The sequence below is a fragment of the Squalius cephalus genome (assembly GCF_949319135.1).
Source record: "Squalius cephalus genome assembly, chromosome: 5".
Taxonomy (NCBI): domain Eukaryota; kingdom Metazoa; phylum Chordata; class Actinopteri; order Cypriniformes; family Leuciscidae; genus Squalius; species Squalius cephalus.
In genome coordinates, this window is record NC_137126.1 from 17,240,581 (window position 1) to 17,367,318 (window position 126,738).

At 40.5% G+C, this 126,738-nt stretch overlaps 6 protein-coding genes, 1 long non-coding RNA gene and 1 pseudogene across 9 annotated transcripts; 3 read left to right on the top strand and 5 right to left on the bottom strand.

Moving 5' to 3' along the window:
- Positions 1–35,252: 35,252 nt before the first annotated feature.
- cmlc1 (cardiac myosin light chain-1) lies at positions 35,253–37,932 on the bottom strand. Its single transcript, XM_079872298.1, has 2 exons — positions 37,269–37,932; positions 35,253–35,972 (listed from the first exon to the last, which is right to left on the bottom strand). The coding sequence occupies exon 2, from the start codon at positions 35,960–35,962 to the stop codon at positions 35,372–35,374; it is 591 nt and encodes a 196-aa protein (XP_079728424.1). The 5' UTR covers positions 35,963–35,972; positions 37,269–37,932; the 3' UTR covers positions 35,253–35,371.
- Positions 37,269–50,171, bottom strand: ak5l (adenylate kinase 5, like). The gene is made up of 8 exons (XM_079872297.1): positions 49,874–50,171; positions 42,638–42,824; positions 41,568–41,753; positions 41,189–41,361; positions 40,523–40,636; positions 40,038–40,229; positions 39,786–39,872; positions 37,269–39,697 (listed from the first exon to the last, which is right to left on the bottom strand). Exons 1-8 carry the CDS (start codon positions 49,931–49,933, stop codon positions 39,677–39,679), a joined length of 1,020 nt encoding a protein of 339 aa, XP_079728423.1. The 5' UTR covers positions 49,934–50,171; the 3' UTR covers positions 37,269–39,676.
- A 1,645-nt stretch (positions 50,172–51,816) lies between these two features.
- LOC307158664 lies at positions 51,817–52,782 on the top strand. The gene is made up of 3 exons (XR_013821260.1): positions 51,817–52,068; positions 52,388–52,465; positions 52,662–52,782. It is a non-coding gene; the product is annotated as an uncharacterized lncRNA (long non-coding RNA).
- Positions 52,783–52,858: 76 nt separating this feature from the next.
- LOC307159004 (uncharacterized protein) lies at positions 52,859–59,412 on the top strand. Its single transcript, XM_079872082.1, has 16 exons — positions 52,859–53,051; positions 53,520–53,618; positions 53,861–54,093; positions 54,213–54,391; positions 54,552–54,645; positions 54,749–54,858; positions 55,112–55,237; positions 55,380–55,494; positions 55,811–55,873; positions 56,042–56,096; positions 56,360–56,451; positions 56,785–56,902; positions 57,059–57,160; positions 57,257–57,427; positions 57,839–58,015; positions 58,307–59,412. The coding sequence occupies exons 1-16, from the start codon at positions 52,898–52,900 to the stop codon at positions 58,516–58,518; spliced, it is 2,100 nt and encodes a 699-aa protein (XP_079728208.1). The 5' UTR covers positions 52,859–52,897; the 3' UTR covers positions 58,519–59,412.
- A 2,603-nt stretch (positions 59,413–62,015) lies between these two features.
- On the bottom strand, positions 62,016–70,736 carry LOC307159097 (uncharacterized protein). The gene is made up of 6 exons (XM_079872299.1): positions 68,882–70,736; positions 68,193–68,373; positions 64,976–66,229; positions 64,361–64,425; positions 63,691–63,734; positions 62,016–62,975 (listed from the first exon to the last, which is right to left on the bottom strand). Exons 1-6 carry the CDS (start codon positions 69,092–69,094, stop codon positions 62,939–62,941), a joined length of 1,794 nt encoding a protein of 597 aa, XP_079728425.1. The 5' UTR covers positions 69,095–70,736; the 3' UTR covers positions 62,016–62,938.
- Positions 70,737–73,626: 2,890 nt separating this feature from the next.
- Positions 73,627–77,852, bottom strand: gpsm1a (G protein signaling modulator 1a). The gene is made up of 3 exons (XM_079873005.1): positions 77,814–77,852; positions 74,645–74,975; positions 73,627–74,523 (listed from the first exon to the last, which is right to left on the bottom strand). Exons 2-3 carry the CDS (start codon positions 74,954–74,956, stop codon positions 74,338–74,340), a joined length of 498 nt encoding a protein of 165 aa, XP_079729131.1. The 5' UTR covers positions 74,957–74,975; positions 77,814–77,852; the 3' UTR covers positions 73,627–74,337.
- A 32,612-nt stretch (positions 77,853–110,464) lies between these two features.
- On the top strand, positions 110,465–111,946 carry LOC307159332 (uncharacterized protein). Of its 2 annotated transcripts, none has more exons than XM_079872636.1 (7): positions 110,465–110,778; positions 110,874–110,941; positions 111,039–111,221; positions 111,451–111,512; positions 111,594–111,641; positions 111,717–111,785; positions 111,870–111,946. In XM_079872636.1, exons 1-7 carry the CDS (start codon positions 110,618–110,620, stop codon positions 111,915–111,917), a joined length of 639 nt encoding a protein of 212 aa, XP_079728762.1. In that variant the 5' UTR covers positions 110,465–110,617; the 3' UTR covers positions 111,918–111,946. The 2 variants fall into 2 exon arrangements, with proteins under 2 accessions (XP_079728762.1, XP_079728763.1); XM_079872637.1 differs by having other exon boundaries at positions 110,874–110,913.
- A 226-nt stretch (positions 111,947–112,172) lies between these two features.
- LOC307159333 (putative nuclease HARBI1) lies at positions 112,173–113,499 on the bottom strand (annotated as a pseudogene). The gene is made up of 3 exons (XR_013824059.1): positions 112,855–113,499; positions 112,642–112,753; positions 112,173–112,557 (listed from the first exon to the last, which is right to left on the bottom strand). The product of XR_013824059.1 is annotated as a putative nuclease HARBI1 (transcript).
- Between the last annotated feature and the right edge of the window lie 13,239 nt (positions 113,500–126,738).

Below are 126,738 nucleotides of genomic sequence, written 5' to 3' on the forward strand. Positions count from 1 at the left end.
ACGCGTACATGTGTGAGTATTTGAACGGGGTCACTGGCAAGACCGCCCGGCATGAATTTCTTCAGAGGAATTCGCGAAGCATAAGTTCAAATAACACATAATATTCCCGGTCTTGTCTCGTACGAATGGAAATAAAAAAGATATGATTTGTCAAACATAATACTACATGTTTCAGGCAACTCGTCGTTACGTCACACTGTTTTTATTTGGCCGAAGGCATAGTGCGAATAGCTGGGTTCATTCTGACAGGAGTCGAAGGTAACCTGCTCTGCTCGCTGTTGTGTTTCTCAGTGCTTATATCTGAACCGGGACGGTGTTTTTATTTTGCGCACCGCTGCGTTGAGAACCCTCTAGCGGCTACACGATGAACTCTCAATAAAACCACAAGAAAACACAAAAATATGGCCAGGCACGTTAAATGTTTGTATTGTTCTTTCCTTTGTCCACAACGACCTATTAACGTGCGCAGCGCTGGCTGGGGAAGCAGACTGACAGAAAGACAAACACAGGCTGCTGAACAGGAGAAGGAGACCAGCTGACAAGATGATCAAGATTTCAAGAAAAGGATGCTTTTTGTGTGCATCATAAATTTATAGGCCTATGTGTGAATAAGCTGACACTAAGGGAAAAGACGACATCCATCAACATAATAATAATGGTAAATATATATAGGCCTATATATTTTTTTTCTTTCTCCGTGATGCATTTTTGACCAGTCCCCAGTAAATATTTTCTATTTACTTTCCCTATATATTTGGTATATGATCTACAATTTATTTAAATAAATAAACAAAAAAAAAAAAATATATCATCCTTTCATGATGAACTCTGAAGGACAAGCACATTTCTTTTTCTTTTTTCTTTTTAATTAATTATATTTTCTCGTTCTAAAAACCACCTTGTTGAGACCTTAAAAGACAAGGATAACAATGGATAAATGTCTGATAAACTGTCTTCAACTCTCTTACTTATATAAAAAAAAAAGAAAAAAAAAAGAGAGCATTACCACTTAACACATAGCAAGACATTCTTTGTCTGACTGAATAAATTAAATGTTTAATTGATTTTTTTTAAAAGCATTTTGTGAGATGACACTCATATGAATAAACACAAATTTAGGGATCATATAGCGCTGATGAATAATAGGAAGCACATACAGTAAGAAGTGACAGATCTGAATACATATGTGGCACCTATAACAGAGTATCGAAGCATTTCCAGCCAGAGTCCTGCTGCACCCTCTTATTGCTTTTCCTTATTGAATGTCAGCAGCAGAGGGAGCCTGGAAAATGACTAAATGCACTTCCTACATCGTCTGCTCCTGATCTCAGTGTTCTGGTTCTCTCAGCTGCAGAGGGACTCCTTGCAAACATGTGACGTCAATACTGCTGAATATCAATGGGCACTGGTGCTAAAGGACCAGCGGGAAACCTGGGGTGAGCCACTTTAGAGCCCCTCATTCGGCAGGTTCTTACCTCAAAGTTACTTTCAACCATTCTTATTCAGCAGGATGTCCAAATCACTTTAAGCTCTTTGCTCAGGAAGGTTTTTACAATGATCCTCCAAAAATACCTTATCTCTTATCACTTGAAATGGATGCACCAATAAAACCCATTAAAAGGATCAGGAGGCGGAGCACTGAATCACAAAGATATTTTTTGGGGTGCATACAGTTAAGCACAATACTTCCTGCCTAATTTACGGTATAACTTGTTACAATGTAAACAATTATATGATCAATAAGTTATGACAACATAATATGTTCATGTACTTTTTTATGTTATACAAGATTCAACTCATTTTTAAAGTCAGTTTAATGTAATTTAAGCTGAAATGACTTAATTTTAGGAATTAGGAAAAATTTAAGGAAGCAACTTCTTTTTACCTGTCCAAACCAGTCCAAACCTATTTAATAGTTCATTTCAATGGTTTCAGAATTCTTTCATTTATTTTCCCTGCTATAACTGATCTTATATAAAGCAACCTACTGGTTTTACTGGGGAGAAAGAAACTGCATTTATTGTTCATTATTTGCTCTTTAACATCAACAACAAATAAGGGCAGCAGGAACAAAATGTTCAGACTAAAAAGAGTGTGTTTCTGAGTTTAGAGTGTTAGAGTGTTCATATTTGCTAACGATACATGCACATACAAATATAATATATAGAAGTATACACGGAATGCTCCGTCGCTTTGGATGAAAGCATCTGCTTTTTATGTAAATGTTCTTATTAACATATTCTCAGTGGAGTTCTCCATTTCTGACTTCAGCAAAATGCGGTGCATCTATTTTATCAGGTTGTTGGTAAAAAAGTTAACATAAATCACAGGTGCTAACACAGGATTTTATCACATCTAAACAATTGTAACAACTAGTTGAATATCCAAAATATGTAAAGAAAAATATTATTTAATTCTTTGTGATTAGTCATATCAGTTGATCAGTCAAATATTTAGGTCATTTGAAAAACTTGATGTAGATCCCTGTTATACTTTTGCTTTAAATGCATAATATTCCATAAGCAGAGATGAGCACTGATATTATTATTTTGTGTCCTCTTATGTGAGATGCAGTGGGTTAATATTTTGTTAATTGACTTCCTGACTGTATTAAATTCACTATTATGATATGTCTTTTGCATTGTTAAATATTTAGTGCTACTACTACTGTTGAGAAATATATATGTTTATGTGTCACCAAAAGATGGCATATAGGTCTTGCGAAAGGATTTGTGCAGTCAATTATTATGTTATCATTTATCTGCTCTGGTTTTGCTATTGGACTGTAGAACACTGACTCACGGCTTTACATTCAGCATTTTTAGTAGGGTGCTCACTGCATTAAAGAAATTAAACTTTACAAATCATTCAAAGATAACATTAAGAGAGCTCTGCGCTGGTCCTGTATTGTGATTAACAGCAGGTTGCGTAGACTGAAGATGTCATCAATGACGTACATATCCCAGTTTTTACTCTCTGCTTGCTCCCTCATCTGCAATCAGGAAATGCAAGTCAGTTAATTTGAATTGATCTTGGCTTGTCTCCTACCTGGAGACCTACTACAACTAAATGTCTAAGAGCAATTAACCAAACACTTAATCTTTTTGCTGATGCTGAGCATAACGATTCCGTAATGTATTTGATGCTCACTCAACACTGGAATTTTTACTTGGTCTTTTATACAAGACCTTGATTTTCTCTTTTTTGGCTTTGCCTTCACTGCAAATACATATTAATAATCTTTGTGGAATTTTCCAGCACCTCCACAAAGGGCTGGCTCAGATAGAAGCTTTAAACATTGTATTGTATAATAAAAATTACTGTCATTTTTGTACTTATGGACCATTACGAGTTATAATATTCATTGGCAGTAAAAAACAGCTTGTCCACATAAAAGCAAAAAGCAAGCACATGTGTGAACAAGCGCGTGTGGGAACAAGTGTTTGTGTGTGGTAGGGGAAATTCCACCTGGTGTTTATTGTACCCATCTTTCAAAAGATAACAATCATAAAAATGGCGTGGGACGCATGTTCTGACATCTATTGTATCTGATCCAATAAAGGAATATGGGCATTTCTCATTCATTCCAGAGATCAAGGTGTTCCCCCAACGGAAAAGATCAATTTGTAGTTAGGGAGACTCTGGAAAAACCCTGTACTCAGTCCAATGCAACATTCTGTAGTGAGTAATGGAACAGCATATTCATTTAATCTCATTTGCATGAAGTGGTTGTCACTGGGATGGTGTTGGCAAAATAACCAGAATGAATGGTACGGTCATGAAATTGGTATTTGTTGGCAAACTTTGTTTGTATTAACTAAATGGAAGATTCTTATATAACCAGGCCCAGACTGAATCTGTGATTTATTTACTTATTTAACATTTTGCATTTTCTACATTGTGGTGGAAAATGTGGAATTTTGAAGGATTTGAACATGAACATGTTTTAAAAAACATCTTAAACAGCTGAAAGCTACTACACTCATCGGTTGCCATAAGCATAGCCAAAATGTGCAAAAAAAAAAAACCCCAAAAAAATAAAAAAACAAAAAAAAAACAAAAAAAAACAGAAAGGGTACGGGATGTGTATAGAATTTTGTGAATTCCATTTCTTTGGAAATCTGTGGAGCTTTCCATGGAGCTTTTGCAGATGCAGATTCCATTTGAGCCTTACTTAAACTTAACAACTTAGCAAATTTATTATAAATAAAAAACTGAAATAATTACATTGCATAAGTATTTATACCCCTTTCTGGGACACTTAAAATTTAGCTCAGGAGCATTCTAATTTCGCTCGCAGATGTTACTAAACTTCGAGTGGAGTTAATATGTGGCGAATTCAATTGAATGGGTAAGGTTTGAAAAGTCACACACCTCTCAATAAAAGGTCTAACATCTGAAAATGCATATCAGAGCAAAAACCAAGCCAAGAGGCCAAACGAACTGCCTGTAGAGCGCAGTGAATGGATTGTGTCAAAACACAGATCTAGGGAAGAAAAAAAAAATCTGCTGCATTGAAGGATCACAGAAGCATGTAGCCTCCATAATCCTTAATGACATAAGTTTGGAACAACCAGGGCTGTGTTTCTCAAAAGCATTGTGAGCTAAGTTGATCGTAGAGACGAATGGTGGCAATAGTTCTCTTTCAGTCAGTCACTACGAGTTACGTCAGAGACTGACGAATGGGGGTTTCGCTAGAGAGCACCATCACCTTCGAGTTATTAGAAAACGAGCCAATGGTATGAAAATACCCCACCACGTGGGTATAAAAGAAGCCACGAGTGCAATCTCGCATTATGTTTCTGCTTCGAAGCTGAAGTGTTTATGTGCTTCTTTTCGCCTTCATCTACAAGCAACTCTCTTTTCAGTCGGTGTTGGTGTGACGGCACGTTTCAGCAGATTCACGATCCTGCTGCTGGTCTGTGCAGTGGCTTGCATGCAGCTCGTGTTTCTCCCCTGGGCACTTCAGCACTGCTGAAAGAGTTTTTCTTTTCTGAAAGAGCTGCACGGGCACGTCTTTTTAAAGATGTCTCGCCTGTGTGTTTCTGGTTGTGGGCACGTGATCCATCCGCCTGATGGTCACGAGTGCTGCATCACGTGTTTGGGCATTAAATCACACTCAGGCAGCGCTCACGGATGAGTCATGTTCTCACTGCGGGAACATGACCATTGCGATGATTAGATCAAGACTCAATGACCACTGTGGGGGTAAAGTCCCCTCTGCCACACCCCGATCTATCTCCTCCTCAAAAGGGGATACTTTGGCTGGTGGCCAGGGTGATCTGAGGGTTATGGTGTGGATTAACCTGACGAGTCTTCCTCGGGCCACATCCCCCTCCTCACTGCAAGCTGTGGAGCTTCGGGATGAGCCTGGTTCCTCTCGGGGACCCAGTGTTTCATTCGGGGCTCCGGTGAATGACACCATGTCACTTACAGCATCACAAGGCAGGTTTGATTCTTCTGGAGATGCCGATTCGGCTACGTTGCCTCCCTTGGGAGTGTCAGCGTTGTCCGAGCCGGATCCGGAGCTGCCGGCTATGCTTGCCCGGGCAGCTGAAAGCATCGGGTTGGAGTGGCACCCACTGGCCCTCCCGAGTGCCTTTCTTCCTCTCTGCCCTCAACGGCGCGGCGGCCAATGGGGTCCCCCCGGTGGAGCGCGTTGTGGCGATGTAACTGTGTCCCCAGAGTGCCTCCACCTGGCGTGGCAACCCTAAGCACCCCTCCCAGGCCTGTAGATTCTCTGCCACTCTCGTGGCGAAAGCCTAAAGACAGCCTACCTTGCATGCCATGGCCATCCTTCAAGTCCATCAGGCGAGGATACTCATGGACATGCACGAGGGCAGAGCTGACCCAGGACTCATGCATGAACTGCGCACTTCTACCGACCTCGCTCTACGGGCAATGAAGGTCACTGCGTGTTCCCTGGGTCAGGTGATGTCCACATGTGTGGTCCAGGAATGCCAGCTGTGGCTCAACCTGGCTGATATGTGGGAGGCTGAGAGAACCCGTTTTCTCAACTCTCCCATATCCCAGGCTGGGCTCTTCGGCGGTGCGGTCGAGGACTTTGCCCAGCAGTTCTCGGCCGCCCAGAAGCAGAAGGCGCCCTCCTGCGGCTCCCGCCCCTCCTGCTCGGCCCACGCAGCAGCCTTCACCCAAGCCCAAGCAAGGAGATCGTCGCAGGAAGGCGCCACAACCCATCTCCGTTAATGAGACTGGCAGCTCAGAGTTAGGCCTCAGTTCTTTTCAGGAGATGGTGGCAGGACCACTCCTTCCCCCGGTGGAGGGCTGGGGGAAAATCTTTTGTTCTCTTAAAAAAAGAACTAACTCCCCTTCCTCCGAGTCCCAAGAGGTCGCGGATGGCAGTGTGTGACGCTATGCCTCGCCACTCTCGTCCCCCTCTGTCGCCAGACTCCTGTCAGAGCAGGCTGCCGTGGAACGCTCGTCCTTCCCTGGCCTCCTCTGTCACTTTGGGACGCTCCGTCTCCCACTTCTGCTTCGCTGCCCCATCGTGGGTACGCCTGTAGTTCACATGACCCCGCTGGTTCAGTTTTTGGGAGCCTGGCTAGAGCTTCCCAATCTATCCCGTTGGCTCGCACAAACTATCAGACTCAGCTATGCAGTTCGCACTGTCTCCTCCCCTATACCATGGCGGGTGGCAATGCCCCTGTCATGCATGCGGAGGTCGTCGCCTTACTGGCGAAGGATGCGATCAAGACCGTCCCTCCAGCCAAGATGAAGTTCGGCTTCTAAAGCCCCCACTTCATTGTACCCAAGAAGAGCGGTGGGTTACGACCAATGCTGGACCTGCGCATACTGAACCGAACCCTTCACAGGCTTCCATTCAAGATGTTGACAACCAAACGCATTTTCGAATGTGTTCGTCCGTTGGATTGGTTTGCAGCGATCAACCGGAAGGACGTGTACTTTCATGTCTCCATTCTTCCTCAACACAGACCGTTTCTATGGTTTGCTTTCGAGGGGGAGGCATATCAGTACACAGTACTCCCATTCGGGTTAGCCTTGTCTCCTCGCGTGTTTACGAAGATCGTCGAGGCATCCCTTGTGCCACTAAGGCAACACGGGGTTCGCATCCTGAACTATTTCGATGACTGGCTGACCCACTCTCGAGACCAGGTTTGCGAACACAGGGACCTGGTGCTCCAGCACCTCACCTGTCTGGGTCTTCGGGTCAACTGGGAAAAGAGCAAACTCTCCCCCGTAAAGAGGATCTCTTTTCTCGGTATGGAAATCGACTTGGTCACCATGTACGCTCAGCTTACGAGCGAGCACGCGCAGTCACTGCTGAATTGCCTGAGTCAATTCGAGGGCAAGACTGCGGTTCCACTGAAGTTATTTCAGAGGCTCCTGGAGCATATGGCATCCGCAACGGCAGTCACTCTGCTCGGACTGCTTCATATGAGACTGCTTCAGCTACTGGCTTAGCGATCGAGTCCTGAGATGGGCATGGCAACAGGGCACATTCCGGGTGCTAGTCACTCTGCCGCCAAACCTTCACCCCGTGGTCGAAGCTCTCTTTTCTACGGGCTGGAGTTTCCTTAGACCGAGTTTCCAGGCATGTTGTTGTGTCAACAGATGCCTCCACCACGGGTTGGGGTGCCATGTGCAATGGGCCCCCAACGCCTATGGCATTTCAATTGCCTCGAGTTGCTGGCCGTACGTCTAGCTCTGCACCATTTTTGGACGTTGCTGTAGGGCAAGCACGTACTGTTCCGTTGGCATTTTCGGTTGACTAAGCGTGCCTGGAATTCAGGCCAGCTAACTCTCAAGTCACCTTGAGACCCCGACCTGGATATGTGCCCAAGGTTCCCACCACTCCTTTCAGGGATCAGGTGGTGAACCTGCAAGCGCTGCCCTCGGAGGAGGCAGACCCAGCCTTGGCTCTGCTCTGTCCAGTACGCGTACTTCGTGTTTACGTAGACAGAATGCGGTGTTTCAGAACTTCAGACCAGCTCTTTGTCTGTTTCGGTGGGAAGTTGAAGGGAAAGGTTCTCTCCAAGCAGAGGCTGTCTCACTGGATAGTGGAAGCAATTGTCTTGGCTTACCAGGCACAGGGTCTGCCATGCCCCCTAGGTGTGAGGGCACACTCCACCAGGAGTGTGGCTTCCTCCTGGGCTCTAGCACATGGCGCCTCGCTAACAGATATCTGTAGAGCTGCAGCCTGGATTTTCGCAAGATGCTACAATCTCCGTGTAGAGCCAGTGTCCTCTCATGTACTCGCTCCCAGTAGCCAGTAAGTAGGACCTGCTTGGTGTCATCGCTTGCTGCGCCATTCCACTCCACGGACTGGATACGTGCGCTATTTTACTCAGATGAGTTCTCCATAGATCCTGAGTTCCTCCTGCACTGTTGATGCCATTACCAGAGTGCATGCCTGGTTGGTCAGCCCTCGTGACCGGTTAGGTGCCTCCATGTGCATGGTTCCCTGGTTGGGCAACCCCCACATGTGTATATTCCACGGTAAGTCTCCTCCGAGCACGTGTTTTCCCTCGGCAAGACCCCTCTTGCCATCTCGAGGTTGAAGCATTTCACCCTGCAGGCTGGATACCTCTGAGTTCTCCATATGCATCCCGTACTCGGGTCATATGTGTATTCTAAGTCCTCCCTGCGGTTAGGCGCTGTGTCACATATTCCATCTGGGATATGCTACCCAGTGTACCTTGGTATTCTTGCGTTAGCCTGGCCCTTCACTCGTCCTAACCTTACGACAAGGAGCTGGGGCTTGCGCAGGACACTGGAAGACAGCCGCATTAGCGAGATTAGATTGGGACCCCCATTCGTCAGTCTCTGACGTAACTCGCAGTGACTGACTGAAGGGGAACGTCTCGGTTACGTATGTAACCCCCGTTCCCTGAAGAAAGGAACAGAGATATTACGTCCGCATGCCACTGCCGCTGCACCGCTGAAACGGCTGGGGTGCACAGCAGGTAACAGTCTCGGCTCCTCAGCAGGTAATAATGCGAGATTGCACTCGCGGCTCCTTTTATACCCATCGTGGTGGGGCGGAGTTCGCAATGCAAATTCCGCAGACCCATGGTATTTTCATACCGTTATCTAATAACTCGAAGGTGATAGCGAAAACCTCCTTCCTTAGTCAGTCTCTGACGTAACGTCTCTGTTCCCTTCTTCAGGGAACGAGGGTTATATACGTAACCGTGATGTTCTATGATCTACTGAGGCTTACGATGATTTTCGGAAACACAGCCCAGGATTCACCATAGAACTGGCTTCCTGGCCAAACTGAGCAATTGGTGGAGAAGACCCTTGGTTAGAGTGGTGACCAAGAAGCTTATGGTCACTTAGGTTGAGCTCCATGATCATATATGAAGATGGGAGAAATTACCAACAGGACAAACATCACTGCAACACTCCACTGATCTTGGCTGCGTTTCCCAAAAACATCGTAAGCCTATGATGTTTGATCACAGAACAATTGAACAATATGATCACAGAACAATTGCCTCCAAAGGTCTCTACGATCAACTTAGGCTTACAATGGTTTTGGGAAACGCAGCCCTGGGCTTTATGGCAGAGTGGCCAGACTCAAGCCTCTCCTCAGTGAAGACGCATGAAAACCCTTATCCTTGTAATTTGCAAAAAAGGCATCTAAAGGACTCTCTCAGACTGTGAGACACAATATTCTCTAGTCTGATGAACCTCAGTTCCAAGCATCACGTATGGATTAAACTAGGCACCGCTCATCACCTGCACAATACCATCCCAACGGTAAAGTGTTGTGGTAGCAGCATTATGCTGTAGAGGTGTTTTTCAGGACTGGAGTACCCATCAGGGTAAAAGGAAAGCTCAACACAGCAAAATATAAAAGTTAGCCTTAATGAAAACCTAGTCCAGAGCATTCAGAACCTCAGACTGAGCAGAAGGGTCACCTTCTAACAGGACAACAACCATAAGCAAACAGCTAAGACAATGCAAGAGTGGCTTATGGACAACTCTGTGAATGTCCTTGTGTGGCCCAGCCAGAGCCCGAACTTGAACCCAATCGATGTGATGGGTGCGTAGCTGACCTCACATATTTAACTCTACCATGATTTAATTGGTTATTTTGAAGTTTAATTTTAGTATGGTTTGTTACTTTGTTTAAATCCCCTTAGTATAAGACGCAAACACAGGATACGTTAACAAGTTAAGTTTATTAAAGTTTGAATGTATAGAAGGGTGCACACTTCTTAGATTCTTCTTTACTGTTTAACTCTACCTGAGTCTTAGATACCTCTGGTCCATGGAGTGAACGGCTGCATTCCATGTGTCAGCAAACAAAGGGAGAGGTGGGGATCCAGCCTCCAAACTTATGCTGTTCCAGAGGAAGTTGGACTGTACCATCATGATCCGATGGGAGGGGGATCTTTTATTTCATTTCATTCAGTTTCATTGTTGGTTTGTTTGTTTGGAGTAGTTTTTGTATTGTGCTTAAAGTATTTGATTGTATTATGTTAGGTACGATACACTGGATATTTTGTTGTAAATATTATTGTTAATTAGGCAAAGTGTTATTTGATATTTACCTTTATTTTTGTTTGGTAGAGGCTAAAGAGTATATCTAGCAGTGGTGAATATCAGAGGGTAGTCAGATTTGCCCAGCCATAGTAACATCATGATCTGTTGACCTTAGTGGTTCTTGCTTTGTTTGTTATTTTGTTAACAGGGGAGATATATTTATTTTCTAAGCTAATTTTTGTTAGTTTCAGTTTAACTTTCATCTTAAGTCTTTGATTTTTATATGGACTTTATTTTGGAAATTATTTTCATTACATCTGCCCCTGTATATAATTTTTGGAAGAAATAAATCTTCTCATCTGTACACTACCTGTCATGCCTGTTCTTGGCCACACCACCACAAATGGTGGCAGCGGTGGGACCATTTGTGGTACATTTTACACACATATATATATATATATATATATATATATATATATATATATATATATATATATATATACACTCACCTAAAGGATTATTAAGAACACCATACTAATACTGTGTTTGACCCCCTTTCGCCTTCAGAACTGCCTTAATTCTACGTGGCATTGATTCAAAAAGGTGCTGAAAGCATTCTTTAGAAATGTTGGCCCATATTGATAGGATAGCATCTTGCAGTTGATGGAGATTTGTGGGTTGCACATCCAGGGCACGAGCTCCCGTTCCACCACATCCCAAAGATGCTCTATAGGGTTGAGATCTGGTGACTGTGGGGGCCATTTTAGTACAGTGAACTCATTGTCATGTTCAAGAAACCAATTTGAAATGATTCGAGCTTTGTGACATGGTGCATTATCCTGCTGGAAGTAGCCATCAGAGGATGGGTACATGGTGGTCATAAAGGGATGGACATGGTCAGAAACAATGCTCAGGTAGGTTGTGGCATTTAAACGATGCCCAATTGGCACTAAGGGGCCTAAAGTGTGCCAAGAAAACATCCCCCACACCATTACACCACCACCACCAGCCTGCACAGTGGTAACAAGGCATGATGGATCCATGTTCTCATTCTGTTTATGCCATTCTGTTTCTGTTTACCATCTGAATGTCTCAACAGAAATCGAGACTCATCAGACCAGGCAACATTTTTCCAGTCTTCAACTGTCCAATTTTGGTGAGCTCGTGCAAATTGTTGCCTCTTTTTCCTATTTGTAGTGGAGATGAGTGGTACCCGGTGGGGTCTTCTCCTGTTGTAGCCCATCCGCCACAAGGTTGTGCGTGTTGTGGCTTCACAAATGCTTTGCTGCATACCTCGGTTGTAACGAGTGGTTATTTCAGTCAAAGTTGCTCTTCTATCAGCTTGAATCAGTCGACCCATTCTCCTCTGACCTCTAGCATCAACAAGGCATTTTCGCCCACAGGACTGCCGCATACTGGATGTTTTTCCCTTTTCACACCATTCTTTGTAAACCATAGAAATGGTTGTGCGTGAAAATCCCAGTAACTGAGCAGATTGTGAAATACTCAGACCGGCCCGTCTGGCACCAACAACCATGCCACGCTCAAAATTGCTTAAATCACCTTTCTTTCCCATTCTGACATTCAGTTTGGAGTTCAGGAGATTGTCTTGACCAGGACCACACCCCTAAATGCATTGAAGCAACTGCCATGTGATTGGTTGATTAGATAATTGCATTAATGAGAAATTGAACAGGTGTTCCTAATAATCCTTTTGGTGAGTGTATACAAATGGGGATGATTAGGAGACTGTCACAAATCAAGCCTCTGTGGTTCCTCCCACTCGCCACCAGAGGGCTCCATCATTACACAGTTTCACTACATTTCCCATAGCCACGTGCCTGGTACTGATTATCTGCACACCTGCCACTCATCACCCAGATTGATTATCTGCACACCTGCCACTCATCACCCAGACTATTTATACAGCACTTCTCCACTGCTTCATTGCAAAGTCTTGTTTCACCCTGGTTGACATTTCTGAGCGGTTTCTCCTGTTGATACTGTTTCCTTGTTTACTGATCCTGGACTATTCTACTCGTTTTGACCCTCTGCTTCATGCCATTGTGACCCTGCTTAGTTTGAATGGATTTATGCTTTACTGTTTGCTGCCTGCCCTGATTATCTGCCTGCCCATCGACTACGATTGTGGATTGCCTCAGATATATCCTTTGCTGGTGATTGACCCCTGCCTGATTGTGTTACGTTTACCATTACCAATAAAGATACTGCAAATGGATCTCAACGACACTGCCTCATCATTACAGAAGACTTCGCCAAACTCAGATCCAGCAGCGATCCTTCAATTATCTACAGAGATCTCCACCCAGGCTACTGTTCTGATTGCACACTAGAACATCTAACATCCCTAACTGAGCAACTGGTAACCTCTCTACAGCACCTCCATTTACCATCACAAAACCCCAACCCATCTGCAGCAAATCCAAAAACTGATTCACCCGCAACTTCTGCAGCGAGCTCAACAATCAGCACGCCCACATCCAGTAACACCACCACGAGTCCTTGTCTCGCATTTCCTGAGAAATTCGATGGGTCACCTGCCAAATGTAAGGGATTCCTTCTTCAGTGTTCCCTTTTTGTCGACCAACAACCCTTGTTATACCCAAATGACGCCAGTCGAATAGCCTTTGTATGTACATTATTAACTGGCCGCGCTCTGGAGTGGGCAACGGCAATTTGGAACAGTGGTCAGTCTCCCTTTTCTTCATTCTCTGTCTTCCTACAATGCTTCCGTGAAGTGTTTGATCATCCAGAAAAAGGAAAGAGTCCTGGTGCTCAACTATTACATCTCAGACAAGGAGGGAGAATGGCGGCTGAGTTTGCCCTCACTTTTCGCACGTTGGCAGCACAAACTGACTGGGTTGAAACCACTTTAAAGTTACTCTTCCGCAATGGTCTAAATCTGGAGCTCCAATCTGAACTTGCCTGTCGTGATGAAGGAGCAACTCTGGATCAATTCATTAATCTGGCCATCTGCGTTGAAAATTTGATCCGATCACGCAGACCCACTGGAAATCTGGCTTATCACACCACCACATCTCCTGACGAGAACGATCCTGAACACATACAAATCGGACTAACACGCATCACTTCTGAAGAGAGAGAACGACGCATACAACAGAGCCTCTGTCTGTATTGTGGTCAACCTGGACACCTTAAAGCATCCTGTCCAAAGCAACCATCTCCCCGAAATACCACTGCTGTAAGTTCTCCAAGATCTATCTCTCGCTCTTCATCATGTGTTGAATTACCAGTGACTTTAATGTCTTCTGGCAAATCCGTGATAACCACGGCCATGATTGATTCAGGAGCAGCGAGTAATTTTATAGACAATGACTTTGCCCAGTCTCATCTCATTCCCCTAATACCATGTGAATCTGCGTTGGCAGTGGCAGCGCTAGATGGACGACCTCTGGGTGCAGGTCATGTTCATTACTCTACCAATGACGTCACACTTCGCACAGGATCCGTACACACAGAAACCATTCAGCTATTCCTCATTCAGTCACCTAACCATCCCATTATTCTGGGTCTTCCATGGTTACAACAACATGACCCACAAATCTCATGGACTGATAGACAAATCACTCATTGGTCTGATAAATGTCAACAAAACTGTCTTCAATCCATCGCTCCCACTCCTATTCAATCTGTCACAGTACATCAGGAAACCAATACTGTCCCAAACCTTCCATCTGAATATTCCGACCTTCAAAAACCTTTCAGCAAGAACAAAGCATCTCAACTTCCTCCTCATCGATCCAGTGATTGCAGTATTGAACTCATCCCAGGTTCAACGCCCCCCAAAGGTCACATCTTTCCCTTGTCACAACCAGAATCTGATGCCATGAAGTCATACATCGAAGAGGAATTAACAAAGGGATTTATTCGACCACCCACTTCACCAGCTTCAGCTGGCTTCTTCTTCGTCAGTAAGAAGGATGTAGGTCTTCGCCCTTGCATTGATTATCGAGGGTTCAATGAAATAACAGTCAAGTATCGCTACCCTCTTCCGCTAGTTCCAGCAGCCCTCGAACAACTTCGCTCAGCCAAATATTTAACTAAACTCGACCTCAGAAATGCCTACAACCTCATTCGTATTCGAGAGGGTGACGAATGGAAGACAGCTTTCTCTACTGCTACAGGGCACTATAAATATCTGGTTAAGATTTTTAATGACCACAGAGAGTCAGGACCTCGGTTTAACGTCTCATCCGAAGGACGGTGCTCTTTTGGCAGTATAGTGTCCCCGTAACTACACTGGGGCATTAGGATCCACACAGACCACAGGGTGAGCACCCCCTGCTGGCCTCACTAACACCTCTTCTAGCAGCAACCTGGTTTTCTCAGGAGGTCTCCCATCCAGGTACTAACCAGGCTCAGCCCTGCTTAGCTTCAGTGGGCAACCAGTCTTGGGCTACAGGGTGATATGGCTGCTAACAATGCATGCTTTCTCTCGGCAACATGAATCATTTCATCCACAGCCATCCGATGAATCCATCATATCACCCACTCTCATTCTTGCTCCAGTTCAATGGGACATTCTTACAGAATTGACAGAGGCCCAAAGATCAGATCGACCTCCACCAGACTGTCCATCTGACAAGACATATGTTCCACCAGCCTTACGCAAGCACCCTTACGCCACCCTTCAACTCCTCACAAACCGCTTCTGGTGGCCTTCCATGCAGAATGATACCGTCTCCTTTGTCCAGAACTGTTCTACCTGTAATATATCCAAATCCTCCAAACAACTACCAGCCAGACTACTACAACCATTACCCATTCCTCAACGTCCCTGGTCTCACATCACAATAGACTTTGTCACCGATCTCCCTAAATCCCAAGGCCACACCACCATACTCACAGCAATAGATCGCTTCTCCAAAGCTTGTCAACTCATTCCCTTACCCAAACTGCCCACGGCTCTTGAAACCGCTTAACAGCTATGCAATTATGTGTTCTGGTTCTATGGCTTACCTGAGGACATCGTTTCAGACCGAGGACCCCAATTCACCTCTCGTGTATGGTCAGCATTCTTCCGTCAACTTAATATTAATGTCAGTCTCACATCTGGTTATCACCCACAATCCAACGGTCAAACAGAACGCCTCAATCATACTCACACGATTTCTAAGATCCTACTGTCACCAGAATCAAGCAGACTGGAGTCACTACCTATTATGGGCTGAGTATGCACAGAACTCCCTCCGCAAATCTTCTACTGGCATGACTCCCTTTCAATGTGTCCTCGGCTTCCAGTCTCCTTTATTCCCATGGTCAGAAGAGCCCACTGAACTTCCCGCAATCAATGACTGGCTACAAAGAAGCGAAGCTACCTGGAACAAAGCCCATGTCCATCTACAACGAGCTATTAGAAGACAAAAGGAACAAGCTGATCGCCGCCGTCGTCCCAATCCTACATACCTTCCCGGTCAATGGGTCTGGCTCTCTTCAAGAGACCTTCGTCTTCGTCTGCCGTGCAGAAAACTCAGTCCCAGGTACGTGGGTCCTTTCAAAATAGTTAGGCAAATTACTCCGGCTTCATATCGATTGGATTTACCCTCTAGTTACCGTATCTCACCCACTTTTCATGTTTCCTTGCTCAAGCCCGCTGGTGGTCCAAGAGGGGAGGTAGAAGAGGAAGTCAGTGACCAGGGACCCCCTCCCATCATCATAGACGGTGAGGAGGCTTATCAGGTGCAGGAACTCCTGGATTCCAGACGCCAGGGAGGAGTTCTCCAGTACCTCGTGTACTGGGAGGGGTATGGCCCAGAGGAGAGGTCCTGGGTCAATTCCGAGGACATTCTCGACCCATCTCTTACTGCAGAGTTTCATAGGACTCATCCGGGAAAACCAGCCCCTCGAGCTCGAAGAAGACCCCGGCGTCGACCACCTCCTCGCGTCAGGAGCCGCTAACAGGGAGGGGGCTCTGTCACAAATCAAGCCTCTGTGCTCCCACTCGCCACCAGAGGGCTCCATCTCCAGAATATTAACATTACACAGTTTCACTACATTTCCCTTAACCCTGTGCCTGGTACTGATTATCTGCACACCTGCCACTCATCACCCGGACTATTTATACAGCACTTCTCCACTGCTTCATTGCAAAGTCTTGTTTCACCCTGGTTGACATTTCTGAGCGTTTTCTCCTGTTGATACTGTTTCCTTCTATTGATACGGTTTCCTTGTTTACTGATCCTGGACTGTTCTACTCGTTTTGACCCTCTGCTTCATGTCATTGTGACCCTGCTTAGTTTGACTGGATTTATGCTTTACTGTTTGCTGCCTGCCCTGATTATCTGCCTGCCCATCGACTACGTTTGTGAACTGCCTCAGATATATCCTTTGCTGGTGATTGACCCCTGCCTGATTGTGTTACGTTTACCATTACCAATAAAGATACTGCAAATGGATCTCAACGACACTGTCCATCATGGCCTCTGTAATGATGAGGCAGAGGCCACTAGGCAAATTTGGCCAGGATGCCGGGGTTAAACCCCTACTCGTTTCGAAAGACATCCTGGGATTTTTTTGTGACCACAGAGAGTAAGGACCTCAGTTTAACGTCTCATCCGAAGGACAGTGCTCTTTGACACAGTATAGTGTCCCCATCACTACGCTGGGGCGTTAGGACCCACACAGACCACAGGGTGAGCACCCCTACTGGCCTCACTAACACCTCTTCCAGCAGCAACCTGGTTTTCCCAGGATGTATCCCATCCAGCAGCAGGGAAATTCACACTGCTCCAGTGATCTGTATATGCATTGTAAAAATTGTTTTTGTGGCAACCATAATGATGAATCAGTTGCTGATTAATCAGACAAAGTGTTGTCACACATATTCATCCTTATTTGTGGAGCACAAGTAAAGCCTTCTTTGTGTAACCTCAGAATGTTATTCTGATAAATTATTTGTTTTTCATATTAATAGCCCATCACAAAGCTACTTAATTTGATTTATTTCAGTTTAATTCAGTGTCCCAGCAGAGAAGGACAAAGTCAGCCACCTGTAACTCAAGCATCTGATGTAGACAGATATTTAACAAAACCCAAGGTAAGAGCTCAGTTAAAACGAAAGTAGGCAGCCACAACCTCACAGTAATGCTGTTAAAAATCAAGCTTGCATGAAATCAGCAATGATTAATATATATACTTATTTGTCATTGTCTGTTAAGCTGAAATTAGTCTCTGTCGATTCTGACTCAACTTTAAGATTAAATGGGACACAAATAATCTTAGCAGGACCAGCATTTAGATTTTATAAGCACATTCTGACAGTAAGAAAAAAAACTAAAAAATAAAAAAAATAGACATTTCCCTCAGGACAGTTGCTTTGCTTGGGATTCTAATTACTGCTGTAATTGATCTGTGTTTCTAAGCAACGAAAGCTTTTAATGAATCAAATAATTTCTCTCAACTTCTGAATCAATATCTCACCACTGAGCCATTGAGACAAGCATCTGCTCTACCCATTTCCTTTTGCAAAGTTGGCAAGTTTGATTTTTATTTATTCTCTGTGTAGGGAAGGAAAGGAAATAATAAAAATAAAACAGTAAGTGACATCTCATTTCCAGAACATTTACTCAGTCTGTTTATATTGATTGAGCAGAAGTAACACCTTTTACGATAGACTGGGGCAAGTCGTCACATTGGGATGTTTTAAGTCAAACATCCAATTACACAAATGTGTGTTTACTTTAGCTTTAAATTTGTATGGTGGTTGACCACTGACGCTCAACGCTGACAGACCTTAAGTCCTCAAAGTGACAGAAAAACCTAACCTCTGTACTGTTTCATAGTTTGGACACCCCATGTGACACTATCAATACCGATTCCCAGAACGAGATAATGTACACTCTGATAAAGCAGCAACACATGCCCTTAAAATTCACCAGGGAAGCTTCATGGTAAAGTCATGGGCACACAGCATGTGAATGTGTTATATTCTGCTTTATGTCACAACAAGGCCTGTCAATCAGTCCTGAGGGAGGAAGGTTGATAAATGAGACCAGTAAGATTGTGACCAGTTCCTGGAAATTCCTCCTCTTAGGGCCTGTTTCCTCTCCCTGCTGCCTCTAATGCACAACTCCCATTATACTCACACAGTACTATAGTAGGTGTGTTGCCCTCTAAGGTCAGTTAGTTTCAGACATCATCATAACTTCTGACAAGACACTCAAAGGTACTTTGGATTACATCTTTTACATTTTGGATACATTACTCTTGCAAAGTGTGATAAAGGTCTTTTCTGCATTTCACCATGCAACAGTCAGGTTTATTATTATACATTTGGATTTTATATATATATTTTTAATAGAATTTTACTTTCAATTTGTAGAATTTAATTACTTTTTCTTTTTTATTCCATGACTGTTAGTTTTAGTTAATTGCAAAACTTCCATTTATGTCTAAAATACTAGAAAAAGTTGTGTCTGCCAAATTGTGCTCCTTGCAAAAAAAAAAAAAAAAAAAAGGTGTGGGGGGTGGGGGTGGGGGGGGAGATATCAATGAAAAAAAAATCATACAGGATTCAGGCCCCATCGTAGCAAAGAAACTGCACTCCTTAAAATTACAAATGACTGACTTCTAACTTCTGACCAAGGCTGCATCTCAATACTATTCTTACTTGATCTTAGTGCCATGTTTGACACTATAGATAATGCCATTCTCTTAGACTGATTACAAAATTACACTGGTATTCAAGAACAGGCATTAAGGTAGTTAAGGTCGTACCTATATCTGAAGTACAACAAGGGTCTGTTTAAGGCCCTCTGCTATTTTTAATATACATGCTGTCCTTTGGTAATTTTATTAGAAAACATGGAATTAGTTTCCACTGTTTTGCTGATGATACTCACAACTAGATGAAATCTGTCAAATGTTCTATACATTATGATCACAACTTGTAATGATTGCTTTAACAAGCTCATTGTTTCTGCCTAAAAAAAATACATGTTAGCTAACTGCATGATTTGTATCATCTTAGAACTGTACATTTCTGCCATATAAACATTACTTTGACAAAGTCACTTCTGATAACAGAAACATGCATTTTCTATAAAGCTGTTTTGAAACTATGTATTGTGTAAAGCGCTATACAAATAAATTAGAATTTAATTTAAATGAATAGTTTAGTTTGTGTTTTCTAGTTTCTGTATATTTAATTTGATTTTAGATTCAGTATTTTATGTCTGGCAAAGTGGCAATGGTAATGTGTTAATGTGTGATATCATTTGACGTAATTTTCCAGTTTAATTAGATGAATTTTTTGTAGTCATGAAAATCCTTTTGTTTTTACGATAATTACACTGGAGAAAGTGGCATGCCTCTAATTGACATTTGGTCTATGAAATGTAGCTTTTTTTTTCTTTTCTTTTTTTTTTGGTGGGGGCTCAAATTTCAAATAACTGCAGCACATGAACCGGCCGACCTAGATTGTGTTTGTGCACAACTAGTGGCTTCTTTAGGTGTTTGGAGTGAAAAGCCCCCTCATGTGGACAAATGAATATTTCAGTTCTTTACATAAGACAGTCTCTCCGAGGGCATTAGATGTCCCCACTTCAGAGACCTGTGTCCTTTGCTCTGGAAGACGTAAGGGAACGCATGAGTCAGGATGTGTTCCTCTGTGTGACAGTTATACTGCTTGGGTACAACGTGGTGGAAACATTCAGAGCCCAACTCCCTCAGGTCACCCTGCAGTGCAGGTGACAGGTTATCCTTCCGTAAAGAGAGCATCCCTGTGATGTATAGTGCCAGCTCTGGCACTGAGTATAGTACAGATTTTGTCTGAAAAAAAAAAAGTAAATCCAACACTTGAAGAAAAAGTGAGCTAAGTATCTTGTAGAAAAAGAGATAGAAACGGAATGTTTAATATATACCATTTAGATAAAGAAAACAATTTTAAATAAAATATTTTTTTTAGTCTCTTATGCTCACCCAGACTGCATTTACTGTATTTGATAAAAAAACAAAACAGTAATATACTGTGAAATACTATTACAATTTAATATGCCATTTTTAGCAGCCATTACTCCAGTCTTCATTGACAACGGATCCTTCAGAAATCATTTCATTATGCTGAAATTTTTTATTGTAAATGTTGTAAACAGTTGTGCTGCTTATATTATTTTCATGGAACCGTGATACTTTCCCCCCCAGGATTCTTTGATAAACAAAGTTCAAAAGAACAGCATATTTAAACAGAAATCTTCTAAAATTATAAATGCAATATTAGAATTATTTAATGCAACTTTTGATCAATATAATGCATCTCACTGATCCCAAATTTATTTATTTATTTTACTTATTTCCTTATAAATTATATTTATATATAAATTGTAAAGAAAAATAAACAGTTGAGAGCTGCTGCCACAGAAGATGTGCTAATATGACTAATTCAGCATACAACACTGCACATAAAGTTTCAATCAGATAAATAACTTGCATTCCTGTAGTTTACATAATTCATACAAAATTGTTAGTTCCAGATTTGTCCTGGTTTTGATCTACGGTGTAGAGGAACGCAGGTGCGCACATATGCTTGATGCATGGGATTATGTATCTTCCACACAAGTAGTACCCTGGGTAACTGTTCTTAACGAACCATGGAACTACAAATAATGGTCACCTTTGTTTTTATATGACTATGAACTTTTTACTCTTATCCTCCTGCTAGGATTGATCCCTTTAAAGTACATTATTACGATACTGTAGCCTGCCAAAGATGCTGACATCTTTCCATCACAAGCAGCATTCAACATTACCTCTCATTAATCAATCACTGTCTTTTCATCGCTCTCCTGGACTGACAGAATATCAGAGAATGATCAAACAATGTGGACGAAGATGATGACGAAAAGGAGATCCTTTAGGCAAGAGGTGCATACTTGTAAGAACTGGGTCAAGGACAAGGAAATGCTTCCCATGATGGCAACACATGCAATTGGTAGTGCACAGGCCAATGAAAACAGTTTTAAACCAGATTTAAAAACAGACAGGTCTTACGTTAATGCAAAACAACAGCCTATGGCTGTATTGTGAGACGTTTAGGCTACATTTAAAAGTTGCCAGATTTTGAGAAAATGTACTGGTTTGTGCAGTAAACTGTAACAGAAACAAGTAGAATTAAAAGTCGGTTGTGTAATTTTGCATTTACAGTAGTTGTGCAGGGTTTTTTTAACCTGAGAACAGGTAAAAATAAAATACTGTGACCAAATGACATGGTTGTTAGCATTCTTCCAGTGATGCAGACAGAACACTGAACTAAAAATACTCAGATGTTTCCTGCATTACTGTTCAGCACACACAGCTACTCAATCTACAGCACATTACAGTGCAAACCATGTAGTGAGATTCAACAAAAGATCATGTGAGCCAGTTCTTTTTAGTCAATCAAAAACGCTTATGAATCAGTTGGAATGGAAAAACACTAACCTCCTTCCCTCTCAAAATGACATCCGTTCTCTATGGAAGCTTGTTTCTGCCACAGAATAAAAAAAAATAATAATAATAATATTTGACTCTCTCGATTCTAAATTATTTTCTCACAATTGTGAGTTTACATCTCACAATTGCTAGTTATAATGTAAGAATTATGAGATATAACCTTGCAATTGCAAGATTCTGACTTTTTTGCACAATTGCGAGATGTAAACTCGCAATTCCTAGAAAAAAAATGTCAGAATTGCGAGTTTATATCTCACGATTCTGACTTTTTTCTTGCAATTCTGACTTTTTTCGCAATCCGGACTTCTTTTCTCAGAATTGTGAGATTAAAACTCGCAATTGCACGTTATACTAGATAACACGCAATTGTGACTTTACGATAACAATTCCGACTTTATAACTCAGAATTGCAAGCTTATATCATGCAATTCTGAGGAAAAAACAGCCAGAATTGTGAGATTAAAAGTCGCAATTACCTTTTTTATTCAGTGGTGGAAACAAGCTTGCATAGTTCTCTTCAGACGTATTTCTCAGTGGAGGGTGGGACTAAATATCCTCCATACCTGACTGCAATCTGCCTCCATTTAGTTGGCAACGGCCAACTTCTTACAATCCAATCAGTTCCTAAAGGACACAATCAAGTTCCGTCCTTTTTTTTCTCATTCCTGAAGCCGTTTTACTCGGACATACGCCACAATAAGGAAGAAAAGGCTATCACATCTTCTGTTTCATGCCGACTTTAAGAAACCGTAATCATTAAGAGGAATTGAATCGGAAACATAATCATTAAATTTGTGATGTTTTCCATCCCTATAGCTAAATTTTTATGCCTACTTACCATTGCAATGGCATCAGTATAAAACCTAATTGTACATCTAATCCTCTCAAAAAGCTATTTTATATTGGCATGAAAATTGAGTTTAGCAATGTTGGTCTCCATTTACTGAGTCATACTGTTCTGTTTAAATCAGAACTGCAGAGTGAGCATGAAGTAATGAGAAGTATGACATAGCCAAGAATACACCAATAAAATGCAGTTACACAAACAAACACTTTTAAACGCTAAGAGGAACATAATCAAAAGTATAAGTGTTTTTTTTGTTTTTTTTTTAACTTAATATTTCAAGTAACAGCTTGTTTGGAGTGATTCTTTGCTAGTCAGTGATCTATTTCTGGAAGTGTGGATCTGATCTTTCTACCAGATCTGAAGCTCTTCATCTCAGACAATGAACCAAGAGGTGAAATTAAACTGGAGCTGTACAGTAGGAAAACTAGTATCTCTCCGTAACATTGGTGCTTTAGTAATGTATTTATTTGCTGAATGGAAACTAGACTTTTAAAATATGAAACCATGTTGCTTTAAAGTCGGGGGCCAGGTAGCTCAAACAGAATCCATGAGAACTTAAGTGGCCGGTATTAATGAGGGTCATACTCAAACGCAACAAACAAGTGGTCCTTTTAGAGAGCAGCACAGACTTTGTCTGTTTCTCCAACCCTAAGAAGACGGCATGATGGACCTTGGCCAATTTACACAAAGTTAGTTCCCCCCTGTGGTCTGGAAAGTGTACCTATAGGAAACTGTAAAGACCTTAACCTAAGCCTCCAGCCTGAGCGCAGTGCAGGACAGCTCCTGATTTCTCAAATCAAACAGACCACATAAAAATGAAGGATATACCAGTTCCATATGGAACCCCAGGAATGACATTTAATTCAAATAAACAGTTTCCCCTTTGCAGACAGGCGGATCTCAGCTCTACAGCCCAAATAGGGCAATGTGAAGAAACATTTGTGCCTGCTGAGGGTAGAGATACTGTTACACTCGTAGCCCTGCTATTAACTTCACCTTTAAAACCCCTCTGTTCCTTCTCTCCTGCTCCCTTTACTTAGTCCTCACAGCTTTAATCTCCTCTTGTTCCGTTTATATGACTACCTCTAATCTTCAGATTTACACTACTATTTTTTGCTTTAATTGTTGCATACAAATAAAAAATGCTTTCTATTTTTATTGCCAATTCATGTTTTTATTGTTATTTCTTCACTGATTCTGTAATTATTATTATTTTTATTAACTGGCCATCCTTGCATGTGGCCTGAGACACTGGGATAGGCTCCATCATCGCCGGGGCCCTACAGAGGATAAGTGTTTTTTTAGAATGCATCATAATAATATTAATATTAATAGTAGTAGTAGTGGAGCGGCTAAGTGATATAATCGTTCAGTTTATGATACAAGCGTGAAAATTGGCATGAGCAGTCTCCATGGGTCACTTGACAAGAAAATTGTCCGAGCCACTTGAAATTTCAAGATTTTTCATTTTTCAAGATGGCCGACACCTTAGTGGAGCAGTTAAGTGATATAGTGGTTTATTTGGTGATACAAGCATGAAAATTGGCATGAGCAGTCTCATGTCTCATGCCAATTTTCATGCTTGTATCACCAAATAAACCACTATATCACTTAACTGCTCCAAGGTCCATTGCTCCACTAAGGTGGTGGCCATCTTGAAAAATGGCCGCCATCTTGAAATTTCAAGTAGCTGTAGGTGGCTTATTGTCAAGTGACCCACAGAGACTGCTCATGCCAATTTTCATGCTTGTATCACCAAATAAACCACTATATCACTTAACTGCTCCACTAAGGTGTCGGCCATCTTGAAAAATGGCCGCCATCATGAAATTTCAAGTGGCTCGGACAATTTTCTTGTCAAGTGACCCATGGAGACTGCTCATGCCAATTTTCACGCTTGTATCATAAACTGAACGATTCTGCCAAACATAAGCACTTAGCCGCTCCACTATAGTAGTGCATGCATGTCACAAATACTACTACTACTACTACTACTACTACTAATAATAATAATATAGTGCATTTCACTACTACTACTACTACTACTACTACTACTACTACTAATAATAATAATAATAATAATAATATAGTGCATTTCACAAACCTTTCAAATGATAGAAAACAATGGTAAAAGAAAGAATATACAAAAAAAGACTAAAAAACAAAGATACAAAGAAACAAAAATATAATTATGTTGTGCATTTCACAATTATTATTATTAGGCATTTCACAAACTGTTCACATGACAGAAAACAACTAAAAAAAAAAAAAAAAAAAAAAAAGAGACAAACAAAATGGCAGCCAAATATACACAGAATAAAATAGTAAAATATTTTGTGCATTTCACAAATATTTTATTAATAATTATACCAACAATAATAAATATAGTAAATCATAATTGTGATTATAGTTGTAATATTATTGTTGTTGTTATCATTATTATGCATTTCATGGCAAACAAAGATACAAACGAACCAATTCAATTAGTTACAAAAAAGGAAGTGCATAAACATCTCAACAACATGTGAAAAGTGCGTTTTCAATTGAATTTTGAAGGTGGGAAGAGATGAAATTTCACAGAGGTAATGCAGGAGAGAATTCCTGTGTCTAGGGGTCACTGAAAGACCTACCACCCATGGAGGACAATCTTGAACCATGAATAAATTGGCTCCGGAGGAATTAAGTGTCTGAGCAGGAGAGTGGGATGAATAAGATCTGCTAGATACTGCAGTGCAGGACCATGAAGGGCTTTAAAAACTGCAATTAGAAGTGTGTACTGTATGCGATAAGCCAGAGGAATTGGCAGAGCATCTCTGTTGAAAAGACCAGCATATGTTGTGTTTTGGATTTTGGTCTCAAGAATAAAGATTCTGGTGTGGTTAAAAAGTTTAACGAGCAAGTCGACTATCATCATACTGGTTAAATGATTTTGATGGTGAAAAGCATGGCTATGCTGGTCCGCCAGTTAGACCAGAACACACGCAGTCTGGACCAGTTAGGAAATTCACACGTCTTTTCCGCAGAGTTATTTGCTGACTTTATCAACTCAGTTTTGGATGCATTTTATTATTTCAAGCAATTGAGTGGGAAGACCAATTAGAAGTGAGTAAATGTATGCATTATGTAATGATAAATGTAGAAGTAAGAAGGACAGAATGAACATAATATTGGTCTTCCCACCTAACTACTGTAATTTTGCTGATAAAGATGGAGGTTGTTATGAAGGAATGTTCTTTCATTTGTGTATTGCATTTCAAGTCAGTGGGGGAGTGAATAGAGAAATAAAGAGGATTCATATAGCCGTCTTTCAAACTGATGAAAGAGCTCAGTCTGCCAACTGATCAATTGATGAATGAGCTCAAGGGACAGGCTGCTCTTTTACAGCGACACACAACTAGTGTTCTGCCAAATGCAGTATGAGAGAGAACAACCTGCTCTCAGACGGTCATAAAAAAAACCAACTTTCAATGGACAATGAACTGATCAAATCACTGTGCGTCAACAACAAGATCTGTAAACATGCTCCATATAATGCATGTTCTCACAAACAAATATCATATAGAAATTACTAAAATCCATTTAAATTAAAATCAAGATTATTCTAGGGGAAAATGAAATCCGATACCATATTAACAGATTTACGCATCTGAACAGCTGGCTAATGAAAGGTCTGTAATCTGGGTCTGTATAAAAGGTGTTTATTGTGTTTGAACTGGTTTTGAGAATGACACACTTGGCATTTCTCGAGGATCTGGCGAGAGATCCGGCATATTTTTGACGAGAGTGATGAAAGGCTGTAAAGGAACGGTTCTGCAGAAAGCCCTTATATGAAGATGGTTCGGACATGATTTATGCAAATGACTATCCTTGTGCAGGTAGCCGCTCATTTAAAATACTACAAATTCACTAACATTAGAACGATATTACGAATAAATTCATGTGCGTAAGTGTAAGCACGTGTTAGGCCGAGATTTTTCATGAGAAGTTCTCCTGTGCGTACAAATACGAAATAATCCACACAATTATTTGTGAATGAGACCCAATACCTGACAGATATGAGTGAGAGGATATAGAGATCCCTTGTCCACCCTGATAGAGGTCAATCAATGATCTCCCTCGCTCATCCTGAACGTATTGTTCATGACGCTTAGTCAATTGGGTTGAGGTTGACATCAATAAATGAATTAATTTTACTGCAAATTGCATTTCAGGCCGCTATTTATATGCACTTCTACTCCTCCTGAATGCTTTGCATCCCAGCATTATGTCATTTTTGTATGGCAAACCTGCTTTTATGCAAATTTTAAAGTATTGCATCAGAAACAAGTGATGTAAACACCAAATTCCAAAAAAAAAAAAAAAATCCCTTAATCCACAAAAAAAAATTTAACGCTCGCTCGAGGTGGTTTTTGACTTGTGCGAAAAATAGTTAATGATAAAAGATTTGCATCACATTTGGATGAAAACTCAGCTACTGTCATTTTCCTGCTAGTATTGGTAGCTTTTTTATAGTATTGGTATTCATTATGTGATTATCTACAGCTATAAAATCAGGGGACTGCCATTCTACATTGTTTCTGCTTCTACGTTGTTCTTTACATTTAATGCTCAAGGTATTTACCCCAGGTGTTAAACAGATATTTGACTCAAATGTAAACATTTTATCATTTACTCACCCTCATGCTGTCCCAAAAATATATTTACTTTCTTCTGTGGAAAACAAAAGATATTTCAGTAAAAAATAAAATATATATATATATATATAGCCATTACAATGTTTTGAACCCAATTGACTTTCATGTATGGACAAAAACAGAATAATAAAAAAAAAACTTCAAAATATCTCTTTCGTGTCCCAAGAAAGTAATACATGTAAACGATGAGTAAATGATGCCAGAATTTTCAGTTTTGAGTAAACTATCCTAAGATGTGAAATCAATGTCTCAAAAATTACTCAATCTTCCACCTCATCCACCTCATCCCATCGTCAACCTCCCAAGATGCTCCAAATCCCCTCCTCCACTCTTCCATTGACTTCAGACATCATACATCCATTCAAGTTGACCTCTTCAAATTGATAGTTGTCTTTCTTTTGTGCAGGAACTACTTTCAAATATGGCTTGGTGTGGACAACAGCAACAATGTTCAAGCTTTGAGTACTAGACCCTGTCATATTTTAAACCATCCACAAAGTTCACTCTTTGATATAATTAATGTCTTAGCAGAGAACAAATGCAATCAAATATATAATCTTTTAAAACTAAAACATTTTAAAAATGTCACACTATATACTGTATGGTATCTTTGTCTCAAAACTTTGCTCTGTTTTTTAAAGTCCAAAATTTAAATCAGTTAAATCAGATGGCCATGGATTTTTATACTCATTATCCTATAGGCCTCCTCTTATTAAGCTTCTATACTTTGTTGAATATATGGTATGTGATTTTAAATTTTTGGATTAAAACTTTAATTTATCCAAGCCTCTGGATTGTTGTTGTCAATGTTTCTCCATATTCCAGCATGTTTTGATGCATCCATAGTTACTCCTAGATTGCATCCTAATTTGCCAGGCGTTCTCATGAGACCACCCACTTCAAACACCCCCCTCCTGCGTTTTTCCAGAATATTGACCCCTGTGCCCCACTCCTCCATGTTGGCCCCTTCTCTTTCCATACCCCCATTACCTTCCGCTCAGACATGAGGCTTGACATGGGACGTCTCATTTTCAAATCAATGGTCTCTGGCCCTGCCCACCTTTAACGTTTAAAACAAATGCATGAAAACAGGGGTTCCCCTCTCCCACACCCTAAAGCCACTGATCAAAACAAGGCCTTCAAAGTATTGTACTGCCAACGCAGACTAAATCCTAACAAGTGGCTGAAAGTGAGATTTTTTTACTAGCTCCAACTTTAGTAAACATTAAATTCTTGGCTTAACACCATAAAGGGATAGTTCACCCAAAAATGAAAATGCTGTCATCATTTACTCACCCTCGCCTTATTCCAAACCTGTATGAGTTTCTTTCTTCTGTTGAACACAAAAGAAGATATTTTAAACTTAAAGAATGCTGGTAATCAGACAGTTGATGGTAGCCATTTGCCTTTCAATTGTATTATTATTATTGTTATTTTCCTACTATGGAAGTCAATGGTTACCAACATTCTTTAAACTATCTTCTTTTGTGTTCAACAGAAGAAAGAAACTCATACAGGTTTGGAACAGCTTGAGGGCGAGTAAGTGATGACAAAATTATAATTCTTAGGTGAACTATCCCTTTAACAGTGTTGCATGTTATAAGTGTCCCGTTAAAATTGAGTAATATACAATCTATTTATGTATTTTTTAATCAATTGTGAATTCTTTCCAATATGATATCAGCAAATAGGTTTTTTTTCCCACTCGTCTTAGTTTTCTAATGCCATCAACATCCTTCAAAATTTGACATGGTTATCACACATACTATGTTATTGGTTTCCTGTCTGTCAAAAAAGAAAATACAATTCTGACTGACACTGAAATATGAAACTAAATAAACAATACAGACAGAAGACTGATTCCTTAGAAGCTGTACTTCCTTGTACATGTTAAAACTTGAGAAAAGTATATGTAATGATTAACAGGAAGAACAAATAACAGATTTTAGGTTAGAATAACGACTTGTTAGAAGGAACATAAAAATATTAAATTACAAAACTAATACATCTGATAGGATGACTGACATCTACATTAATTAGATTCTTAAAAGCTCTTAGCAAGCTAAACTTTCTGGCTAGCTGTCGGCTGGAAAATATTGCTCAGCTTTCTGGAATGAGCGTTAATTCAAGTTCAACCAAAAATTCTGTCATCATGACATTTACTCACTCTCATGTCATTACAAACCTATAAGAATTTTCATCTTCTTCAAAACAAAAAGTATCTGTTATTATTTTGAATAATACCTGAGAGATTTTTGTGCCACCATTGAAAGTCCATTCTACTAAAGCTTTGACATTTCAGAAAGAGGCATGATCCCTTTATATGATTTAATTTAGGAATTTCTTCACAAATAAACATTGATAAACGCACATACATAGAGCACATCAAATAATGGTAAATGGAAGCTCAAACTTGCTAGCGTGACAGGTGAAAATACCTCACTGGTTCTTGCATCAAGCAGCATGTTTGAGCTTTTGCTTGAATGTGCATTGGTCCATGTTTAAAATCCTAAATTAAATCTGTTCATCATAAAAAGTGATCGTGCCTCTTCAAAAGACTTTTGGAAGCACGTCGCTGGATCAGACTTTTCAATGGAGGTTAAATCTCTCAGATTTCATTAAAATATCTTAATTTGTGTTTGAACAAAAGTCTTATGGGTTTGGAAAGTTTGGGGAGTAGTTAAATATGACCATTTTCATTTTTGGGTTAATTATCCCTTTAAACTAATACTCAGTTTTAGTTTAAAAGTCCCTCAATATCAAATTGCAAGGTTTTTCACTAACCTCTCTCTGGACTGCTTCTACAACATCATAGTAAGCTATCAATCTAGTGCTGCTTGTGTGGGATATTATGTCATTGAGGATACGACACCGACTAAACTGGAAGTCCACATATGGTTTGGCTTAGGGGGTAAAATAAACACTGTGATCTGTTCTTGATCTCCTGTGAACATTAATTCACTAAACTATATCCAAATAACTATATTCAGCTGGCATTTACTGTAGGTGGGGTCCCATATCAAATAAAAAGTGATGAATTACTCTAACAAAAAAAAGCTAAAATTGCCACTGAACTTGCATCGGAGGTGGTCAAAACCGCCAAATACGCTACGGAAAACGAGATTAAACAAACTTTAGCATAAAGCAAAGCTTGTTCATCCATCATTCCCCTTTCCCTCAAGCGCAGGAAGCTCAATGAAGCAGCTGCACCATCATATCTGTTTAAGAACTGACTTTGACCCCCACCCAAACCTGCTGAAATGGCACAGCAGGCTGGAGAAACCCGTTTCATCCTGGATGGTAACATAACATATCGATTGTTCTGGGAGCAGTGTGCATTGGCGGTGAGCTGGAGGACCGTGTGTAGAGAAGCAGAGGAGACACCTGACTGGGGAAGATTTTAATGGACTCTGGCAGGTTCCTGTGGCCATGTCATTGTGCATAAAGTCAGCCTGCCGAACCGCTCATCTCCCCACAGGAGCAACACTAGACTCCGAATCTGACTGACTTTAACCATCGCTCTGTGCAGTCTTCAAATGCTTGATTCATTACGCTCTGTGTGGCTTTTATCAATTGGCTGGCCATAATTTCTTCAGGGTTTGAATAGAGCATCTCAATCATGATACAATGAGTCCTAGCAAGTTCCATATACATGACAGTGAATTTATGTAGGTCATGGCCAGGATGGTCTACTAAGAAACTGTAAATCTTGGAGCAAATGCTCTGTAGCCCAGGTTGTAGCCCAGCCTGACTGAGCATCTTGGTTCAATAATTTTAATTCTGGTAACCAGATGCCTGAACTAATGTAGAACATGTGAATGTATGATTACTGACAAGTTACACAATGGATATTGTCAGCACAATCCCAGATGTTATGTAGAGAGAGAAAGAAATGTTTTGATATTGATGCCCCCTAGTGATGCTCTAACAAGTAATTGTCTGTTACTACAACATTGACATTTCAGCTTCTTAGTGCTGTATTTCTCTAGCTACCGATTTAGGCTATTATCACATATTCTGTATTCTGTTGTACATCTGCCGAGTACGTACACATTCATACATACATACATACATACATAAATACACACACACACACACACACACACACACACACACACATACATAGACACAGTAAGTGTTGGGGCAGTAATGCCCCCTAGTGATACCACATGCCACCACATCAATTTTAACACCGAATACGTGCGTCTTCAAAGTGTAAATGGATGTTTGTTCTTGTTTGTATCATAATATTAATAGTCGAATGTGGCTGTAAGTCATTCCTCACGTGGTTATTAGAAAAATTTCGTCCATCTTACAAAGCAAAATCTCTGCAACACACAAGCACAGCACACAACTCCAGCCGATGATGTCATCTCTCACTGACCCATCCCCCATCAGTGGAGAAGATTCAGTGCAGATCTGAGGGCTTGTGCACTGAGATGCCTCAATAGTACTGATTAAGGTAGGCTGGGAACATCCTCGCCTCATTTTCTCAGTAAAAGGGGCCCAAAAGGCATTTATTTTAAAAAGACTAAGGAGGTGTATGTCGCTTAAAAACAGAGCTCTTATAAATGACTTTTGACATTTTATTTTGACATATTAATGTAAAATATGCTAAATGTCATAAATATGAATGTCAAATATACTGTATATAAATATAAGATATAATATCAAAAGACATTTAAGACAAGGGAGGCTTTGATTCCATCTAAGCTTTCTCTCTCATCTCTCTCTATATTAGTTTTTTTTGTTATTTATTATATTATATATTTGTATTATAACCCTAACCCTAACCTCATGTCTCTCTTCGGGCCGTCTGAGGAGAAAGTCTCGCCCGTGAGAGGTCTCTGCTAAAGGATCCTTTTGTTATTTCTCGGTGAACCCATGCGCTCTGAAAGAATAAAATATACGTCTGGACATCAATGAATAATAAACTGTTGTTTGAGATAATAAAGATGCTCGAGCTCAGTCTTGAAGGCCACCATTCCTTGATCATGTGCCAAACATCCCCCAGAATCGACTACAGTTTCATGTCTATAGGTTTCTTGTGAACTTAAACTCTTCTGCCATATGTATATCCCAATGTGAACCTACGTATATCCACATACACACACAAAAAGAGTCATTAGTTGTTCAGACGTTGTCTTTGGATCCAAACTCAACTAAAACTGTTATCTCTGTCAGTGGTCTTTATATCTTGAAAGAACATATAAAAACAACCATACACATCTCTAAAATAAAACATACTTTGTCTCTTAGGGATGAAAAGAGACAAAGCTGGTTATAGCTCAGTCCAGCCAAAGAAAACAGCCTTTGTGTGTGACAGATTCACTTTTGGGCCTATAGTCCAACCTAGAGAATCAAACTCTGCTGTTCAAATCTGGATAGATTTGTCAAAATGACAAACTATTTCATCCGAACTATTCGACAAACAAGAATCAAACTTTGAGGTTTTGTCTCACACTTTGGAAAACTGGCCACCTAGAAGCGAAATAAACCAAATGACTCACAGGATATTTAACATGAGAGATGTGGCATATGAAAATGGAAAAGGACACATGCCTGACAGACATAATGTGTGTGGTGACAGGAATGAGTATCTGATTGATGGGTGGCTGCTTTTCCTGGGTTTGTTTGGGATGTAACAGAGGGGAAGTACAGATGTGGTGTCAACCGGGCCTGCCAGGGCATTACCTGTCACCATAAACAAACTCTCCTCTCATAAACAATGAAATAAAATCCTTCCTTGGACTTACCTGCGGTTCTGTTTTTGCTCTCCTGATTGAGCATAGATGGGGAAAATCCAGTGAGCTTCAAGCTGCCAAAGCTGTAAGCAAATGGGGGTTGGTAAGCTGCCATTATAACTGCAAGCAGATATAAAAATCGCACGAAAAGCGAATCTCATGGATTCACGAGCATTTGAATCTTGGCGAAACTTCTAAGCATCTAAATTACTCAATAAATGCAGTTATAGATCATGAAGAATGTAGTTATGCAGAGAACATCACAAAAATGTCAGATATGGGAAGACCGTAGAGGAATCCCGCCAAACATAATGTTATAATATGAACGGCTTGTGTTTATTTTCACAGCATCAATATAACGAGGAAAAGGTGGATTTACAAGAACAAGATGCGTGACAAACACAAGGAAAATGGCTCAGGTATTTTTCTGAGGTTCAAAGCTGCAAAATCTGCCTTCTTTATCGCTCATAAAGTTAGTAATGACCCACTCGCCCCCCTCCCAGGAGTGTTACACACTCATCTATACAGATTCAAGTACAACATGTACCCTACTTAGCCAATCAGTGTTATAGTCACTATGTAGCCTACAGTGAAATGAAATGCAGTGCCCAGAACAGCCTAGGGTGTCTGTTTAAGGGTGTTTGCTGTCTTCAAATAGACTATAGCCATTATGCACAGGAGTATACTCAATATCAGAAATAGCCATTATGTGCTGATAAAGTCCACAAGTTTGATATTTTTTTACTTCAAAGTGCTGCACTCGAACCTTCGCATTGCATAAAAGGCTCTTTCTAGTGGAAAAAATATTCTTTGGAATATAAAAAGGTCTTCACACACTCAGTAATATATATATATATATTTTTTTTTACCAACATCACAAGAGTGCTGTTTTCCGAATATTGGTTGTGATAGCCAACACTGCGACAAACAAACAGCCGTGGTGCTAATACAACAGCAGCATGATAGCGACTGTAATCTTGTTTTTTTTTTACAATGGTTACATTTTTGTTTTAATGTTCGTTAACTTACCTTTTAGACACAACAACAGTGCCAGTTACTTTGTTTTCCCTCCGACAACTGCGTTGCATCTCCAAGAAACACGGGTAACTTCACTAAATGAATCAGTGTTTTTTTTATTCAGTGACTCATTCTTCGACGAATCGAGTCGACGAATGAATGATTTTTGCTATTTATTGCACTTTAGCATCTAATGTATCAGAAATCTCGCACATTCACAGAAAAAAATAAAATAAAGTGTAGCCTATTTGGAGGCCCGCACATGATGAATTTGAACAATTTCCCTAAATTAACAAGTGGGAACGAATTTGTACAACGTGACCACGATTTACCTAAAACGGGGAACGAATTATTCAAAGAATTCTTAAAGGGATAGTTCACCTAAATATGAAAATTCTGTCATAATTTACTCACCCATATTGTTCCAAACCTGTACGAGTTTCTTTCTTCTGTTGAACACAAAATAATATATTTTAAAGAATGTTGGTAATAAAACTGTTGATGATCAACTGTTTTGTTACAAACATTCTTCAAAATATAAAAATATAAACTCATGCAGGTTTAGAACAACATAAGGGTGAGTAAATGACGACATATTTTTTTATTTCTGGGTGAACTATCCCTTTAATTCATGACCACAATTCATTTTTTTTTATCTGTTTGGCATGTAAAAAAAAAAAAAAAAAAAAAAACAGACAAGCTGAGTGATACAAACAGTATCCCAGTGTTATACTTGATATCTCCTTGAGCGCAGCTCAGCCAATTAAATTTGAGGTAGGCCTAACTGTTGCATAAGGTTTTTAGAAAGGTTTTTAGAAAACTAAGAATAAATACTTTGCAAAGTGCATCTTTGCCAAAACTCCTTTTTGCTCTTTTCTCGCTCCTTTATTTTTAAGGGTATACTGTAGAACCATGAAGCTGTAACTTCCTTCTCTATAACATCTGAATTTGACAACTCTACAACAAGATTTACAGAACAGAAAAAAAAAATCTCAGACGAAACAAAATTTGGATGGTTTTTATTTGATGCTTTCCAAGACATACAGACAAGACATATTTTCTTTCCAGTGTTTTGACAGTTGCCATTTAGAGTTCCAATTTCATTCAGCAATCTTTGCAGCTTCAGCTCACCCAGAGAGGATGTGCTTGATGAAGGACGTGTAGTTAATGCAGCCGTTGGCGTCTTCTTGTCCGGCCATCAGACGGTCCACCTCATCTTCTGTCATTTTCTCCCCAAGTGTTGCCAAGACATGACGGAGCTCAGCACCCATCACTGTTCCATTTCCTTCTTTGTCAAAGACTCTCAGACCCTCAACAAAGTCCTCAAATGTCCCCTGGTCTTTGGCTCTTGAGATATGCTGCAGCATGGGCAGAAACGTCTCAAAGTCCAGGTATTTGGTGTTCATATCTTCAGCCTTGGGCTTCCCCAGCACGGTCAGCACGTCAGCATTGGTAGGGTTGTGACCCAGGGCCCTCATCACATCTCCACACTGGGAATACCTTATCTTCATCTCGCCCGTTGGCGTCTCATCAAAAAGAGTAAAGGCATCCTTGAACTCTTCGATCTGGTCAGCGGTAAATTCCAGCGGGAGACTCTTCAGGTCCAACTCGGGCTCTTTGGGTGTCTCTGGAACCGGGGCAGGAGCTGGGGCTTCTTCTTTCTTCGGCTCTGGTTTTTTTGGCTCTGGTTTCTTGGGTTCAACTTTTTTCGGTGCCATAATGCCGATGCTGAGAGTGGAGATGGGAAAAGCTAGGAAATGTGTTGTAACAGCCCCTGTTGGGCTTTTATACTGACATGTCAGAGAGTGTGATAAGGCTTATCAGAACTGGAATAGTGGCAGACTATATAAGGAAATGAACTGGGTTAGGGTTAGTGTTACTCATACCATGTTGAAATGCTTTTATCCAGTAGATAAGACCAGACCAACCACCCCTTTACCCCAGTAAAAAAATAACAAATTCCTTAAATAGAGCAGGAAAATTATGTTAGCTTACACAGGAACAGACTTCAAAGTAATTGTTCAACTAAAAATGAATATTTGTTTATTCACATATGATAAATTTATGTGAGGAACAGACCAAGATGTAAGTCATTGTTCTCTGATAATGTTCACTTTCAGGTTGTTGACCACTGGATGTGACTGGATTGAGTCAATGAGTGAGTTGAACTTGAGAACTGGATAAGTTTGATTCGTGATTAACGAATCATTCTGTTCAGTTTTGATAAAGGGATAGTTCACCCAAAAATGAAAATTCTGTCATCATTTACTTTATTTGGAAGAGTATGGGTAACCAAACAGTTGATAGTTCCCATTGATTTCCATAGTATGGAAAAATAAATAAACAAACAAACAAACAAACTACGGAAGTCAATGGGGTCCATCAACTATTTGGTTACCGACATTCTATAAAATATCTTATTTTGTGTTCAGCAGAAGAAACACATTCATTCAGGTTTTGGAGCAACTTGATGGTGAGTGATGACAGTATTTTAAATATTGGGATAAAATATCCCTTTAACTAGATCAACCAAAAAGATTAGTCTAAAAATATTTTTTTTCTTATTTCATAATTATGCCAAATTCAGGGTGAATGTCAAGTTTTTCAGGAAATACCAACTTAAAAGCAATCCAACCTATTAAATGATAAGTTTTCATGTGTGGGTGAACTAACCAATCAAACAGTTTTGGTCTGATCATTGACATCAATTGTATGGAATAAAAGCAGTGTGACATCTCTCAAAATATCTTCTATTATGTTCCACAGAAGAAAGAAAGTGTGCAAAAAAACAAAAATGAAAAAACTAACAAATAAAAACACTATTTTAAAGGAGCGTTAGTCTCAACCCCATGTTAGAGGAAAAGTTCAAGAACTTTAAAGCGGATAAGAATTTTGAGAGTAGAGAAACATACCAAGGTTTTAGTGTTCAGTGACAGTGTTTTAGTGTTCAGCGACAAGAACAACATTCAGAACACAGTGCATTTATGTCATATGATGCAGAATTCAAAGTTGTACATTTCAAACCTGAAGCATGTATTTGTGTATGGAGGAGTCTCCAACTCGTGCCACTAAGAGCTGCAAGAAATTTGCCAGACAGGTGATAAGCTTGAATCTATTCTGAGAGCCAGCACATACCATCACTCCGTCACAGTGATGCTGTTTATAACACAGTATTTTAAGCACACTAAAGATACCATTTTCTTTTTATGGTAAATGTTATGAAGTCTAGTTTAAAGCATCCTCAAAGCTCACGGTTTTCCAAGCATTTTTTATAATATTACAAAACTTAAAAATTCATAATATTAATTTGTTAAAATGAAATACCGGTAGGAAATTATTTTTGAAAATGGCTATGACATAACTTTCCAACCAGTGAGGATAATGAACAAATGATTTTTAAAGAATAAAAGTCTGCCATCTAGTGGCTTAAATGTTATTTCGTTTTTTTAGCCAGAAGTGAGTGTAGAGATTGTATTGCTATTAAATGATACTTAACTTTACCACTTGTTATTCCACTGTGAATCATCTTTCAATAAGCGTGTTTGAATTCTCCTCGGTATTTAAAGTAACAGCGTTTTGGCACTTGGTCAAGGTCTGTCAACAAGGGCAGAAAGTCTGTATTCACTGAGGTCCCACTGTGAGAATGTGGCACAGCTGGATTGAACATCTATTAATGAGAACACAGCCTGAGGACACGTCTGTTGCATCTCTATTATTTGTCTCTGTCCAGTGCGTTCATACTGTGTAAGATGAAACCATGTCCTCAGAACAGCAGAAACACTTTATTAATCAGTTGTCATTTAACCCATTTTAATGCTTGTTGTAGGAAAAGGTGAGGTAATTTGTTTGAAAACAGTTGATGTTGTTGCATTTGACATTGATATTGTATTGTACTTTGTTGCATTTTTTAACAACTCACATTATTTCTGGCTTGACCTCTAAATATACATTAATAAAATCAGATCAAAACAACAAACATCTCTGCTTTAAAGTCATTACTGCAAAAGATGTACAGAGAAAATTCACAGTGAAATACAAATAGAGGCAACAAAATAAGTGTAAGTGTCCCTCAGAGCCGATCCTGTCCTCCCTGGGGCCCAAAATTCTGTTAAGGGGCCCTCCTACCTGACCCATGAGCCATGTAAACCATTTGCAATTGCCACACAGTCACACCTGACACCCCAGTGCTCCCACTACAATCCTCCCTCCTTTAACCAGTACTAATGAAAATGTAATTTCTGAATCAGAAATATACATATTTTATATTAATATCAAGAATTGACATTTTAAATAGTACAAATGTAATTATTGATATCAAAAATGCATCCTGTGTATTAATAAAAAGCTAAAATGGCTTGCCATTGCATGTCACTGTGTTTTAATTGCAATAAAGCAATACTTGATACTTGATGGCTATTATTTACTGAGGGATGTGCATCCATATTGACCAGTTTGTCCAGCCAATCAACATTTTAAATGCAATATAGCCTATAAATCAATAGTCAATGTCAATGCATTGCTTTCCATCTTGCTTTATTGCAGAGTTGTAACTAAACTGACTTGGAGCCTAGATAATCATTGTCTTGTTTTAAAAGTATGTGCGCCTATAATGTGGAGTGCCATCATGCCCATATTGTACTAGTCCCCACTGATGTTTTGCTGGAAAGACGCGGTTATCTTTTCCGAGCTGCAGGTTATAAACAAAAAACGTTGTCCTTTGTCGTTTATTAAACGTAATAAATAGTTGTATTTCACTCTCACTTTTTTTTTCGTCAGGCAGGACACGTCAGGCAAGTCACAGAACACAGCCCTGAAAGTGGCAGGTGTTGTGCCGAATTTTGACCCCCGCCAAATTATTACCCCCCTAGCATTGGTAGGTTTAGGATTAGTTGTGGGGGAGGGGTTAGGATTAGGGGTGGGGTTAGGATTAGGCAATCAGTCACTGACTTCAAATTTGGCAGGGGGTCGAAATTCGGCACAACACCGGCATTAGCAAGCAAGACACAGAAAGACCAAAAGATGCACTGCCCAGCTGGGTTAGACAGACTAGAGAGAGATGCACATCAACTTAACTTTACTGTTCTTTGCTTACATCAAACTTGGAGAGGAGAGAACACAAGTCTACCTGATTGCTGTTCCCGCAATTCACTCTCATGGAGTTTTGTTCTCTCTTTTCGTGACCAGAAGTATAGTTCCGCTTAATTTTCTCAACGATGTTGTAAACTTTGACACGAGGGGGAGGCGGGGCCATGAGTAATTTGCGGGGCCCAACGCATCTTGCGTAGTGTGCGTATAGGGCTGATCGGCTCTGGTGGTGTCCCTTTTCACTGATTCTGACCCTCGAGTTTATTGATGAAAAATAGTGGAAAATTTTGAAATTACATTTAGGATTTAATAGGAGCAACTGTGGGTTTGGATGTGTAGACGTCCCTCTAAAGATCCTCAGTACTGCTCTGCAGGAAGAAAATAACTTTTATGAAGCAAAAACTAAATTTAAAACACAAATTGTAGAATATAGTGTAACTTTTATTCAAAACCTACTGCATTCGTGTCACTAGGGAACAATCTTTCCTCTACAATGGCACAAATATCTGTGAAAATATCGTCTTCTTCTCGATCCGCATCGACCTGACCAAGAAGAGTGAGATAGAATTGTGTTTCACAACCTTAAACTAGAGATTATTATTATTATTATTATTATTAAAAAAGCACCTGTAATCAGAACAGCTTGTGCTTTCAAAACCAGCTGAATTCAACAGTTAACATAAACATAAGAAAAGAACATCATATTACCCTTACAATAAGTCCTCTCTCCTGGTAGTACTTGGCTATGAGTGTGATATTGTGTTTGAAAGTATCTAGTCTCTTCTCAATTGCACGAGTATTGTCGTCGGGACGACCCTGCTGGGACGCTCTTTTCTCTAAACGCTGCCGGAGTTGCTGATTAGAGCAGGCAAGCAAGATCACCAAGTCTGGAGAGCCGATCTGAGGAACCATGAGTGTCATTTACTGTACATCAGACATTGCCATAACATACTAAGACATGTATTATGTAGGTTATATATACTGTATAGATCCTGGAGGGCCACTGTCCTGCAGAGTTTAGCTCCAACCCCATTTAAACACACCTGAACTAGCAAATCAAGGTCTTATTATGCATACTAGAAATTTCCAGGCAGGTGTATTCAGGCAAGCAGGAGATAAACTCAGCAGGACAGTGTACCTCCAAGAGCAGGTTTAGACACCTCTGGTACAGACCATCAGGAGGAATATCTGACCTGCTCCTCAAAGGTAAACGTCTGTGAGATCTCTCTGGGGAATCCATCCACAATGAATCCTTTAGCATCCTGCTTCTTGATAAACTGTTGTTTCAGCTCTTCAATAGTCGTCTCCTAAAGGATATCATGTCAGAACAAGACAAAGCATGAGGTGACCTTCTTCATTTAATATTGTAAGTAAACTACTCAAAAGTTTGAGACATTTATTTAATCAGTAAAACAGTAATATTGTGCAATATAATTACAATTTAAAATAACTGTTTTCTATTTCAATATATTTTATAATGTAATTTATTCCTGTGATGGCAAAGCTCATTTTTCAGCAGCCATCATTCCAGTCTTCAGTGTCACATGATCCTTCAGAAATCATTCTAATATGCTGATTTGGTGCTGAAGAAACATTTATTACTAATATTAATGTTGAAAACATTCTTTTCAGGATTCTCTGATGAATAAAATCTTCAAAGACATTTATTTGAAATAATATTTTGTAACATTATAAATGCTTTTACTGTCACTATTATTTTTACACATTATTTTTTTAATCTTGCTCATCTCAATCTTTTGAACAGTAGTTTATGTAAAAATCAACATTGACAATCAAATCAGATGTGAATACACCATAGCTGCAAAAATTCACATTGTTTGGTGGTCAGATTTCCAAACCTGAGGTGCCAGTTCTCCATTGGCAATGATCTGAGCAATCAGTTCCCATTTCCTGTCACTGGGGGCATGATGCAGCAACTGGTTCCTTAAAATTTCCCCAACGGACACATGCTCGAAATCATAGCGATGAGCAATTTTAGCTGTCTGAGTGCCCTTCCCACTGCCGGGTCCACCTGGAAAATATTATAGCAAATCCCACTTTACATCACAGAAACAGCACAATGGAAATGTTCATTTCAAATTAATTCATGTCAAGGTCTACTGAATTTGATTTCATCCAGCTCAAAGAGTTGGAATTTAGAATGAGATGAATTCAGAAAAAGATGACTGAAACAGACTGAAAAGGAGAAATGACCAGCTGACAGTGATGATCACTCACCTATGATGAATATGATGTGCGGTCGTGGTTTAGATGGGTCAAAGACATCATACTCCTGTATGAGCCCTGAGGACTCAGTCATATCTGAGTCACTTTCTATGGAGAACTGGGCTTGGATTGGTGGCAGCCTGTCATATCGACGGTAAGGCCCAGGACCAGGCCCAGGACCAGGACCAGGACCACTGTCTATGGAATGAAACAGATTACATTCTTCAGTTCTATACGACCTCAGATTCATTCTTAAGGCCAGTTAACACCACACCGACAAACGCAGACAGACGGCAGCACACACTTCGTCAGGTTTTGTCGTATCAGTGTGTTACCCCTGTCGGAGTCTGTCGCCGATTCAAACACTGCATTTGTCGGGTCTTGGAATGTCTGAGAAATTACGTACTGCAAAGACTTTCGGCATTGATCGCCGTTTGTTGGTACAGTGTGAATTGGCCTTTAATTCACTCATTTGATAAGAATCCACACAATACTGTGATTTTAGACTTTCATTATTGAGATATTTGAGATGGTCCTCACTGCAGAACATGAAATCCAGAGGGAGGAGTTGGATCCAGATCCAACTCCTCCCACCTTACATATACCTAAACCTACCCATCTCCACCCCCTGATCCCTAAACCCACCCCTAAACCTACCAATCTCCACCCCTTAGATCTGGATCCAACTCCGCCCCCTGGATCTCATGTACTGCAGTGAGGTGCTACTGAGATATTTGGTTGATTTTAACAGTTGAACCATCTTCAACCCTCCTAAATTTCTTTGCAATGTTTTCATTTTCACAGCTGTCCTTCAGATTCAAAATAATGGTTACTTAACTGCTGGCTTTTTATCTAGATAATGTGGTTATTTTTGTGATTTAAAGAGAGCCAACAACAAAAAAGTAATGCATTAATAAGCATAACAATTTCACAAAAAAAGCATTGTTCAATGTATAATTCAGTAAAATGAAAGAACTGCTAAAAAAGTCAATGAAACTAAAATGCAAGTGTCATTTTAAAGTATATCCATCATGTATATCCATCATGTACACAACTAACTGTTTTATTTCTAGCTAAATTACCGAGTTTGCAGGGAGCTTTCTTCGCCTGTGCTGGGGTGATTGGTGGTAGAGGTTTTCGATCAGGTGTAATGAAAGTGTCCCAGGCCACACATTCAGGACCGCCGAGGTCTCTTGTTTTCTGCAGGCAACTCTCCAAGAATGCCAAAGGGTCCTCAGGCTTGTGGTACATCAGCCCTGTTAGCATGCTCTGTGAGATGCACACACATATGAGTGACATGAACAGATGAGTTCATATCATTTTGTTACATGAAATGCTTAATTGACACGAGTGTTTCACAAATATGAATCTGTATTTCTTGTAAAGTGTATAATTCCAGTACATCTATTTGTGTAAATGACTTCTTTCATCATGTCAAAATGTTATACAGTATCACTGACAATTGTGGCCTTTGAGATATCAATCAGAGTCTTTCCTTGTTTTTTCACCTAAAAAAAGAAGAAGAATATTAGCACATTTTGCGTTTATAAGCCAAACGCAGCTAAACGATTTCTGGATGGAAAGACAGAGGGAAAAAATTATTAACAATCTAGGTGGGAGACAATAATAATTGCAAATTGTTGTTCTATTCATCCCACACGTGTTAGCAGTTCATACTCCGGACCATTCAGAGGGACAGGGAATGGAAAATCTGAGCTCTAAATAATCAGCTGTTTGCTTCTTTTGATGCAAATAAAACTGCTTGTGAATTTACATCTCAATCCTCACGGGTATCAAACGGCCAAAGACACATTCAACGGCTGAATAAAGGAACAGTGTCTAAACAGAAATGAAACAAAAGGCTGAATTTTCTAAAGGTATCCGTTTAATAATAGACCACAGCATTTTTAAGGACTAATGCAGTATCCATACGGATAAAGAGCATTAAAAACAAACTAAGCTTCACTGTAAAAAGTAGCAACCTAAAATTGTCACCTTCTTAATTTATGACCTTTTAATTTTGTTGCTGTAACCTTATGTATTTTGGTTGACTCAATGACGTTAAATAATATTTTGGATATAAAAATAATTCATTTAAAATGAACCCTAAAGCATACATAGTTGATATGCAAATATCTAAAATCTCTAAATTATCAACATGATAAAAATTTGCAGAAAAAAACTGTTGTACACAATTTACCACTGTACATGCCTTCTGTCATCTGATAGATTTATACTTTACTGATTTTTATGAAGTAAACGTATAGGAATAAATTGTATGTAATATTTCAAGACAAAAACTTGCTGGACTAAAAGCAACTCAGGTTTACTTGATTATTCATACATCATTTTTTTTATTATTATTACAAAAAATACATCAGGCTATTGAGGAATATTTATTTGTACATAATTAAAGAGCTTTGATCATAGAACTTTTTATATTACACATTATACCTTAATTTCATCATTTAAATATCAGCGTACTTATACATATTATTGGGAGATATAGAGTGATAACTGATATTTTCTGATTTATATGCATGTTAAGTTAGTAGTCTGCTATAAAGATCTCAATCTCTCATTTCATCTTAATTTTTGGCCATATAAATTTCCACAACTGCACCAAATTGCATACTTTTGCTCAGGGCCTCTGAATAAAATTGAGATTTTATTGTCCCCTTGCCCCCCTGCCCAACTTCTTATTAGTTTTATAATTAAGTGTGTTTTTACATTAAACCTCTGTATTTCTTGATACAAATATAACAAACTTTTTATTACATGAAACCTGTACCTAGTCTGTTTTTAAAGAGTACAAAGCTGCACTGCTCTTTGGGATGAAACTTTCAGGCCTACTCAACAGTTCATTCAAATTGCTTTACAGAAGAAATTAATGAATAGAGATAGAGATGAGAAAAGCACACATCTCTACAAGCTCAAACTGCCCAAAAACTATGAACTACCCAGTGCATGAAAAGGAGTGTGTTAGAGAAACCCTATACTAAGACACTTGAAACTAGAAAAAGCAGAACATGGAGAAAAAGGTCTGAAAGAACTGGAATGTATCCCAGCATGCAATGTGTGCAAAACACACATTCAAATATTTAGAATTGTCAATTTGTCAAATGTGCATGTCTTTGTATTGTGGAAAGATCTTGATGTGAGGTGACAGTATTTACCACTGAGCCATCATGCTGGTGAGAAGTTCAACATTTAAGTTTACATTGTCCCATTTCACGAATACTATAACGAATCACTGCAGTCAACAGCTTGAAGCATCTATGCTGTTAAATAAAAGTCAGTAGGCAAATGTTGTAACTTGTATGCAATTATGCCAGTGTTTGCAAATAAGTGTTACTGTGGACAGAGGATTAACCAGCAGGTTGTGTGACACTGCAATACATTGAAGGGCCAGATGTAGAAAATGCCACAGTTGTGTGCACAGCTGGCATTCAGGCATAAGAGTGCGGTCTGAATGAAAGGTCAGGGATTTGTTAAAATGCAAAAGGGTCATTACTGGTCATGTGAATGTAACTGTAAGTCACAAGTATAGCCAAACCTGTTCACACACACACACACACACACACACATTTGAAAAAAACTTTCATTTGAAAGTCACGTGTCCAGTATCTGTAAAACTGCATTTTTACATCTTAAAAATATATCTAAATTACGTCATATGCTCTCATTGACAAATGCGGAACAATTAGTTCATGCGTTCATGACCTCAAGGCTAGATTATTGTAATGCTCTTATGGGTGGTTGCCCTGCACACTTAATAAACAAACTACAGCTGGTCCAAAACGCAGCAGCTCGAGTTCTTACCAGAACCAGGAAGTATGACCATATTAGCCCGGTTCTGTCAAAATTGCACTGGCTCCCTATTAAACATCGCATCAAATTTAAAATATTGCTGATCATGTACAAAGCACTAAACGGTTTAGCTCTGCAGTACTTGAGTGAGCTCTTAACGCATTATAGTCCTTCACGTCTATTGCGATCTCAAAATTCCGGCCAGTTGGTAATACCTAGAATATCAAAATCGACTGCTGGTGGTAGATCCTTTTCCTATTTAGCACCAAAACTTTGGAACAGCCTTCCTACCATTGTCCGGGAAGCAGACAAACTCTGTCAGTTCAAAGCTAGACTAAAAACTAGGGCTGTCAAAGTTAGCGCGTTAATAACGCGTTAACGCAAAATCATATTAACGGCACTAATTTTTTTAACGTGCGATTAACGCAGCGCGTATTTTCTGTTTGACCCGTGGCCCAACCCCTAGTTGGAGAAATGGAGATACACAGTGTTGCTAACTTAGCGACATTGCAGACCCCTTTAGCGATTTTTTCCCTTCAACAAAGCGCCCAAAACTTATTTAGTTTCTGAGAATCTACCGGTACCGCCGGTACTGCTCTCTCAGCACGCGCGCGTGCGCACCTCTCTCTCTCTCTCTCTCTGCGTCTCGCGCGGAGGAGCAGCGCTTTATCTCAGTTAAGCACAGATATTATGTTGCTTCTCTATTTTTACAAGTATAGCCGAAATCAGAGCACAGATATTGTCTTTATCTTATGTGAATTTGATTTCACCAGACGACGGCTCGATTATCAGAATTTTTGTGCAGATTAACTTAACATCTTGGAAGGGAGAGCTGGTTATGTCTTAATGGGTCGCGTTTCAGTCACCATTTCAAATTCATTCCGTTGTTTGACAACAGAAACAGTAAAATATACCAATGAAAACAGTTTTATTGAGAATTTAGCTTCATCAAAATGGGCACAGAGAGAGACAAACTACAATGTAATAGGCTAATAAATAATAAATGTACATTTAGCATTTTCAGAAGAGCTGCCCTGTCATGCAAAAATCTAAACATGTTTGTGTTAGTAAATTGCTCAGTGCAAAGAAAGAGAAGTAATGGTAACCTGCCATTTTTTTTTGTTCTTTCTACGTGTCTAATAGACATGAACAAGTTCTTTGAAAAACATCTGTGACCTTTGAAACATCTCATCCTTATGCTCTATATTGACTATGGTTTCAATAATAAACATACATTTGCATAAAGCATCTATATTTATCCATGCCCACGTTGATTAGAGTATTACAAACTTGAAAAGTATTAATTTAAGGTACATTTAGAACAATTAAAAAAATGTGCGATTAAATGCGATTAATCGCGAGTTAACTCATGGCAATATGCGATTAATCGCGATTAAAAAATTAATCGATTGACAGCCCTACTAAAAACACATCTCTTTGACCTAGCATTCACATAATACATTATAGACTTCTATAATTCAATGTTAGGCTGCATAGATTAGGTCAGCTGGAACCGGGAACACTCCCCATAAATCCTGATGTACTTGTTACATCATAAGAAGAATGGCATCTACGCTAATTTTAGTGTCTTTGTTTATCCCGAGGTTTTCCCGCAGCCTGCCGGATCCAGGCCGTATCCAGATCTGATGAAGGACCTTCGCCTGAACCCGATGACAACGCTGTGCTGAAGTGCCAACTAGTCTCTCCCTATGGAGGATCCCTTTACCACTCTACAGATAAAGCGTTGACGGGGAACCCAATTCGCGTATCTACCCCGAATTGATAAAATAAAATAAAATTCTGTATCAAAATTATAAGGAAACACCAGTACTTTGTTTAGGCTTGGTTTGTAGGGAATTACAAACCTGCGTACATATATTCAAACGCACATAACTACAGAACCAATTCTTAATGCGCATGTGAACGCCATCAGCGTTTCTCACAGGTTCGCGTTTAAAGTCTATGTAGAGAGAAATGTTTATTTCGAGATTAAAGTCGAATTATTTCGAGATTAATGTCGAAATATTTCGAGATTAATGTCGAAATATTTTGAGATTAATGTCGAAACATACCGAGATTAAAGTCGAAACATACCGAGATTAAAGTCGAAACATTTCGAGATTAAAGTCGAAACATTTCGAGATTAAAGTCGAAATATTTCGAGAATAAAGTCGAAACATTACCACAATACAGTCTTCTGTAGAAGTTGCGTGTGTGTGCATTCATAACGGCGCGCGTCCACTGGTGCATAGGGCGTGTTTCCAATTCTGACATTTTGTGTGTGTGTGTGTGTGTGTGTGTATGTGTGAGTTGGTAATCATCACGTTGTGGGGACAAAATGTCCCCACAAGGATGGCAATATCCGAAATCCTTGTTCGTGTGGGGACATTTTTTGGTCCCCATGAGGAAAACGGCTTATAAATCAAAAAAGTGATGTTTTTTCGAAAATGTGAAATTGCAGAAAGTTTTCTGTGATGGGTAGGTTTAGGGGTAGGGTTAGTGTAAGGGAATAGAATATACAGTTTGTACAGTATAAAAATCATTATGTCTATGGAAAGTCCCCATAAAAAATGAAAACACTACATGTGTGTGTGTGTGTGTGTGTGTGTGTGTTTGTGTGTGTCTGTGTAAAGAAATGCGCTTCCTCGGAAAAGGAAGAGGAAAAGTCGAACTGCCTCGGACATGGATCTACACAAAATAGTAGCTTTTTACTTTTATCTGGGCTACAATTATCTACACTGTCTACTACACTTATATTTGTATTTATACACATATTTCATATGTAGGCCTACACTTAAAAGCGCTTTACAATCATTTCAGGGAATCTCTCCTCAACCACCACCAGTGGTTATTATATTTGAGAAAATCACTGGATCCGGCCAAATGATTGGATAGGATGCACTTAAAATGTATCCAGAACGTATTTACGGTGAAGAGGGAAACAGTGCGGTTAGCCTACTGTTAATTGTTCTCGACCCAGATAGTGTTGCCTATTATAGACGAGCACGAAAACACATCAAAAACACTGCCACATAAAGTTTCGACCAGATTGTGAACCTACTCCGGCGAAGTCTGTGTGCTCGTCTATAGGCAACGGCATGGTAATGCATGTTGTTAGATTGGCACCTGTCGAATTTTCTTTTTGTTGAAAGCCCAGATAAAAGTAAAAAGCTACTATTTTGTGTAGATCCATGTCCGAGGCAGTTCGACTTCACAAGCGCATTTCTTTACACACTGACTTTAATCTCAAAATATTTCGACTTTAATCTCGAAATACTAGAATTTTTTTTTTCTAATTCAGTATATTTCGTCTGGTTCAATAAAAATAAGTCTGGTTTTCAAAAAAAAAATTGTAGGTTTAATTTTAGGTTAATATTTTTTTTCAGTAAGTCTTAAGTAAGTTTAATAGCAAATGCTGAGAGACTAACATACAGTAAAAACTATTACCATCAAGATAAAAGCAATACAGGGAAAACATATATTTTAGTAATATTTTATTGGAAAATAAACTTTCAAAAGAATAACGTCAGCAACTTGGCTTTGATAAGTTTAAATACTAGTTACAATTAAATAATTACCATTTAACTACAATTAAATAATAATATTAAGTTATATACTTTACTTCCACCTTTCTAAATCCTTGCACTATATGCCATATCTTTACGTGCATTTGGTCACAGAGGAGTTTCAGAGATGTATATCTAGAGGTATGCACATGAACTTAAACCTGCATGTCTGCATTCCCCAGTGAGCTGCGTGTTCGGGCACATGCATGCAAGAACAGGACTTTTTCAGTCCTTCGCTCCCCTTCGCTCTCCATTGCCCACATTTCCCAAGTCACAAGTAAATATAAAGTATAGCTTGTTGCCTTGGTGACAGCCAAAAGTGTTGATGTGCTGAAACTCATGTTTACAACCTTCACTCTTTCTGCCCTGCCTATATTGTGCTTCCTTATATGTAGTATCAATTTGGAGATGGAAAGCTTATCAGAAGTGTGTGCAATGATCCTCCATGGACACAGTATTTTGTATGCAACAACATATCTCCCACACAAGCACTTGTTGACGCTGTCTGAGGAGAATCTTCCTTATTTCTGACAAGCTTGAGAGAGACCCTCTGCTTTGCCATTACAGCACCCTACTTGAGGATCACCATAGTGACACTTTCAAGTAGGCTATTTAATTTACCACGTAATTGTGCATGCTAAATAGACACGAGTTTTTGATTAATTCATGTTATCAGTTCAAATCTGATGTCCATCTTTAGTGAGGCTAGTTTCCCAGATTATTGATGTAAAGAGTGTTGACAGTAGAAATAGATAACTACCAGATATATCAAATCATATTCTCTGAAGAACTCTGAGAAGAACTGAAAGGTACAGTGTCACCTTGAAAACACAGACATAATCAGATTTCAGACACGCAGATGTTTCCAGATGTGTTATCTGCTATATTAATAGTATTAATGCTATATTAATATACAAGGCTTCTCTTCTGGATGATCCTTACCTCAAAAAGGTGTGGGATCTGTCGTTTGGAGAGGTAATCCTTCGCGTCGTTTGTGTTCATTCTTTCCGGTTGTCCAGAACAGCGTTTGTAAGTCAGTAGAGCAGCAGCTGTGTCTTGTCTATCTGCTCATCTGTTGCGTTTAACCCTCAGAGCAGCTGTGCTGTGTTGCACCATCGCATCCAACCTGATCTCACAGAATTACGTGAAATGAACACGACCCCTTAACCCCGATTTGCGTGGTGGTGGCACGTAATGTGTTAGAATTACGTGTCGGCACCACGCAAACAACACCCATACAAAGTCAATGAGGCTCATTTGTCGTGGTGGACACACGGATTCCCTGGTTAGACAACGTCACAATGGGCAGCGGTAAATGTTGTTTTCTAGTTTACGAAACGTCCTCCTTTTATAATTTATTGTAGTGTATTACTTCCGATTTTTGTTGTCTAAATAACAGTAAATTGTTTGTGATATAACTATCCGTTTATAGATGGAGTAGTTTTAAAGAATGGCCCGAGGCTGTGTTAAATAGATTGTTCCCTTTACTTTATTAAACCATTTACGATATTTTATTCTTTTCAAATGTATTGTCTGTCATAGCAGCGAATATTATTAATTATTATTATTATGAATCAGAAGACTTTCAGTCGTTACCACGGCAACGATACGTCACGTTACGCACGCTTCTTACCCATAATCACTGCGCTTTTACCACTCATTTCTCCCGCCACATGACTACAGTAAGTATCTCAACCCCTCGGGGTGTTTGTTTGTTAAAAAGCACGTAAAACCTTTGCTGTTATTTCTTTAGTTGTAGCTGGATTTAATCATCCATAGAGTTTAGGTTGAATTTGTTAGTGTTGCATTATCATTTACACGGCTACCCGCCGAAGTAATTACGTTAGCTAGCCAGCCAAATGACAGCTGTCCCGACCCCGGCACAGTAGGAATGTGGCACTTCCACAACAAAAATCAGTTTAAACTCATGTATTTGTCCATGTGTTGTGAGGACAACAATTAACAACGTGTTGTTGCAGTGGTTAAAGTTTTATTTAAAGTGCAAAGTAAATGTCAGAAGTGTAACTAAGGTGAATTACCGCAATCGGGGATGGACTAGAATAAAAAAGTGGACCGGGAGTCTTTCCAGAGGATTTGACTGCTCAGTGCGACTCAATGTCAATGACCGTTCATACATACCTGATATAATTAATGCATCATTAACTTGTAATTAACATAATTATCCTGTAACACTTTCGTGCCATACTTTTGTAAGACTTTGCCATTTTAGAAGACACTGAATCATAATTGTTACTTTAGTTATGTGTGACATTGAGAAGAGAGAGCAGTAGATATTATGAGAAGCGTTTTATGCAACAGGACAGTAGAAGACCACCTTTTCCATTATTTGTAGGCCTAAATAAAAATAGATTTGTGTTGGTACTTGCTTGTGTCAAGTGAATGTGGTACAAATCTGATATTTGTACAGTAAGGATTGATTTGTATTGTACGTAGTGGTTGTGATTGATACATAGTCAGTTAATAAGTACTTTGTCCTAACAATTAAGAAATTATCATTTACTACAAATGCTATTCTAATAATCTTTTGCTTTTTTCTTGTTTTACAGCTATATTGCAACACTTTGACTCCACCAACACACACACATATACACACACGCACCCAAATCAAACCAACGGCACTTTTAAGAGCCACTCTCTCTCTCTCGTTCTCACTTGTCTCTTTCGATCTCTCTCTTTCTCTCTTTCTTCATTTTGTGTATTGTTTTTATATTGTTTGTATTTGTTTGTGATGTCCCTCAATTCTGACATGAGGATCTTTGATGATCCCAATGATGCCAGGATCCACATGGCAGCATTAATTAGTGATGCTTATCTCCATGAGGCCAGGGTAAGGCTTGTCATGATAAGCAAATAGTGCCTAAGTCTGAAAATACTAATTGCTATTGCTTTTATAGATGTGATGTAAATGGTTAGTAAGACCCTTTTATGCAACTACTGAATAATGCTCAATTATAAGTGCTGCTGATATAAGTGCTCTGCAATATAGGCTGCCATGGCCATGGAAACTGCCTTTCCTAAAAAAAAAACGAGGAAAAGGAGGAAGAGATCCCTCACTACTAATCCACTGGTCACAGGCAGGCATGAGAAACGTCGGGAAACACACTGCCCTGAATCAGGTTTGTTCTTTACTAAAACATGATTACTGTATCTAAGAATAAAGATAATTCATTAAATAGTGTTTTGGTGGTTACACGTATTATAAAATGAGAGTCAGATACCACTTTGACAAAATGGTGTTGCAATGTTTGTGAAAAATGTTCTTACTAATATAGAAGATAGTTAAAGAGCATGCGACTGATAATCCTTACTTGTGTTGTGTATTAATAATTTATATAGTTTCCCTCCCTCCAGTCCTTATGGAATATTTTCATTTGGAAATGAATTGGTTTCATGTTATATTGATCAAAGGGTTAAGCAAAATGACTGTCTCTGCAGCTGCTTCTCAATCCAGAAGAAGGGATCCTGTGCATGAGGAGGGCTTTCAGATAGAAGATCAAGAGTTGGCAAGTCTTGGTGAGAATACTGAGTGTTACAGTAGTACAGTACACTACAATTTTTCCAATTTCCACCATTTATTTAATCATAATTAAGCATTATGTTTTGTCTATGCTTCCACTACTGACTCACAGTATAACTGATATATACTTGTGATCATAATCATGAGTATAGACCTTTTAAGGACAAGTGAATGTATATTTTTGTTTTTTAGAAACAAGACTCCAAGAGTTAAGGGACACCATAACTGCAGTCCAGGTTCCGGAGGGAACAGACAGAATGGTTTCTGCTTGGGAACAAAGGCAGCTTCTCACAGATGTGAGAATGAAAACTGCTAGGCCTATGCTTTTGGATGCAAAGCTCTCAGCCGAGAGAGTATTCATCCAAAACTGTGACAGATGCTGTGCTGTAGAAGCTGTGATTAGGTGCCTGGACTGTGTACCACTAGACATGGAGTTCCTCTGTGCTACCTGTGACATGGAGGCCCACAAGAGAAATGTCTTCCATGACAGAGAGGCTGTGTTCCATGGATTTCTTGAGCCCATTCCCCCTACAACTGCTGTGGTGGTGAATGAAAATGGCGAGCCTCAGTTTTGTGAACAAAGTATGTTAAAATTAGCATTATATCAAATTGCCTCATACTTAAAATGTAATTGTCCAAATGTTGTTGTAGATAGTGCACATGTTTATATTTAACAGTGTTTCTAAATGGCTTAGACATTTTTTCTAAAATGCTAATCTCATTCTAAGTTTATTCTAAAAACTCTAAAGTGCAAGTGTGAAATTTAATAGCTGAATAACAAAAGTATGATTGGTTTTGACAGTTCTGTCCAGCATATCTTTGACCAGCTAAGTCAATTGCCTCTTAATATTTTTCAAAATGTGCTTAAGCATTTACATGTTGTTTCAACATAATGACAATTACAGGTGGAATAGTGGTGTGGCCAGTTTGGATTAATTGTTGGGTTTTAAAGCACTATTTTGAAAATGAGGTTAGCGTTTTGGGAAATGCATCTAAGGGACTGAGGAGAAGCTGTAAATACACCCTTCATAACTTCTTTCTGTTTTGCAGTATGTCAACTGCCTGTTCCTGCACCAAGGTCAATTTGTGAATGCACTCATGACCTCACAATCACTCCAGGGAAGCATATTTCTGTGGTTACCATCAATGGTATGTTGTTCTGAAAGCCCTCCTTTTTGTGCAAGTATTATTGTACTAGAACTTTACTTTTGCACTGTGTGCAACGCAAAGCTTTTTATCACCATTTTCATTTTCAGGCAATGCCCAAATGCCATGTCAAATAGCTAATATATCATATATTTGTATCTCTGTATAGAAGGCAATCTGTTGCAATTTGATTACTGAAATTATTTTAGTCTTGACTACAGTACAGTATATTCACTTGTTCACAGGACGATACAATGTCTGCTTGCCTCGGAAATCCTGTCCATCATGCTCTGCAGAATGGACTCCCGATGTGAAGGACCTGCTTGTTTATCGGTACTGGCCAGCTAGCACCAGCTGCCAGACCCTATACAAGTTTGATGTCTTCACCTCGTTTGAGCATATGAAGGTGACTGCACCAGCCATGTCCAGACAGGCCTTCCTGAAAATGTTGGAGCACAGATCTGTTCAAGCTGGAAGGGTAAGTCTGCCTGAATATCATTGAAACATATAACAAACAAAATTATATTACTGTATACCTAATATTTAATTGTGGGCATTGCTTCAAAAAATTCTAACCAATCATTTCTTAATATGCAGACAGGTAGTATCTGTGCTGATACATTTCAGCGGAGCTTTTTTGAGTTTACCTTCTGTGAATACAAAGAAGAGGATATGTGCCAGGTCCATCATTTTGAGTGCCCAGCATGTTCTCCAGACATGTTGGCTGTCTGCTCTGATGGGAACCGAAAGCATTACCGCTTCAGCAAGTCAAAAGGGTAGGTATAGGTATTTTTCAGAAGTTTATTTTAGACTTGTCTAACACAAATAGTAGCCCTTCGGGTTGTCATTGAGTGATCATAACTTACATTTTAACAAATAGTAAATGTAGTACTTGTGATTTTTTATTACTGACGCATGTTATCTTATCATGGACAGGACTGAGGAGCCACCCATATATGAGGGCTTGTTCCTGGCCAAGGATGAGGAAGTTGCTACCTTTGTTGATCTTGTCAGAGGCAACATGAGAAGTGTATGAACATTAGATTTTTTTTTTTATATAATAGTTGGTTACACAGATATTTTAGTTTTGTGTTTTTATGTATCTTAAAATGTGTTATAAACTGATTTTATAGACAAATGACAGTGCAGTCTGCGGTATTGCCAAGTTCACCGCTGGCAGAGAGATGTCCAAAAAGTCTGGTGCTCAGATAGATGAGGAGGGCATTCAAGTTGCAGTTTGCAGGTGTGTGTGTCTGTGTCTGTGTGTGTGTGTGTGTGTGTATGTGTGTGTGTGTGTGTGTGTGTGTGTGTGTGTGTGTGTGTGTGTGTGTGTGTGTGCGTGTGTGTGTGTGTGTGTGTGTGTGTGTGTGTGTAGCCAAGTATTATATTTATCATATATTTTGTTATAGGCACTCAGTTGACAGAGATGTGAGCTTAAGCCAGGCCTTACTGGGTCAATTGTTTCTTAACCACTACATTTTCTTCTGATTTATCAGACATGGGTTTCTTTTACGAGGACTGAACCATTACCGTGGAGAAATATTTGCTTACCCGATGTTTCTTCAAAGAGAGATGTCAAAGAAGGCAAATGTTACCTTCTTCTGTATGGATGTTACATGCAGGTAATCCTCATTGTCATATTGCAAATCCAACTCCATGATTAAAATGTCTTGTTTCTCAGCTTTACAGTGATGTTAGTCATTTTAGATTTCAATTAAAAATGGATCTTTGTTACACTCACATGATGCTGCTCCTGCTTTTTAGGTACTGGCCCTACCTTAACAAAGTAGCAGAGGGTTTACCAGAGCTTCTGCCATTAACAGAAATGAGGCCATTCCTGAGCGTCATGCATGCCAAAGCCCATACAGCAAAATGCGAGGTACATGCAATAACTTTAAGTCTGGTATGGCTGTAGCTATAGGGAAATAATGGGTCGGATAATAGAACGTGCTGTGTGTTATCTTTCACTAACTGCTTTTCAGCTGCTTTTTCAAATTTGTTGGACAGGGATTTTGTTTTTCCCCAACAAATAAAAAGCTTGTGTCATGAGATGTTTTAGAGATAATTGTATGCATTAATGCAATCTTCAATGCAAAGGATTAGTTTTACATTTGTGCATGTTATGCCTGATTGTATGATGTTATATCAAAACTTCTGAAGTACTGCTACATAACACTTCTCACTCTGTGTTGCAGGTGAAATGGGGTGGCAGAAGCCAAGATGGAGCAGGAAACACAGTGGGAGAGGAAGTGGAGCAGGTATGGTATTATTGTCAGTATTTTAACTATGGCTACAAAGGGTCTTAATAGAAACCATAACACCAAAAGGCACTTATTTGTCATCTAAGTAAAACGCCTGGTGTGAGGGATAAAGTACATCCTTTATGTATGAGTTAATTGTGTAAAAATGAGTTATTTTCTTTATAGGTGAACAGCTTTCTCTCCAGGGCAGCACTTGTCACAAAATACATGACAAAAGCTGGTTGGTGTTACACTTACATTACACGCTCTGGTAGCCTAAATAAATAATAATAAATACTTAATAGTGTTTTTACAGGGAATTAAAAAAAACAAAGTTTCTCTGTTCTGTTCTTACTAAATTTATCATTGTATTACTTCAAGGTAATTACCAGTTCAACTAACTTTTAGTGATAGGGTTTAGGCATGTCTGTTGGGTTTCTCTTATTGTCTTTTGAATGTGAAATCTTACTTTTTGGCTTGTGGGTGCCTTATTGTTTTCATCAGGAAGAGTGAACATGCTAACGCGACAGGCCATGGGTTGGAACAGAAGAAAGAGGGACAACCTTCATCAAGTGTTAGCCCACAGATATGTCAAAGTAAGGGTAAATTATAATTGAGATCCTAAGCACTGCCCCTTTCCCTCAATGCACCAACTACAGCTAGATCTGAAACTATTTGTTGATTAATTGTTTAATCATGTTACGGAAAAAAATATGCGACTATTTTGATAATAATCATGTTTTATTCATTTTAAGTAACTGAGGGGAGGTCTGCTTGCTAGTATACACAGATATTTAATGTGTTATTTAATGTTACACCTGTCCTGATGAAAGTCTTGTACCGAAAGCTCAAGTAAAATTGGTGGTTTTTGCATTGTGGTGGTGCATAGAGCTTTTTTCGGACATTTTGTTATTTTTTCTATTTAAAAGATCACAGAGAGGGCAAAGGTGGAAGCTGCCAGCCTTAGCAACATCAAGGAGCAGCACAACCTTGATCAGGAGACAATACAGCAGTGGGTGTGTGATGTTAGACAATGGGCGGTCACAGGTAAAACATGTAAAGTACACTATGTATGTGTGTATATACACACCCACACACACATCTGTTAAGGACTGTACCCTTATACAAATAATAAAAGGTGGCTATATTTTGAAAATGTCACTAATTGTGTCTCTTGTCAATTGTTTTGTTTCACCTATTTAGAGAGAGTCTACACTCCAGGTTGTACTGAAGAGCTAAGGGCTGACATTGAGAACATCACTGTAACCCTTTTGCGCAAGAAGCAAGATCTGTATCGTCAGCATGGTTTGTTGTCAAATCAAGTTATTTAAACGAATAAGACTTTAAAAAAACAATAATAATCTGGGATTATGACAGTTTTCTTTTCATTTCGATTTGCAGATAGCAACCAGGCAAGACAAAGAAAGAGAAAGAAAATGACAGAGTTGAAGAAGAAGCTTCGCGAAAAGGTCTTGCAATACAACACCGTAGTGGAAGGAGATCCGATTGACGAGGAGTTGGCTTGCAGTCTGACAGAGGGATATATCCTACCATGGGAGAGACATGAAGATGGTATGATATATATGAATTGCTATATTCCATATTTCCATATTTACCATTGTCCTTTTTGTTACTTGTCATGCAACAACACAGGAATGGGATGATATATTGAAATAAAAAAATATCATGAATACCAAAATATGGAAATATTAATCACGGAGCATAAACATTGAATGGTGTGCTGTAGTAATCATAAATAAAATGCTTGACCATCACAATTTCACAAGCTCTCAATTTGAATGGAGAATTATATAATTCAAATTATATTATTGTGACTTTTATTCATATTTTGAAATTGTTTATATTCTACAGAACCAATGCTGTCGCTAAAAAGATTTCTCAGAGAACATAATTCTGTTATACTTGTATAATATAATAATAAACATTCCTTGTCCACTATTCCATTACTTTCCCCAACCAAAGGCAACACCTTCAGGTTGAAGAGATCTGTCTTCGACCAGGTAATGCTGCTGAAACGCTTGGAGGAGGAGCAGAGCATCCTGGTAAAGGAGATGTCTCAGCACATCAAGTACCTTCTGAAGCAAGTGCAAGAAGTGGAGTCACTCAGAGGACAGACTTTGGAGCGCATCAAAACCAGCAGTATGTACAAGATCTTTAGATTTTAGTATCATGTATTTATTTATTTATTTATTTATAATATAGATTATTGTAGTAATATAATATAGTCTATAATATAGATAATATAGATTACCAGCTATTTGGCACCAGTGTGCACAATGTAAAAGTTGTAAATACAGTAAATATAATGACTAAAATGTAATGTTGAAGTTGCAAATTCAGCATTGTAAAATGCAAAAATAGTTAGAAATGTCATGTTTTGTTTGATGTGTCATCTTTCTCTTTCTATTTTTTCCCACAATTCCTCTACAGGTTTCGGTGACCTGACAGAGGATGCTACACATGGGCTCAACAGTGTCCTCAATCGGAGGGGTCACTCACTTAGAAGTCAACACAAACAGGCTGTTAATGCATACAGCAGTATAGCCACTATGGAATGTGATTTCCTTTCCATACAGGAGGACATTGAGGAGTGGGATGACAATGGCTTCACCAGCCCCGAGTCTGAGGAAGAAGACACCTAAAGACCACTGCCAAACAACACAGAGGAACTGGAGATTTGTACAAAAAATCTTGCCTTGCCTTTGTTTTAAATAGCTGTACCAAAGTATCTACAGGAAAGTTTTTGTAGATTCTGTATGTATTTTTATTTAAAAAAAAATAGAAAAACATTGAGTTATTTATCTCTTCTAACATTTGAGCTTGCTGATTTCAAACCAAAACTGCTTATTGCTGCTTTAAATAATTAATTGTCATCATCTTTGCATGGAAAAATCTAATGAAGATTCAATGGCAGTCTGTGTAATTTTAACAAGTATAATTTGAATGTACTTTGGTATTTCCATAATATAAGTGAATTTATATTTGTATGCAATTTGCATATACTACCCATATTATTTTGTAGTTTTTTTGTAGTTATAGCATACTGAATACAGTCAAATAGCATTGAAACCATAAATGTTATTCTTTTATGTTTTCCATATGACATCATCTAAATGTACAGACAGACAGACAAATCCAAAGAATTTTCACTTACATCCTGTAAAACTGTATAAAGAAATGTCTTTGTAACTTGTGATGCATACATATGCACCACTGGTAACCACAGAGCAAGCAGAGTGTGGCCCCGCTGGGCATTACTGGTTGTAGCACCACCCCAGCAGAATACGTCCCTGGATTGAAGGTCCAGTGGCGCCGCAAACCTGCTCCATCTCTACCATCTCAGATAGGGGTGCCCCAAATTTAATGAATCAGGCAGACTCCTGGCCTTCTTTCTTTTATTTTGTTTTTATTTTATATGCAAAGCCCTTTGAAATGCAATAGTGTGAATATTTAAACTCCTTTATTATTTTGAATAACTTAATTTTTCTTGCTCTCATTTTGTGATTTTGTGCCATTCTAATAAACCCATTTGATGGAATTGTCTGTTGTGTGAACCTAATATGCTGCAGCAGGAAATGTTCAGTTTGCATTATCAGTGACTTGATACAGACTTTTTTCACAGCTACACTCCATGATAAAGCTGTTGTTCTCTTGTACTTATATGGCACTTCTACTCCACTACATCTCAAAGGGAAATACTGTACTTTTTACTTCACTACATTTATCTGACAGCTTTAGTTACTTTACAAAGGTGGAGTTTTGCACACAAACAATATGAAGAGTATAAATTAGGTACTCAACAGTTTATACAAGAACAGTTAATGCATTAGTTGATCGACAGAACTTTAATTGCCAGCTATTTAGATAAGTCATGTCATGTAAAAACATTTCATGGTTCCAGCTTCAGAAATGTGAAGATTTTCATCTAGATTATTTTAATAGATATTTTTAAACATTTTTAGGTTTAGACTGACAAAACAAGCAGTGTGAAGGTGTTATTTTGGGCTATGGGCTCTCGATTAATAAAAATAAAAAAAATCAGCAAATTCATCCATAATGAAATAATCATCTCATGCAGTCAGAGACTAAACTGTTCACCCACAACCAACTACAACAGTAAAATCCTGCTTTTACATTAACACATGAGGAATAATAATATCATGATAACAAATTATTAGTACTTTTACTTAAGTAAATGATCTGAAAACGTCATCCACCACTGACATCATTTGAAAGTACTATTTGGGCACCTAATAGGCCCTATGCACAGCTGCACTACTTCCTGAACTTCAGCCAGCTCCTTTGTTTCCTGTCTGCCATTATTGGACAAACTGATTAATCCAGGTGTGTCTGATTATTGTTGTTGGTCAGACACACCTGGATTAATCAGTTTGTCCAATAATGGCAGACAGGAAACAAAGGAGCTGGCTGAAGTTCAGGAAGTAGTGCAGCTGTGCATAGGGCCTATTGCATCTTTTAGATTAATGCTGATGCTCATAAGTTCATGACTCTATCTAAAACACCCAAATAGTCTGTTTTTTGCTTGGCTGCGGTACATACATATGTGCAGTATTGTTATAATACTAAATTTCTAAAAAATATATAAAAGTTGAGGTCGGGGCCTCAAAGTCCTCACTGAAACTATGCCTGAGCCAAGGCTGTGTCCATGTAAAGTTAAAATTTAAACTTTGTTGTAGGACTAAACCAAATATATGGTTGGAAAGGGCTCGACCTGAAGAGTAACATATGTCAGTCTGAAGGTTGTAAATGGCTCCTGCTTTGAAATATTGACCTCTGAACCTTGACCTTGGTGCATGTTTGAAAGCTTGTCATTCAGGAACAGAAAGGGCTACAGACATGAAACCAACTGTTATAAATAGCTGTTGACTTCAGCTATATGACTATACCCATATGGGTAGAGTCACCAAGAGGTTTTGCTATCAAAAATGGTCAAACTTGATTTTCACCTATTTAACAGTAAGGTATTTAAAATTGTATTACACAAATGTGATTCCCATCCCCTTTAACCCATCAGTGTATTCTTGCATCATTATTTACAAATCTCAATTTCAATATATTGAGACATATATTTTTAAACTACAATTCCCTCTAGCCGCGCCATGCCACTTCATACTAATTAGTACCATATTTGTAGTTTTTTCTGTTTGCAAACATTAGGCTGTGATTAGGGTTGTAAAAAGATGTATGCACTGAATATATTAAATATCTAGTACAGCCGAACTAGTACTTACACTGTATTTAGATGTTGTGTGATATGCAAAAGTAAAGATTTAGGTTTATTTCGGATATTTTCCGAGCTGGAAAACAAAACAAATCAGCGTCACAGTAGTTCTTCCGGTTTGCAAAATAGGGTTTTCTAAACACATATCATGATAATATCTTAATGTTTAACTGCAGCCGAAGCATATATTACAATGAATTTATGTGGTTTACTTTAAAAAAGCAAACCGGTGATTAAGGCGATTTTAGCAAGTAGGCCCATATACACGCGTTTCGGGATTATGTTCACACTCGGCTGGAGTTACATAACGTACCTCCCTAATTACACATCGGAAGTGTAATTTAGGAGCTTTAGGCATTTGTATATTGTATAATTAGAATTTCAAAATGTTTGTTCGGCCCCTATGACTTAAATAAAATTGTTACGTTACACAATACTGCATTTTGTTAGTAAGGATTAAGGTGCTATGTAAATTACGTGGTCAATGATATGAACAGTGTGTGGTCAATGATATATGGACAGACCTGAAAAACACCCATAATAAATTAAAACATTTACAGTGCGTACTCACGTTGTTTGTAATAGGCTTAACTTACTAATATAAGGCTACAAATTACTCCTAAATGTGTAAATATGTATATAATTTCCTTTCTCTTTTCCTTGTTGTTATACAGGTATACATTACCTTTATCAAAGTCTCAATAGGCTATTAACTTTGCTAATGTCCATATATTAACTCTCCTTATGTGATTTATGTCCATATTAAATTATTATTGTGGATTTACTGATTATCAAATAAAGTTTAACTGGAAGTTTTCAACCATCCCCTTGATATAAAACAATCCATAACAAACTCGCTGTCACAGATTGTCAAACTTCATAATAAAAAACAAATCTGAAAATGTCACATAGTACACTTCATTTATTTTGTTAGGTATTGTTCATGACAGTGAAGTGAATAACAGAAATGGCAAATGAACAACAAATATAGTACCAAACAGCACTTTATTTAAGATGATCTCAATTCCCTTATTTGAAGTGTGTGTGTGTGTAGTCCCATTTGTGAAATGCACATTTTCATTACCATCAAAAAATTAAATAGTTATTTTTGTCAACACACAATCAGCTTCAAGATGAGTAACTGCTACATAGGGTTAGTCCAAACAGTATGTTATGCAAATAAGGACATGGAATGATTTCATAGTTAATTATGATACTGTAATTTAGCAAGAGGTTGAAAGATTGATAACAAAAATTAAGGCATTTCGAAACCTGTGAATAAAATGGGAAGTTGCTCATGTAGTTTAATTTTATATTTGTGGCGGAGGTTATTTAATATGAAATCTTAAATGAAACCGTGTCCTTTTCAATATTGAGCTATGTCCCCCAATAAAGCACTCCAACTGTGTGTGTCATCAGTGGACTGAACATTTTGGTAGTTATGAAAGGATCAGTTGTTGCCCATAGTTTAGCTTGTCTGAGTCAAAATACAATCAATTGTAACTTTTCCATGGTCTGTTGGCAACAAAACAATTCATATTGGAGTCCTTCAAGTTTAAGAAATGTTAAGTCTGTTGACTGTTGCACTTTATTGAATCCATACAGATAAAAGAGGCAGCAACAAGCTTGAATAAAAACCATGAAGAATATTAAAGTTCAAATTACATTACAAACTGTTTAGCTGATGTAACATGACAATATTATGGAACAATACAAGTGGACAACAACAAAATATGTAAAGAAAATACACTTAACAAGAACAAGGAAAAAATGCATGTTTGCAATGTATGTTGCATATTTGCAGGCTAGCTGCATGGGAATCAGGCTGGCTGCCAGGATGGAGGCCAGGTCTTTCCACTGAGAAAAACATAAATGAATAGAGGGAAGTTGAGGGAGAATTAGTTAGTATAATACACATTGAATTGATTGTCATGAATGTAACATTTACTGTTTTACAATACTTTGCAGAGTAATGCAGAGCATCAAGAATCTGTTGTTCCAGAGTGGGGATGAGGTGAGCAGCTTAAAAGGTCAAAATGTTGTGGAATAAAATAAATCCTCTGACTCACAAATAAATGTATCCATTCGCAGTGTACTAATCGTCAAACCCTGAAACCCTGATGTTTCCTCTGACTATACCATCAACATCTCCAATCACTGCATTCCTCTTCTAGAGACTTGCAGCAGAAACTCACTGCAGCAGTTACATTTAAATAGTGAATTTCACTTTTGGTTTCATATGGCTGTGGATACACTCACAATTGTAAACAGCATACAAAAACTGTTTGCATGATCATTTTTCTTTAATAATCTCTACCCATGACAATGTCTTGTCAACAATCCCAACAAATGAAAACAGTACATTACACTACATTTATTCATTTAGCCGACGCTTTTATCCAAAGCGACTTACAATTGCTGTTTATGTCAAATGTCGCACGCCTCCGGAGCAACTAGGGGTTAAGAGTCTTGCTCAGGGATGTACAGAGTACACTCTGCCAGTACAGAGAGATCCAAGAGCCCAATAATAAAATGCATGTAATCGTACATAACCAAAAGCTATTTAACATACCACATTGTGCAGGGCTGCCAGTCATAAAGATGTTCTGTCCTCCCCTGTGGCAGGAAGACAAAGACATTGTAGGAGTGAAAATATATTAATTGTTGACATAGTTTATATACTGCATATTTAGAATAATAGTCATCAAATAAGATCCATGACTGACACTTCAAGCTAAAGGTATTTACAGGATGCCTACATATCCAGCTCAATGTTGTGACTTAGACAACAGCATTTTGTCAAGGTAACATTAAGTAATCACTGTGAAGCTGCTTTCATACAATCTGTATTGTAAAAAGCGCTATATAAAAAGGTGACTTGTCTTGACGTGGGTGTCTTTAGGGGTAATAATTGTTTTTTTGGGGGATAAATAATAAAAGCGATAAAACCATTGTTTTTATAATCACATATTTGTTGCTGCATTTTAAGTGAAATTTAACTTGGTTAAGGTTTTGAAATGACAATAGCCAATAGCATTATTTAAAGGTATAGCGGAGGATCTTTCCGAATTTTAAATAAGTCCCGCCCTCTCCACTTTTTGAAAAGTTTGATTGATTCACCAGAATGATTGACAATTAGGAGGACCAATAGTATAGAGAATCCACCCGGAAATAAAAAATCCTCCGCTATACCTTTAACTAATTGAGAGGAAACACTGTTATCCAGTTAGTCATTGTCCTACCTTTCTGTTCCTTGTCTTTATTATTTCACGGACTGGGAACATTTCAAGCCGATTGTGAGGGCAATCTGTAATTGTAAGGAATATATTATTTGCACCAATGTCCACAATATGTGTAGTATTTTGTGTGCAGGAATCAATTCACAATGCACACATTTATGCATTTTTTCCACTGTTTGTCATTAGCACATTTAGCTCCTCCTAGTGAGATTTGAGAACCACAGGAGTATCAAAGGCTGCATGGTTCTATTCAAAATCTTTGTTTCTTTGCCATCCCTTCTTTATGTTGTGTCTCCTAATGGACTGTTTACATTTTACATCGCTTGCCACAGAGCAGATATATTTTACACTGGTATTCTTTACACTGGGACTTTAACTTTGCAGCTCTCTAATTACAGGGATGTGTAGACAACCATCAATTCAATTACTATTTATAGAAAAAATAATAAAATAATATAGCATCTAGGCATACAGTATAATTGCAATCCTGAATCAGATCCATAATAAATCAATACTTTTTAGAGGGTTTACAAAAATCACATTAACTTCATGACGATTATGCAGGGGTAAAATGTCTGTACAATACTTAGTGTATTTAGTGCATAGACTAAAACACACCTTTAATTTTTTGTGGTCTTTTACGTTGCCGTGGACCCTCCAGTGGTGGCTGCACAGCTGGGACCTGGTGTGCTGGTTCATGGAAGGGTGGAGCTGGGTGTGGTGGTTCTCGGATGGATGGAGACAGGTGTGCTGGTTCCTGGATGGATGGAGCCAGGTGTGGTGGTTCTTGGATGGATGGAGCCAGGTGTGTTGGTTCCTGGATGGATGGAGCCAGGTGTGTTGGTTCCTGGATGGATGGAGCCAGGTGTGGTGGTTCTTGGATGGATGGAGCCAGGTGTGTTGGTTCCTGGATGGATGGAGACAGGTGTGTTGGTTCCTGGATGGATGGAGACAGGTGTGTTGGTTCCTGGATGGATGGACACAGGTGTGTTGGTTCCTGGATGGATGGAGACAGGTGTGCTGGTTCCTGGATGGATGGAGACAGGTGTGTTGGTTCCTGGATGGATGGAGCCAGGTGTGGTGGTTCTCGGATGGATGGAGCCAGGTGTGGTGGTTCTCGGATGGATGGAGCCAGGTGTGCTGGTTCCTGGATGGATGGAGACAGGTGTGTTGGTTCCTGGATGGATGGAGCCAGGTGTGGTGGTTCTCGGATGGATGGAGCCAGGTGTGGTGGTTCTCGGATGGATGGAGCCAGGTGTGGTGGTTCCTGGATGGATGGAGCCAGGTGTGGTGGTTCCTGGATGGATGGAGACAGGTGTGTTGGTTCCTGGATGGATGGAGCCAGGTGTGGTGGTTCTCGGATGGATGGAGCCAGGTGTGGTGGTTCTCGGATGGATGGAGCCAGGTGTGGTGGTTCCTGGATGGATGGAGACAGGTGTGTTGGTTCCTGGATGGATGGAGCCAGGTGTGGTGGTTCTCGGATGGATGGAGCCAGGTGTGCTGGTTCCTGGATGGATGGAGACAGGTGTGGTGGTGTGTGGCTGGAAAGACTCAGGTGTGCTGGTTCCTGGATGGATGGAGCCAGGTGTGCTGCTTTGTAGATGGAGGGACCCTGGAGTGCTGGTTTGTAGATGGATGGAGCAGGGTGCGGTGATGTGTGGTAGGAAGGAGACGGCTGTGGTGACGTGCAGACGGATGTAGTCTGGGTTGCTGGTGTGCCAATGGATGGAGCCTGGTTTTGTGATGCTGTGGCTGGTGTTTCCTGTTGTGGTGACTGGATATGGGTGGTAGGGGTTAAGTCACACGTCACCAAATGTAGGACGAAGTTCTCCTCTTCTTGAGGTAGTTGGTCTGAGTTGAGTCTTGTCCAACCTATAAATGGACATGGAGAACACACAAATATAATATATAATATGCAAACGCCGGTGCTGACCGGTAGGATGCTACTGCCAGTGATGCATGCACTCGTCGGGAGAGTGGCATTAAGCAAAGTTGAATCTTCTGTAAAAACACTGAATACTGCTCTTATTAATACATGTGCAGAAAAAACATTAGTTCAAAAATCGGGGTTGACTTGCTTTATTTTTTATTTCAGCCAGTGATGTTGGGAAACGTTATATGTTTTGAAAAAAAACACATAGTCCACCCTGCTCTTATCAATATGCTATTAGTTAAATAGCATTAGATAGCTATTACCGATGTTGGGAGAAACTGTTTATTATTATTTTCAATATGCACATTGCTTCTCTGTATAGCATCACCTGGTTGGAGAGGCAGCAATGTGTAAAGTTTGGCTGATTGTCGACTCCTAATGTTAATTATTGTTGTTCCAGTAAAGTGGATTCATTTCTAAAATAAGTGGACTAAACAGGTTATCTGTCACTTTTTAGAAAGGGCAGGGCGCGGGATAGTAAAAGTAATATAGTAACATGACAAGTAATGTAACTAGTAACTTTTAATTCCCTGTAATAAGTAAAGTAATATTATAACTTTTACAGGAGTAACAATTCCCTGAGTAACTTGACCAACACCGGTTGAGGTCTCAGTGACTTTCATGCCGTTAGGTACTTTTTTGCACATCCAATCTCTATTCGCAGTGGCACAAGTAGTAGATTTACTTTGACTATGTTTTAAAAAAATACATTAACATTAACACAAGTTAGTCTTAAAGGGCAAAATTAGTAGGATAGTCTCTTGCTGTTTGTAAACACATGATTCAAAGTTGGCCCATGCAGAGAGAGCGGCGATTGAGCGAGCTCCAAAAGAGAGTGAGCAGTGTTAGCAAGAACAAAGCAGTGAATCAGAGAAATAAAAGGTCTTCTGATTGTTTCATTTCGGTTACATTCTAAAGCACAAATAAACATTACCCCACCTCCACAGAACCCTGTTGGAAAGAGCGACTTTGGCGGATTTTGTGTGAATACAGCCGAAGCCACCGTCAGCCTTTAAGATATGTCTGCTATAAGTGTGTGTGTAGCTCAGACACACAGACCTGTATGATGGAGAGAGAACACAGAGGAAAGAGAAGGAGACAGCAATGTAACCTGATTGCTACGTTACTATAGAGTCAGAGTCCTGGGCCCGTATTCTTAAAGATTCTAAGAATCCTCTCAGAAAACTCCTAATTTAGCTTAAAAACTTTTACATATGAGTCTTAGCTTAAGAGTGATTCTGAGAGCAACTCTTGAGCAAGGAAAAAACAAAAACTTTTATCTTAGTGAGGAGGCGGGGCTGACCCCATTGCTTTGTGTGACAAAATCTTTTGAAGACTGTGATTGGTTGGTTGTCCACGAAGGAAAACAATTTTTATGTATAGGGTCTATTCTAAGCCTTCACATTGAAATTACATGCGTAATCTGGCGCTATAGCATTTATGTGCTGTAACGGAGATGTTAGCGTGTCTTTAATAAGATCGGTCACTAAACATGATCTCTGCATTATCTAATCTATAGCGTCTTATAGGCTAACTCACTGTCCATCAACACATTTCTTCTCCCTCTTCATCTTACTGCCACTTTAAACTCCCACATTTCTAAGAATTTTCCTAGAATTTTGTCACTAGGAGCTACTCTTTGCATTAAGATTTTTTATGAATACGGCCCTGGCTTTTATTTTATGAGAAACCACAGGAAGTCCTGTTTCCCATTTGCGCTAGCTTCCCAGCTGAGTGTTTAGGCTCTTTTAAAATGACTCTAGGTTGCAGCTAGGCTACAGCCAGATCAAAATTTCTAGTCTTTGCTGTTTGGAAATGTACAGGACAACACCAACAATTGTACAACGGATAGTGAATACATGCATGCGTATGCATTTCAAGGTTAAATAAATGCAATCTCACCTTCAACCATCAATTTATAGATGGCATCCACATTATCAAGGCATTTCTTAGCGGATGTGCTAAGGTGGGCATGCATTGGCAGCATTAGTTTTGTTTTAGTATGGCACGTCCCTGTCACCACCTTAGGAGGATGGGCAATTAGCAGCAGGGGCTTCATGCCAAGGGCATACAACTTCTCAAGCTGGAACAGAGAGGTAGAGAGATCAATTAGATACACAAAACTGTAGTTTACAGCTGAATTTTACAGTTTACACTGGGACGGCAGTGGCTCATGTAGGTTGTCTACAAATTCGGAAGATTGGTGGTTCAATCCCCGGTTCCACTGAATCAAGTGTGGAGGTGTCCATGAGCAAGACACCTAACCAAGACACCTAACCTAACACCTAACCTAACCGAGCTGGATGGTGCCTTGCATGGCTGACACCGCTGTCGGTGCATGAATGTGTGAAGTTACATCAAAGCTAGGAAACATCTACAAACAATTTTTACAAAATTTTTGGATAGATAAATGTGAGGATTTGTATGAGTTTCAACTCCCTAGATATAATAGTAGGAAAAAACAGTAAACATGAATTATATTTTTATTAATAGTGTGGATGTGAGGCAATTTATTAAACTAGTCAATTTATTTGCTTATGTGAAAATAATAAAACACTTTTGGTGAATGAGATGATAGGAAAACTACATACCAGAATGGCAGCATCATCAAGAACGTGGGACTTATTTTTATTTTTTTTCATAGATGCCAACCACTGCTTCTGCTGACTTTTAAATTTTTCCATCTTTTTTTGGAGTCTTACATTTTGGGGTTGTTGATGGTTGCAAAATGAACAAATTTTAAGTCCACAATATATTTTTTCCCCGCAGTTTGGGCAGGTCTTTTTTTGTGACCCTCCAGCCATTTCTGAACAGAAATAGATGGAAGTGAGAGAGATAGATAGACTGAAAGAGTGATTAAAAGAGAGACAATAACAGAAAGAGAGAGATCGAAAGAGACAAGTGAGAACGAGAGAGAGAGAGTGGCTCTTAAAAGTGCCGTTGGTTTGATTTGGGTGCGTGTGTGTATATGTGTGTGTGTTGGTGGAGTCAAAGTGTTGCAATATAGCTGTAAAACAAGAAAAAAGCAAAAGATTATTAGAATAGCATTTGTAGTAAATGATAATTTCTTAATTGTTAGGACAAAGTACTTATTAACTGACTATGTATCAATCACAACCACTACGTACAATACAAATCAATCCTTACTGTACAAATATCAGATTTGTACCACATTCACTTGACACAAGCAAGTACCAACACAAATCTATTTTTATTTAGGCCTACAAATAATGGAAAAGGTGGTCTTCTACTGTCCTGTTGCATAAAACGCTTCTCATAATATCTACTGCTCTCTCTTCTCAATGTCACACATAACTAAAGTAACAATTATGATTCAGTGTCTTCTAAAATGGCAAAGTCTTACAAAAGTATGGCACGAAAGTGTTACAGGATAATTATGTTAATTACAAGTTAATGATGCATTAATTATATCAGGTATGTATGAACGGTCATTGACATTGAGTCGCACTGAGCAGTCAAATCCTCTGGAAAGACTCCCGGTCCACTTTTTTATTCTAGTCCATCCCCGATTGCGGTAATTCACCTTAGTTACACTTCTGACATTTACTTTGCACTTTAAATAAAACTTTAACCACTGCAACAACACGTTGTTAATTGTTGTCCTCACAACACATGGACAAATACATGAGTTTAAACTGATTTTTGTTGTGGAAGTGCCACATTCCTACTGTGCCGGGGTCGGGACAGCTGTCATTTGGCTGGCTAGCTAACGTAATTACTTCGGCGGGTAGCCGTGTAAATGATAATGCAACACTAACAAATTCAACCTAAACTCTATGGATGATTAAATCCAGCTACAACTAAAGAAATAACAGCAAAGGTTTTACGTGCTTTTTAACAAACAAACACCCCGAGGGGTTGAGATACTTACTGTAGTCATGTGGCGGGAGAAATGAGTGGTAAAAGCGCAGTGATTATGGGTAAGAAGCGTGCGTAACGTGACGTATCGTTGCCGTGGTAACGACTGAAAGTCTTCTGATTCATAATAATAATAATTAATAATATTCGCTGCTATGACAGACAATACATTTGAAAAGAATAAAATATCGTAAATGGTTTAATAAAGTAAAGGGAACAATCTATTTAACACAGCCTCGGGCCATTCTTTAAAACTACTCCATCTATAAACGGATAGTTATATCACAAACAATTTACTGTTATTTAGACAACAAAAATCGGAAGTAATACACTACAATAAATTATAAAAGGAGGACGTTTCGTAAACTAGAAAACAACATTTACCGCTGCCCATTGTGACGTTGTCTAACCAGGGAATCCGTGTGTCCACCACGACAAATGAGCCTCATTGACTTTGTATGGGTGTTGTTTGCGTGGTGCCGACACGTAATTCTAACACATTACGTGCCACCACCACGCAAATCGGGGTTAAGGGGTCGTGTTCATTTCACGTAATTCTGTGAGATCAGGTTGATCGCATCGGGCTGTTATCCGCTGCTTTGACGCCGATGACCTCCGGCGATGTGTTTCTATTCAACAGTAGTCACGCTCATGAAATGCTGAGCTCAAAGTGACCCTTTACCAACGCTGCGTAGTCGCGAGTAATAGTCTAATCGATTTCGAGTAGCCCATCTTTAGCTATACCGCAATACAAAAAAGGGTTATCAGATGCCACAATAACTTTAAAAAAAAAAAATTCTCAGTGATGTGACACATTTTTTATAAGTTATCTAATTTGATCAAATATAGCCTAACCCAACACAGTTTCAAGTTTCAAAATCAAGTTTTTAATGTTGTTTAGCCTATATCTATGTGGTATTTTTTATATGCTTTAAGACAAAACAAATTCATAAGTCAACACCACTGTAATTTTCTCCTTAAAACTGCAGTGAAGATACAGTCTCAAAAACCAATCACTTCAACGTACGAGCGGGCTTTTCATCATCATTATTACTATAATGCGAAGCAGGGAGTCTCAAGAGAAGATGTTATCCCGGTATATTTTTCTCTTGATATGAAAAATCGTGTACATTTAGCAATATAGCAGGTGAATTATGTATTGGGCTGCTATGATGTATATTACTATGTTATGGTGAACTATGCCTTTCTCCACTCATGTTCTAATTTGTTCAAAGCGTTTGTAAGGATAAAGATTTTTAGAAGGCAGCTGTCTGACTCTGACATGGCAAACGGGAACATGGTTTGAAACACATTATTAGCTGATTGATAAAGTAGTCAAGCAAAAGGCTAATCATATTAATTACCGTTATGTGTCCAACTTTATAAAGAGCGATACCATCGTGCATTGATTACCTCAGTAAAGTTGACCAAGTGAATCTCTGAGCTGGTTTGAGTGAGTGGAGGCAGGGCTAATTTCCATATTCAAAATGAAGCAAGGTTGTAGAGTTACATTCATGCTATTACAAGGGGCTGTTTACATGACAAAGTTTTCAACTAAAAGCGTAAACATTTTTATTTCATGTAGCCTACATGATAATGGCGGTTTGGGTGCTTGCTTGAAAACGGAAACATTTGAAAACGGGTTTTAAAGTGCAAGTTTTTGAAAACGTCTCTGTGTAAACAACAAAAAACGCGAATCTCTGAAAACGATTACGTTATGCACATGCGTATTACATGTTCAATTTATAGTGTTTCATCACCATCTAATGGCTTGGCAGCAGAATACAGCATTTTTAGTCGTTGTCACGGATCCTTGTGAATGGGGATCGTTTTGGCAATGGCGTCGTCTGTATGAGGAAAACTCAAAGGAAAAACTTTTACGTTTTAAGCTTATCGTTGACGTGTAAATGTACCCTAAGGCAGTGGTTCTCAATCCTGGTCCTGGGGACCCACAGCTCTGCATATTTTATATGTCTCCTTTATCTGACACACGCAGTTCAGTTCATAGAGCTCTTTCCTAACGAGATGATGATCTGAATCAGGTGTGTTAAATGAGGGAGACATACAAACTGTGCAGAGCTGTGGGTCCCCAGGACCAGGATTGAGAACCACTGCCCTAAGGCATGAATTTATTATTTTATTATTAAAAAACAAAGATGAGTTTTAAGGGATGCAATTATTGACTACAGGGGGAATTTAAACAAAACAATGTTGTTGGGATAGGCCAGCCTATATTTATGAGAAGTAGTAGGCTAAATCGTTAATCAAGTGAAAAATAATGACATTGAAAAATCATCAAAGAATTTGTTCCCTGATTCATCCCTGAATCAGTAGAAGGAACACATTCTTTGTATTAGTAGGCCAAGTTATAGCCTACTAAATCGTTGCCTCGGTTTGAGTTAAATCGCGGCCACAATTAAACTAAATTATGGAACAATATGCGAACAATGTGGCCACAAATTTAAGGTATAGTTCACCTAAAAATAAAAAAAATTCTGTCATCATTTGGCTACTTACTATCATACGTAGCCCCTAAGGGGACATGGTGGTGGAAAAAAAAATGAGATGGGAGGAAAAATAAGTCAATGTTTTTGCGTTCTGTTGCAAATGTTTTGCGTTCCCCCTGAGAAACTTTGCGTTTGCTCACAAAATGTTTGCGTTCCACTGAGAAACTTTGTGTTTGCTGGCAAAACCTTTGCGAGAAAACGCAAAAGCATTGCCAAATAATTTATTTTTCTTCACCATGTCCCTTTAGGGGCTCTTTACCCTCAAGTTTGTTCTAAACCTATGAGTTTCTTTCTTCTGTTGAACACAAGATATTTTGAAGAATTTTGTTAACCAAACAGTTGTTGGCCCCCACTGACTTCCATAGTAGGTCTATATTTTTTTTCTATGGTAGTCAATGGGGGCCAACATTGTTCAAAATATCTTCTTTTGTGTTTAACAGAACAAAGAAACTCATACAGGTTTAGAACAATTCAAGGGTGTGTAAATGATGATAGAATATTTATTTTTGGGTGAACTATCCCTTTAAAAATTATGATTTAACTAAGGGGATTAAAGGCACACTATGCAGTTTCCGTTTTTCTCAAACAGCGACCCCTAGAGTCACTGTGGAGTACTTGTATTTAACGTTACTGTCGTAAATACCACTCACGCAGAGCCGTCTCTGCACTCTTCCGACCACGCTTTCTTCGTCGACTCTGCCATGATTCACGTCTGAAATGCGTGCTAGTGTCTTCCATAGAGGCTGCTTCATATGTTGTTGATGTATGTGACGTCGTGCCGTAAAGCAAGTCGTGATTCTCGCGATATTTGTCGGGGCGCCACCTCTCAAACTTGCAATGGTAAGATTTTGTGTAATTTTTACACTGTTTGAAGGAGATCCTTAATTCATTATGATTTTGCTGTAATAAAAATAACCATAAACAAATTAAAGACATACTGAAATCATACTTAAACATCACTTTTATTCCAATGAAACAAAAATCTGTGTTAAACAGTGCACCTTAAAATTAGTCTATCCACTTTTCACTGACTATGCACTTTTTAATATTAAAGATGGATTTAGCCTGTCTTAAATATTCTAAAGGAAATCTATTACTATTAGTATTATTTATATTACTTACCACCAAATGAACTGATACATGAGCCATATAACTTCAATGCAATTGCTCCCATCTGTTGGGAATCAGTAAATTCATATTCAGTGTATGCTGAAACTCACTTTCCACTTGAGTTAAATGAACACACACCTGCTTGAGGATTATGCGCTGCCGATGTTTGTCACACCGATCTATATTGTGTTGTGTGACAGTAGTTAGTAATATTATCCTTGGAAAGCATCAGTGTGTTAATCATTTTCCATGGTGTTGTTTTACTTGAAATCTGCACAAACATTTTTGTGAAAGAACAATTATTGGAACATACAAACAGGTGAGTGTTTCCATTCCCTTTGAATCACATCCTGAGGCCACATTTGGACTCACCATGACCTTAGGATAAATTGACTGCAAAAATATGAAAAAATTCAACATCCTACTAATTAAAATAAATCTATATTACTCCCAACTAACCCCATCCGTGGAAGATCTCACAAAATGTGCAGCCAGAGAGTCAGAGTTTGCAGAAGAATTTTGTGGAAGTCACATCAGAAATGCCACAGTCTCTAGCTTGAGCCCTCAGAGGTTTTGGACTTATGATTTAAGTCTGTTTCATCCTTTTCATCAGAGTGAAAAGAAACCCGTTGTTCATCCATGCGTTTGGATTGCACTCTCTGAATTAGGCTGAAGAAGTCTTCATCTGGGTCTGGCGCTGGGGGCAAAGAGCACCTCTGATCATTGATTCTGGAGGACTGGAGGAGGGGAGAGGTGATAAAGTTCACAACATGCAAACAGAGGAATTCTGAGGAATGTAAGTGTAAACCACATTTGTACATCTTGCATTTGATATTTCATTTCAATTACTATCGTTACCTGATACTTTATGAGCATGTTGAAAAACTCGTCACTAGGTTCGCGTGAACTACATGCCTCACACAAGTGTTCCACATTGTTCTGTGCTATCCTGATGCCCAGTCGGTCCCCTATACTGGCTCTCTGGTCATCCAGTCTGCGGCTCTGGGAACTGGCTATCAGGTCAAAGAACTCCTCTGTCTGGGTAAGTGAGATGAGGGAGGAGGCTCCTGACAGTAAAGGGGACTGAGGCATGGAGGACTGGGGCCCAGTTGAGGCCGCTTGGGCCTGGGCATTGGGCTGTTGAGGGAGCTGGCAGCGCCGGTTCTCCATGCCGCTGCTTCTGGGGTCTCTAAGCACAGTGAAAGGGCAGACCTCATTAGAGGTGACTGGGACTTACCCTTAAAAAAGAATACAGAGCAAAAGATGAAACATTTAATGAAATTACAAAAAATCTCTTATTTTGAAGCACATGGTGACCAATCTCACAACACAATAAACTTGATCAAAATGTCAGTAACCATTTCAGCAAGTGTGGTTACGTTTGAGGTTTACCCAAAATGATGTAAATATATACTCAAAACTATACTGAGATTATGAGACACATGTTTAAACGTATCAACTTTTTCTCAATTTCAGAAAAATTTGTTCTCTAATATGTGAAATAGGTCTGGGATAATAACTTATTTTAGAGTTAGCATGATGAATAAGCTGCAGTCCAGCAAAGTTGGAATGAGTGAACAATTTAAATTAAAAACAAAATTTATTTCAGTTTGTTCCAGGTGTTAGAAGTTGCACAAAAGAATAATATTAAATAGATTAATCTAACAAAAAAAGAATTATATATATATATATATATATATTACAAAAAAGATTAAAAAAATATATAACCACATAGAACAATTTAGATTTTTTATTATAAATGCAGTATTTAAATATTACATATTTCACATATGACAAAGTTTTAAAATGACTTACAGTTTTATCCTTTTCAAAAAATCCAAAACCAATAAAGTTCACAAAGGCGCTTTCTACAGGGACTTCATCTGAGAACAGCCATACACCAATTGACACAGCCTCTGGCACTGAATAATTTTCTTGGCAGACATGTCAAGCAGACCTTTCTCTCCCAAGATTGAAACGTACATGTTACTGAACAGCGTGCAAATCTTCTCTAACATAAAAAGAAAATAAATTCAAGAAAAAATGCCTTATATTCCAGCAAGAATGAGGATGAGTTCCCTATCTTCTACACCCAGGTTTCCTATGTGCAGGGCTGTCTGTTTTTCGAGGGGGAGAGGGAGAGAAAGGGAGAGTGAGGGGGAGAGATAGAGAGAAATGGGGCGCAGTTGCCCCTCTCCGCTTACATCATGGTTGCTATAGGAACTGGAAATCGGCTTCCAAATCTCGCTCCTGTTGTTCACTCAAACACAGACATATGCACACCAACAAAAACACACACTGTCTGGTGCACACACACACACACACACACACACACACACACACACACACTGGCTTGCATTCCTGCATTGTTGAGTTCCATTCATTGCCTCCTGGGGGATCAGTTGCCTCTCTCTTTCCACAGTCAGGAAAACTAGAGCACAATTATACCAGGATACAGTGTCCAAGATTACTGATGTATCTGTCATTTTCATGTCTTTGTTTCAAGCGATGCTGAGCCACTGTCAGCAGAGCACAAGGAGGAGGGGTTGCTTGGAAGCTACCATAAGGAGGAGGTAATAACCAATGATTCTGGGATAAACCAAAGCAACATAATATTGCCTGGGGCCCTTCGCCTGAAATGAATGGATGAATTCCACTCTATTCAGAATTCCCCTAGGGGATAGAGCAGTCTTTCTTGGGATTCCCTTCAGTCCAGCTCCATGTGCCAGCGAGCAGGCAGCTACAAGAACAAGTCCAGATCATCAGTGTTCTACACCTCTCAGCTACTCTCTACTATGGTCCACCACATGTGCAGACACATTCACTGACAGAATATATATATATATATATATATATATATATATATATATATATATATATAGATAGATAGATAGATAGATAGATATATATGGAATGAAAGTTTGTAAGGAATATTGTCATAAACAATTTCTTGTTTCACAGACAGGGCTTTTAAGGAGCTTTTATAAACATGCCTTAGAAAAAAAAAAAACATTACTGGTGTTGTACAAAATTCCCTGCCACACGCATGCGCAAGTCAAACTTGTTCAGACTTGTCTGGTGAATGTGCAGAAAGTTTCATTTCGGCAGCGTCCAGTAGCAGACTTATAAGGAGTTTCCTGGCTTTGTTTATTGCTTACAATTTTGTTTTTCCTTGTATGGTTTTGTTGTGCTCCAAACCACATTTATGTGAATATCCACGCAAACCTGTCTATGCCTTGCAATGTTATGGCCTAATAAACTTTTAGATCGGCCACATTCACTCTGGAGTAGCTGCAGTTCTTTCTAACCAAAGAATTAGGCCAGTTGAGTTCCAACCATCCAAATTTGTGCAGAATATCCCACAAGTTGGTCTTTCGAGCAAGATTGGGGCATCAGCTCCGCTATGGCTACATCTAGAGATTACTACGGGGGAGAACAATGCCAGATCCATGTCCAAGTCGTACCCGGCAGGTGCCCACTTAATTGGAGGATTATGTGCTTGATTATCCACCTCCATGGCATGGCCATCCTTCACCAGCAGATGGTGCTCAAGGAATATCTCATGCAAGCCAGGACCCTTATAGGGGCTATATTACTCCTGCTCCTAGGGACAGAGACTTTGAAAGTGAAAAGCTGCATCACTTAGAGGCCCGGTAGAGAGATTTAGGCCATGTCCAGACTAATACGTTTTTGTTTGAAAACATATATTTGTCTCTCCGTTTTGGCCTTCCGTCCACATTGAAACGGCATTTTTATTAATGAAAACTAAGCTTTTTTGAAAACGCACTCCAAAGTGGATACATTTGAAAACGCCGTTTTCACGTTGTAGTGTGGACTGTGAAACCAGTGGTATTTAAAAACGATGACGTAAATTTAGTCATGTGACGCATATTGTACCAATAGATATTCATGTTTATACCAGTATTGTGCCTGTTATGTGCTATTCACTTTCACGCTGTTGCTAAAAATATTCTACATTGCACACTCTTCATATCACAATCCTGCAAAGATGACAGAATTTACTCACATTTGCTGTCCTGCGGCAATACATGAGAGCAGTCGCGTTTTAGACCAAACATATGGTGACTGCATGCGACCTGGACCGCATCAGTGAATGGTGAGATATTTTACTAAAATGATCCTGTCAGAAGAGTTGCGCGATAACTATTATTTCCATCTGAATCATATCAGTGATCTTTTGTGGGGTTTTACGCATGCGCAGTAAGGTGAATTTAGCGTATCAGGCGTTTTTCAAAGGTTTCTCATCCACACTGAAACGTCCGAAAACGCCTGAAAACGCTAGTGTGGACGGAGAGCCTTTATAAACGAAAACGCAGTTTTCAAATGTATCTGGATTAATGTAGACGTAGCCTTAAGCAGTGAGATGAGAGAGCTTCAAATCAGAATGGACAGACTTCTTTTGCATCTAGATCTACTGCTTATGAACACTACAAGAGTCTTCCTCAGATTGAAGTAAGTAATACTGGAGTAGAACCCTCTGTGACTGTAGCATCATCCCCACAATATGAGGAAACACGTTACCTCGAGTCCTCTATGCAACGGCAGCAGCAGTAACCAATCATGCAGCCACCTAAAATAGCTAGGGCTCAGAGCCTCTGAGGCCATTTGCCAAACTCTGACGGTCAGGCTCATGGCCCCCCACAGTTGCTCAGCCTGTTCAGCCTGCTTCTCCTCGGGTACAGGCACAGCATCAGCTGACTCCAGTGCAGCCTGCACCAGCCCTCATGCTGCCACTGCATCAATTAGCTGCTGTACAGTTCACATTCTTATGTGCAACCCCAACGCCAGCCTCACAGCAGCAACAGTACCAGCAGACAGTGGCAGCCCCAGTTCAGCCTGTACCAGTGTAATCAGCGATGGATCCTCAACGCCCTTATCAACCACTACCACTGCCTCCACCTCCTTGGCCTGGACCACAACCACAGTATTGTTATCCTGTCAATCATGTGGCACCTAGACTGATGGAAATGGCCATTGTGTCCTCCTATGGCATACCCAAACCAAGGCTGGCAGTCTTCTCATCAGGGAAAGAGAGTGATTTCCTGCAATGTGGCTCCAAGTTGACACTACTGACCAAACTGCCTGTCAGCTATAGAGACTCATTCATAGAGTACTGCCTCAACCAGCAGTTCCAGGACTTACACATTGCCAGAATTTGCCGAGTGGATGGAAAGGAAGATATCTCGACGTGTAACAGGGCCAGTGCATACAGAACCCTTTCGACGAGAGCAGAAACCTCTTTCTCATCCCAAAGCCAAGTCTGCCATGATTCTCACTGGTAGCGAATTACCTACAGCCAATAGTACAAATAACAGTGAGGGCAATGAAGATGCAGTTGAGTCCATCCAGGAGTCTTTCTATGTGGACAATTGCTTGCAGTCTCTTTAGTCTCAGCATCAGGCTAAGAATCTCATTGACAAAATGAGACCATTGTTGGCGACTGGTGGCTTTGACAGTGGGCTGGCAATGTTCCCAATGTGATTCTGTATCTACCCTCTGCAAACAAAACTGACTCCCAAGAGTCGACCCTCGACCTAGTGTGGTACTGTTCCCAGGACACTTTAGGCTATAAGCACAGGTCTATGTCAACAATTTGGGAAACCTCATTGAGAAATGTTTTTTTTTCGCATTCTGGCAAGCCAGTATGACCCACTCGGATACCTGTACATTATCCCTTTCACCACAAGGGCCAAAATTATGGTGCAGAAACTATGGAAGAGAGTTCAAAGCTGGGATAATTAAGTGTTCGGGAAGTGTTCAAGAAGTGTTATCCTAAGTGTTACGTGACAGCAATCGATGACATCTCTTCTATAATCGACATGCATTTCTTCTGCGATGCTTCAAAACAGGCATATGGCTCTGTAGCCTATTTACAAATGGAAACGGGTTAGGAAATTCAGGTTGCTTTCATCATGGCTAAGTCCCGGCACCAAAGAGACAGCTTTCCATGCCACGTCTTGAGCTTGTGCAGCATTGTCTGGGGCTTAGTTGACCAAAATACTGAACACAGAGTTTACTCTTGATAGGCAGACAGTCATGTGGTCCGATTCAACCACTGTACTCCACTGGATACAGTCTGAGTCATGCAACTACAGTTTTATGGGCAAGTCTCAGAGATTCAATACCTTGTAGGACATGATAATTGGAAATACCTGGACTCGGATAACAATCCTATGGACAATATCACAATATAATTTCTGCGCCAATCTCCTCACCACTGGCCAATCCACCCTTCAGTGCCAATTGAAGATTCAGAAGAACTCTGTAAATCCTCATTTTGCGGTAATGTCTCAATCAGCCACGCCTCTTTACCTAATCTAGATGACTGCAAATCATGGGATGACCTCATCATGACCATTTATCAGTCTCTGCATGGGGCCTACAGTATGTCTGCCACAGAATGAATAGAGACTGAGACAGCTGTACTCAGACGTGCACAGGCTGAAAGTTTTCCTGATGAAGTGTATACCCTAAAAGCCAATAACCAAATTCATAACAAAACCAGTGAATTCGAACATTTGCTTAAGTACCCTTGATCCCATGTGGAATCCTGATCTTAATGTGATTCAAGTGGGTGGTAGATTACGCAAAACTGCAATCCTACCAGAGGATGCACTTCACCCTATTGTATTGGCGCAAGAACACCTCATTAAAAAACTCTTAATTCAAGACTTTGATAACCGCCTGATGCATGCAGGACCAGAGAGAGTCTTTGCAGAGTTTAGACAAACCTACTGGATTCTCTGAGGGAATCAGGCCATCAAGGGACACCAAAGACAATGCGCTGAATGTAGGAAGTGGCGCAGCAAACCTATTGTACCCAAAATGGCAGACCTGCCGGCTGTCCGTCTGGTCCACAGGAGTTAATTGTTTTGGTCCCAACATTGGCAGACGGCAAGAAAAGAGATAATATTTAAATGTATCACTACAAGATGCGTAGATCTCGACTTGTTATGCAGCATGGATGCAGATTCCTTTTTGTTGGCCCTCAGACGCTTCACAGCAAGGAGAGGCGTCGATACAGACACAGCCAAGTCTTCTGGACCCAGTTCCTCAGAAAACACAGTGCCAGTCTTCAGCTTTGACAGAAATGGCAGAACATCACACCAAACTTGGCAGTCAATCAGGTTGTATCGATTGCAGACTCTCAACTTTCCAGAGCCCAATGGCCAGTCAGTAAGATAACCAGAGACCTTACCTCCACCGAATTCAACTTTCGAAAGGGTACTAGAAGAGGGCACGTTATCACCTCGGAGAGGGGAAAGGCGCTAATGCAAGCACTACTCCCAGCCAGTTTGTCAAGACTTACCTGGTATCACCAAAAACCTCAAGACAAAACTGGCTCCATTCGGAGATTATAGAATCTCACAAAGATGTTGGGTGTAGCCCAGCCCGCAGCTCCGCATATGTCTGCAAGCGATGCACCGCGTGCCAAGGCCGAAGTGGCAGCGACACTGCGAGTGGAATGAGCTCTCACTCCCAGCGGGCACAACACACTTTGGGCCTGATACGCCTGGAGAATGACTTCCACAATCCATTGGGCCATTCTCCTTCCCCTTCTGCTGTCCTCCAAAGCAGACAAAGAGCTATTCAGATTGTCTGAAACTCTGTGTTCGGTCCAGATATATGCAGAAAGCGCACCCAACAGGGACAAGGCTGGGTTACCATCATCAGGAGGGAACGCTTGCAGGTTCCCCACTTGGTCCCTCAAGGGAGTAGTGGGAACTTTGGGCCTATATCCAGGCCGGGGTCTCAGTGAGAGTACTGTAGGCCGGCCCGAATTCCAGGCACAAATCACTAATTGAGAGGGCTTGTAGGTCCCTCTTTAGCGATGTGAGCGCAATCAGGAGGACCATCTTCATAAAGAGGGCACTAAGCTCCACTGATTACAAGGGCTCAAACGGATCTTTCTGCAGGGCCTGCAGGACCAGAGAAAGATCCCAAGAGGGGATGAGGTGTGGTCTCGGGGGATTCAACCTCCGAGTGCCTCTCAGGAACATAACTATCGGGTTGTGCTTTCCTAAAGACCTGCCATCCACAGTGTTGTGGTAAGCTGCTATTGCAGCCACGTACACTTTCAAAGTGGAGGCAGACAGGTGTCTCTCAAGGCCCTGCAGTAGGAAGAAAAGCACTGACCCGAGGCCACATCTTCATGGGTCCTCACCTCTGGAGGAACACCATGCAGTGAATATGTGCCACTTCAGGGCGTAGAGCTCTCAGCTCAAGCCTGAGAGATGGTATCTATCACTGCTGGTGATAGACCCCTTAGTTCCTCCTCGTCCCAGCCAGGGACCAGATGTGGAGGTTCCAGAGGTCTGGGCGTGGGTGCCATATTGTGCCCTGCCCCTGAGAAAGAAGGCCCTTCCTCAGGGAGAATCACCAGGGAGGGGCTGATGCCATTAGCGCAAGCTCTGTGAACCAAGTCTAGTTGGGCCAGTAATGTGCAACAAGGACTTGTTCCTCATCCTCCCTTACCTTGCACAGAGTCTGTGCGATGAGGCTCACTGGGGGAAACGCATCCAGGAATTAAACCGGAGGAACTGAGCGTGCTGGGGAATTGGAGGTTTGCAGGGACCTGGCGAAAGCACTGCCATTTCGCCCCCCAGACCGTCCTCAGTGCTCGCCGCCAACGCCTAGTACCGGGAGGTAGAAGGACCAGGACGGGAAGCAGCTGTGGAGGCTCTCTGTCTTTTAAAGACATGAGAGTGAGAGCATGAGCCACCCACAAACGCTGCTTAAGGATGGGCACAGCCCAATCCCATATGTATCCCAAATATATCCCATTCGTAGGTTTTTCGTAGGTTTCGTTGAAGTGACCGACAGAAAGGGAACCTATATTATATTAATTCATATTCAATTTCTGTAGTATTTCTTACCTGAATACTACTGTCAGACATATACCTGAAAATCTAAAAACCTAAAATCGTTTGACAAATATATACTGTATGTATGTGTGTGTGTCTGTTATACAAATAACATTTTTGATGTAGTTGTTCTGTATGGGTTAAGTGAGACCTGCACATTTAAAAATGTTCTTCCTGTGGTTTGGCTCTCATTAAATTAATATTTGTGAAACCTCATGTTGCTTTTAAGCCAACAAGGTCTTTACGGTCTTTAGAGCTCGATGGTGTTTTAAGCCCCCAATGGCTCCTTAGAGGCAGCTAACCCTACCCTCAACCTTAAACCTACCCATCCCCTCACTGCCTGGAAGGCGCCGTTGGGGGTTTAAAACACCAAACACCGTCTTTAGACGCACTGCTGGAGTGAGAGCAAACATCACCCTTCTTTGTAAATGCACTACCATAAGGAAGCTTTTCAACCCTCCATTAGGTAAGTGCTCTGCCAAATAGAAAATCCATCAGCTTTTGTCAAAGCCATTAAGTCACACCTGTCCATTCAGCTATCACTCTCCATTCATACATAAATGTATCATAGATAAACTTTCCTGTTTGCACACAATATGTGATACAGCATATGTGTTGCAGCATTGTGCAAATAAGTGCCTCACACAATCTATTTGAGAGCATGTTCAGTTAGTGTATCAAAAATTAGAAAGGCAAAATGACTTGGCTTACTATGAAAATAGATTCAGTGCTAATATTGAATAGGCTGTAAGGGCAAGAACACACGTTTGTTGAAGCACCCAGCATGACTGCAAGCAGGATGCCTGCACTCGTGCACCTGGGTTCTCTCTAATCAGATGCCTTTTATATCACTGAAGTTCTGCCAGACAAATCATGTTGTTTTAGTGTTAAAATGGTTTTATGACATCTCAAGCTAAATTAATCAGCCTGGTTAGGAAAAATACTAATCAAAAGCATCCCAATCGCATCCCATAGAGAAAAAAAAAAATATTGAAATATATTTTAAAGTGTCAAAAATATATGTGGCACATATTCCAAATACATTGAAATATATTTGCATTGTTGTTCACTTATAATTATCATTTTGAAATATATTCTGAAATATAACAAAAATATATGATGTTAAGTGTGAAATATATTTACATTTATAAAAATATATGACAAAATATATGGTCATAAAATGTTTAGCTTGCTAAAGAAGGGTCGAAAATGTATTTTGATCATAGTAATTCCTCTACCTTTTCCCCTATACACAACAGTAGGCTACCATATTTCACTACTGTATTATGACACACAGCTATAATAAATACTGTACTTACATTTAAATGACTGCAATGTAAAATGACAGATAGTTGCTTTCCTAGGACTATTAGGCCATATTAGGTGGCACGTACCTAACACTAATTATTAGATTTATTGTTGTTTTATTGACATCTTTCCTGAAGTCATTTAAATATTGAAAATATGCACAATATTTATGATGCAAGTATAACAGTGACACTCCAACAGTGAAGTACACTTAAACAATATATAGAACTCAGTGTCTAACACTGCATATACACACTATTAAATAACTGTATTCAATTCTGTAAAAATAGGGAAAAAAAACTCTGCATTCTGTGTGTTTTATCCTACATAAAATTATCATTTTAGGCCAATAAAGTCAGAAAAGGGGCAGCCGTGGCCTACTGGTTAGGGCTTCGGGCTTCGGGCTTCGGGCTTGTAACCGAATGGTTGCCGGTTTGATCCCCGACCAGTAGGAAAAATGTGGGCGGGGGAAGTGGTAGAGCACTGCTCTACTATGCCCACATCCACAGCTGAAGTGGTCTATCTAAAAAATAAATTGAAAAAGTGTTGTTTGTTTGTGAAAATGTTAACTTTTTAAATTTCAAAATATATTTCAAATGAAACAATTTGCAAAAGTTAAAACATATATGAACATATATGTAAACATATATGAAAATATATTTACATATATTTAACTAAAATATATTTATTGGGCCAATTTCAAATATTTGCATATATTCCAAAAATATATTTTGAAAATATATTTCAAATATATTTCTTTTGTGTATGGGATTCACCCTCTCTTACCCCTACTTTGCTCTTTAAGCCCCACAAAACACAATTTTATAATCTTGCATATAATTGTTCATTGCAGATGTGTAGCCTTTATGAATGTGCATGTAATGAGCGCTAGTTAAACACCATCACACACTCGAATATTGTAACTAAATTCAAGTGTGTGATCGTGTTTAACTAGCGCTCGTTGCATGCACGTTCATATATGGTGCTTTTCCACTGCATGGTAGGCCCTATGGCTTGGCGCGGCGCGGCTGGCTTTGCTTTTCCACTGCATAGTACGATTTGGCTCGGCTCGACACAGTTTGCTTTTCCAATGCAGTTTAGTACCACTTCAAAGTGGGTGGGATTAAGACTGCTTGTTAAAGTTACTGAAAAACCTTTTCATTCCTGGTTGCAATATACAGCTCTCGCTGGATCTGCTCCTCGGTACCAACAAGAGGAACGTCTGCACCTCATTTACTGACCAGTCACCACGATTCAGCCATTTCTTTTTTCACGTTTTTTTTTTTCTCAAGCAAGTTGTTTAATAAAAATTGTGCGAACAAATAATACTGCGGTGGCTGTTGCTGACTATTTAAATCTAGCGTGTTTGGTGTCTCATGTTGCAAATTCAATGACGCTGGTAGTGACGATTCTCTCTGACCAATTAGTGATCTGTAGTGTTTTCACGTCACCTTTTAGTATCGGTACGGGATGCTTGGAACCTCAACAGAGGTGGTACCATTTAAAGCGAGCTGTACAGAGCCCCGTACCATGCAGTGGAAAAGCGGCAAAGTGAGCCGTACCAAATCGTACCAAGCAGTGGAAAAGCGCCAATACACATCTGCCGTCAGATTATGCGATTACTTTGATTATACTGCTGTCATATTTTATGTTGCGATAGATTGTTGTTAATTGTTTTAGATGTCTGTAGTAAATTGCAGATGCTAATATGGCTAATCATGGAGCTAGAGTATTTCACACTTCTTGCACGTAATATTCCACACTGATTGTATTATTGTTTGTTATATTGGATTGTTAAATAATTGGATCTAAAGTCTGTATTTACTTATTGTAATTGTTATTTATCTTTTGTACAGACCACACAAACATATTTCATGCATCAGTAAAGTCATCAAAGGAAAGAATTGTGGTTGACTGAGTTCCTGGGTTCTGACAGGCCCAGCAGGGCGAGTGTTTCTTATTCAAACAGTCCTTAAGAGATCAATTCTAATTTCCAATTCCAAGTCCCACAAATGGTCCTTCGAGCCGGAGTTCACTTCCCTGGATTAAGATGTCAGCATCTTCTGCACCAGTAAACCCTTCGGTTCGCCCAAAGCACCATCCAGCCTATTTACAAGATTATGAGGTGGATTTCCCATGCCTTCATAAATCAGTTAGTACGAGAGAACAAACAGTGGAGTCATCTTATGATGATTACTCTTCATCACACATGGGAGTATCTGGTGAAAAACCTAGAAGAGCACACAGTTTACCTGTTTTTTTCTCCCGCTTTGAGGCTGACTGTCAGGGATGAACATCGTGCCCTCCAAAACCTTCTACAGCAGTGCATTTCCAACTCTTCCCGCCAGTCATAACCACAGTGTCCGAATCGACAGCTATGGTCAGAATCCAATGACCCTCAATGAATGTTTCAGTCAGCCTCACCATTAAGAAGAATTGCTACTATTCTTGATTCTCCTGATATAAGCCACAATGACCCATTAGCATTTAAGTTCTCCCTTCAAGTGCAGTCTCTAGTTGATCTGCTAAAGACATTAGGCCAGGCGAGGAGCATTGAGTTTCAGTGTGGGTTGCATGTTGCACACCTCCTCAGTAAGCTGCCACCTGAAAGACGGGCTGATTTTTTCTGCGACATGTTACATCGGCCTGGGGGGACTCACTAAAGATCAGCTCTTAGAGTGGATATGCACCAATAGGAGATGCTGGCGTTGTGGCCTTGCTCATGAGGCTGCCCACTTCCCCTAATGAAAAAGAAGTTTATTCAAGTGTTCTATTAGTATACTTCTTTTAAACTAAAAATAAGAAAGTATACTTTCAGTCTACTTTTTATGTACTTCTCAGAAATATACTTTATATACTTCTAAGAAATATACTTCAAATTCCACTTAAGTATACTTGACTTATAAGTCTAAGTATATTTGGCCTATACTTGTTGATCGAGATATACTTAAAAGTATAATTAAGTATTCTAAGTATTCTTGGCTTGTACTTGTGTTTATTATTTTGATCGAGCTTGTTTTAAATACTTTTTTTTTAAACATAATATTACACACTGTCTTATAAACTAACATGTTCAAGTTTATATAGTAACAAGCTTTCGGGTGGAATAGCTTAGAGTAAATAAAATAAGCATGGAACTGAACCTGATCTTGTACACAGCGATAATAATCCCTTACGAAAAATATGTTTATTCAAGTGTTCTATTAGTATACTTCTTTTCAACTAAAAAGAAGAAAGCATACTTTCAGTCTACATTTTATATACTTCGCAAAAATATACTTTATGTACTTCTCAGAAATATATTTAATAACACTTAAGTGTACTTGACTTATACTGAGAGAAAAGTCCAAGTATATTTGGCCTGTAGCCTACTTGTACTCAATCTTTTGATCGAGACATACTTAAAAGTATAATTAACTATTCAAAGTATACTTGGCTTGTAGTTGTGTTAACTCTTTTGATCAAGTAGCCTATTAAATATACTTTTTTAACATAGTTTTTCATATACAGTCTTATGAATCTTACATTGTTTGAAAATATTGATTAAAATATTGATATAAAACAGATATGTTTCTAAATCTGCGTATCTGAATTTTTGTATAGTCTAGTCCACTGGTAATGTATAGGAATTTACTTTAATTCTACTTTACTCTTTCCCCACCATTGACTGAATTTTCCAGCTATCCATGTTTTCACTGGTATACGGTAGGGGGCGCTATGACACATCTTCTAGTACAGAATCTCCAGATCAAAACACAGGAGAAGAAGAAGCTGAAACAAGTGATAGAAGATTGTTCACTCAAATGTAAAATAACGTGATCATCAAACATTAAACAGCTTGTAAATCAAAACTGCTTAATATTACCAAATGAAATGAAGCATAACCCATGAAGAGAAAACGACTGTGAAGCTTTGGGGGTGTTGGACTCGATCTACTCCATCTGTGTTTTGATCTTTTTTGTTTAAAATGTTGCCTTTCTTTATGAAACTTACCAACATTCAAGTGTTGATAAAAAGGATGCATGAAGCTAATAAAATGTTTTTAAAATTAAAGTATAGTTAAAGGTATTTTTCAAGTATAAAAAATAACATTTGAACATAGCTAGTATAGGCCTACTGCAAGTGCAAAAATTATATATAAATAGTAAACTATAAGTATAATGTTAAGTTCAATTAAAGAAAACTTGTAGTATAAAACTACTAAACTAGTACTGAGAGTACACTAAAAGAAAACTTTCAAGTATACTTGCAAGTATACTTGCAGTATAAAACTACTAAACTAGTAGTTCACTTGCAGTACAAATGAGAACGTCTCGGTTACGGATGTAACCCTCGTTCCCTGAGTGGGAACGGAGACGTTACGTCGGATGACGACGATTGGGGTTTCGCTTAGAAGCCTATCACCTTCGAGTATTAGAAAACGAGCCAATGGCAATGAAATGCCATGGGTCTGCGGAATTTGCATAGCGTAACTCCGCCCGCCGCAGGGGGTATATAAGGAAGTACGCTGCACAAATGCAGATATGTCTTCGCTGAGGAGCCGAGACTGGCCCCAGGCGTTTTTCAGCGGTACAGCGGAAGTGGCAGGAAGACGTAACGTCTCCGTTCCCACTCAGGGAACGAGGGTTACATCCGTAACCGAGACGTTCCCTTTCGTGGTCACTCCGAGTTACGTCGGATGACGACGATTGGGGTTCCAGTCTAATCACGCCACCTCGGCTGTCATCCAGTGCCCTGCGTAAGTCTGAGCTCCCTGTTGTGAGACTAGCACGAACGAAGGAGTCCTACTTAACACAGGGATACCAAGGTACACTGGGAAGCATATCTCCAGAGAGAAGTATGCAATCATGCCCAGCCATTGATGGGGGGGACTTAGAATACACATATGGCCAGAGGCTGCATATGGAAGATCACTGAGGTGTCCAGCCACAGGTGGAATTTTAAACCCCAGGGGTGGCAAGGGTGGCTTGCCAAGGGAAAGACACACGCTCACAAGGAGACTTACAGCGGAATACACATGTGGGGGTCGCCCAGAGGGGGAACCATGCACATGGTGGCACCTAGTCAAGCGCAAAAGCTGAGTATGGAATTTGGCATAACACAGGCGTTGACGTCAGCAGTGCTGGAGGAACTCAGAGCTTATCAGACTCACCTGAGGAAAATATCGCACGTATCCCGTCCGTGGAGAGGAATGGCGAGCAAGCGAAGACACCTGAGCAGAATCTAGCACCGGCTGGTTGAAGCGAGTACATGAGAAGAAACTGGCTCTACTCGGAGATTATAGAATCTCGCGAATGTGTTGGGTGTCGCCCAGCCTGCAGCTCTACAAATGTCTGTTAGCGAGGCGCCATGCGCTAGAGCCCAAGAGGAAGCCACACTACGTGTGGAGTGGGCTTTCACACCAAGGGGGCACGGACGACCTTGCTGCTGGTATGCCAAAGCAATGGTATCCACTATCCAGTGTGATAACCTTTGCTTTGAGAGAGCCTTTCCCTTCAGCTTCCCACCATGACAGACAAAGAGCTGGTCTGAGGTCCTGAAACACCGCGTTCTGTCTACATAAGCACGGAGGGCGCGTACTGGACAGAGCAGTGCCAAGGCTGGGTCTGCCTCCTCCAAGGGCAGCGCTTGCAGGTTCACTACCTGGTCTCGAAAGGGTGTGGTAGGAACCTTGGGCACATATCCAAGCCGGGGTCTCAGGATCACGTGAGAGTCAGCCGGCCCGAATTCCAGGCACGCTTCGTCAACCGAAAATGCCTGCAGGTCCCCTACCCTCTTGATGGAGGCCAATGCAACCAGGAGCGCTGTCTTCATTGACAGGAACTTAAGCTCCACTGATTGCAAAGGCTCAAATGGAGCACTCTGCAGGGCAGTTAGAACCACTGAGAGGTCCCAAGAGGGAACGAGGGGAGGACGAGGAGGATTCAGTCTCCTCGCTCCCCTCAGGAACCTGACGATCAGGTCGTGCTTTCCCAGAGACTTACCATCGACTGCTTCGTGATGTGCGGCAATGGCGGCAACATACACTTTCAGGGTGGAGGGAGACAGCCTTCGCTCCAACCCTTCTTGCAGGAAGGAAAGCACGACACTGATGGGGCATTTCGTGGGTTCTTGATGTTTAGAAGAACACCAGTTGACGAAGAGGTTCCACTTCAACGCATAGGCATGTCTCGTGGACGATGCTCTAGCGGAAGTGATGGTAGCCACCACCGCAGGTGGTAGGGTACTCAAACCTGCCTCGTCCCGTCCAGGAGCCACACGTGGAGGTTCCAAAGATCGGGACGAGGGTGCCATAAGGTGCCCCGTCCCTGAGAAAGGAGGTCCTTCCTCAGAGGAATTGGCCAGGGAGGTGCTGTCGCGAGGAGTACTAGTTCGGAGAACCAGGTCCGGTTGGGCCAATACGGGGCAACCAGAATGACCTGCTCCTCGTCCTCCCTGATCTTGCGCAAGGTCTGCGCAAGGAGGCTCACTGGGGGAAACGCATACTTGCGTAGGCCCCGCGGCCAGCTGTGCGCCAGTGCATCCGTGCCGAGCGTGCCCTCGGTCAGGGAATAAAACAGGTCGCAGTGGGACGAGTCGTGGGAGGCAAACAGGTCTACCTGTGCGTCGCCGAACTGATCCCAAATCAGCTGGACCGTCCGGGGATGGAGTCGCCATTCTCCAGCGAGAGGCCGAACTCGAGACAGCTCGTCGGCCGCCTGGTTCAGGTGTCCCGGGATATAAATGGCTCGAAGCGACCTCAGATGCTTCTGACTCCATATGAGGAGGTGGCGAGCGAGTTGCGACATACGGCGGGAGCGCAGACCACCTTGGTGGTTGATGTACGCTACTGTTGCGGTATTGTCTGATCGGACTAGTACGTGCTGACCCCTGAGCAACGCCCGGAAGCGGTGCAGGGCGAGACGTACAGCCAGCAACTCGAGGCAATTGACATGCCAAAGGCGCTGGGGTCCTGTCCAGGAGCCCGCGGCAGCATGACCATTGCACATGGCGCCCCAGCCCGTGTTGGAGGCATCTGTTGAAACGACAACATGCCGGGAAACTCGTTCTAAGGGCACTCCGGCCCGTAGAAAATTGAGGTTCGCCCACGGGGTGAAGGTCTGACGGCAGGCTGGAGTCACTGGGACTTGGAGCGTGCCGTGTTGCCATGCCCACCTCGGGACTCGATCGCGAAGCCAAAGCTGAAGCGGTCTCATATGAAGCAATCCCAGCGGCGTTACTGCGGCTGCGGATGCCATATGCCCCAGGAGCCTCTGAAATAGTTTCAGTGGAACCGCACTCTTGCCCTCGAACTGACGAAGACAAGTCAGCAGTGACTGCGCGCGCTCGCTCGTAAGCTGCGCGCACATGGCGACCGAGTCGATCTCCATACCGAGAAAAGAGATCCTCTGCACGGGGCAGAGTTTGCTCTTCTCCCAGTTGACCCGAAGGCCCAGACGAACTAGGTGCCGGAGCACTAGGTCCCTGTGTTCGCAAACCTGGTCTCGAGAGTGAGCTAGGATCAGCCAGTCGTCGAGATAGTTCAGGATGCGAACCCCGTGTTCCCGGAGGGGAACAAGGGCTGCCTCGACGACCTTCGTAAAGACGCGAGGAGACAGGGCTAGTCCGAAAGGGAGAACCGCGTACTGGTATGCCTGTCCCTCGAAAGCAAACCGTAGAAACGGTCTGTGTCGAGGTAAAATGGAGACATGGAAGTAGGCGTCCTTCAGGTCGATCGCTGCAAACCAATCCTGCGGCCGTACACACTGGAGGATGTGTTTGGCCGTTAGCATCTTGAACGGCAGCCTGTGAAGGGAGCGGTTCAAGACGCGTAGGTCGAGGATTGGCCGTAACCCACCGGACTTCTTTGGTACAATGAAGTAAGGGCTGTAGAAGCCGGACTTCATTTCGGCTGGAGGGACAATCTCGATCGCACCCTTCGCCAGCAGGGTGGCGACCTCCGCTCTCATGACAGGGGCATTGCCACCGACCATAGTGAAGCGGACTCCCCTGAAGCGGGGAGGAGATCGCGCGAACTGAATCGCGTAGCCGAGCCTGATAGTTCTCGCGACCCAGCGGGACAGTCTGGGAAGCTCTAGCCAGGCCTCCAGAAAGTGCACCAGCGGGGTCATACGAACCACAGACGTACCGTCGGTGGGGCAGCGAGGCGGAATGACCGGCACCGGCGAGGGTGGCATAGCGGCCCTGTGCGGGGGCACGGTCATAAACCGCGTCCTGCCAGAGGAGGCCAGGGGAGGGCGCGCGTCCCACGGGGGCGTGCTCTGGCAGGGGTCTGGCGACAGAGGGGGATGAGAGGAGCGAGGCCCGTGAGCGGCGCGTGCTGTCATCCCGCACCTCTGGGACAGAGGAGGGCGGCAGTGGCGGGACCCGAGGGTGGCGCGCACTGTGGCCCTCGGGCTCTGTGGGCTCAGGATTGGGGATTTCGATTCTGTCTTTAACCACATTAGGGTGCTGCCCGTCGTGGGACGAGCAGCGGGGAGTGGAGAACAAAAGATTCTCCCCCGGCCCTCCACCGGGGGAAGGAGTGGCCCTGCTACCACCTCCTGAACAGAAAAGAAAGCCAATCCTGAGCTGCCCGTCTCAGGAGCGCCGCTTAGCCTGGCGTTTAGCGGGCGGCGGGGCTGGAGAGGGCTGTGGCGCCTTCCTGCGGCTTCCTCCACGACGCGACCCCGATGACTGCTGCTGGGGCCGTGCGGGAGGGGCGGGAGCCGCAGGAGGGCGCCCTCGGCGGCGAGCAGGCTGAGGACTCTGAACCGGTGGCTTAGCAGCAACAGCACGCCGGGGCAGAATATGTTTAATGGCCTCAGTCTGCTTCTGAGCAGTCGAGAACTGTTGGGCAAAGTCCTCGACTGCACCGCCGAAAAGGCCGGCCTGGGATATGGGAGCGTTGAGCAGACGAGTCCGCTCAGGCTCACGCATATCGGCCAGGTTCAGCCACAGGTGTCTCTCCTGGACCACAGCTGTGGACATCACCAAACCCAGGGAGCGCGCGGTCACTTTCGTCGCCCGGAGAGCGAGGTCAGCGGCGGCGCGCAGCTCATCAAAGAGCCCTGGGTCTGTCCTACCCTCGTGCAAGTCACGGAGCATCTTGGCCTGGTAGACCTGTAAGATGGCCATGGCATGCAGTGAAGCAGCTGCCTGTCCCGCCGCTCTGTAAGATTTCGCCACCATAGTAGACGAGAATCTACAGGCTTTGGAAGGGTGCTTTGGATCACCACGTGATGAAGCGCTTGCCGGACACAGCTGCATCGCGACAGAACGTTCAACCGTGGGAATCCCAGTGTACCCACAAGCATCAGCTTTATCGAGGGGAGGAAAGGCGGAGAAAGCCGACGAACGATCACGGGAAGACATGGGAGCCTTCCAGGACCGCGTGACTTCCTCATGCACTTCCGGGAAGAAAGGAATTGGGGTTGGGCGGCGACGAGTGTCAGCGGCCGCTCCCAAAAACCAATCGTCCAGCCGCGAGCGCACTGGATCAGGTGGCGGGGACCACTCAACACCAATGGCCGCGGCTGCCCGGGAAAGCATGGCGGTCAGCTCGGGATCAGACTCGGGCAACGCTGGCACGCCCGAGGGCGGCAACGCAGCCGAATCCTCACTTCCCGAGGACTCGCGCCCACCTTGTGATGCCGCGATCGACATAGTATCTTCCTCTGGAGCTCCAAACGAGACGCGCTGGGGCTCCGAAGAGGGACCAGCGGTCTCAGTCTGTACACTCGCGGGTACCACTGCTGAAGAGGGGTGTGTGGACCGCGGACGTGTCGGCGGTATGTCCCACACAGTCACCCTCAGGTCACCCCGGCCACCAGCCGAAGTACTAGCCCTCTCGGAGTCAGTAGATCGGGGTGTGGGTAGGGGGACTCTCGCTCTGGTGAGCTCATTGAGTCTCGACCGCAGCATGGAGATGGTCATGTTCCCGCAGTGAGAACATGAGTCATCCATGAACGCTGCCTTAGCGTGATCAACGCCCAAACACGCTAAGCAGCGTTCATGCCCATCAGAGAAAAATATATCTCGACCGCAACCAGAAGTGCACGGGCGAGGCATCTTTAAAAAGACGTGCCGCGTGCAAGCTCTTTTTGTGAGAGGATAAACTCCGCGGATGCTGAAGCGCACAGGGAGAAACACACTAACTGTCAGATCACTGAACAGATCAAGCAGGGTAGTGAGCACTCGCTGAAATCGCCGTCACACCAACACCGGAGAGTTCGCTCGTCTCGAAGGTAAGAGAAGACTAACTCAGAATATTTGGCTTACAGGAGTGGAGAAGTTCTCGGCTCCGAAGCGAAAGCATATCTGCATTTGTGCAGCGTACTTCCTTATATACCCCCTGCGGCGGGCGGAGTTACGCTATGCAAATTCCGCAGACCCATGGCATTTCATTGCCATTGGCTCGTTTTCTAATACTCGAAGGTGATAGGCTTCTAAGCGAAACCCCAATCGTCGTCATCCGACGTAACTCGGAGTGACCACGAAAGGGAAACGTAATTATGAACTAGTTGTGCACTTAAAGTTTACTACTGTTACACTTATAGTACACTTTTATATACTAAAAGTGGGCCAATTTAGTCCCAAGCAGTATTAAAATAGTACACTTACAAGAGTATACTTACTACATAATGTATACTTAAAATATACTTGAACATTACTTAAAGGAGAACTCCGGTCACTTTTAACATTGAGCTCGCTTTTAGCCTCTTAACATCCTTGATGTGTCATTACAAGTGCACAGGTCATGTGAGTGATTCCTTCGGAGTGAACGCGGGTCAATCTGACTGCAGTAGATGTGAAAGATATGAATAAAAATTATGTTTATTCAGCCAGCGCTCATACCTGTATTTACATCCTGTTTTCGGTCAAAGTCCATAGTAATCGATTGTCGAGTTCACGCGCATTGGTTTAGTACCTATGATCATGCGCGTGAACTCGACAATCGATTACTATGGACTTCGACCGAAAACAGGATGCAAATACAGGTATTTGCGCTGGCTGAATAAACATAATTTTTATTCATATCTTTCACATCTACTGCAGTCAGATTGACCCGCGTTCACTCCAAGTAATCACTCACATGACCTGTGCACTTGTAATGACACATCAAGGATGTTAAGAGGCTAAAAGCAGGTTTAAAACTTGCCCCATTGAAGTCAACAGGGTGCAAATTTTAAAAAGAGGATAACACGGTGTAGGCAACACCGATTTTTGTCGTTGTTCTCTGTATTGACAGCACTCCAAATGTACAAAAAAATGAGCTCAATGTTAAAATTGACCGGAGTTCTCCTTTAAGTACACATTACCGCAGTAATATAAAATGAACTTGAAGTATACTTCTTTTTCGTAATGGTTGGTCTAACGAAACCATGTCTGCTTTGTCAGAAAAAGCATCTACGAATCCTCCATGAGGTAAATGAGAGGCCTGTCATAGAGGCATCCAAAACAGAGGCTTGCCTCAGCTCAGCTCAGCGACACAGACATTGTACCTAAACAAACCAGTCAGCAGTAATAAAGTCTTACTCAAAGTTATTAGAGTGCTCCTACTGCTTTGACTCAAAAAAGCTTAGCTCTGAGAACAATCGGCTTGATGGAGCTTCAGTCTCATTCTACATTTCTCCATACTCCAATTCGAAGAAGCGGTATCTCATTTCCAGAGCCTTTACTTCCCCACAGCTTGATCTCGTTGATCACTCTTACCCAAATCCCAAGCGGCAGAAGCAATACAAACACTTGGTTGGACTTCCACTGCGGTACTTTGAAAAGGCAAACCCTCTTGTCCTTGTTGGTGCAGATCATACCCACATAATCTCACCGAATGAGTCAGTAAGACTTGGTCCACCTGGGGGTCCAGCTGTTTTAAGAACCAAATTAGGATGGACACTCTAGGGCCCTACTAACCTGTTGGAGCAGAGACTTAAGCCAAAACTGTCTCTCCACATATCCATTCCCCTCAGCACCACTGAACTGTTCAAGAATGTTGAAAGGTTGTGGCAAGTGGATGTTTTGCCATTTCAGAATGAAAAGGAGTGCACAAGATCCAAGCAGAACAAAAAGGCCATTAAGCTACTGAAGACAGTTTGTGTAGAGGTGGATGGAATACACTGCTATGCAACACCCTTGATACGTAAGTGTGAAATGCCCTTATGGAAGGGACAATCTTCATGCCACTATGGAAGCTGTCATGCCACGCCTACGAAGTACTGTGAGCAAACTTGCCAAACAAGCTGAAGCTTATTCCTTGGAAATCTAAAAATTGGTTCAGTCCAGAGCTATCAGAAAGCTCATTCCAAAAGAAATGGAAAGAGATGGGGAATCCTGGTCCATTCCACACCACATGGTGCACCACAATGAAAAGAATTGTGTGGTGTTTGATTGCTCCTTTTAGATCAATGGCCTCAATCTAAATGATTCGCCCATCACTGGCCCCACCTTGGCTTCATCACTTCTTGGGGTCTTACTCAGATTCCATGATATTTCATCAGGTCTGCCTTCTTCCAGAAGAAAGACCACTTCTGTCTATGAATGGCAAGTTCTGCCATTCGGGACAACCTGCAGCCCCTGCTGTGCTACCTCTGCCTTACAATGGCATCTGAGAGAACATAGCCAATCCAACGAAGATGTGAGGTTCTCAATAGAATGATGCATCTACGTTGACAATTGCTTGCAGAGCTTGTCATCACCAGAGGAGGCTAAGCAATTGGTTGACAAGCTGAGGAAACTGTTAGCTGAAGGAGGCTTTGAAATGAGACAATGGGCCAGCAATGTTCCAGGTGTCATTCACCATCTTCCACGTAAAGCCAGATCGCCACACAGTTCTTTGGACAGACTCCACCACTGTGGTGTTCTGGATTCAATCAGAGTCCTGCCATTTTAAAGTTTTAGTTGGTACCAGAGTGACTGAAATCCACAAGCTTACCAACCTCACTGCCTGGCGATATGTGGATTCAGGTCAAAAACCAGCAGATGACCTTACAAGGGGAAAGACTTTAAAAGACCTTGCTAAGCCCAACAGATGGAGTCAGGGCCCCCCATCCCTGCTCCTTCCACCAGAAAGCTGGCCAGCAAACCCTGCAGAGCGCCCTGAGATTGACACGTCTAAGCTTAAAAAAATCTGCATTCTGTGGAGTAGTAGCTGTAGATGTACCAACTGGCAATGAGTACAGGACATGGACAGAATTGATAAAGGCCACTACACAGTAGCTACATGGGGTGGCTGGACAGTCAGGAGAACCTACAGCAAACTAGGGATGTCATGAGAACCGATACTTCAGTACCAAGTCGGTATCAACATTTTAAAATCCTGACGGTACTTGTTTTTCTATAGTACCGTGAGTACCGATGGTACCGAACATTTATTCCCTATAGCATGTAGGTTGAACCCAAACAGATTATTAGAACAAATGAGTAATTTTAAAACTTTATGTGAGATGTAATTTCACAAACAGTGAGTGATTCAGCTGTACCGTCACTCACTCACTCACTCACTCACTCACTCACTCACTCTCTCTCTCTCTCTCTCTCTCTCTCTCTCTCTCTCTCTCTCTCTCTCTCTCTCTCATAATGCGCAAATGGCTTCACATCCATAGTATCCACATTGATTTTGCTCTGCAAGTGAGCTGCACAGTGCAATACAAGACTTTAGCGCTCATCGTTTTATATCATGTCAATTTATAAATTCCAGCAATTTTAAACTATAAAGTGCTTGCACGCTCTCTGAGACGGTCTTCAGTCAGTGCGCGCTCAACCAAAGCGCACACACATAGCCACCTCTCACGAGTATCAGATTTTTTTTGCTGCTTATTACACATAAACATTCAAATACACACACAGTTATGTCAAAATGCCCGTCTTGGCGAATATTCACGTCGGTTATGTGAATTTGAACAGCATGTGTAACTGCATATTGTCTCCATCCATTATGTCTTAATGACAGCAGCCTTTAAAACCTGCTACTGTCTACTATTGGCTGTCTGTATTATTAATGATAATCAAACAACAAAAAAGTTTTAATAAGAATTAATTTATATATTCAACTGTATTTAACTATATTTAAGATGGTGTTTGGGGGGTGTGGTTGAACTTGGTCTAATAACTTACTTACTAGTAGACAGATATATTGTTATTTGAATGTTACTGGATTGAGCAAATTATTTATTTACCAATAAATTCTGGCATACATAGGATCTGAATTATGTGGATATGCAAAACCTATGAGTTTGGTGAAAACAAAAACAAACAAAAAAAAAACAGTAAAATGCCTAACTAGAATGTACATTTCCTGAAGAAAATGTGAGTGGTGCTTGCAGTAGCAAAACTTGGCACAGTTGCTAGGGTTTTACTAGGCGGTTGCTATGGTGTTCTGGGCGGTTTCCAAGGTATTCTGGGTGGTTGCTAGGGTGTTGCTAGGCAGTTGCTAGGGTGTTCTGGGTGGTTGCTATGGTGTTGCTAGGCGGTTACTAAGGTATTTTGGGTGATTGCTATGGTGTTACTAGGTGGTTGGTAGTTGTCACAGATGGTTACTATTGGAGTTCTTAGCATTTTCTTGGCATGATTTAGCACTTACCTAATCTCTATTAGCATGTAGCTATTCACAGCTAGCATGTGTAGCATGTTGGAAATCCTGTTTGCTAGCATGAGTCAAAAGAGCCAACCCCCATCTCTATACGATGTTCTGATACAGAGATATAGGTCTTGCAAAATGGTTGCTAGGGTACTCTGTTTGGTTGCTAGGGAGTGGCTTGGCAGCTGCCAATAATGAAAATCCAAAGGTTGCTTGTCAGTATGAATGATATAAACCAACTCCCATGCCTCTGTGACATTCAGAATGGAAGATATCCCTCTATGGATTTTGGTTGCTAAGGTGCTTGACAATGGTTGCTAGGGAGGGGCTAGGAAGTGTTGAGGTGATTCATGATTGGCTGTATGATTTTTTTTCTCTGGTTTCCATGGAAAAAATGGTACCAATTTACCATCTGATATAATGTCTGTATGGGGCTAATTTTCAAATAATTATTTATACTTTATTTATAGACCCCTTTCTGTAATGGTTACATTCTCATTCTGTAGTATAATGTTACAGTTCATTTGTTAATGTAATGCAATCTAGATATTCTTTCAGAAACACTGCATGCAGACACTTCAGTGCACAAAAAAAGTAATCTAAAAACAACCATGTATCAAGCTCTTTAGGAGTCATTACAGGTGAATGTTTGATTTTTATACTTTGATTAACGTTTAAAGAATCTCTCTTTTTTTACTGTCCCTAAAATGTTTTTTTTGTATGAAATGTTTAAATCCCATTTTCAGTCCACTTAGGATCATGTCAGTGTGTGACTCGTCCGCCGTACCACATCCAGGACTCTTTGAATAGTTGATCCAAAAAAATCTGTGCAAAAGGGTATTTTGCAAAGAGCATTTATCAGACAAATCCAAAACCAATGCATCAAAGACTCCTCAACTTCCGCAGACTATGAGTCATTCCCAAAAGTTTCCACAAGATGACACTCTTTCTCCAAAATTAGACTCACTGTTTTGTGCAGAGCTTTTGAAGAAGAATTTACCTACATCCAAAGCCTTAGAAAGTCTACGAAGATCCAGCAACAGAAACAGTGGAGAGAGACTCGAACTCCAGCATCTGTGGAGAAAGATCGTCAACATCTTTCCAGAAAAGTTTGCAGGGTGACAAACAAAGGTCTGCATTGTCACTGAACAAAGGTAGCCTCTTGAACATTTACAAAGCACTGACAAAAAGATATAGAGGAAAAGATGTCAAATAGATGACTTAGAACTTCTGTGTTAAAGTCTGTGTTAAATTAAAATGCAATATAATTTGAGGTAATCTATTTTAGAAGCATCACCAGATACAGGTAAAGACTGCCTGTTAGGAAAAACCCTGTAGCCTAAGCTGTTTTTCACCCAATGCCGACCACCAAAGATCTGATCTCCGGGGTGAGACTATTTAATACAATGCTTTCTGACCCAGAATATAATATAAAAATGTCTCAGAGGTTTCAAAGCACCTTGGCCTACTAAATGCCTTACATAACAGAATATAGCAATTCAATTAAGCATTAAAACTACAATCTCAGAAAAAAAAAAAAAAAAAATTGAAAAACTACACAACAGATTGTCACATGTAGGACACTCAAACGACATCTTTGTCCCTTATTTAAGACAAGTCAAGTCACATTTATTTATATAGCGCTTTTACAATACAGATTGTTTCAAAGCAGCTTTACTGAGAGAACCAGCTTAAGTAAGTTCAGTGATGTTTCATTTTTGTTGTAAAAAAAGTTATTAATTTAGTTAATTTATATATATAACCGCTCTGGAGAAAACAGTGATGTCATCGTTCAGCTCAGTTCAATTCTCATATAATGGTGTCAATGCAGGCAGATCAATAATATTGTTGAATATTAAATTAAATTAAATTAAATTAAATTAAATTAAATTAAATTAAATTAAAAATTGTATTTAATGTCCCCAACTAAGCAAGCCAAAAGCCAATGGCAACAATTGAAACGTGTTTGTATGACATGTAGTTAAATACAATTACACATTAATGATAAAGTTACAATTTGGTATATTTGAAATATGTGATGTCAATTAACACAAATAATCAAGTACTTTACATGTCGTTACACACATCAAAATAAGTGTACTTCTTTAAAGCATGAAAAAATATTATTAAAGGGGTCATATGATGGTTTTAAAAAGAACATTATTTTGTGTATTTGGTTTAATGTAATGTGTTTACGCGGTTTTAGGTAAAAAAAAAAAAAAAAATTCATTATTTTAAACATACCATACATTATTGTTGCTCCACTATGCCCCTCCTTTCTGAAACGCATCGATTTTTACAAAAACTCATCGTTCTGAAAAGCGCGGTGTGCTTTGATTGGCCTGCGATCCAGTGAATTGTGATTGGCCCGAAATCACATACCTTAAGTGTGTTATGGAAATGTCACGTCCCTTACCATATTTGGACTGTGTCATCAGAAGCACAATGTACTTGCAAAGATGGAATTGCCCCACTTTTTAGAATCAGCCTTTGTACACAGCCGGCCCTGTACTCTCCCAGGCTCTGGAAACAGTCCTCCGAAAAATGCTCAACACACAGTCGAATATTTTGGTTGTACTGTTCTGGAACACTGTTGTAAATTAAGCTTAACCACTGTTTGCTAATTGTGTCCTCTTTTGGAAGGCCTTTGTTTGGTCTGCTTTCGCAACGAAAAACACAGCGTCTCCACGACATGGCGGCGTCGGCGGCAACAATAATACAGAGAGAATAAAAGTCACGCCTCCTTTCTTTGTGTATACATTTGGGCGGTGTTATGAAACTCTGCCCCCACAGACTGACGTAGATTTGTGGGGGCGTGTTTGAACAAAGCGTTTTAGGAAGGCGTGGCTGAGCCTTAACTTTTACAAAGAATATCTCTTTGGGTTTGAGACTTTGAGCTTTGTAACTCTGCAGATCTAATACATCCACAAACAGCTACATAACACACTAAAGAAAAAGGAAAATAAGAAAACATCGCATCATATGACCCCTTTAAATCATAATGATTTATTTGAAGCGGCCTTTTGTTTAGTTCCCTTTCGAGGGAACTCGCACTGCGTCGTTGAAAACGACTCTTTGGGGACGCTCCCTTAGCGTGCGCCTCTGAAGTATGAATGAAACTAATCCAATCCTGATTGGTGTTGCGTCATGACGTAACATGTGACGGCATAACCGGATGCATAAAAGTGACGCTGGCACACACACACATTAGCTTTCGCTCTTCAGCAAGCGCTCTCTGTGAAACTGTCTGTCTTATTTGATGTTGTTTGTCAGTGAAATCCTTTATATTATGGCGAGTGAAGTTACACTAGGTGTGTGCACCCCTGCCCTATATTTCTCACGGGTGGAGACACGCATCAGTTGTGTGTACACTGTTAGGAGCGCAGCACGCACAGCCAGTTCTCGAGGGGGCTGCCTGTGAACACTAAGTGAAAGTACTATAGAGTGCTGTGCTCCCACTTGGCTCGCGATCCCCGCGGTTCGGGTCCCGCGTCCGTTGAGGCGGCGCGGTGGCTTGGATCGTGGGGATCGCAGAAGGATCTCGCGGATGAGAACGAGACTGCCGAGGCACTTTCTTGTTCATCATCCGCAGATTCTATAACGCTCGCTCACGACGCAGAAGCCCGCGATGTGGCTTCTTCTGCCCGTGACGAGTGCCCGATGCTCGAGCTATCTGCTTCTGAGGAAGTGGATGTGCTCAGCATCGGGAACGAGGAACATGAGTCACACTCGCCAGTGTTGTTGTAACCAAAAAAAAAAAAAAAAAAGTTGTCCCACTACATTGCAATACAGAATCTATAGCTCGGATCTCGCGTTTGTCGAGGCAGCGCGTAGATGACGGCTACTCTGCAATAAAGATTCTGTGTGGGTGCGAGGCATGCACTGTCAGCTCCTGAGGGTGCTGGCTGTGGTTTTTAAGAAATATCTCGACGCACACAGCCGTGCTTTTCGGGTGTTTCAGCCTCGAGCCCGTTGACTTTCTTTTCGAAGAGATGAAAGCCAAATATATTGTGAACGACTCGAATCTCGCGTTTGTTGAGGCAGCGCTTAGATTACGAGTCTGCAATAAAAGGGACACACGCGATCTGTGAAATAATACTGTTTGGGTGCGAGGCATTCACAATCAGCTCCTGAGGGTGCTGGCAGTGTTCATTGAGAAATATATCGGCGCGAGTGCAATAAAAATAAGCCGTGCGCTGTCGGATGTTTCAAACCTCGCACCTGATGACTTTCTTCTCGAGGGATGAAAGCCAAATATATTGTAACGGCTCGAATCTCGCGTTTGCCGAGGCAGCGTGTAGATTACGAGACTGTATAAATAAATATTAAAACAGTATTGTCTGGTGATTATGGCTGCATTCAATTCTATGAATTAATATGATGGAATTGAAATGATGGAATATATTATCTGACCTTAAGTAGTTAGATCATTTAATTCAACCTACCATCCAGACCGTGTTTCACTTATCGAGTGTTTTTGGCTGCATTTAATTCTGAAGAATTAAAATGATGAGCAGCGAACGTCAAAAATCGTTTAAGATTTTTCCCTGCCGGTTCTCCGCTTCAGGGCATCGAAAACGAGACGAAGATGGCTGCCCCCCCCCCGTGGAGGTATGAGCGAGAATCGCTCCTCCGCGGAGCCCTCAGGAAATCGATGTTTATATCCAGCTTCAAGTGCACTTTGGGACACATCGGTTTTCAGCGAATGCACGCTGTAAAAGGCGCCCAAAAGGCTTGCGGCCAGTGTTTGCGTTTGCCCATCGGAACTGTTTTCGATTTATTCCCTGCCGGTCCTCCACTTCAGGGTGTTGAGAACGAAAACCCAAAGAGCCTACCCTCTGGGGGAGCCCTCAGGAAATCGATATCTGTATCCCGCCGTAAAGTGCGCTTCGGGCCACAATGATTTCCAGTGAACGCACACCGTGGCGTTCACCCCAAAAGCTTGCAACAGGGCACCGACTATGGTTACCAAGTCTTTCTCGACTTTTTCCTGCCGGTCCTCCGCTTCAGGAGGTCGAGAATAGTGCTCGAAAAACACCCGAGGTCAGTCTCGAGGGGCTGGTTCCCTTAGATTTTGTAGAAGAATGGCAAAATGCCTTCCGAATATATCTATATGGGTCCTGAATATTATAAAATATGGGTACAGACTGCAGTTCGGTTACCGACCTCCCAAGTTTGCTGGGGTGGTACCGACTGCACAGGTTTCAGAACAGGCTCGGGTTATGGAACAAGAGGTACAGACTCTACTGGTCAAAGGGGCCATAGAAATTGTTCCCCTACCAGAGAAAGAGTCCGGGTTTTACAGCCGGTATAGTTCCAAAGGAGGATGGCGGGCTGAGGCCGATTTTAGATTTGAGGCAGTTGAATCGTTCTCTGAGGAGATTCAGGTTCAAGATGCTCACTATTCCCATCATCGTGAATCCGATCCGAGGATTGGTTTGTCACGATAGATCTAAAAGACGCCTATTTTCATGTCTCCATCCTTCCATGTCACAGGAGGTTCCTGAGGTTTGCTTTAGGGGGCGAAGCATACCAATATCGGGTTCTTCCGTTCGGCCTAGCACTCTCTCCCCGCATGTTCACTAAGTGTATGGATGCAGCTCTGGCTCCACTGAGGCTTCAGGGCATCCGTATTCTGAATTATATCGATGACTGGCTCATATTGGCCCAGTCTCGAGGAATGGCAGTTCGGCATCGAGATGTCGTTCTTGGCCACATTCAGAAATTGGGGTTGAGATTCTACACTAAGAAAAGTGTGTTAGAACCAGCTCAGGAAACTACTTTTCCGGGCGTGGTATGGAATTCGGGTACGATGCAGGCACGTATGTCTCCCGCACGTATCGAAATCCATCCTGACCATGGTGTCAGGGATAAAGCTAGGCCAGGCCATCACTGTAAAGCAATTTTAAAGACTGCTGGGCCTCATGGCAGCGGCATCCAACATAATTCCTTTGGGCCTTCTTCACATGAGGCCCCTTCAGTGGTGGCTCAAAGCCAAGGGGTTTTTCCCCCAAGGGGAATCCGTTCCGTATAATAAAGGTTACGCGCAGATGCCTTCGTTCCCTTTTTAATATGGAGGAATTCTTGGTTCTTGTCCCAAGGGCCAGTATTAGGGACGTCATGTCGCTGGGAAACCGTTTCGACAGGCGCTTCCCTCACTGGCTGGGGCGCGGTTATCGGCCGCTTTGCCAGGGGTCTGTGGCAGGACCATTATCATTCTTGGCATATAAATTGGCAAGAAATATTGGCTGTGTTCAGGGCTCTGAGGAGCTTCCTCCCAGACATCAAAGGTTACCACGTCTTGATACGTTCAGACAATACATCAGTGGTAGCGTATCTGAACCGACAAGGGGGGACTCAGATCGCGCCCTCTATCCAGATTGGCGCATCAGATTACATTATGGTCCCAAAGGGAAAATATTATCTATAAGAGCAATATATGTCCCGGGGGTTCAGAATCAGGGAGCAGACATCCTGTCGAGGCAGGGGCTGAGGCCCGGGGAATGGAGACTCCATCCAGAGGTGGTGGAGCTGATATGGCAGAGGTTTGGACCAATGGAAGTGGATCTTTTGCGTCTCGAGGGACGTCCCACTGTCCAGTTTGGTTCTCCCTCACTCATCCAGCCCCGCTGGGGTTGGATGCCATGGTACAGGCCTGGTCGAGGCTTCGCCTGTACGTTTTTCCCCCGATCGCTCTGCTCCTGGGAGTCCTGGAGAGGGTCCGTCAGGAGGGCATCAGTCTTCTTCTGGTTGCCCCGTTTTGGCCGGCCCGAGTATGGTTTTCGGACTTAATTTCACTCCTGATAGCTCCGCCATGGCAGATTCCTTTGAGGAGGGATCTATTATCTCAGGCGGAGGGCACTATATTCCATCCTCGCTCAGAGCTGTGGAAATTGTGGGTCTGGCCTTTGAGGGGGCTCAGTACCTAAATGCTGTCTATCATCTGGGGTGGTCTAAACCATTCTTATCTCCAGGGCTGCGTCGACTAGGAGATTATATGGCCTTAAGTGGAATGTTTTTCCACTTGGTGTAGAGAACGTGTGTTAGGTCCAGCTAACTGCCCAGTGGCTTCAGTTCTGGATTTTTTCTCAAGATCGTTCTCTGCGAATCTCTCCCCGTCCACTTGGATGGTGCACATGGATGCCATTGCGGCGTTCCATGCACCACTGAATATTGGGCCTTTGGGGAGGCACCATCTGGTCATACTATTTCTCCTTGGTACATAGAGGATGAGACTGACAGTCAGGTCCAGGGTTCCTTCCTGGTACCTGGCGGTGGTTCTCGAAGGGCTATCCCTGGCTCCCTTCGAATCCCTTCAGTCGGCTTTGCCTAGGACCTCACGTTCTAGATAGCCTTTCTCTTAGCTACTTCTTATAAAGAGACTGGGAGATCTCCAAGCCCTGGCATTAATGCCAGCTTGCTTGGGGTTTGCCCCGGCGGAGTTAAGGCCATCCTGCATCCGAGACCCAGCTATGTGCCTTAAGTGCAATTTAACATGGCTAGGTCCATGGTCCTGCAAGCATTTCATCCTCCACCACATGTGTCGGCAGAAGAGAAGAGGTTCCTTGCTCTGCCAGTCAGAGTTCCGAGTATTACCTTGAGAGGTCCTCTTCTTGGAGGAGGTCGGACTTACTGTAGTGTGTTTCGGGTCACCTAATGAGGGGCTCCCGGCTAAACAAACCATAAGTAGGCCTACAAGGTGCGCAATTTGCCTTCACCTTTGGCCGTAAGGGCTCATTCTACTAGAGGCATGGTGTCCTCTAGAGCCCTCCTCTTGGGAGTGCCCCTTCAGGAGGTCTGTGAGGCAAGCCGGTTAGGGCTACCCCACACACTTTTATCAGGTTTTATAGTCTGCACCTCCCTAGTACGCCGGGTGCACGTGTGCTCTCGTCCTAGTTGGGTGCCTGAGTTCAGTTTCACTCCAGGACAGGCATTTATCGGTGCGTGGCCTAGTGGGCATTCGTTCCCCAAAGAGTCGTTTTCAACGACGCAGTGCGAGTTCCCTCGAAAGGGAACGTCTCGGGTTATGACTATAACCCTTGTTCCCTGAGAAGGGAACGAGACACTGCGTCGTCCTGCCACGCCCCTCAATGCCTGAGAGCGGCTTGCTTCATCGCGAGGCTAATGTGTGTGTGTGCCAGCGTCACTTTTATGCATCCGGTTATGCCGTCACATGTTACGTCATGACGCAACACCAATCAGGATTGGATTAGTTTCATTCATACTTCAGAGGCGCACGCTAAGGGAGCGTCCCCAAAGAGTCGTTTTCAACGACGCAGTGTCTCGTTCCCTTCTCAGGGAACAAGGGTTATAGTCATAACCCGAGACGTTATTATGTATTATCTGCAAGTACATTTTTTTTTTCAAATACACTTTTAAGATTTGAAGTACAATTTAGCATGCATGCCTCTTTTTCACAAGGGAAGCAACTAATATGCACCTTTCAGGGTAGATAAGGCACAAAGTTGTCCCTTTCAGAGAACTGCCCCAGTGACAAGCTGTTATACTCCTACAATGAATGCAGCAGAGCATTCTATACGTACATATCCACCAGGAGGAATGCCCAGGGGCTTTTGAAACTAATTTTGAACTCACCATGCACTGCTTTTTCACAGGCTGAAAGAGTCAGCATTAAGGGCAGGCATTAATTCACTTGCATTGAGTGGGCACAAAGAATCAGACTCTGCATCTTATACATGCTTATATCATATTTATCTGCAATTATATGCACCTTTGCATCATTTTAAATGTGTCTAGTTCTCATGCACTTCCTTTACAGATCAGAATGAGTGGTCAAACAAAAGGGCTCCTCAACAGCCTGTTTTAAACGCTCAACCAAATGGAGACCAGTGTTCAAACCAATTTAAAAAGGAAGAGATCATCTGAGAAGCATGCCAACCCCTTGAGAAGCTCAAGTCTTGTGCATCAGCCGTGCAGCTTCTTCATGGTGTAAAAGGGCATCATAAAATCCCACCTTAAAAGACTTTGTTAAAAACTGTGACATTAAAAAGACAACAAGATCACTGGCAGGTAAAGAAAATGTAGGCCAAACGAAATCAAATAGGCAACCAAAACATAATATCCAAGAAGTGCGTGAATACATGCATCACAAGGACATTGAGAGAAGGAAAAAGGGGCTGCAAATGAGGAAAGAAGCAGAGCGAGAGGATGAGAGGTGTAAGGAATATGCATGAAGTAGTAAGGAAACAAAGGCAAGCGCTCCACAGGGCCAAGAAAGAACAGCAACAGGAGTACAAGGTATGTAAATGAATGTTGTCTGGAAAAAGCCATAAGCAAATGTTCTTATCTAGACTATTTAAGAACTCAAGGGTTACCACTTTCATGCTGTTAGAATAATGGAATATAAATGTGCACTTACAAAGAACAGAGGCGGTTCCGAGGAGAAGAAGAGATGTGCTCATGTAGCTGACACAACTGAAGAACAATTGCCTGCCTTTCCTAGAAAGAACCAAAGTGTGACAGTGTGAGTCTACTGCAGAGCCCATTTCTCAACCTCAAGAGGGCAGTGTTGAGTCAGAAAGTAGTAAAATCACAGAAATAGACACTACACACATACAAGGTCAAATGCACGTGGACATGAAACACCACACCCAAATAAGCCTGTTGAACATTTCATTTGACTTTCATTTAACATCACAAAACTTTTCAATAGATGTTGGAATATGCTGTGGGGATTTGCTCCCATTCTGGGTTGTGTCCAATTCAGAAATGAATTGATAATGCTTTTTTTTTTATTCCAATTCAGTTCCTTAAAGGTACAATATGTAAGATTTTTGTAATAAAATATTCAAAAACCACTTTCACAGTGTGATATATTTCATGCAGTTGTGTACTTACATTATCCCAAAAGCACCCAAGGATTTGTAAATCCATAGAAATATCATTACAATTTGAAAGAATTTATCTTACTCACATGATGGCAAAGCATTTCAAAACATTTATTATTATTATTAGTGTTGAAAACAGGTTTTTTGTTGTTGTTGTTGTTTTTTTTTTTTTGTTTTTTTGTTTTTTACATATTTTTGTTATATAGACAGTAATTTGTTCAGCTCTGGAGGTCACATGGCCATATACTGGATTTATGCAACAGTGTAATTTTAGTATTATTTATATATTTATGAATACTTTGAATTAGCTTTTATTTTAATATTTTTATTTTAGCTTAAGTTTTAGGAATTTTGTTATGTGCTTTTTTCTTCATTTTTATGTGTTTGTTATATTTCTATTTGTCTTTAATTTATTTTAATTTCAGTTTTAGCCATTTTAGTATACTTCAACTTACACTTATTTTATTTCAGTTACATTTAATTTAATTTTATTTTATTTTATTGAAAGCAATTTTAGATAGTTTTAGTTAACCATAACAACACTGTTATGCAATTGTTTTAATGTGTGATTTATGCATGTTAGCATCGCTCTTTCTCCTCTGTAATCATTCTGATCATACTTTCATTACACATCTGCCATCTTTGAACCAGCAGGGCTGAGCAGGTGGACCAGACTAAGAGCTCAGGCACACTGAGTGAAGCTGGCAGTCCTATGAGTGCAGCTGATGTGAGCTGGGCCCAAAACGCTTTGGCAACTCATAGACACAGAGTAAAAGCTCTTAGGAAGACAATTGGTGCTCTGGAAACACACATGGACGATGAGGCAGCCTGGCTGTGAATCAAATACCACAAAGGGGCTCTGATACAGTCACGATCCGCTGGACAGGGCATCAGTGGAGCCGAATCAAGGGAAACTTTGTCTGATTGTGTATCTCTGGATAGAGATAAAGAGACAAACCAAAAACAAAAAAGGAGTGTCCATTAGAGATTAAAGAGATCCCATAAGGGATTAAAGATGAAAAGGATGAAGTGGTTATGTGCCAGTTTACAGAAACAGTTGACCCTCATTAAAGCATTTGAGATCCTTGGAAGAATTTTTTTTATTATTATTATTTTTTTACTATATATTTTCTATATGGGATTGTGTGCTGCAAAGACAACATTTTGACCAAAGACTGACCAGACAGAAAAAGGACAAGAGGAGCAAAGTGATAGCAGTGAGAGCATCGACTCAACCAGCAAGGTGATACACATTGAAGGAACTGTTTATCAATATAATATTTTTCTTTGAGGACATATAGGGTACGATGACCTCAACCTGAATTTTTACAGTAGATTTTTACATACAGTAGATAGCACAAAATCTCATCTCAATAAATTTAATTAATTGCTGTGCTCTTCTTATTTATTTCCCCACATCTAAATATTAACATTTGTGAAATTACTCAGTCAAAACCGATCTATTTTCGTGTCTCTGGAAAATAGTGATCTATGACACTGTAAAAAGTTGAATATCAAAATATTATATATTTTTTAATACATTCAATATTTTTTGTGTCTATTTGATAATTAAGGATTTGTAGACACAATCATGTTTTTAGTTTGAAGTAAAAAGATAAAATTAGACCCTTTGAAGTAAAAAGATAAAATTAGACCCTTGGGGTAATATTGCTCAAAAATCGGCACAGAAGGGCCAGAGTGGCATGTTGTTCCTACTGCTATTTATTTATTTATTTTAATACTTAATAAAAATTAATGGAGTAATTATTCAATAATTCCATGAGTTATTTGCTATTCATTAAAGTCCCCATGCAGTCAATTTTATCCTTTAAAACTCACCTTTGATCACCAAAATTATATATTTAAAAGTTTTTTCCTTGAATTGTTTTTGTCATGCCTTAAAAATAGTTTGAATGTAACTTTACACCCTTGCCTCATTTAGTATATGTGGTTCTATGAAAATGCAAATTAGCCCCGCCTCCACTCACTCACACCAGGGGCTCGTTCTTCGTACGTTGCTTATTACATCCGAGATCAAATGACACATCCAGGATGATATCATCGTGCTAATCATGATCCGGCTAATTGGGTTCTTCGAACTCACCTGTTGTTTATGATTAGTATCGCTGGATTGAGTTATCTGAGATAATTGCGCGTTCATGCGCTGGCTTAAAAGGGGATATGTATCGATAGTAGAAACAATGATCAGCAACGCTGTTATTGGCTGTTCAGCATGGCCAAAGAACGTGCCCAGTTTTTCTCCCAAGCAGAACAAGAGCTTTTAATGGAAGGTTATGCCGAATTTGAGTCTTTAATTAAAACGACAGGAAACACCTCAAAGTCTGCAAAAGCCAGGAGAGAGGGCTGGCAAAAAGTAGCAGACAAATTAAATGCGTAAGTGCTGTCCATGGTAGATGTTTCTATTACTTTCTACAGTATGTATTTTTGCATTTTAATAATTTCATATTTACTTTGTTCTTTTATGTCAGAGCCACCACGGGACCCACTAGAACATGGGGACAAGTAAAAGTGAAGTACAAGAATATTCTACAAAATGGTAGCCTTTAAATTCTTATACTGTCTTTATTTTAAAAAGCCACTTTTTTCCTTTTTAAAAGCCACTGTTAAATAATGTGTTTGTCTGTTTATAACAGCCACCAAGAAAAAGGCTGAAAAAAAACAAACAGGTGGTGGTCCTGCACCGCCACAATATACCCCAGCAGAGGAGCTGGCCCTTGGGTTGAATGAAAACCGAACCATTGTGGAGGGCATCCCTGGGGGCAGCTCTTCCTCAGACCCAAAGCCAGGGACCAGTAGCAGCAACACCTTCATTACTGGTAGGCTAAATGAGCTTTCAATTATCTTAGTACACTGTAAAATTATTTCTTGCTGCATTAAATGAAGTATAATCCAAATGGCTGGTACAGTCATTTCAACCATTTGTGAAAGTGAAAACTTCTAAACTTTTAGTTAATATAAAATGTTGCCATGAGTTATTGATCACATTATATTTTTTACAGTGTAGTTAATTGTAGTGACAATTTTTTTCCCCCCTCTTTTGTGCAGTTTTACATAATACACCAACACTTTTACCTGTTCCCAAGCAAGTGGTGGCTGAAGCATATGCAGTAAGTTGTGTACTTTTTCAAACTTGCATAAAGGGAAGAGAGTGCAACACTTTGTAATACACATTTATTTCCATTGCACAGGACAGTGAAGAAACCCTCTCAGATGACTGTCCTTTGGAGGAAGAACCTGTAAGTGCATAAATAACTTTACACTAATTTGTATATACTTGTGTACCTATTCTTTCTGTCTGCTATGAGTTGCAGGAGTCCACACCTAGAGAAAGGCCTACAGAAAGGCTTGCAGAAGAGTCTGCACAAAGAACTAATACAGAGGTGAACAGTGTTGTACTTTTACTTTTTACTTTTGTTGCATGAGGCATGTTTTGACCCTTTTTTTTTTCTTTCACAAAATGACAGGGTGACATCCGTTCCCTATATAAACGGCATCTTCAACAAAAAATTTAGTATTTTGACCTGAAAAAACTCAAATTAAGAGGAGAAATTGAACTCGACAACTTGAAAAAGAGAAAAATTGCTCTAGAGATAGAGTTGCTTCAAAAAGACCTTCAGAGTAAGTGCTAATACACATTTGACACATAGTAGTATTGCTGACTTTACATAACTATCTCTTATTGCAGGCAAAAGATGACTTGCTGGCTTTTCTTTATAAAAAAAAAAAAGTTTAAATAAAACTCCAGGAACTAAGCATATTTGTCTTGTCTTTTATTACTTATTCAAAAATGGTGCTCCACAATTCTGTCCCGTGCAGCTCTGCCACTAGGTTGGTCCAAGTGCACTGGCTGGAGGTCATCATCAGGCTGCACCTCCACCACAGGGGTCCTCTCCTTCCTGATGGTGGCAATATTGTGGAGGATGGCACATGCAACAATTATGTCACAGGCCCTGTCAGGTGCAACCCTCAGACCCTTCAGACACTGAAATCTTTCCTTTAGTTGCCCAAAGGTCATTTCAATGCGTGCCCTTGTCCTGGCTAGAGCTGCATTGTAACGGGTTTGTGGTCCAGGGTTTGGGTCAGGGAAGGGCGTCATAAAATACTGCCTGCAGGCATAGCCCCTGTCTCCAAGCAGGATCCCGTCAAAATCCCCTGTATAATGGAAAAATGCAGTTTTGTTAGGCTCAGCATAAGTGTGTGTAATACTGTGAGCTTGACATTTATATGTTCCCTTACCACGTTCAAATAATGTGCATAAATGTGACTCTCTGAAAATTCTTGAGTCATGCACAGATCCTGGCCATTTTGCTTCCACATTTGTTATATGGAACATAGAGTCACACACCATCTAAGAGATTTTAGTCAGTCAACTGCATACTTTTTGATCCATTTTTTTTTAATGTAATATATTACTAATCTGGAATATAATATATTGTAATAGTAATTTACCTGCACATTTATACTGTGAACCCCCTTCCTGTTCACAAAATCCCCTTCATTGGGGCCTGGTGGGGCCTTGATGGGGATGTGTGTGCAATCTATGGCACCAATCACGTTAGGGAAGCCTGAAGGACACATACTGTTAGTCATACTTTTTGACATGGTCATGATTGCATGTCATTAACAATTATAAATGTACCTGCAATAGCAAAAAAATTCTGCTTTACCACCTGGGGTCTTAAGTGGCTTGGAAATGCCACAAAAACCCTTAAAAAGTGCTTGAGTGCCAGGTAAACTTTTCGAATGGCACGACAGACAGCACTTTTCACTAAGTTCTCGGCATCTCCAATAGTGTAAAGAAAAGTGCCACTCGCAAAGAATCTCAGGGCAATGCACACAGTCTGTGCAGTTGTCAAAGCCCGACTCCTCCGTGTTGAACACTTAATGTGTGGTTCCAACAAATTAATGATGTAAATTACACCCTCACGAGAAAAACGATATCTCTCAACAATTACACTTTCGCGCTGTGCTAAAGGATCCTGTCTATCCCGCAATACGCGATTAATTCGAAAAGCTCTGCGAATTATTCTTGCACCTTCCGCAACAGGTTGCTGTCGTAAAAATGGACAAGACATGGCTGCGACAGACTTCCCTATCTCCTCCGCTTATAAAGCCGCGATCTAATCCTGTTTACATGAAATAAGCCTGCTCCAGAGCAGGTTTAAGCTTGCGCACCTGTTGCTATGACAGCAAGTCCAGGATCAGCTTCGAAGAACCAAACAATCCGAGATCATGCCAAATCGTCAACAATCAAATCCAGCTAACTGAGTTAGCGACGTACGAAGAACGAGCCCCAGCTCAGAGATCCACTCGTTGACGATCACATGTTGACGTAATTGGTTAGGTAAAAAAAAGATAGTTTGTGACGTCAGAAACACCAGCGATTTCAAAACGTGTTTTTGAGACTGTCTTTGGTTTACTGCAGTTTTAAGAAAATACTTAGCAATGGTGTTGACTTATGAATTTGTACATGGTTTGTCTTAAAGCATATTAAAAACACCACATAGACATATAAACAACATTAAAAGCTTGATTTTCACCACAGGGGGACTTTAAACATATAGGCTAATAGAGTGCAGTCATTCAATTTGAATTTACAGTGTTGCTATTATGACATACCATCGATGTAGATATACATGTGTCTGTATATAAGTCATAGAATACATTTACCTTTCAGATGAATCTCTCATTTCTCTGTCTTTCATTGGTTATTCAGTTTTCCAAATAAATTGTCAAAACACAATTTTAAATAGAATAGTTGATTTTTCAAACTTTTGAGTATAAAAGAGAGAATACATTGGAGTACCAAGCAGATAAATGATTACAAAATGTGGTAATCATTTAGTACCACGGTATTTATTATAATACCATAGTACCATACTATACCATCACTGTACCACAGTACTTTTTATAGAGTATACAGTAGCAGTTACAAATTGCAAATGTGTACTAAAGGCTGTGCATGGCAACTGTATGTCAAAGTATTGAATGCATATTTATGTCTGGCTCCTCTATTAATGCAATTTGTAGTGGAGTGAGCTGAGTGAGTTGTACTGCCAGTGGCTCCACGGCTACCTTTCTCTGGCCAAGTGCCAGCAGTTCCTAAGGGAAGAGGAGTCTTCAGGCTTAAAGAGAATGTGGTTCTGGGAGAAGACATAAGCTGAGCTTGACTGGTTGGAGCATTGCAGAAGGTGAATAACGGAAAACTTGTAATGATGTTACATAATCACAATACAAAAAAAGATTCTGTTACAGTTACATTGGATAATTATTGTGCATTGTGCATTGAATGAGAATGAGATTGGGTGACCAGTTTAAATATAAATTGTGATTTGAACAGGCACATAACAGACATCTTACAGTCATTTTATTTTGGTTTCTTGTAAAAAAAGAAACAAAGAATTTTACGTTTACATTATATACTATATTCTAATTAGAGTAGTTTTCTTCCTTTTTTTTCCGCTGCGTTTTTGCAAAGAAGAATACTTGTTTTTTTCCCCCGCATTAAAAATTACTAAGCTTTTTAATAAAATGAGGAACTGCTGTTGTGTTTGTTAACCAGATGAGACTTGGAATTAAGCTGTAGGTTTAATTAGATTTTTGCGGTTCTCTGAGTGTTCAGAATTTCAGACAGCTGCCTTGACAAGTGGGAGCTAAAAGACTGAAGTCAACGGGATGACTGCAGAAAAACAAAAGAGGAAGTGGGCCTTCAGCTCCCCTGCTGAAAGAGGAAGTTGACACTTCTGAGGGGTCAGCCATAAAGAGACAGTGCAGGAAAAGGTGAAAATTTCACATGAGACTTTTCCTAAGGACAATTTTGCCATACATTATGCAATATTGTGGCGGGATGGATCAAAAGCCAGACCGAGGAAAGAAACAACGGAGCCCATACCAGAACACCAGGCCTTTGAGTTCCATCACAGCCTGAAGATCCAATGTATCAGCCCAACAAGTTCAACAGAATGACAATCCACACAGAAAGACTTCCACCCCCTCACTTGTGAGCCAGGTGCTGCATTTTCAATGACCACTGCAGAGACCGTTTCAAATTTAGTTATTATTAACTTGATTATTTTTGGATTATTCACTGGTTTAACAGCAATGCTTCATATTCTCTGTTAACACTCTGAATCTGCTTTCAGTAGGTACCAGGCCAGCCCTACTGCAGGAAGTTCAATAGCAGAAGTGGGCACCAATCAGTTAAAACTGGGGCTGGATTTGGCAGTGAGGGTTATGACATTAACCAACAGCATGTATTTATTGAGAATAGAAAATGCATTATGGCTAGAAAAGCAACAATATTGGTCACTCCATTTCATTAAAAGGTAATTTTGCGGATTCAATAAAAACAATGAATCTGATTCTAAACTTTTGAAATCACATGCTGTCATCACCAGGGGTACGAGATGGAAATATTATTTTCTTGTTGTCCATGGATCCAAGATTGTGTGAAGTTACCATTCAGATTTGGTGGTATTCCACCCCTAATAATATATATGTTACCCATTCAGTTCATAAACTGCTAAGACAGACAAAAAGGTATGATTCTCTGGCCAGAGGGGGGTGTGAAAGTGAGTGTGTGAAAGATGGTGTTCTGTGACATACCAAGACAAATAATTTATGTATTAATCAAAACAGCTGTATATAAATTTATTAAGTGGGCCCACAGGGTAAAATATGCCCAATAAAATAACGGCCATGGATGATTTTGGCTAACTATCCTGAGCTGGGTTATTGTTGTGGCAGAAAGAAACAGTGCCACACCTGAGCAGTGCATAACTTTGGGAAGGCAGACAGCAAGCAAGCTTGCCCTGTCCACCCCATAATTAACTTTTTCCTTTTGCAGGGATGTCATGATGGATCCCATCGAACAGAACTGATTCTGTTCCAAATGTATAAAATATTATCTTGTTACTGTTTAACCTGAAATTTCACAGGTCTCATCAAAAGAGTACAACCGGCCAGACAAGCAGATGAATATGTTGTCACTAACAAAAATATTTAAGGTCTCCATTAACGGATGAAAGCATCCAGGAAATTGTTCACTCCCCAAACAAGGTCCAGTGGGGTGCGGTTGTGATCTCAGGAAAAATCTTGCAACTATCAGCAAGGTTGGAGAGTGTGACACCTGGGTCCGTCCACCTTAAACTACACCAACCAGCCTCAGCAACCCCACACGCCAAAGGCAACGCACAGCATAAAGTGGGGGATCAAGGATGTGCTAGCAACGTACCTCCCTCGCCAACGAGGGAAAGCCTATTGCAACGGCTCGCAAAGAGTCACCCTGGTGAATATGGAACGTCCATGTGGCAACGAGATGATCAACACACCTGGTGTCACTGTCACTGTCATCGTCACTGTCATCTGTTAGTCTCCGTCTGCACTACATTTCCCAGCATCCTCCTTGACCCACACCTGCACCTCCTTCACCATTACCCGCACCTGCCAGCTATCATCATCATCTTCACTCATTGTCTTCAGCTGTTGTCTCCATTGTTCATCTGTGTATTTAAGTTCCTCCTTGTTCATTGTTTATTGTCAGTTATTGTAGTTATTCCACACTGTTTGTGTCTCACACATACTGTTTCGCATCTTGTATTATATTCGTGTTTGGAATAAATCATCTTTTTATTTGTATACTCGTTGCCTTTGTTGTCATTTGGAACCCAAGCGTGACACCTGGGGCTCGTTCTTCGTACGTTGCTTATTACATCCGAGATCAAATGACACATCCAAGATGATATAATCGTGCTAATCATGATCCGGCTAATTGGGTTCTTCGAACTCACCTGTTGTTTATGATTAGTATAGCTGGATTGAGTTATCTGAGATAACTGCGCGTTCATGCGCTGGTTTAAAAGGGGATATGTATCGATCGTAGAAACATTGATCAGAAACGCTGCTATTGGCTGTTCAGCGTGGCCAAAGAGCGCGCACAGTTTTTCTCCTCAGCAGAGCAAGAACTAATAGTCAAAGTTTATTCGGAATTTTAATGTTTAATCAAAACGACAGGGAACACAAAGTCTGCAAAAGCCAGGAGAGAGGGCTGGCAAAAAGTAGCAGACAATTTAAATCCGTTAAAAGTGGCCATGTTAGATGTTTTTATCACTTATTAGCCTTATTTGTATTTTAATAATTGCATAATTAGGCTACTTTGTTCATTGTAATGTCAGAGTCACCACAGACCACACTAGAACATGGGAACAAATAAAAGTGAAGTACAAAAATATTCTACATAGCCTAATGGTATAATTTTTAGTTATATTATCTTCTCTTCTATAAAAGGCACTGTTAAATAAATGGTTGTCTGTTTATAAAAGCAACCAAGAAAAAGGCTGAAAAAAGAAAAGATCTTAGTAGCCTACACTGTAAAATAATTGTACAAATATTGCTGCATTAAATGAAGGCCGCATTAAAAGTAATGATGAATTGCTTTGACTTGTGAAAGTGAAAACTGATAAGCTTATGTTAATGTAAAAATATTTTGCCATGAGTTATTGATCACATTTTCCCGAGTGTAGTTCATTGTAATGACATTGTGTTTTCCTCTTTTGTGCACTTTTACACAATACACCAACACTTGTGTCTGTTCCCAAGAAAGTGGTGGCTGAAATATGTAATTTTTGAAGTACTGAAATATGCAGTAAGTGGACATTTTCTAACTTTACAAAGGAAAGAAAGTAAGTATAAGACTTTGTAATGTCCATTTGTTTTCATTGCACTGGCCAGTGAATAAACCCTCTCAGATAACTGTCATATGGAGGAACTAGCCTACCTGCAAGTGCATAAATAACTTTACTTCATTTATACTTGTATGCTTTATGGCTGCAATATAAGTTGTAGGATTCCACATCTACAGAAAGGCCTACAGAAGAGTCTGCACAGACAGAGGAGACATAGGCCTACAGCTGGGCAGTGGATAGCCAACTTTTCCTTTTTATTTGTTGCATGAGGCATGTGTCTAATATCTCTTGTTGCAGGCACTAGACCACTGGCTTTTCTTTACAAAGAACAATTGAAATAAAACTCAAGGAACTAAGCATATTTGTCTTTTATTAAACATTTAATGATTTTTTTTTTTTTTTTTTTTTTGTGGCAATGTTGTGTAATATGGCACATGCAGCAATGTCACAGGCCCTGTCAGTGTGCAACCCTCAGACTTCTCAGACACTGAAATCTTCCCTTTAGTTAGCCAAAGTTCATTTAATTGTGTGCCCTTGTCCTGGCTAGAGCTGCATTGTAACTGGTTTGGGTCAGGGAATGGGGTCATAAAACACCTGTCTGCAGGCAGGAACATGTCATAATCACCTATGAAAAAATGCAGTTCTGTTAGGATCAGCATAAGTGTATGTAATACAGTGAGCTTGATATTTAATTGTGGAACTTTCCTTAACACTTTCAAATAATGTGCATAAATGTGAATCTCTAAAAATGCTTAAGTCATGCACAGATCCTGGCCTTTTTGCTTTCACATTTGTGATTATGGAAGATTTTAGTCAACTGCCTTTTTTTTTAGTTGATATAATATTACTAATCTGGAATATTAAGAATCCCAATTGTAACTGGGCTGCACATTTACATTGTGAACCCCCTTTCTGTTCACATAATCCCCTTCATTGAGGCCTTGATGGCAGTCTATAGTCTATGGTACCAATCACGTTAGTGAAGCCTGAGTGACATACTGTAATCGGCATGGTCATGATTGTATGATCTTCATAATAAATTATGATAGCCTAAAAAAAAAATTGCTTTAAAAAAAACTGCTTTACAATATTGGGTCTTAAGTGGCTTGGAAATGCCACAAAAAAAAAAAAAAAAAAAAAAAAAAAAAATTTAAACCTAAAAGCGCCAGGTAAACTCCAAATGACACGACAGACAGCACTTTCCATTAAGTTCTCCGCATCTCCAATAGTGTAAAGGAAAGAGCCACTCGCAAATAATCTTAGTGCAATGCAAACAGTTTGTGCTGTATTTAAAGCCAGACTCCGACAAGTCGAAAATAAATGTGCGTTTCCAACAATTTAATAATGTAAACGACAATCTCACGAGTCACGAGAAAAAAAAAAAAAAAAAAAAACATCTCAGAAAGTGCACTATCGCGCTGCGCTGGACTTCCCGTATCAGCTCCGCTTATAAAGCCGGGATCTAATCCTGTTTACATGAAATAAGCCTGCTCCCGAGCAGGTTTAAGCTTTCGCACCTGTTGCTATGACAGCAAGTCCAGGATGAGCTTCGAAGAACCAAACGATCCAAGATCATGCCAAATCGTCAACAATCAAATCCAGCTAACTGAGTTAGCGACGTACGAAGAACGAGCCCCTGGAGGAAGATGTGGACCAACTAATGGTTTAAGCTTAGCATAATAATCAATTTGTGTGATGTTTATTGATGTTTTATTTGTTTCAATCAAACTATACTGTAGGACTGAGTAATCAATTTACGTCATCATATCCCTAAATTTAGAAACAATTTCAGAAGTGATTTATTTTTAATGTTTACCACACTCACAGAAGCATTTGAGAAGCAATAAAATATAATAAAATTACCGGCCCTTAAATTTGATTGGCTGGACGCTGTTACAAGAGTGCTGAAGAAGGGGGGCGCTATTGAGTACCGCATGGAGTAGACGTGTTCTGCTGAGCTCATCTCCATATTTCCAATTATTCGTTCATTGTTTTAATTTCTCGAGGGTTTTTTTCCACCGTCATTACTTTATAATTGTCTTTGTTGAAGGGCTGTATAATGACTAAGCCAAAAGCTGAAAGGGGAAAGAAGTTAGATAAAGCATTGAATGAATCCCCTGCTCAGTCACAGTCGGAGATGACAGAACAGGCCGCGGCATCCCTGGGGTCGAGTGGCGTAGCTGACGCGGAATCTACCAGTATTCTTCTGGCAATACAGAATATGAACAAAACGATGACTGATCGATTTGATCTTCTGGAAGCATCTTTGGCGACCACTCAAGCATATTTAGTGTGCCTCTGGGATAGAATTAAGGAGGTGGGGAATGCTACTGCCACTTATGACCGCCGCCTTTCCCTCGTCGAGCAGAAGTGCATAAAAGTACAGTCAGAGAACAAATCCCTCTGCGAGAAAGTGACCGATCTGGAGGCTCGCTCCAGACGGCAAAACATTAAAATCGTCGGCTTACCTGAGAAGATAGAGAATTTCTGACGAAGTTTATTCCAGACCTGCTGGGCGCTACCAACTTCTCAAAGCCGTTGGAAGTGGATCGAGCTAATCGTCTGTGGAGGCAACTTTCTGGAGAAGACGCGCGGCAGCGTGTGATGATAGCCCGGATTCATCACTTTCAAATAAAGGAAATACTTCAACTGGCTCGTCAACAGTTTCCTTAGCGCTACAAGGGCAGGCCGATACACATCTTTCCCGATATTCCAGCTGAAATAATGAAGCAGTGGCAGGCATTCAATGATGTCAGGAAGCATCTCCGAGAAGCTGGTGTGAGAAGCGGCTTCATTTATCCGGCAAGACTGCGCGTCACTCATGGTACCACCGACAAGGTGTTTTCCTCGCCCGAGGAGACTGAGGCCTTCATCGAGAGCGTGTTCCGGCGCAAACGTTCCCTCATGCTATTTTGCAGGTTTAGAAAACAATTCCGCCACTGACCGAAAAAAACTAGTTTAAAGTCAGTGGCGCGTTGCGCATGTTATTCATATGCTATTTTAAGGGCGTATGCTTGGCCATAATCAATGTAGCGTGTGCACAACTCGCATACACTTTGATTCTCTCATCTACACACAGACGCAGCAGGTTTCATTTTTGCAAATCATAGCCTACATTATTACGATAGATAGATAGATACATAGGTAGATAGATAGATAGATAGATAAACAGTTTACTATAAAAGCATACATCTAGCTTACACATTTACCCAAATTATCATACGCCTGTTTAACCAAAGTTAATTTGGGTGTGTTTCTCCATCCTCAACGTCCCTGACGAGAACGTCGGTCTCCTCGGCTGTGAACCGCTCCTGGCGTGCGCCTGGCAAATCCGCCATTATAATAGGAATCCGCTATAGAACAAGCGCGCCTGCTCTTAAAGGGAATGTGAGATGTCGCTCTGATTGGTTTATTTCACGTTACACCCAAACCATACTTATGAATAATGAAGCTACTTCAGACCAACCCATTTTAGATTTGCGTCAGGCGCAAGAGTCATTTATCCCGCCGGTATAATAGCAACAGCGCCCAAGACCCGCCCACAAAGTTACTTGCGTTTTGCGCTTGATACTTGCGTTTCAGATCGTTAAAATAGGGCCCTATTCCTTTTTAAGTCTTTTTCTAAAATAGATTATTTTTTACTTGACTCAATTTATATCAAACGTGATCTCCTCAGACTATCAACATCTTAATTTCTGATCATTCTGACTTCAGTGGTTCTTGATCTTGGCCATAAAACTAAACCACATGGCACGTTGGCGTTTTCATCCTTCTCTACTTTCTGATGTATCATTTTGCCAATTTATATCTGAAAAAATCTCAGATTTTCTAGATATTAATGATAATTCTGAAGTCACTGACTCCAGTTTATGGGAATCTTTTAAGGCTGTGATATTATCTCTTTTGAGTCTTCGGCCAGACAAGCCAAACGTAGACGCCTTGCAGAAATAGAAGAGGAATTATCTCAATCGGAACCCTCCTATAGAATTTCCTCTAGCCCCTCTACTTTACAGAATATTCTTAAGTTAAAGTATGAATACAATACTATTTTATCAGGACAGGTATGGGATCAATTGTTGAGGATAAGACAAAAATATTTTGAGTTGGGGGATAAGCCCCATAAATTGCTGGTGTGACAGCTGAGGGGTTTACAAGCAAATAAAGCACAAAATTAAATCAAAAGTAGGGGACATGCTTGTGGATCCTAAAGATATAAATGATCGCTTTAGATAATATTATGAACAATTATATACATCAAGAGCAAAAGGGGACATTTCTAATTGGCTAGGACATTTGAATCTTCCTAAATTGAGTGATGCTGCATGTGAGGCTTAAACTCTGAAATTACTATTCCAGAGATTGTTGATTCTATAAAATCTTTTCCTATTGGCAAAGTGGTGGGGCCAGACGGTTTCGGCATTGAATTATTAAAAAAAATATTCTGGAAAGCTGGCTCCCCTTTTACTGAGGATGTTCACTCATTCTCTTGAAACTCAAAAATTCCCTGACACATTATACAATGCTAATATATCACTAATATTAACCCTTATATGACCTTAGTTTCCTGTTTACACTCAGTGCATTTGGGGTCTATATGACCCCAAAGATGCACAGAGCTTTTGTACAAGAAATATACATTTTAATAATACAAATTATATATCATTTTTTTCGTTTACTTCTCATCTATATTTTTATGCTGTGTTTTGGGGGATATGAAGTACTTTTTTACCTATTTACTGCAAAATTCCTCAACTACACCATTAGCATACGTATGAAATATAACATTTTTATGAAAAAAACACATTTATGATGATCAAATTTAAATATGAGTTGTTTCTGGATATTGATCTAGGTGTTAGATGCAGAATTCTGCCATCTGGTGGTTAGATGTTTTTTTGTAGATAATATAGTTTTAGCCACAAAGTGTAATTACCATATACTTCCAGCAGAGGCCCCATAGAGATCCATTAATTTTTCTGGATGTGACTTATTGCTCTTATAACAACTTTTTTGATGAATTATATATTTAAACATTTTAAAATACATTAAATCAGTATTGTGTCAAAGTTTAGAATTTTTTTGTTGTTGTTTGAGGTCTTTTGAAGTGTCTTGTTATTGCAATAATGCTATATAAATTTGCAATAATGTCACATAAGTTGCCACTAAAAGAAACTACTTGATTGCAATTGCATATTATTTCAATAATAGAAATGTATAAAATGATTAACTTTAGAATAAGAAATAAATAAAAAATAAAAAAATAAATAATAAAAAAAACAGTAAAAAAAAAACAAAACAGCTATAGGCGGATAGGAATAGGAGTGAAAGTAAACACACTGTGTGTCTGTGTGTGTTTGTGTGCATGCACGTGCATGTGTGTGTGTGTAATCATGCTCATTCCACATTTTTTTTTTCTCTAGTACCAGGCCTTCATTTATGTGTGAACATTTTTAGATTCATGCTGGAATTATTGATTTTATTTACCAATTTCAATAAAAATGCTCTCTTTTGCAGTCACACTTGTTTGTTTGTGTTTGTCTCTCTGTGTATGTGATCTGTGTGTAGTCATGTTCTTTCCACGCTGCATTTGTGCTCCCATACCATACCTTCATTTATGTGTGAAATTTTTTAGATTTATGCAGAAATTATTGATTTTATTTCCCAATTTCTATAAAAATGCTCTCTATTGCAGTCACACCTCTCTCTGTCTGTGTGTGTATTTGTGTCTGTGTGTGTGTGGGCGCATATGTGTGTGTGATAATGTTCATTCCACATTGCATTAGTGCTCTAGTACCAGGCCTTCATTTATGTGTGAGAATTTTCAGATTTATGCTGGAATTATTGATTTTATTTGTCAATTTCTATAAAAATGCTTTCTATTGGAGTCACACCTGTGTGTGTGTTTGTGTGCACGAGCATGTGTGTGTGCAAGTGATCATGTTCGTTCCACATTGCATTTGTGCTCGAGTACCAGGACTTCATTGTGGTATTAAAATTTTCAGATTTATTCTGGATTTATAGATTTTTTTTGACAAATGAAAAATAAAAACCCATTTTTTCCCGATTTTCCCATTCATTTCAATGTTCCCATTCATTTCAATGTCATATTGACCCCAAAGGTCATGAGTGTGACTTTTTTTTTTACATGCCTTTAGAACAACCGAATCAAGCCCAGTTTTTTTGTGTGTGTATAGATAGATAATGTAGGAAAAGTCACCAAATTTTATTCCACTGAGATGAAGGGAACCATTTTTTTTAATGAAAGAAAAGTCGCTTGGGGTCATATTGACCCCAAAGGACAAATGAGGGTTAAAAGAGGGTAGGGACGAGCCTGAGCCTTCATCTTATCGGCCTATTGCATTACTTAACTCTGACATTCAAATTTTTACAAAATGATTAGCTAATAGGTTAAATAAATACATTTCATCCATTATACATATGGATCAAACTGGTTTTGTTCCTTGAAGATTTTAATTTTTTTAATGTTAGAAGATTAATGAACATAATGTACCATAAATATAAAAAAGGCTCTAAAGTGGCTGCTCTGTGCTTAGACTCAGAAAAGGCTTTTGATCAGGTGGAATGGCCTTATATGGTGAGAGTTATGGAAGAATGTGGGTTTGGTAGTCGTTTTGTGTCATGGATTACAACATTATATGTATTATACACATTTCCCCCTTCTCTCCCAGATGCAACATTCAACATGTGGAGGCTGAATGGTATTGTTACCTTGGAGGATTTATATATTAACAAACATTTTGCTTCTTTTTCTCAATTAAAAGAGAAGTTTTCTCTACCCACAACACACTTTTTTCGACATTTACAGATTAGAAATTATGTACGCCATGCAGTGCATAATTTTGAATCTCTGCCAGAGGAAAAGATGATTTATAGACTATTGTTGGGCTCACCTGATTCCAAACATTTGATTTTAGATTTTGCTATTGTGTTTTCTGAAGAAATTTGTTATTCTACACATTCTTTAAAAAATGATTGGGAGGAGGAATTGGGTATACAGATTGGACCTAATGTGTGGGAGGAGAGCCTTAGCAGGGTTCGTTCTTGTTCTATTAACTCTAGGCATCAGTTAATTCAATTTAAGGTGATGCATAGATTGTACTATTCAAAATCTAAATTACATAGAATTTCCCCCACCATTTCTCCTACATGTGACCGGTGTAAATCTGCAGAGGGCTCTCTTACCCATCTCTTTTGGACATGCCCTAAACTTTATGAGTTTTGGTGTAACTTATTTAAGTGGTTCTCTGACATGTGGTTTTGTGTTTAACCCTGATCCAGAGATTGCATTATTTGGATATTCTGTTTCTTTGTCATACCATAATGTCTCTGTACAAAGCACTATTATTTATGGAATGATTATTGCCTAAGAGCATCATTCTAAGACTCTGGAAATCAGATACTGTTCCTCAGTTCAAGACCTGGTTGACTTACCTCACTGGAATACTCCACATGGAGAGAGTGCGGTATGGAATTATGGGTAACCTTGATACATTTTACAGTATATGACAACCATTTCTGGATCATCTTACCCAGTTTAACACTGAGTCAGTAATGTAGGGCACTGTATGCTGTCTGCTCTGCCCTACTGAATTTTTGCTTGTGCCTCATTACTGAAACTGCATATGCCCTGGTTGTGCTTAGTTTTTAATTTAACCTTTTTTTTCTTCTCTCCCCCCCCCCCCCCCCCCCCTTTATATTGTTGTTTCTGTTGTCACTGAGTTTTTCTAAATTTATTTTTTCTTTTGCTCTTTTGTAAAATGTAAAATTCTAAAAAAATAAATAAAAGAGTGCTGAAGAAGGAATGCAGCCTTGTCGTACACCTTTACCAATATTAAACCATTCTGTGTTTTCTCATTATGTTGGTATAGTTGCTTTCATCGATCCATCGATGGCTTCCACATATTACGTATATACGTAACGTATATATATACGTTTCTTCCATACAGGTAATTCTGGTGTTGTTGCCGTTGTCACAAGACTCTGATCTTCTGCCAAGAACATCAGGCCAATCCTCTTCTGTCCAAAAGGTGGTTTGTCTCCGTCTGGCACCTCAGCTGAGACCAGTCCACTATGGGTAACCCTACCAGTAGTTGTGAAGTACCAGTGGTGTAGCTCTCAGTATCACTGATGCACACAAGCCCTCACAGCACGTCAAGCTGCAAACCGTGTGAGGGACCCTAACCTACCCTAACCTAACAGGTTTAAAGGCAACCGCATATCAACTAATCACTCAAAACATCCTATCGACCACATATCAATGCATGAAAAACCAGCAACTGCACAGCAACAAGCTAACAAGCTCTCAGAAAGCCTTGCCAAACACGTCAACACCACCCCAAACAACCATGTGACAACCATGTAGCAATGCATTAAAAACTACTTTGAACAACTTAGGAGGAGCCGCATAACAAAATCTAATTTAACAAAACCTACCCTAACCTAACACATTTAAAGGCAACCGCATTTCAACCAATCACTCAAAACATCCTGGTAAAAGCATGGTAAGTGTGTGTGTAAACTGTGCGTTTACAACAAATATCACATTAAAAGTACCAATAATGTGGTAAAAGCATGGTAAGTTTGGTTTTTACTGTGCTTCTACTACAAATACCACTTTGGAACTAATTGT

Bases quoted from the DNA above. Each gene is read 5' to 3' on its own strand.
- cmlc1 (XM_079872298.1), bottom strand. From the start codon at position 35,962: ATGGCACCGAAAAAAGTTGAACCCAAGAAACCAGAGCCAAAAAAACCA.
- ak5l (XM_079872297.1), bottom strand. From the start codon at position 49,933: ATGAACACAAACGACGCGAAGGATTACCTCTCCAAACGACAGATCCCA. The intron at 40,637-41,188 runs GTTTGGAAATCT...GATATCCTTTAG, and splicing joins ATGGAGAACTGGCACCTCAG to GAGACGACTATTGAAGAGCT. The intron at 40,230-40,522 runs GTCAGATATTCC...ATGGTTCCTCAG, and splicing joins CGTTTACCTTTGAGGAGCAG to ATCGGCTCTCCAGACTTGGT.
- LOC307159004 (XM_079872082.1), top strand. From the start codon at position 52,898: ATGGAGTTCCTCTGTGCTACCTGTGACATGGAGGCCCACAAGAGAAAT. The intron at 56,903-57,058 runs GTAAAACATGTA...TCACCTATTTAG, and splicing joins TAGACAATGGGCGGTCACAG to AGAGAGTCTACACTCCAGGT. The intron at 57,161-57,256 runs GTTTGTTGTCAA...TTCGATTTGCAG, and splicing joins AGATCTGTATCGTCAGCATG to ATAGCAACCAGGCAAGACAA.
- LOC307159097 (XM_079872299.1), bottom strand. From the start codon at position 69,094: ATGGCTGGAGGGTCACAAAAAAAGACCTGCCCAAACTGCGGGGAAAAA. The intron at 66,230-68,192 runs GTGAGATTGCAT...GTCCATTTATAG, and splicing joins CTATAAATTGATGGTTGAAG to GTTGGACAAGACTCAACTCA. The intron at 64,426-64,975 runs GTGTGTTTTAGT...TTACAATTACAG, and splicing joins AAGACCACAAAAAATTAAAG to ATTGCCCTCACAATCGGCTT.
- gpsm1a (XM_079873005.1), bottom strand. From the start codon at position 74,956: ATGGAGAACCGGCGCTGCCAGCTCCCTCAACAGCCCAATGCCCAGGCC. The intron at 74,524-74,644 runs GTAACGATAGTA...CCCCTCCTCCAG, and splicing joins ACATGCTCATAAAGTATCAG to TCCTCCAGAATCAATGATCA.
- LOC307159332 (XM_079872636.1), top strand. From the start codon at position 110,618: ATGGCCAAAGAACGTGCCCAGTTTTTCTCCCAAGCAGAACAAGAGCTT. The intron at 111,513-111,593 runs GTAAGTTGTGTA...TCCATTGCACAG, and splicing joins TGGTGGCTGAAGCATATGCA to GACAGTGAAGAAACCCTCTC. The intron at 111,786-111,869 runs GTGAACAGTGTT...ACAAAATGACAG, and splicing joins CACAAAGAACTAATACAGAG to GGTGACATCCGTTCCCTATA.